Source organism: Oncorhynchus mykiss, chromosome 14 (genome assembly GCF_013265735.2).
Source record: "Oncorhynchus mykiss isolate Arlee chromosome 14, USDA_OmykA_1.1, whole genome shotgun sequence".
Lineage (NCBI taxonomy): Eukaryota > Metazoa > Chordata > Actinopteri > Salmoniformes > Salmonidae > Oncorhynchus > Oncorhynchus mykiss.
In genome coordinates, this window is record NC_048578.1 from 10,040,913 (window position 1) to 10,171,332 (window position 130,420).

General features: G+C 44.8%; 2 protein-coding genes across 15 annotated transcripts; both read right to left on the bottom strand.

Moving 5' to 3' along the window:
- Window positions 1-13,082: 13,082 nt before the first annotated feature.
- LOC110488758 (proto-oncogene DBL) lies at window positions 13,083-39,515 on the bottom strand. Of its 5 annotated transcripts, XM_036942903.1 has the most exons (30): window positions 39,347-39,514; window positions 38,751-39,085; window positions 32,630-32,698; window positions 32,259-32,373; window positions 31,703-31,793; window positions 29,830-29,949; window positions 29,587-29,703; window positions 29,226-29,375; window positions 28,740-28,855; window positions 28,370-28,484; window positions 28,085-28,204; window positions 25,882-26,073; window positions 25,538-25,729; window positions 25,076-25,247; window positions 23,797-23,876; window positions 23,376-23,461; window positions 23,209-23,275; window positions 23,010-23,125; window positions 20,922-20,991; window positions 19,802-19,894; window positions 19,526-19,618; window positions 17,125-17,253; window positions 16,793-17,014; window positions 16,393-16,485; window positions 16,037-16,115; window positions 15,723-15,786; window positions 14,378-14,476; window positions 13,854-13,966; window positions 13,530-13,642; window positions 13,083-13,168 (listed from the first exon to the last, which is right to left on the bottom strand). In XM_036942903.1, the coding sequence occupies exons 2-29, from the start codon at window positions 38,863-38,865 to the stop codon at window positions 13,626-13,628; spliced, it is 3,105 nt and encodes a 1,034-aa protein (XP_036798798.1). In that variant the 5' UTR covers window positions 38,866-39,085; window positions 39,347-39,514; the 3' UTR covers window positions 13,083-13,168; window positions 13,530-13,625. The 5 variants fall into 5 exon arrangements, with proteins under 5 accessions (XP_036798798.1, XP_036798797.1, XP_036798801.1 ...); XM_036942902.1 differs by having other exon boundaries at window positions 38,751-39,514; XM_036942905.1 differs by lacking the exons at window positions 13,083-13,168; window positions 13,530-13,642; window positions 13,854-13,966 and adding an exon at window positions 14,004-14,213 and having other exon boundaries at window positions 38,751-39,515.
- Window positions 39,516-41,889: 2,374 nt separating this feature from the next.
- Window positions 41,890-115,732, bottom strand: LOC110488757 (phospholipid-transporting ATPase 11C). 10 transcript variants are annotated; one of them, XR_005035918.1, is made up of 31 exons: window positions 115,554-115,731; window positions 115,155-115,206; window positions 78,972-79,091; window positions 77,521-77,610; window positions 70,096-70,176; window positions 69,289-69,396; window positions 68,778-68,906; window positions 67,360-67,448; window positions 66,402-66,452; window positions 65,880-65,944; window positions 65,713-65,794; window positions 60,843-60,993; window positions 60,312-60,509; window positions 58,843-59,013; window positions 58,229-58,428; window positions 58,018-58,089; window positions 57,839-57,912; window positions 57,633-57,736; window positions 57,185-57,366; window positions 56,510-56,776; window positions 56,098-56,269; window positions 55,749-55,851; window positions 55,481-55,626; window positions 54,280-54,339; window positions 51,464-51,591; window positions 51,094-51,295; window positions 50,906-51,009; window positions 50,594-50,750; window positions 48,032-48,160; window positions 45,106-45,137; window positions 41,890-44,740 (listed from the first exon to the last, which is right to left on the bottom strand). XR_005035918.1 is itself a non-coding variant. In XM_036942907.1 (30 exons), the coding sequence occupies exons 1-28, from the start codon at window positions 115,179-115,181 to the stop codon at window positions 48,062-48,064; spliced, it is 3,432 nt and encodes a 1,143-aa protein (XP_036798802.1). In that variant the 5' UTR covers window positions 115,182-115,732; the 3' UTR covers window positions 41,890-44,740; window positions 45,106-45,137; window positions 48,058-48,061. The 10 variants fall into 10 exon arrangements, 6 of the variants coding, with proteins under 6 accessions (XP_036798802.1, XP_036798805.1, XP_036798806.1 ...); XR_005035919.1 differs by having other exon boundaries at window positions 56,552-56,776; window positions 115,155-115,732; XR_005035917.1 differs by having other exon boundaries at window positions 115,155-115,732.
- Window positions 115,733-130,420: the final 14,688 nt, after the last annotated feature.

The following is a 130,420-nucleotide window of genomic DNA, read 5'->3' on the forward strand; positions in this document are numbered from 1 at the left end:
AAGCTCTGTTTTCTAATGTCTCCTTATATGGCTGTGAATGCGACAGGAATAAGCTTAGACCTTCTGCCGTTTCCCCAAGATGTCGGCAGCATTGTGACGTATTTGTAGGCATATCATTGGAAGATTGGCCATAAGAGACTACATTTTCCAGGGGTCCGCCCGGTGTCCTTTGTCTAAATTTGTGCGTAATCTTCAGGTGCGGGCATTTTCTCCTGGGATTCAGGAGAGAAAGCACACTTCCACGAACGATATATCATCGAAGAGATATGTGAAAAACACCTTGAGGATTGATTCTAAACAACGTTTGCCATGTTTTCAGTCGATATTATGGAGTTAATTTGGAAAAAAGTTCGCGTTTTGAGGACTGAATTTTCGGGTTTTTTTGGTAGCCAAATGTGATGTACAAAACGGAGCTATTTCTAATACACAAAGAATCTTTTTGGAAGAACTGAGCATCTGCTATCTAACTGAGAGTCTCCTCATTGAAAACATCAGAAGTTCTTCAAAGGTAAATTATTTTATTTGAAGGCTTTTATGTTTTTGTTGAAATGTTGCGTGCTGGATGCTAACGCTAATGCTAACGCTAAATGCTACGCTAGCTAGCTACTTTTACACAAATGATTGTTTTCCTATGGTTGAGAAGCATATTTTGAAAATCTGAGATGACAGTGTTGTTTACAAAAGGCTAAGCTTGAGAGATGGCATATTTATTTCATTTAATTTGCGATTTTCATGAATAGTTAACGTTGCATTATGGTAATGAGCTTGAGTCTGTATTCACGATCCCGGATCCGGGATGGGGAGATCAGAAAGGTTAATTAGAACTGTCAGCTAAGTGGTGATCGATAATGGTGAGGGTTCAAGAGTTAATTCAGTTATGTTGTGTGACCTGTGAGTGTGTTAGTGAGTTGGAATTAACTTTTAAACTCAATTAATTCTAGGTCTAGAAGCATTGAAATGACATCATGTTATTGTATATAAACATACAGAACTTTGGATGTTTTCAATGAGGAGACTCCCAGTTAGATAGCAAATGTTCAGTTTTTCCAAAAAGATTATTTGTGTAGGAGAAATCGCTCCGTTTTGTTCATCACGTTTGGCTAAGAAAAAACCCCGAAAATTCAGTCATTACAAAGCCAAATTTTTTTCCAAATTAACTCCATAATATCGACAGAAACATGGCAAACGTTGTTTATAATCAATCCTCAAGGTGTTTTTCACATATCTATTCGATGATAAATCATTCCTGGCAGTTTGGTTTGTCCTCTGAACCAAATGGAAAAATGCACGCAGCTGGAGATTACGCAATAATTTCGACGGAGGACACCATGCGGGCACCTGGTAAATGTAGTCTCTTATGGTCAATCTTCCAATGATTAGCCTACAAATACGTCACAATGCTGCAGACACCTTGGGGAAACGACAGAAAGTGTAGGTTCATTCCCGGCGCATTCACAGCCATATAAGGAGACATTGGAACACAGCGCATTCAAAATCTGGGGTACTTCCTGTATGAAATTTCATCTTGGTTTCACCTGTAGCATTAGTTCTGTGGCACTCACAGACAATATCTTTGCAGTTTTGGAAACGTCAGTGTGCTTTTTTTCCAAAGCTGCCAATTATATGCATAGTCGAGCATCTTTTCGTGACAAAATATCTTGTTTAAAACAGGAACGTTTTATTATCCAAAAATTAAAAGAGCGCCCCCTAATGCATAACTGGTTAAAATACAGTAACAACGCCCTGCCACGTCGGACAAGCATCAGAGCCGGTGTAATATGAATCAATCTTAGCCCTGTATTAGCTGATATCCAGAAGTTATTTTCTGCCGTAAGATACGGTTGCAGAAACATTATGTACAAAATAACGCAAAAAAACCCACATAATAGCACAATTGTTTGAGCGCCCGTAAAACTGCTGCCATTTTTTCCGGCACCATTTTAGTTGAGATTTCCCTCCAGAGAGATACGAAAGACTAAGGTAATCTGCCTTACAGAGACTCTGGCTGATGAGGGGAGGTGCTTGACCAGGCTATACAACCTAGGGGGTTTTCCATACATTGCACGTGCAGGCAAAAATAAAGGCAGAGGAGTATGTTTCATGAACAACAACTTATGGTGTGATTGTAGGACTGTATAAACCCTTAATAATTTCTGTTCCTCTGACCTGGAATACCTCACGATCAAATGCCGACCCCATTGTCTCCCGATAGAATTCTCAGGTGTTTGTATGACGGCTGTGTACATCCCTCCACAAGACAACACCACGCTGGCACTCAAGGAATTACACGGGACATTGATCAAATTGGGAACAGCAGAGAGGCCACATTCATTGGCATTATCAAAAGGAAATTTAAGGAAAATTCTCCCGAAATACCACCAACAAATCTCTTGCCACACTCGTGGGAAAAATACGTTAGACCATTTTTAGTCTCCATTCCGATACAAAGCCCTACTTGGCCCCCCTTTGGCAAGTCAGATCATGCCTCCATTCTGCTTCTCCCCACCTACATGCAGAAATGAAAACAGGAAGCACCCGTGGTAAGGTCTGTTCATCGCTGGTCTGACCAATCGGAATGCATGCTACAGGACTGTTTTGAACACGCGGACTGGAATATGTTAGGGGCCGCCTTTGGACGTAACATCAATGAAGACACGGACTGTCTCTGGGTTCATCAGGATGTGCATAGAGGATGTTGTTCCTACAGTGACATTTAGAACATGTCAGCATTTTCTCAAAACTGAAAGAGCAAACCACCACAAGGGAAAAGTGACTGGAAACATGGATGAGTACAAACAGAACAACTATAACCTAAGCAAGATAATCGAAGCGGCAAAAAGACAACACAGGGACAAAGTGGTGTTGTAATTCAACAGCTCAGACATGTGGCAGGGATTTCAGACAATCATGGATTATAAAAGGAATACCAGACACAGATGCCTACCTCCCTACCTCACCCGCTTCAAGGAAAACACAGAGCACTGCAGTGCACTGCACACTGCCTTTTCCCCCCTGGATAAGAGGAATACCTATGCGATACCTATACCTATCTCAGCTTTCAACACCATGGTGCCCTCCAAGCTCATCACTAAGCTCATCACTAAGCTCAGGACCTGAGGTTTGAACTACTTCCTGTGCAACTGGGTCTTACATTTCCCAATGGGCCGATCCCAGTTGGTGAGGGAAGGCAACAACACCTCCTCCACGCTGATCCCCAACAAGTGTGCCCCCCAGGGTTGTGTGCTCAGAACCCTCTTCTATATTCTGTTCACCTATGACTACGTGGCCACGCACGACACCACCTCAAATCATCAAGTTTGTTGACGACACAACAGTGGTCGGGCTGATTTGCTGACAACAAGACTGTGGTAGGCCTGATTACCAACAATGATGAGGCAATGAAGTTAGAGCCCTGGCAGAGGGGTGGTAGGAAAATAACCTCTCCCTCAATGTCAACAAAACAAAGGAGCTGGTCATGGACTACAGGAGACAGAAGAGTGAGCACGCCCATATCATTGAAGGAGCTGCAGTGGAGAGGGTCAAAAGCTTAAAGTTCCTCAGTGTGCACATCACTGAGGAACTGAAATCGTCCCCACATCAAGGTGAAGAAAACACAACAGCGCCTCTACAGCGCCTCAGGTGGCTGAAGAAATTCATCATGGCTCTTAAGACCCTCACAAACCTCTGCAGATGCACCATTGAGAGCATTCTGTGGGGCTGCATCTCCGCCTGGCACGGCAACTGCACCTCCCTCAACCGCATTGCCCTCCAGAGGGTGGTGCAGTCAGCCCAACGCATCACCAGTGGCCAGCTGCCTGCCCTCCAGGACATTTACAGCACTCTGTGTCAAAGGCCAAGAAGATTATTCAGGACCTCAGTCATCCAAGCCGCTGACTGTTTACACCACTACCTTCTAGCAGACGGAGACAGTACAGGTGCATCAGAGCCGGAACCGAGAGACAGCTTGATCACCAGGCCATCAGATTGTTGAACAGCCATCACTAGCCGCCTACTAGGTGATGCACACTCACTACCTGTTAGTTACACATTCGGATTACTGTTACGGGATATTTTGGTTGTTAATTGGATTAGTGCCGCCATTTCTTGATTTCCATCTTTTTCTATGTATTATATTTATTATTTGTGTACTCGTTTGACATTTGACTGCATTGCGTACCCGATCAATACACTTTGATGACGTTTTTTGATGTGATCTATTGGACAAACAGAGCTGGAGGAGAGTGTAAACATTCAAACTCCAAGCATTATCTGATCTTATGTTTGTACATGGTTGAATTCCTTGGAAAGCATTCTGAGTGTATTGACAGTCACCAAGAGATGAAAGGGCTGTGCGTGTGTGAAATCTATAAACACAGGACCTCAACGTGCCACACCATCCCTCCCTCCCTCCCAACCAACCTTGCTTTCCCCAAGAGCTACTGTACAATCGATGACACTGTGCAGGCATCAGTTTGTATTATCTGCTAGGCCCGGCTCTGATCCCCAATTGTAGAGAACAATCTAATTGGAGCAGGAAACCAGTTCCCAACTGTGCCCTGGACGCAGAGAGAGGCAAGTCAAGAAAATCAATGTCCTGGCTTTATAAATCACACTACTTCTCTGTCCTCCCCTCCTCCATTCCTGCTGTCCCATCTAACACAGTGGTTCCCAACCTTTGTCACTGTACCACCAGTTGAATTTTGCTCTGGAATACCACTGAAGTACCCCCTTGTGCATTTCACCAGTAAGCCTAAGGTCTCATGAGTTTTCTCAAGTCCCCCATCTGGATAGGCCAAGTACCCCCAGGGGTCCTAGTTCCCTTTTTGGGAACCACTGATCTTACACGGCCTTGTTTGGATGTCTCCCCAGACCATTCATACTCACCTGAGTGTGACCAACTGGGCTGTGAATCAGACGGCTAGGACAGAGGGAGTATCCACTGTTGAGAATGTACATTATGCATTTGATTTAAATGCTGTCGTTGGCCCAGAAATGCCTGCTCTCTCACAGGTCTGAGGCGATTACATGGATAAATGCAGGAGCATTTGAATAACGTTGTGAACAGAAAATCAGCAGCAGCTGTGTTGAGTTGTGACGGCTCTCAAAACAAAGTCATCATGTTTCAACTACACTAACCTCCCTCATGAAGTCCGAAACACTGTATTTTGATTTTTATGACATGAGATGAATCGACTGTACATCAAAAAGACACAGTGTTAATTACTTAAGTGTGAATTATTTAGCATTTTAACGACTCAATGAAATATAAATGGTCTGGGTCAATACAACACTCCATCAGAGCAGCCTGGGGACTCATGGAGAAGGAGATGGGGCCAGGGCTTGTATTTTCCAGACCAGACCACATAATGACACTGGGGCTCCACAGACACTGACCCTCAGCAATACGCTGCATCAGCATTAAGGTTGCAAAATTCCAGGAACTTTCAATAAGGAATAAAGGAATAAGCAGGAAAATCCGGAATCCTCCAACCAGGATTTATTGAAAACTAGGGAATTTATTGAACGCTCGTGGAATTGTACAACCCAAATCCGCGCTACCCTCACAGAACCCAGGAGAGCCGCATTACCCTGTTGTGAGTCGATGGTTAACCTTAGGACCAGGAGTGTGTACTGGCCATGTGAGCTGATCAGTGAAAACTCTGGGCCTTAGCCATTTCATCGCTGTGTGTGTGTGTGTGTGTGTGTGTGTGTGTGTGTGTGTGTGTGTGTGTGTGGGTGAGAGAGAATTATGTGATGTTCGATCAAAGCATTGGTAGACACAGTTTTATATACGTGTGCGCCATCTAGTGGTATATTACCGAAAATGAATGTTGGGTTTTTTGTAGACGGTGGAGCTCTCTGCTAAAGTGTGTGTTTCTGATTCCATTCCAAACCTAGAGGAAGACAGATTCAAAAATAACGGCCCTCAAAAGTTAAAAGCTGAAAACAATCCGTTACAAAATGATTTACACACATGGGAACTTCCACCAGAGTACCTCAAAGCTTTGCCTTTAAACTAGCAAGCCGCATACCTACTCTGTATCTCTGGCGTTGAAGAGTAAACAGACTGCTGTACTTTGGAATGTGGGCGTGTGTCCATGATAGAAGTGTGTTCTTTTTTCTCTCCACTGGGATATAGTGATACCAGAGAATCAGACAGGGATGGCAAAAGTTTACACATTTCTTCTATGGTGTGTGATGGTGAGGGTAGGCAACAACATCTCCTCCCCGCTGATCCTCAACACTGGGGCCCCACAAGGGTGCGTTCTGAGCCCTCTCCTGTACTCCCTGTTCACCCACGACTGCGTGGCCACGCACGCCTCCAACTCAATCATCAAGTTTGCGGACGACACAACAGTGGTAGGCTTGATTACCAACAACGATGAGACGGCCTACAGGGAGGAGGTGAGGGCCCTCGGAGTGTGGTGTCAGGAAAATAACCTCACACTCAACGTCAACAAAACTAAGGAGATGATTGTGGACTTCAGGAAACAGCAGAGGGAACACCCCCCTATCCACATCGATGGAACAGTAGTGGAGAGGGTAGCAAGTTTTAAGTTCCTCGGCATACACATCACAGACAAACTGAATTGGTCCACTCACACAGACAGCATCGTGAAGAAGGCGCAGCAGCGCCTCTTCAACCTCAGGAGGCTGAAGAAATTCGGCTTGTCACCAAAAGCACTCACAAACTTCTACAGATGCACAATCGAGAGCATCCTGGCGGGCTGTATCACCGCCTGGTATGGCAACTGCACCGCCCTCAACCGTAAGGCTCTCCAGAGGGTAGTGAGGTCTGCACAACGCATCACCGGGGGCAAACTACCTGCCCTCCAGGACACCTACACCACCCGATGTCACAGGAAGGCCATAAAGATCATCAAGGACATCAACCACCCGAGCCACTGCCTGTTCACCCCGCTATCATCCAGAAGGCGAGGTCAGTACAGGTGCATCAAAGCTGGGACCGAGAGACTGAAAAACAGCTTCTATCTCAAGGCCATCAGACTGTTAAACAGCCACCACTAACACTGAGTGGCTGCTGCCAACACACTGACACTGACTCAACTCCAGCCACTTTAATAATGGGAATTGATGGGAAATGACGTAAATATATCACTAGCCACTTTAAACAATGCTACCTTATATAAATGTTACTTACCCTACATTATTCATCTCATATGCATACGTATATACTGTACTCTATATCATCGACGGTATCCTTATGTAATACATGTATCACTAGCCACTTTATACTATACTATGCCACTTTGTTTACATACTCATCTCATTTGTACATACTGTACTCGATACCATCTACTGTATCTTGCCTATGCTGCTCTGTACCATCACTCATTCATATATCCTTATGTACATATTCTTTATCCCCTTACACTGTGTACAAGACAGTAGTTTTGGAATTGTTAGTTAGATTACTTGTTATTACTGCATTGTCGGAACTAGAAGCACAAGCATTTCGCTACACTCGCACTAACATCTGCTAACCATGTGTATGTGACAAATAAAATTTGATTTGATTTGACTTTTTGATGCTGCTGGACTGCCGGCTGTTCTAGGGAGGTAAGTCCTGCTCTCTCTGCTGATGGTTTTAGTATGTTTCTCACTAGTAATAAGTATACAACTCTCACAGTTATACACCAGCAGCAACTGTTGCAGTCTTACCATCTCTCTCTCAGTGAGTGTGTGTGGACATGTGTGTGTGTGTGTGTGTGTGTGTGTGTTGGGGGGAGTCCTAGAATACGGTATTGTGTTATGATACTTATGATATTTTAAAGATTCTGTATGGATTTTTCAGATTGAGTTTTGGGTCGGTTATGATGGCAAGCCTTTGCTTAATGATGAACTGTCGTGGTGACACAGAGCTGTGTGTCTGTGGGTGGTGTGTGCTTTGTGGGTAACAAACTGTAGCGTTTAGCGCTTTGAATCTTGGTATGCCATCTCAATTGTGTAATATGTCAATAATGATGAGTGTTATGTCTCAGATGAGGACCAGTGTAAGTCGTCCCAGTCTGAACCAGGCGTCCTGTCTACCAGGCTTCTCTGGGATGAACTGGAAGGTAGGAGAGTCGTAAACACACTGCACACTTACTTGAGTCAAGCCCGTATAAGGAGCATAGGCCTTGACGAATGTCCTCTGTTTCACTTGGTTCAGGGCAAGTTTTTCCAGGTCACAACAGTTAAGGTCGCTCTGCCATCTTTGCCTGGACGTTTCTCCTATGAACATTGTAATAACACTGTTGGGAAACCAGATGTCAGTCAAAACAATTTGAACCTATTACATATTAACATGTATCTTTAGCCGTGGGTTGATGATGCATGTTTCTCTTCACAGTAACAGCCAGGCAGTGTAAGGTGAATAACTGAGAATGTGTTCTGTGGCACCTATGGGGCACAATGTAGCTGTGCAGAGGGCTACAAGCTGCCGCAGAATGGAGTCAACTTTAAACCTGAATGTAACCTAAATATTTCACACATCTGGTTCCACATTTACCAGAATCTTAGTTAAGTACTGTGTAGCAACATGTTATAACAGTAGTGTGACTACAATGTTACTACATTGGTGTATAGAGGAACTGGATGTCAAGTGTTAGAAAGGATGGTGGTTGCTAACTTGGGATTTGCATGTATACATACAGTACCAGTCATCAGTTTTGACACACCTAGTCATTCCAGTGTTTTTCTTTATTTCGACATTTTTGGAATAGTTAATACATCACAACTTTGAAATAACACACATGCAATTATGTATGAACCCCCCCCAAAAAAAGTGTTAAACAAATCTGAATATATTTTCTATTTGAGATTCTTCAAAGTAGCCACCCTTTGCCTTGATGACAGCTTTGCACACTCTTTGCATTCTCTCAACCAGCTTCATAAGGCCTGGAATGCATTTCAATTAACAGGTGTGCCTTGTTAAAAGTTCATTTGTGGGCTTTCTTTCCTTAATGAGTTTCCTTAAACCAAGCCCTATGATGAAACTGTCTCTCATGAGGAGCGCCACAGGAAAGGAAGACCCTGACTTACCTCTGCTGCAGAGTTTTTGATCTTTTTTTTGTTAGCTCAGCTAAGTCGTCACTACTTTTAGAAAATGTTCTTTGTGTAGGACTCTTAAATTCTAGGCTGATACATTTTGATTGATTACAGATGGATTACTAGATTGTTTAATTGATTGTACCCCTCCAGGGGAGCATAACATCTATGCCAAAGAGGGCACAGAGCAGGACCACGAGGTTTTGAAGCAGTACAAACACCCTCTCTGCGACTCTCAGCGGAGTCTGTACAATCATGATATCGCCCTGCTGCGCCTCCACACCCCCATCCTCTTCTCCTCCCACGCCAGACCCATCTGCCTGGGGCCCGTGGTATTCACCGAAGACTTGGTGAAGGATGAGTCCCCGGCTGGGGTCACACGCATTACAGAAGACAGAGGTGCCATTTACAGAGAGGATGCAGTGTAAGGATAGCAGTAGTGCCCGTATCACCAAGTATGTATTTCACGGCCAGCTATGCTGACGTGGCCAAAGACTTGCGCCGGGGGAGAGCGGGGGTCCTCATACCAACTGTGTTGGAGTGTGCCAAGGAGGGGAAGTATGGTGTGTATACCAGTGTACACCAGACTAGCATTACTATAGATGGATACGTCACGTTATGGCGGTGACCAAGGACATGCTGCATGATGACCTGGACGACTAACGCTTGACCTTTGACCCCCGGGGTCCTCAGGACCCCGTCTTGTTTCAGGTCTCGTTTTCAGGGTTCAATTCATAAGACGTCCATTTTGTATTCAAAGAGAAAGCGTCTCCTTGCATCGTCTTCCTCCAATCAGCTGGTGAGAACACGTTTTACAAGGCAGATACCTGCATGTCCTACAGGTGCCTACTGTACATCATGGTTATTCATAAAACTATAAGAATCATTTACTGACAGATGAAGGGACGAAGGCAAAAGGCTGTCTGCAAACAACTAGCAATTGCTTTATGGTAATTTACTCTCGAGAAGCAAGGATTAAAACAAGGTGCAGAACAAATGTATTATTTTAATAAATACTTTATTTGGTCTATATACTAAAATGCAGCCAAACAATAACCTGAAACCTGCCATGTTCAGTCAATATTCAGTTTGCCATGCAATTTCTCTATTGAGAAACATTCAGCAACAAGCTTACAGCGCTCGTCAAAGACGCACAGCATTTTCAAGCATGTACTGAACAAAAATACATTCAACACGCAACAATTTCAAGGTTTTACTGAGTTACAGTTCATATAAGGAAATCAGTCAATTTTAATATATTTATTAGGGCTTAATCTATGGATTTCACATGACTGGGAATACAGATATGCATCTGTTGGTTACAGATACATAAAAAAATGGGCCTCAGGATCTCTTTGCGGTATTTCTGGGCATTCAAATTGCCATCGATAAAATGCAATTGTGTTTGGGGTCCGTAGGTTATGCTGCCCATACTATAACTCCACTGACACCATGTGACACTCTGTTCATAACATTGACATCAGCAAACTGCTCTCCCACAAGTCCCAATTCACGTGATCTGTGGTTGAGAGCCCAGTTGGACGTACTGACAAATTCTCTAACGTTGGCGGCGGCTTATGGTAGAGAAATTAACATTCAATTCTCTAGCAACAGTTCTGGTGGACATTCCTGCAGTCAGCATGCCAATTGCATGCTCCCTCAAAACTTGAGACATCTGTGGAATTGTGTTGTGTGACAAAACTGCATATTTTAGAGTGGCCTTTAATTGTCCCCAGCACAAGGAGCACCTGTGTAATGACCATGCTGTTTAATCACCTTAATATGCCACACCTGACTATCTTTTCAAAGGAGAAATGTTCAATAACAGGGATGTAAACAAATTTGTGCGTATGGAACATTTCTGGGATCTTTTATTTCAGCTCATGAAACCAACAATTTACATGTTGCGTTTATATTTTTGTTCAGTGTATATATTTTTTTACATCACAGTTCAGTGCAAAATGTGTTGCATTTTAGACCGAAGTAGCTCAAAAGAAAAAGTTACATTTTGCCATATTAAGATGCAACGCATGGTAGTCAAACAGGACTCTCAGTGTATATAGACATCTTTTCACGGTGATGCATAGCTGCCTCACACAGCGACGGAACTTAAATAAACACAAGAAACGTGCTGCTTTCCAAGCTAATTTCCACATCAAAACGCAGCACATCAAAGGCAGACCTCCTTGGTAAAAGTCCGCAATCAATATTTAATTAAGCGTTCGACACAGTGGGTATATTTCATGTTTGCTGTATGATCCTGTTTAATGGGAAACCTAAGACTAAGTGAGAGGCGATGGAGGAGGAGAGGAACTCTCTCAAAGAGGGCTGAGGGAGACCGAGAGCATGAAATCCTGGGGAGAGTTACAGCAGTCTCTGTTTGCTGGATCCATGCTGGTAGCAGCTCCTCCCCATACCTCCAAAGAGACATCTGAAGACCTGATTAATACACTTATATCAATCACTGTGATCTCAACAGCTATCTCATCCCCACTGACAAACAATGATTTCAGGAAATAAAATGGGAAATGAATCATAGGTATGCAGCGTCCAGTTTTCTTTCAGCATGCATTTTCTCTTGTAGACCTTCCACCCCAATAAAGTGCCAGTTGTGTATAGGTCTGAGGTGAGGTAGAAGCAAGACTGTGTTTTGTTATTGCTGAGCAGACATTTATTGAAGAGGAGACCGATTCCAAAATAGCAGGATTAAAAAGGCATTATGGCACGGGCACGTTCTGGCATTTCAACTCTTGGAGAGCGGAAGAGAAGGGTGCCTTAAGGAACAAGACAGCATGGTTTCCTAAACAACATGAGCATGTAGAATAAATGAACATGGAGCCAAACAGGTCAACATTCAAGTATACACATCCAAAATGTAAAAATAAGTATATTTTAAAGAAATGTTTCAGGCGATACCTGGATTGTAATGATCCATAAAAACATTCACTCACACACACACACACAAACAAACACCCACCAACTGCATTCCCACTGAATAGCAATAATGGTTAAGAATCCCTCAGTCGAGAGGTAGAGTCCATGGATGTATAACAGTCCCAATCCAGCTACAGCAACCCAACAGAAAAGGCCATTGGCTGGTTCGAAGAGAAAGTGAGGGAATTTACTTTAAGTGCCAAATCTTTTCACGTGTCCCTTGTCCTTCCTTAAGACCTTGTGCATGTGTGCTGGTGGAGCCCTGTGCTGTCCAAAGTTAAGGTAACATTCATTAAGTTTGTCCACTGTCCATCACGGTTGGGCAAAAGCAGGTCTTCATGTTATTGGCCCAGAAAAAATGTTAATCAATAATCCAAAATGTAAGCTCCTGTGTCCTTCTTCAATTGGATAGTTGTCTCTCATCATGGCCAATCAGAGCACTTTGAGAAAGCAGATTTTAAGATATTTCATCAGTCATGACCTCACAGTGTCTAATGTATAACAGTCTGTCTGGTCAGACTGTGAATCTGTGCAAAGGTCCCACAAAAGCTGTTCTATTGCTGCCTTCAAATGCTCCTCTGTAGTGGGAAATACCCGACTGGGAAATTACCACTTGAATGACCCTCCCAAGTCGGAATTCCAAGTGGGAAAGTCAGAGATAGGGTTTGATACCAGAGTTTCCAAGTTGTGACTTTTCATCACTGACCTTTCACCTTTTCAACCAAAATATGTTAAAGCGAATCCATTTTTGACATTGTCAAATGTATCAATGTGTATAATGTAGCTAGTTTTACAATATTGTCAACTTTAATCACGGTAGCTAACTGGATCATTACATAGATCATCTAGCTTGCCATTGGTTGAAGAATTGTTCCAGAGTTACTTCATACTGTAAAGTTTCCCAGTTCCCACAAGCACTTGAAGGCAGCATTTGTCCTCTCAGGGGAGCTGAGCTTTCTGGCCTTCAGATTCCCTGGATCTGGATGAGAGAGGAGACAAATTATTCAAGCAAACCCATCAAATGAGCTACATGGCAGGGAGGAGGATCAAGAGTACAAATGGCTTTAGAAACCTCTTCCCCTGTACTGCAACCATACCTCCTCGTCTGCTGTGTCCCAGAACCACGTGCAGGTTGGGGAGTGGGAGGAGGCTCTTCTGCCTGCGACTCAGGTTCTTCACCAGCCTGGAGATGGAGTGAGGGAGAGTATAAAAGAGGTTAAGGAGAAGGACGGGACACACTAATGAACGTTGGCCGTTCACGGCGGCTTTGTGCGGTAGATTACCTGCTGTGTGTTGATGAACATTGGCCATTTAACATGCAGAATTGTTAAGAAATTAAATGAAAATGACAGCCGATAGGATGACCACCTGCTCCTTTTAACCATTTGCCTGCGTGGTCAGTTTTGTCTGTAAGTCTTTACACCGGCTATATTAGGTTCCCTAAGTTTACAAATCGGCACAGAGCCCATATAAAAGCCATGTCAAATAGGGTTCTGCCATTGGCAACCAACTTCAACACCAGGCATATGAGACGACACACTCACCAGTGGCCTTCGCTGTCCTCGTGCTGCAGCTGGATGACGTCACCGCTCTCGATGGCGAGGTCATCTGGGCCGTCTCGTGGACATTCAGCCGAGGCCTTATATCTGCCTGGAGCCTGGGAGGACAGAAACACGTCTGTTAGACTGGACAAAGGATGTGTAGCGGTGTTTCCTACTAGAGGACGCCTTTAAAACATTTAGGAGCCTCGAGAGGTTCCTTTCAATATTCTGATAAGCATATCTAAAAGGCTGTGGGTGAGGAACGAGGCCACACGGTGTGCAGTAAGTGAGAGTGGTTGTACTGGTGTCGTGGAAAACCCATCGCACCAGCTGAGCAGTGTCCTCCTCCTCGGTGTCTGACTGGTGAGAGGGGTCCTGACCTCCACCCCACTCCTCCAGACCCAGACAGATGTCCATTGTGTGAGGCGTGCCGGGCCCGCCTGGAGATGACAAAACACACGTTTGTTTTGAGTCACATTTTTTGGCTTGTTCCTCTTATATGGTGCCAGAAATAATCAAGGTAAATACTTGGTAACTGTAGCGATAAATGCCCATTCAAATCCTGATGTGCGGCACTTACGGACTCATTAACAAGACGGTAGAGTCAAATGATAATATCAGTAGCTGTGCCTTTTTCCCCAGAGCTCCTCCATACACCCGGTGCTCTTTCATGTGAAACACCTGAGTCTTTAGGGAATAGGGATCGCAATATATGCCAAAATAAATCCAATATCAAGTCAAGGGAGTTTCATGTATCACCTCTCATGACCCAATCACCATTATTACAAGTAGTTACCAGGTATCTACATGATTATGTTATGGGTACATGTCTGAGGGAGTGGTGTACTCACTGTGTCGGTTGCGCTGGTGATTTGGGGAGAGGGACTGTGGGTCTGGACTGCTCCTCCCTGACTGTGTCCTCTGAGCTGAACGACGCCCTCTGCTGTTTGCTGTGGGGAGCGACACAACGAACGAACTAACTCTGTGCTCCCCAACCTCATCAGACATGCTCCAAGTAGAAGCTGCCCTTAGCCACAGATCAGCTTAACGTTCCCACATTCTAACCTTTAACCATTTAAAGGGGAGCTGCAAAACTGACCGTAGATCTGTGGTTAAGGACAATTTCTACCTCAAACTCATCTCGCACCACAATGATGATCTTTCAGACGCCAGCCAAAAGGCCCCACGCCAAGCAACAATGTGACCAAGTGCAAACCAAGCTGACACAAAGACAGTGTGGGCTCTGGCCTGGTACACAGCAGACACATGCCGGCGCATGGAAAGGTATGGTCTCGATTTATCTAGTTCCTGGTTCATCAATGTATCAGTTTGTCTAGATTTTACAAGCCAAATAACTTAAGATAATTCGAATTTAATAACCTCTCAAAAAGCGAGCCCCATCTAAGAAGCAGTTGTCGTGCTGAAAGCATGAGGAAATCAAATGTAAGTTAAAAACATCCAAACCTTTCTGATTGTTTTTGGGGCATTTCCATGCAAAATTGCAAATCCCATGAAAAGATGGGTGTAGTCATTTTGGGGAGCATGTCTGAGATGGAAGGTCTGCTGGGACATCAAAAGACATGAGGAAACGTGCGTCTGGTGAATGTATGAGCCGAATGGAGACGCCTAGTAAAGGAGAGGCAGATGACGGTCAGTATGCAAACACAGCAGCCTGGTGGGTGGTTTAGGTCAGCTGAGCCATGCCAAGCCGGGCCGGGGCATGCGGAGCTGGGCTGAGTTTACCACTGAGCGTCAGGACGGGTCAGTGGCGCTGGGGGCGGGGTCTGTTAGGGGGGCGTGGCCGGGGGCGTTGCCGGGGGCTTCGAGGGCGGGGATTCCGGGAACGCAGACACACAAAGACATCGGAGGACAGCGAGACAAAGTCCAGCCCCGAAAGACAGCCCGTATGAGCCCCTCCGGATGGCCGCACACCCCTGCAGGGGGGAGGGAGGGGAGGACAGCAACCAGACAGCTAAGGAGAAAGCGGGGCCTTCACACACACACACACCTCTTCTCTTCACACACACCTCCTTCTCCTCCTCATTTCCCAGCTTTATACCTGCTTGTTGATATGCTCCCGCAACACCATATATCATATCCATCTGAACAGCTCACTGAACTGCCTGCCACACTCACACCAAGTGGGGAGCTGCTGTGACAACTGAGGGGTGTCCTACAACACCCAACAAGACTGACCTCTCAGACATGGGCGGAGACCGTCGGATGTGGTCTGGCATCTGGATGTCGACACAACGCTCATCTGAGAAAAGAAGCGGAAGAGGAAGAGGCAAAAGGATCGTTAGAAACAAGAGAGGGAAAAGGAGATACCTAGTCAGTTGTCCAACTGAACATACTCAACTGAAACGTGTCTCCCCGCATTTAAGAGGAAGTTCCAAGTTAGGTAGGTGCATTAGGTAGGTGCAGGCTAGGACTATTGATCTGAGATGAGGTGAGTTAAACCAGCTCTTTGAGGAGTGCGCTTTGGAGAGCGATGTGAGTGACGTCCAAACCTTTGAGGAGTTTCTGCTGGCTGGTGAGGATCCTCCGCAGCTCCCCGAGCCAAGCTGTCTTAACCTCCACTGTGGGAGCCTGGGAGATGGAGAAGATCAGGACAGATTAGAACGCAGTCAACGTATAGTAGGAAACACACTTTTCTTTGCATCTTACAGGCATGATTTCAAAATGGCCCTACAATAGCTTAACACATACTGTACCGTAGCAATACAGTTGTCACAACAAATAACAGAACAACACACAGACAATGAACAAGCCAGTGGGTGGTAGTTATTGTTTTTGTCCTTGTTCGGAGAACATAATGCTGCATGAATAGCATCAACAGTCACTTCACAGCAGGGGTGATCCTTACCTGAACGGCGTACACCTCCTCCCTGCCACTGTACCAGATCTCAAACTTCTTCACATCTCCCTTGACGTTCTCTGTAATCCCCACCGCACTCATCTGCCAGGACACACACGCACACACACAGTCTGCACCTGGGGCCTACAAGGACATGCCACGCGTCACGTCGGGCACACTTCAGCTACATGCTACATGGCCGGCCCGCCGACACACACTCCTCCGCCGTGTGAAGGTAAGAAGCTTTAGCGTACATCAAGAGGAGAGCAACGGGTGGTGATGCCATCCGTCACGCCCCGTAAACATACACACACCCTGACACACACACCCACTGACGCCTTGACACGCAAACCAAAACAAACATCCTTGCGACAGGGAGCATGTGTCAGAGTGTGCCGCCTACACACACCTTCAGACAGTGCTTGAAGCTGTAGGAGGGGGTCTTGTCTGCTCCCTCGCCATGCTCCTCCCTGCACTTGCAGAAAAGCAGGGCTCTCTCATACAGGAACAGGTGTCTCTGTGTGGGCTTGAAGCGGGCCAGCTCCTTCATACGGGTGGGGCCTTTCTTATGGCTGATCCACACACTGAAGGAGCCCTGCATCAGCACCCGGCCCAGGTCACACAACTCTCCCTGGGGGGGGGGGGGGGGGGGGGGGAAGACACGGGACAAAACACAGGGTCAGAGATACAGGACAGCGCACTGTGTCACACAGACACACACAGACACAAAGGACAAGTCACCTGGTAGCCTGTGATGGCTATCTGATGCATGGAGTCATTGACTGACTTGAGGAGGTGGAGCATGGCTGCTAGCGCCGCCTGTAGTTCGGAGGTCCCCTCACAGCCTCCTGCACTGTACTTCAGTAGCTCCTACAGCACACACACACACATACACACTAATGTCTGGTAGAGATCAATATCTGGTAACAAAGAAATCCTGAAATTCTCCAGCTGTACTATAAAATAATAGTCCTTGTGCTGCATGTAAAATGTTCCTTATTTTGTCAGATAACAACAGAGAATAACGGGACAGAAAATGGGGAGCAATCCCCATTAACCAGACAGGATTTCTCTCTAGTTTAATCTGTAATCCTTCACGTTCTGCATTCAACTCATTGAAATAAATGTCCCTGGGTAAGGCCAGTTTATGTCACAGTGATGTTAGCACCGACAGGATTTCTCTCTAGTTTAATCTGTAATCCTTCACGTCCTGCATTCAACTCATTGAAATAAATGTCCTTGGGTAAGGCCAGGTTATGTCACAGTGATGTTAGCACCGACAGGATTTCTCTCTAGTTTAATCTGTAATCCTTCACGTCCTGCATTCAACTCATTGAAATAAATGTCTCTGGGTAAGGCCAGGTTATGTCACAGTGATGTTAGCACCGACAGGATTTCGGGGACGCTGAATTATGATTATGAAGTTTCAGCTAATATACAGTGCCTTGCGAAAGTATTCGGCCCCCTTGAACTTTGCGACCTTTTGCCACATTTCAGGCTTCAAACATAAAGATATAAAACTGTATTTTTTTGTGAAGAATCAACAACAAGTGGGACACAATCATGAAGTGGAACGACATTTATTGGATATTTCAAACTTTTTTAACAAATCAAAAACTGAAAAATTGGCCGTGCAAAATTATTCAGCCCCCTTAAGTTAATACTTTGTAGCGCCACCTTTTGCTGCGATTACAGCTGTAAGTCGCTTGGGGTATGTCTCTATCAGTTTTGCACATCGAGAGACTGAAATTTTTCCCATTCCTCCTTGCAAAACAGCTCGAGCTCAGTGAGGTTGGATGGAGAGCATTTGTGAACAGCAGTTTTCAGTTCTTTCCACAGATTCTCGATTGGATTCAGGTCTGGACTTTGACTTGGCCATTCTAACACCTGGATATGTTTATTTTTGAACCATTCCATTGTAGATTTTGCTTTATGTTTTGGATCATTGTCTTGTTGGAAGACAAATCTCCGTCCCAGTCTCAGGTCTTTTGCAGACTCCATCAGGTTCACCATTCTTCCAGAATGGTCCTGTATTTGGCTCCATCCATCTTCCCATCAATTTTAACCATCTTCCCTGTCCCTGCTGAAGAAAAGTAGGCCCAAACCATGATGCTGCCACCACCATGTTTGACAGTGGGGATGGTGTGTTCAAGGTGATGAGCTGTGTTGCTTTTACGCCAAACATAACGTTTTGCATTGTTGCCAAAAAGTTCAATTTTGGTTTCATCTGACCAGAGCACCTTCTTCCACATGTTTGGTGTGTCTCCCAGGTGGCTTGTGGCAAACTTTAAACAACACTTTTTATGGATATCTTTAAGAAATGGCTTTCTTCTTGCCACTCTTCCATAAAGGCCAGATTTGTGCAATATACAACTGATTGTTGTCCTATGGACAGAGTCTCCCACCTCAGCTGTAGATCTCTGCAGTTCATCCAGAGTGATCATTGGCCTCTTGGCTGCATCTCTGATCAGTCTTCTCCTTGTATGAGCTGAAAGTTTAGAGGGACGGCCAGGTCTTGGTAGATTTGTAGTGGTCTGATACTCCTTCCATTTCAATATTATCGCTTGCACAGTGCTCCTTGGGATGTCTAAAGCTTGGAAATCTTTTTGTATCCAAATCCGGCTTTAAACTTCTTCACAACAGTATCTCGGACCTGCCTGGTGTGTTCCTTGTTCTTCATGATACTCTCTGCGCTTTTAACGGACCTCTGAGACTATCACAGTGCAGGTGCATTTATACGGAGACTTGATTACACACAGGTGGATTGTATTTATCATCATTAGTCATTTAGGTCAACATTGGATCATTCAGAGATCCTCACTGAACTTCTGGAGAGAGTTTGCTGCACTGAATGTAAAGGGGCTGAATAATTTTGCACGCCCAATTTTTCAGTTTTTGATATGTTAAAAAAGTTTGAAATATCCAATAAATGTCGTTCCACTTCACGATTGTGTCCCACTTGTTGTTGATTCTTCACAAAAAAATACAGTTTTATATCTTTATGTTTGAAGCCTGAAATGTGGCAAAAGGTCGCAAAGTTCAAGGGGGCCGAATACTTTCGCAAGGCACTGTAAATGCCGCAATATTGTCACAGTGTGCTGCGTAGAAGCGTGTATGTCGGCCGGTTTCACGAAGGTCTGACCTTCAGTAGTAGCTGGTACTTGGTGAGGCGTTGTACTGGTTTCAGCAGGTAAGAGTCCAGACCCAGTTTGTGCTCCAGCTTCTTCTGACACTCCTGTAGAATATGGCAGGGAGATATTGGGAATCATGTGTTACGGTTATTAACAGTGAACCTAATATAAATAATCTATCATTTTGTGCTATTAAAATAATGAATATGTCTGGTATTGTGGTGTAGTAGTAGTAGCAGTATCGCTGAGTACAAACATTGGGCACGAATAGAAAAAATAAGCATGACCTGGAAAAAGTCACAGTCCGAGTACTGCCTCCATAGTGACTCTGAGCGAGGCTTATTCTGACAGTAGCACTCGTACACCTTGAAATTCTCCTTCTGGAAATACACACATACATTTCCAATGACACACCGTCCATGCCAGACTGTGAAACGCATGCGCTATGCCGATTACGTCGACTCGGTGTCAGAGCGATTTCCACGTGGAGGGCGACAACACCACACAATGAATTAACTCTGGACTCCCTAACCTCATCAGACATGTTCCAGGTAGAAGTTCCCCTTAGTCACAGATCTAGGATCAGCTTCACTTTCCCCAAATCCTTTAAAGCGTACCTTGTACCTATGTTTGTCCTGTGTCTTCCTTGGGTGCTACAATTCATAGTTTAAAAAAAATAAAACATAGCATTTTACGCAACCTCTGCCAAGGTAAGCGAAGGAGCAGCCCTGTCATATAGCACGGCAGAGCTTTTTGTTTTGGCAGGTGATGCATAGAATGCAATTTTCTATAAAAAAAACAAACAATCGATTCCAACTCCCCCCTAGCAACTCTCTAACAATCAGGACAGGTAAAGTCAAACAACTGATCATTATAAAAGTATAGCGTGGTAGTGCATGTTGGAAGTCGTTAACTTTATGCTCCTTTGGAAAATAGTGGATTGCTCGGAATAATTACATCGGATCGGATTACATAGGAGAACGTTTTCATCAGAAACTACGGAGTCCAGCACACAAAGATAATAATGCCTTTACACAGGACAAATATAGGTAAAAGTTACACCTTAAATGGACATTTTTGCTGAAGTATCACCTGACACCGACTCGGCGGAGTCGGGGGTACACGCCGCCAAAACTCATCGCCACATAACTCTGAGTATCGTGGAGTTGAGAATTCTCAGCTGATATAGGTAAAGACATTCTTCACAAACAACCACAGACAAACTACCAGGGGTATTTAACTCATACCCTACTTGGTCCGGATCCTGCTGGTTCTGTTCTACCTGATAATTAATTGCACCCACCTGGTTTCCCAGGTCTAAAATCAGTACCTGATTAGAGGGGAACAATTAAAAAATGCAGTGGAACTGGCTTCGCGGTCCAGAGATGAGTTTGAGGGGTTCCTCACCCGCTCCAGAAAACAGGCCCCTACTCCCTCTGGGGTCTCTAGGCAGCCCTCCAGGTCATGGAGGAACACCCTGTAGAACCCAAGAGGTCATGAGTCAGAGGTCAAAGACAGATAAGGTCAGTAGGTCGCACCCTAACCACACAGAGCAGCAAACACCACCACACAGGCCCCTATCCAGCACTCCTCCATAGATAATGACTAGCCACCCACACATCCATGCCACTGAGCCCCCAGTGTTTGCCAGTTCCCTCTCTCGTTGGCATAATCAAACGCTTGTTAGAGCAACTGGCATTTAACACTAGTTAGAGAGGCTCTAATTGGCTTAGGGCCTCATGCAGTCATCCAGTTTAGATTTCAGCCCAGCAGGGGAGCGCTCCCAGCAGGCAGGATATATAGGAGGCAGACAGAGCCCCTCAAACAGTTGTACATAAACTAACTCACACAGCTGGCTAGAGGAAACTGGCTAGTAGCTACTGTACTGGGGAGATGGTTGTTTTTAAGATGGAGCAGTTGTTCAAAAGAGGTTATGATGATGCAATTACTGCTTTAATCTTACAGTTTTTTGAGACTCCAAATGCCTATAGAAAACATGACCGACTTCTCACAAGTCAATGACAGTGCTGATCTTTCCTCTTAACTACAGGAGATATATATATATAGATACACACAATGCCTGCGGAAAGGATTCAGACCCCTTGACTTTTTCCACATTTTGTTACGTTACAGGTCTATTCTGAAATAAAATATGTTTTTTAATCCTCAATCTACATACAACACCCCATAATGACAAAGTGAAAACAGGTTTTTAGGAATGTCAGCTAATGTATTAAAAATAAAAAACAGAATTACCTTATTTACATAAGTATTCACACCCTTTACTATGAGACTTGGAATTGAGTTGAAATTGAGCTCAGGTGCATCCTGTTTCCATTCTTGATGTTTCTACAATTTGATTGGAGTCCACCTGCATAATTGAAGGTCCCCAAGAACACAGTGGCCTCCATAACTCTTAAATGGAAGAAGTGTAAAACCACCAAGACTCTTCCTAGAGCTGGCCTCCCGGGCAAACTGAGTAATCGGGGGGGAATTGCCTTGGTCAGGGAGGTGACCAAAAACCCAATGGTCATTCTGACAGAGCTCCAGTGTTCCTCTGTGGAGATGGGATAACCTTCTAGAAGGACAATCAGGCCTTTATGGTAGAGTGGCCATACGAAAGCCACTCCTCAGTAAAAGGCACATGACAGCCCACTTGGAGTTTGCCATGAGACCATGAGAAACAAGATTCTCTGGTCTGAAGAAACCAAGATTGAACTCTTTGGACTGAATGCCAAACATCATGTCTGGAGGAAATCTGTCACCATCCCAACGGTGAAGCATGGTATTTTACCCCTATTTCGTCCCAATTTTGTGATATCCAATTGGTAGTTACAGTCTTGTCCCATTGCTGCAACTCCCGTGCAGACTCGGGAGAGGCGAAGGTCGAGAGCCACGCGTCCTACGAAACAGCACCGCTTTTTGACACGCTGCTCGCTTAACACCGAAGCCAGCCTCACCAATGTGTCGGAGGAAACACCATACAGCTGACGACCAAAGTCAGCGTGCAGGCACCCGGCCCGCCACAAGGAGTCACTAGAGCGCAATGTGACAAGGACATCCCGGCCGGCCAAACCCTCCTCTAACCCGGATGACATTGGGCCAACTGTATGTCGCCTCATGGGTCTCCCGGTCTCGGCCAGCTGCGACACAGCCTGGGATCAAACCTGGGTCTGTAGTGATGTGTCTAGTTTTGTGATGCAGTGCCTTAGACCGCTGCACCACTCGGGAGGCCCAGTTTTTTTAAAAATATAAATTAGAAGAAAACAAATCTAAAAACCTGTTTTTGCATTGTCATTATGGAGTATTTTGTAACTTTATGAGGAAGAAAAACAATTGAATCAATTTTAGAATAAGGCCGTAACGTAAACAAAATGTTAAGTCAAGGGGTCTGAATACTTTCCAAATGCACTGTGTGTGTATATGTATGTATGTATGTATGTATATGCGTGTGTGAGCATGCATGTTTGCCCTTGCCAACTGATGTTTCCTTGCCTGCTGTGGAAGTTGTAGATCTCAGGCATGTTGCCAAACAGGACGTTCCTCTTACTGCGCAGGATGGGGGGCAAGAGCCCCGCGAGGGCCGGGTTCTCCATCTCTCCCCTGTAACCCTACACAATACGCACATAATCAGAATACAAAACTCACTGTCGTAATCCAGTAATAGCTGGGGAAAACGCTGCTGTGCTCTCACCAGCAGCACTGACAGCAGCTCCTCCACATAGACCCTCTCTGTCTCAATCAGCTCCCTCATCACGTGACTGTGGAGACACAGGGCCAGAGGGCCTCGTTAGTATTCTGTCTGAACATAAGGAATCAGGAAGACCACAGCAGGAATATGTAGAGGATGAGAAGACAGACCGTTTGAGAAGGTCTGGGCTGTCCTCTCCCTCCAGGCTGGAGAGCAGGGAGCTTCTATTCTCCTGGTAGTCATGCATCACCTCGATCTGAGACGGCCAGGACATACAGACAACCATTTTAATGAACCTTTATTTAACTAGGCAAGTCAGTTAGGAACGGTGGGTTAACTGCCTTGTTCAGGGGCAGAATGACAGATTTTTACCTTGCCAGCTCGGGGATTCGATCTAGCAACATTTCTGTTAGTGGCCCAACGCTCTAACCACTAGGCTACCTGCCGCCCCTACATGGAGGGAATCCACCTAATGCATTTTCAGTTGCCATAACATTCCCATCATATATGTCATCATCACAGCCACAGTGACGTGTGTGAACTGTTCTATACTAGACTTTCATCTTTCACGTCCTTCTTCGACCATCTCACCTTTCTGGAGGCGGGGCTTTTCCGGGACATCCTCTTCCCAGGGAGTGACAGATCGAAGGAGAACTTCAAACCGTCGACACCTGCAACACACGACCTCTCAGCTGAACTCGATAACACTGTAGGTTTCTATGCTTTTGATGAAACACCAGACCTGTCTGGACAACATGCTAACAATGCTAAGTACAGCATATGTCTCCACGTATGCTTTGATGAAGCCATGACGTGGTGTACGGCACAGTAGTTAACACTAACATCACCCGATAGAGCCATCATTACAATGAGTAGATGCTTGCGGCGATTTGACGATGATAGTAGGTTTGAAAGGTCCTGCGGGACCAGGTTGTCCGGTCTTTGACCCCGGGGATGACTGTTGGTCCAGGGTTTACACTTGATACTTCTCTTCTGATGGACGGCTAGTTAATCATTGGTAATAAGCAGCTTGCAGTGGAACTCCAAAACTACTATATCCTCTAAGAACACATCACCCAAAGTACTGTCTGGTGTAAATGGCTGACTGACTGTATCTGTTTGATCACGTGCTCCTCACATACCCTAAGACCAGCATGTGTGTGCGCGTGCACATTATCACACTAAATCAGAGCCAACACATTTATCTTCATCTCCCCTCTTATTAAGGGGTTTCCTTCTGTGTGTGAGAAACACACCCACGCGTCACACCTCATTATTCATTGGGTGCGGTATGGCTAGCTTTGTTCAGCCCTGCCTGGAGGCGAGTGGTAGATGAAAGGGTCTTTGCCGTACGTGGTTCATATACATTATTACCATACAGTACACAGCTAGCATCACGGATAACCGAGTATCCCCCAAGGACTGATTATAGTGCTGGGCTCTAACAGCTAGCTCATTGGTAACGGTGGACCTCTAACTGAGGTCGAGCACAAAGACCCTGGGCTTCCTCATTACTGGAGCCTGTGGTTTGCTGTTTTGATTACTGCTTTGTGGCCTGGAGGATGGTGTGTGAAGCCCTAGGCTGAGGACACGGACGACACCCAGTACCCAGGGGAGAGGGACGGCTGTCAGGCCAGAGGCCAGGGGAGGGCTGCATACACAGGGCCTGGGAAACAGCAGAGCCCTGGGTGGAGGCCTAGCGGAGCTGGATAATTAAAGTGTGCTGTAAGCCTCTATAACCCCAAACAGTCAACTGTAGTCTGATGTTCTTTAATCTACTGTGACAAATGCTAATGTACTGTATCAAGTGTGATTGAATGTGTGTGATTGAGTGTGTGTGGTGTGTGTATATTCCACTGCCTCCTCTTACCATGTTTGGGGGAAAAGAGTGGGGACTTGGAGCGGGGCGGGCTCTCCGCCCTGGGGGCCACTAGTTGGATGGGACGGACGTGTTTCTCAGCCAGCTTCCTCAGACAGACCTGCCTGTTGTGGATCATCTCCTGCACCACCGTGTGCTTCTCAAATGTTTCCCCTATCTGGACCTGGGGAGGATGGAAGAGGAGCTTAGGACATTCATATCGACCCAAAACCTGTATTGAGTGTTAGTTAAACAGCCGTTTATAGCCTTTATGCAGTCTTGAAGGTTGCCTGAAGGTACCATGACCAGAAATTAATGCTTGTATAAGTCCTGCAACATTAGATATATTATGGGGTGATAGAAAACATTGAGAATGGATTATACACAAATGGGTCAGGAGAAACATTACAGAGGGGGTTACTCTTTAAACCATAAGGCTGTTTGTCAATGTGAGACACTGGCTTGGTGTTGGACCTGTATCTCTGGGGTGAGGACAGACTCAAACTCCACGGCCAGGAGGTCAGGTCCTGAGCTGAGGAGAGACGGAGCCCCCTCCAGGAATCTATCCATGTCCTTCAAAGCAGCCTGGGCCCCCTCCTTAGACTGGAACTTATCCACCAGCTGCTGGGCCAACAGGTAGGCCCCATCGTCACACCAACTCTGGGCCTATGGAGGCGATAAGACAACGATGTCGCACCGACCAGTCACATTCGGATATACGGTAGCACTTGACAGAGCATCAGCGTGGTTGTTTGTGTATGATGTTAGATTTGTACTCATCTGTGTGCAATAGTGTAAACAGTGTGTGTGTCCTCTACCTGGCCGAGGCGTAGCAGCAGCCGGTGGGCCCGGGAGAGGTGTGCGCGTTTCACCCTCAGAGCATTACTGAGCGTGTCACAGCGGTGACGTAGCTCGTTGCCGCGCTGCAAGATCAGGGCCATGGCATAGTGGTGACTGGCTGCCAGCTGGTGCCCATGGAGGATGATGATCTGGGCACTGACCATCTCCTCCTAGCAACACAACCAGGACACCACAGTCAGTTACATACAACAAGACATGGCATACAGGAGGCCTACATACACACAGCATCACAACGGCAAATACACTTCAATCCGAGCTACACAACCAATTGTCACGGCCCCTCTGCAGTGCAGGGGCGGTTCCTCCTGCAGGCAGAGGGTCGTTAGTGATTGGAGTCACCTGGGCTCAAAGTATCCTCCTCCGTTTTGCATAGTTTTCACTCAGTCATTCACACACACAGATTCATGCATCCCTGCACTTTACATACAGTGCCTTGCGAAAGTATTCGGCCCCCTTGAACTTTGCGACCTTTTGCCATATTTCAGGCTTCAAACATAAAGATATAAATCTATTTTTTGTGAAGAATCAACAACAAGTGGGACACAATCATGAAGTGGAACGACATTTATTGGATATTTCAAACTTTTTTAACAAATCAAAAACTGAAAAATTGGGCGTGCAAAATTATTCAGCCCCCTTAAGTTAATACTTTGTAGCGCCACCTTTTTCTGCGATTACAGCTGTAAGTCACTTGGGGTATGTCTCTATCAGTTTTGCACATCGAGAGACTGAAATTTTTTCCCATTCCTCCTTGCAAAACAGCTCGAGCTCAGTGAGGTTGGATGGAGAGCATTTGTGAACAGCAGTTTTCAGTTCTTTCCACCGATTCTCGATTGGATTCAGGTCTGGACTTTGACTTGGCCATTCTAACACCTGGATATGTTTATTTTTGAACCATTCCATTGTAGATTTTGCTTTATGTTTTGGATCATTGTCTTGTTGGAAGACAAATCTCCGTCCCAGTCTCAGGTCTTTTGCAGACTCCATCAGGTTTTCTTCCAGAATGGTCCTGTATTTGGCTCCATCCATCTTCCCATCAATTTTAACCACCTTCCCTGTCCCTGCTGAAGAAAAGCAGGCCCAAACCATGATGCTGCTACCACCATGTTTGACAGTGGGGATGGTGTGTTCAGCTGTGTTGCTTTTACGCCAAACATAACATTTTGCATTGTTGCCAAAAAGTTCAATTTTGGTTTCATCTGACCAGAGCACCTTCTTCCACATGTTTGGTGTGTCTCCCAGGTGGCTTGTGGCAAACTTTAAACAACAATTTTTATGGATATCTTTAAGAAATCTTTCTTCTTGCCACTCTTCCATAAATGCCAGATTTGTGCAATACACAACTGATTGTTGTCCTATGGACAGAGTCTCCCACCTCAGCTCTAGATCTCTGCAGTTCATCCAGAGTGATCATGGGCCTCTTGGCTGCATCTCTGATCAGTCTTCTCCTTGTATGAGCTGAAAGTTTAGAGGGGCGGCCAGGTCTTGGTAGATTTGCAGTGGTCTGATACTCCTTCCATTTCAATATTATCGCTTGCACAGTGCTCCTTGGGATGTTTAAAGCTTGGGAAATATTTTTGTATCCAAATCCGGCTTTAAACTTCTTCACAACAGTATCTCGGACCTGCCTGGTGTGTTCCTTGTTCTTCATGATGCTCTCTGCGCTTTTAACGGACCTCTGAGACTATCACAGTGCAGGTGCATTTATACGGAGACTTGTTAAAAAAGTTTGAAATATCCAATAAATGTCGTTCCACTTCATGATTGTGTCCCACTTGTTGTTGATTCTTCACAAAAAAATACAGTTTTATATCTTTATGTTTGAAGCCTGAAATGTGGCAAAAGGTCGCAAAGTTCAAGGGGGCCGAATACTTTCGCAAGGCACTGTACACCATACATTATGATACTTTCACACCTCATTCCTTTTTCATTGTTTAAAGTTAATCGTTTTGGTTTACAATAAAGAACCTTTTTGATTGGCCTATACCGGTTGTTCGCGTCCCCTCATTTTTGCCACAGGCTATGAGCCGGCCTGTGACACAATGCTATTACCAAAAGCACGAGTCCCTGAGAAGACAATCTCTGCCAACCACAGTATACAGTATGTGTAACCCCGGTCCATTGATCTGATCAGGGAAGTGTCCCCTAGTAAACACTGACCTGTGCGTGAGCCTCCAGGATGTCCAGGTCTCTGAGTGTCTGCTCTGTCTGAGTCAGCTTCTCCCCTGACGACGACATCTCTCTCTCCTGGGACGCCAGATGCTCCAGAGACAACTCCATCTGACAACGAGAGAAAGACATTAGTTAGAGACGTATATCCCTCCCAACTTCAAAACGTCCCATCCGATCTCAAATTGAACTGTACACCACGTGTCCTCCCTGTTCTAAGAGTTGCCTCTCGACAATGAATCAACCATCATCAATTATGCAATTGATCAGTCTCACCTCCTGGAAGCGATGTTCGTATCTGAGCAGCTGTAAGTACTGTTGCAGTTTTAGATGATGCTTCTCAAAGAAGCCGTCAAAGGCTGACTCCATGCCCTTCAGCTGAGCTAGTAGCCTGAAGACCAGAGACAGAGGTTATAATCAAAAAAGGACCTTTATTTAACTAGGCAAGCCTCCCCTATCCTGGACGATGCTGTGCCAATTGTGCGCCGCCCTATGGGACTCACAATCATAGCCAGTTGTGAGACAGCCCGGGTTTGAACCAGGGTCTGTAGTGACACCTCTAGCACTGAGATGCAGTGCCTCATACCGCTCCGCCACTCAGGAGCCCCATGGCCACTCTTTAGGCAGACCATATAAAAACACACACCTCTGCACAGTCTCCCAGTCCAGCCTGACATCCCAAAGTGAATCCTCCTCTCTCCCCGAGGCCTCCAGGCTAGCCAGCAGGTGACGACCCTCCTTTGATACTGACCGTATCGCTTCCTGTAGAAGACAGACAATGATCAAGACAGACAAAATGGTTATAAAATATCAGGGTGAACATGTAGACTGGCTGTCAGTTAGTCTGCCACTGATATAGAATTGTAACATATTATGATAGAGTCTAGTGTAATACATAGTGATAGAGGACTCATCATAGATATAACCCATTTTAGCATGGACATTGCCATTGAGGGCTTCCTCCATTTTAAGGTAGTCAACTGGGTGGGGATTTCTATGAGTTGGGAGCAAATCAGCCAATGAAGAAAGGGAAAATCTATTACTTCAAATGGCACTGCCCACAGACGGTATAACGGCACAGATACAAAGATGAGTCCTCTACCTCTATGGTGTAAAAAGGGTTGCAGTATACCTTGAGTTTCCTGTACTTGTCAGTGTGGGTTGAGAGGAGGCGCATGATGGCGGTGCCCTCAGCTGGCAGTTTGGTCTCAGCCAGCTCTGTGCCAAACGCCTGCAGCATCTGAGCTATGTCCTTAACTGTCACCGCAAAGCTCTCTATGGCCTGGAGGGGAGCCAGAGAGCACACACACACACACAACACAGGGAAGTCATCACAGTGTTTCTAAATGTATACTCTGATGTCATCACTCAGAACTGTGTAAACATACAGGCCAAGTTTGAATGTGTTTCTCTGCATCAGATATGTTGTAACAGAAGTGTTGGGGGTTCTGAGTGGCTGCATGGCGGATGCTATGTAAGTGTAAAGTATGTACTGTTCTTAGAACGATCCAGTCACTGTGGCAGTAGTCCAGGGTTCCACCAAACTCAGAGGTCAGTTGGTTCTCATCAACATATCTCAGTAGGTCTGTCACAGAGCTCAGCATCACCACCTAATAAAGGAGAGCTACAATAAGCTGCACATAATCGACTGTGTGTAGTACTACGCACACTTCTTCAAACATGAGATGCCGATGCCGTGTGGTGAAGTGTTGGATTTGGCCTCTGATCTGCCTTACTGGCATCTTGAGCATGAAGTCCTCCTGGCTGAAACGGAAGCCCAGGTCTGTGACGGTGCGCTGGAAGAAGCTGGTGGGTCTCAGCACCAGCACCAGGTGGAGGTTCCCAGGGAAGGAGGCCTGGAGACGGAGAGGGACACAGTCACACCCCCGGGGTTGGACAGTGAGCTCTGACCTTTGACAATTCCTGGACCATGTCTTTACCCAACACTACGCCAGAGTCTGTTCACACTTCTGGATGCATAGAGGGATAGGCATTTGCCAGCATCTGTCACTGACAGGACATATTGACTGCACTAACAAGCAATCATCCGCAGTCAGACAAAGCAGGCTCACCCACTGTCAATCAGATAAGGAAAGCCAGACATATCCTGCCTGCTAGTGCCTATCACCGGTGTATTAAAGTTGCAGTCAATATCAAATGGATTCACTAAACAAGAGCAGATAGTAGGTAGTCTGTATTTTTTAGGGATGAGGTGATTTTCAGAGTGATTTCCTGCGTCAGATCACAAGTAAAGCAGTAGGCTAAGGATGACAATCTGATGAGCTAAATTTGAAAAATAATGCTCACAACCATTTTTCTCACTCGACTGCGGTGGTGAAGGTCTGCTAACTAACAAATGGGTTTGGTTCGATTGAAGTTGCCAGCTGTTAAAGCGTGAACATGTGCAGCACAGAACATCGACATAAAACAGTGGGAAATTGATTATTCCCAAAAAGACCGATGCATTCGGTTATAGAGCTCTTTGACATTCATTTGTCCTATCTAAATCTAGCTTCAGGCTACCGCAAACATAAACTCTGCCCTTCAAGCTCAGCATGCTAAAAAAAATATCACTGCTCGGTTTGCATTCATATAAGCAAGTTATCTTTCTCGGTCTCACTGCATCAACCGTATGACTAAACTCAAATCAGGCTCTGCACCGCAGTGCTACGCCGAGCAAGCTGATGTCAGTGACCGATGCCGCATTCACTCTGCCCACCCAAACTCAAGCACAACTATTTTAGCACGTAATCAAACTATGTAATAAGCGCGTTACCGGGCTCTTCCGTGTCCTGTGCAATCCTCGGCGCTGGTAACTCTCAGCCATCGTGTTAACAGCCATTTATGCGATAACGCTAAAACCTCGCCCGTTCCGTCGCTAACAAATTGGTGCCAAGTTACTTGGCCCCTCTACTCCGCTGCATCAACATTGCTGCCACGAGTAGGGTGGCAGCGCTGTCTGCAAGCTCTCCCTTCCTCTAACCTTCTCGACTTCCCGCTCTCCCTCATTTTCCGCCGAAATATAGCGTCATCGGGTAAATATCCAAGTAGCGGAGTGCTGGCTCTGCATTTTGATTCTCTCACGACGGGACTTTATTTTCATACAGTGAATACAGAACAATTTATTAAGAAAATGATGTATGCGCAATAATAAACGGTGACAAAACTGCAGTATTTTAATGAAAACCGCACAAGAGACCATCCCGAAACAGCAGGAATTGAGTGGAGATAATTCAGCACCATGGACAACTCCCCAATCTGACGTCGTCTGATAGTATTGATATTCTGAAGGTCTTTTTTCCACAGCAGCAAATCTTCCGTTCTTTAGTGGGATAGGGCCAGGCCTAAACTAGCATCGTTACCATACTTCCACATTAGATTTGATTTGGTTTCCGACCTTTCTTGATTTCTTTAAAAAGTATTATTATTTAGTGTACTTGTTTGACGTGTTACTGCATTATTAAGAGCTAGTAACATAGGAATTTCGCAGCCCCCTACAATAAGATATGATAAACTGTGTATGCGACCAATAACGTTTGATTTCATTTCCACATGCACGAGAGTGCATGTATGCACGCGAGAAAAATGCCATGACTTTAACTTGCTCACCGCAATTCGGGCAAGTGCTGTTTTGATAGAGGTCCATGTATCCAGTCTTCTGTCTAAAATGATGATGAATTTTACACCTGGCTGTCTTGCTCTGCAAACACAAGAACCAAAAGTATTTGAACACATGTACCTTTCACTGAACAAATGTATACTTTTACTGATAAAATGTGCAGGTATAGTACCTAAAAACTCTGATAATATGCTAAATTCATTTGACAACAAATTATATTTTTTGGTACAGAAATAAGGACTGCAGAGTGAATACATTAGATATGTTTACAGGGACATTCATCTACTCTTGTGACCTGCACTCATCCAATGATATGATCCCTCCTCCCTAGGGTATACCTGCTCTGAGCTGGCACAGAGGACATCACTAGGGCATCGAAATAGATGATAGGATAGGGAGCATCTAGTGCCACCTGTGCAAATAATTCTAACTCTGGACTAAAGCAGGCACACACTGCACTGCAGAGAAAGAGAGAGTTGTGAGAAGAGAGAGGGAGGGCTACAGAGATGAATATTAGGAGGGAGTGTAATATGATGGTTCACCCACCGAGGTATGAGGGTGAGGTATGTTAAGACTTTGGCTAAAGATTCCTCCGGAATGTCGCTGAAAGCCGAGTATTCTGGGAGGGTCACGATCACGCTAGAGTCCTCACCACGCCCCCCTGCGAATAAAAATGATTTTCATAGGAACAATCACACTCAACAATGTGTTAAACAATTGTATTACGTTCTTTGCGGACGCCTCATTCAAATAGTCGACACGTGTTGGATTAACTGAGCACAGCGGTGTCAGTTTCAACATGTCACTACTACTTTTACAGCTCGTAGACACCACCTGAATCTATACAACCAATGTAAACACAGGTCAGAGGTTATGAACCCTCAGTAGTGGGACAAGACTAAGTAAAGAGCCCCCACCTGACAAGTAGGCCACCTGCTTCTCAATGTAGCCGTCCACCTCCTTCATACTCATAGAGACTGACACTTCTGTGGGAAGGGGGGTGGGGGGGAGAGAGAGAGATTAGAATAACAGGTCCCAATGAGGGCTCTTTCAACCTGTCACACAGTGGTTATCATTCATAACTTGTCCCATAAGAATGATGAAATAGCAGAGAGAAATACTGCCACCCAGTGGTCATATGTAAAACAACATTACAGTAGTAAGAAAGGTAACAGACTCTCAGCTGTTTGGTTCAAGTCAGTCAATCGAGGTGGGTCTGGACCCCTTCTATCCACTGTGTCATCCAGGCTAGAACAGCAGGAGGCAGTCACTATACCTTTCCATGCCCTTCTCCCGTCACCAGGTGAGGCAGCAGGAGGTCATATACTGTTTACACTACAGGAGGCTGGTGGCACCTAAATTGGGGAGGACGGGCTCTTGGTAATGGCTGGTGTGGAATGGCATCAAATACGTCAAACACATGGTATGAGCTGTCCTCCCCTCACCAGCCTCCTGTGGTGTACACCAAGCTGTGGTGGCAGGCAGCACTAACTCACTCCTCATTCCACAATGTTGAAAGGACTCTACACTGCATGTAACATAAATATACAATGATATAGTGGGATGATTGAAGCCACACTGAAGAGTAAAAGTCGTATATAGTCATATATAATGCTCTGTGGTCGACTAGTTTATGCATCCGATCACTTGATTCACATACACTCAGTCTCCTTGTGAATAATACACAGTATTAGTAAATATGAATAGGATTTCATACACGCAGAGAGATGCAGTATAAGGAGAGCGAGAGGAGTTGTGTAGGGAGAGTGAGAAAGAGAGATATGCAGGGTAGAGAGAGAGAAAGAGGGGGGAGACCGTGTCCTTTTCCACATCGATGTCGTCGGGGGTAACAGTGTCTGGCGGGGAGTCAGCGAGTGGAGGGGTAATGAGCTCTGCAGATCTCTGGCTTGAGTGTATCAGAGAGCTTGGAAAGGAAACATGTAGGACTCATAGGCAGTTTCTAAATAGTTCATGGGGGGTAGATAGTGGATGTACTCCTGGACACACTGCATCTCTTGTACAGCTGACGTCAACTATGTCTACTATGCAGCTTCACAACCAATGATTTTGTCATCCCTTAATACGGCACAGCATATGACAGAAGACACCATTTGTGACTGTAATTTAGAGGCAATCTAATGAGAAAAGGTGAAATATCCTTGTCAGGCTACCCATCCATATCGCTCCGGCAAAACGCCACGCCCACTCTTCTCCACGATGGGTCTGGATTATCCCCCCTCCCCAACGTCTTTTGGAACACAAACACATTCTGAACGTTCTGATTGGTCCCTGAAAACGATAGGTTGGGCCAGAGCCAGTCTACATGGTGACGTTATCCACTTTGATTGGTTAGATTCGTTAGAGACGATCCAATCGCTGATTAATTTGTTTTGTACAACGCCCCTCATTTTGACGTCACACAAATGAGTTCCAGGATGGCAGATTTAGAAAATGTATGTCGCAATCGATAGAGCAGCGGAATTCAAATCAGGATGAGTCGTCAGGCAAGTAATATCCGGCAACCAGATACAGTGAATTCGGAAAGTATTCAGACCCCATGACTTTTTCTAAATTTTGTTACGTTACAGTCTTATTCTAAAAATGATTAAAAAATAAGAATAATAATCCTCACACTACACCCCATAATGACAAAGCGAAAACAGGTTTTAGAAATGTTTGAAAATGTATTAAACATAAAAAAACAGAAACACCTTATTTAGAGACCCTTTGATATGAGACTCATAATAACGCTCAGGTGCATCCTGTTTCCATGATCATCCTTGAGATGTTTCTACAACTTGATTGAACATGATTTGGAAAGACACACACCTGTCTATACAGGTTCCTACAGTTGACAGTGCATGTCAGAGCAAAAACCAAGCCATGAGGTCGAAGGAATTGTCCGTCGAGCTCAGAGACAGGATTGTGTCGAGGCACAGATCTGGGGAAGAGTACCAAAACATTTCTACAGCATTGAAGATCCCCAAGAACACAGTGGCCTCCATCATTCTTAAATGGAACAAGTCTAGAACCACCAAGACTCGTTCTAGAGCTGGCCGCCTGGCCAAACTGAGCAATCGGGGGAGAAGGGTCTTGGTCAGGGAGGTTACCAAGAACCCGATGGTCACTCTGACAGAGCTCTAGAGTTCCTCTGTGGAGATGGGAGAACCTTCCAGAAGGACAACCATCTCTGCAGCGCTCCACCAATCAGGCCTTTATGGTAGAGGGGCCAGACGGAAGCCACACCTCAGTAAAAGGCACATGACAGCCCGCTTGGAGTTTGCCAAAAGCCACCTAAAGACCTTCAGACAATGAGAAACAAGATTCTCTGGTCTGATGAAACCAAGATTGAACTCTATGGCCTGAATGCCAAGTGTCACGTCTGGAGGAAACCTGGTACCATCCCTATGGGGAAGCATGGTGGTGGCAGCATCATGCTGTGGGGATGTTTTTCAGTGGCAGGGACTAGGAGACAAGGCAGGATTGGGGGAAAGATGAACGGAGCAAAGTACAGAGAGGTCCTGAGTGCTCTGGAGCAGGTTTTCATCAAGGACCTCAGACTGGGGTGAAGGTTTACCATCCAACAGGACAACGACCCTAAGCACACAGCCAACAACACGGGAGTGGCTTCAGGACAAGGCTCTGAATGTCCTGGAGTGGCACAGCCAGAGCCCGGACTTTAACCCAATCGAACATCTCTGGAGAGACCTGAAAATAGCTGTGCAGCGACACTCCCCATCCAACCTGACAGAGCTTGAGAGGATCTGCAGAGAAGAATGGGAGAAACTCCCCAAATACATGTGTGCCAAGCTTGTAGCATCATACCCAAGAACACTTGAGGTTGAAATCGCTGCCAACAAAGTTTTGAGTAAAGGGTCTGAATACTTATGCAAATGTGATATTTCAGGTTTATTTTAAACTGGTTTTGCTTTGTCATTATGGGGTATTGTGGGTAAAAAAAAACAATTCAATCCAATTTAGAATAAGGCTGTAACGTAACAAAAATGTGGAAAATGTCTTGGAGTGGGAATACTTTCTGAAAGCACTGTATGATAATAGGCAACCAAAACAATTCTGAGAGACTTAACAGCACACACACTGCAGTCGCCTTGCCTGCTCCTTACTGTAGGTATTATACTATACAGAAGAGCCACGGAGAAAGCTTGTGCTGCAGGCAGGCTGGCTGCAGTGTTTTTAATATGCGTGCTAGTCTGTGATCCCAGGATGAGACTCCGCCACGGCCCCTCTCCAATCAGCACTCTGCACCACTCATCACATGGTGTAAACCACTCGGTCTCTGCTTGGCATGCTAAACAAGATGTCTGCACAACACACCCAGCCTCCAAATCACGCCTTCTATTTTGCAGCCACACAGCTAGTAAATAAATATTCCCGCTGACTTGATTCATCAAAGCACCAAAGCCTAGTCAGGTGACTTCACTGAGTAGTGTTTGCTGCTTCAAAACGCAAATAACCTGTGTTTGTTCTGCCCTGGCCCAGAAAATGATATTCCCCATTAGGCATAAGTGGGTCCTGAGACAGACTCCCAGACAGCTGGACAGATTAAAGGCTCAGGGTAAAGCAGGGCTGGCCAGGCTTTGGCCAGGCATCGTGTCCCTCCTGATGACATACTGTAGTGGTTGATCTGTGATAGTCCTGTGTCATTTGCTGAGAATTAGCCAACCTGCAGTAGCTGGCACAACTTTCTTGTAGTAGTCCAACAAGATTCTGGTTCTTTTCATCCCTCTTATTCCCGTGCTCATTTACTCAAGAACCCCCCCCCCCCCCCCCCCCCAAATAGATGATCATCAACAGAATTTAAATAGTTTTTCTCTGCAAAGAGATTGAGTCATTTAGACGTGAATGGGACACATTTTGCCTAGGTAAGACCCTGACAAGAAGGGTGCCACACAGCCACTCAATTTCAGTGCCATCACACATGACTGGCACTGCCCGTGCCATGAGGCCAGTATGTGGGCACACTGGGCGGGCTGATGAGGGCAGAGACTTCTTCCTTCAGCCAACAGTCACTGATGTCTCAGAGGCTACATTGTGTGGAGAGAGAGAAAAATATACTGCATACGCTGTCCACAGCCCTTGAGACATAGGGAGACAGGCACACACATGCAGTCCCTCAGGTTTACACACGCCGCACACACACACACAAACACATTTTTTACAAGGGCCATGACTGTTTTGAAGTCAGCAGATATTTTTTTTAACCATCCAGGGCTTTCAGCGTTAAGGGGATTATAGTGGTGGGCTATTGAGGGAAAGTGTTGGAAATGACTCACACGACCACCTGGGCTCATGTGAACGTGATGTGTCCGATTTATCATCTAGGTTTCAAGCTGCTCTTTTTTGCCCTAGCATCAATATGCAGCAAAGCTAATGTGGGTGGAAATGAAATTTAATTTGCAATTTTCTGTTGTGAACTTGGACAGATATATTTTTATAGCTCAACATCTGCACAGACATTGCTTACTTTTTATATGAAACATACCTCTTACCAATTGGAGTCTGTTTATCATGTGCCGACAGGTATCATTGAAGAGGTGTGTTATGGCGTCGCTATGGACCGCAGTCTCTCAGCCTAGAGATCATATTACTTACTGTGAAGGTTCAGGATTAACTGCAGGAAGCATTCTGGGGCTTTAAAATGACAACAAAAAAATAATCACACAACCCATAGGAAACCCTGTATGCCTCGTTTCTTCACACACGCACACAGAGAAGTAAATGATAGACAGGTTAAAATACAACCAGGTGGAGGGAAGTGAAGATTTAAACGTACACACAACTGATCAGTTACCTGTGTGTGTCTGTGTGTGAGAGTGAGACTGTCTGCCTGCAGGTTTTTCCTTCGTCAGATATAAACGTACTGCAGTGCCTCCAGCAAACTCCACCTGGTTAAAATAGAACCTCCGGAGGATGACCTTTTCCCCCCAATGTCCCCATTACCTTCACACACAGCCAACACTCCCACGAGGGACAACACCTTCACACAGGGACAGGGACAACACCACCACTACACAGGGACACCGCCACCACTACACAGGGAAAGTACAGGGATAGGGACAACCCCGCTTCCCAGGGGAAGTACAGGGACAACCCCCCTTCCCAGCGGAAGTACGTGGACAAGGACAACCCCCCTTCCCAGGGGATGTACAGGGAAACCGGCTCCACAACAAAGCAGTGCCAAAGAGGGTTAACCAACACAATCCTACTAGTCCTCTACAGAGTAGAGAATCAGGTTTACTACAGCTACAAATCACCACCATCCAGGAGCAGTACCCAGACTGAGTCCAACATACTGTCACTACATCTCCAAAGAAAATAGCCCTTTCCTCCTCATGTACTTGATTCCAATAGAAACTAAAGGATAGAGGAGAATGGTGTAAAAGACATGGGCACTGCTTATCACCTTGTCTGTCTTCTGTAGTGTCTGGGCCATGACAGGGATGCAGTGCCACTCGTTTTCATTATTTCATTGTCCAATCTGTCCATCTGGCTGCCCTTACAGGATTCATCCCCCAATAGAGGAATGTATTGTTTATGACTAGACTTCAAAAAGCTGCGAGCAACCATACAGAACTCTATCTTGATAGTTTCCCTAATCAACTCAGTCACACAATACATCTATTTTGTATTACATTTCACTGACGGAACGGTTTGTTTGGCATTTCTCCAAACACACCAAGATGTGGAGTGTACTTAAAAATATCTCCTCTGTGTATGATCGCTATGGACGAAAACTATCCCCCCAGGGTTTAAAAATAGCACATGAATCCCTGCATGGCTACATAGGGACCCACTGCTGGATGCAGCAGAAACCATCCAATCAATAACACACAATATAGACCTTAATTAAACTGCCACTATGCTTTAAATAGTTTCTATCATGACACCGTTATGTTTCCATATACCACACTTATCATCATTACATTATATGTCTCCATATACCACGATATGTATGCCAGTGAGAGGGGGGGGGGGGGGGGGGGGGGGGTGTAAGGGCAGTACAGGAGAGGTACTCACGCTGCAGTGTGTTCTCCAGCTGAGAGCCAGCCTGCAGAAGGCTATGGTAGCAATCCATTTCTCTCTCTGGCTTCTGCTCCTGTTCAGTCTCCACCTGCAGTGAAACTGGGCCCATTCCCTTGCCCCCCTACAGGGCTGGACTGGCCTAGTAGGCCTGGTGGTGGATAACGGCTGCTGTCAAGGCCTCACATCCTCCCGACTATCCTACGGTCCTCTCCGCAGTCCAACTCCACTTCCAGGAGGAGGTAGAGAGGAAGCTTCAGCCCACTTGTCCCTGGAGGTCTAGGGATCCAGTTCGGATGCTCCCTGGGGCTGGCTCGGGAATCCTGAGTCACCTTGAGCCGCATCGAGCGCATCCACAGAACCACACAGAGGAAGAAGTGGGGAGGTCCACACAGAAAAATATATGGTAGATTTTCTGGCTACTGTGTACAAGGCAGAGTCCTGCTGCAATGAAGCACTTCTCCCTCATATATATATATTACACATACAGAGACACAGAGAGAGAAAGAGAGAGAGAGAGAGAGAGAGAGAGAGACAGAAAGCGAGGGAGAGAGGGAGGGAGAGGGAGAGAGGGAGAGAGAATACACACTCACATGCAGAGTCCAGAGGGGGAGTGCCTTATTCTAAACTGCAGCCGCTAACCCGTAGTGAAATCCAGTCTGCCGTGTCAAAATAAACACTGCCCCATCCGTATGGATGCCTGCTCTCTCCCTCTCTCTGTGTGCCCTCCCCTTATCCCTCTCCGTCTGGGTTTTAGTGCGTCAGCTCTGCCGCTGCTGAGGCACAGTGGCTCCAGTCCTGACACACTGCCAACTCCCTCCCAACTTTCTCGCTCGCTTAAGACTCCTCCTTTCTGTTTTCTTCATCTTAGTGGCCATTAGATTCCTGTAGCAGATTGTGGGCTGATGCCGCACAGCACTGAATAGCTGACCTAATGCATACAGCATCATGCTGGGCTATCGGACACTAGAGTCGTATTCCATGTCATTTCAGCAAGCCATGACACCGACCATCCCAGATTGTTCTGAAATGGTCTTCTATGGTTAGAAAAATTAGCATTTCTGCAACATTGTTTTGTTCAAATATAATTTGATCTCTGAAACATCAAGGTAATTGATTGTAACCAAATTGGCCATTTTAAATGTAATGGACTAATTTAATAAATATAGTACCTTACATCTGATTTGAACTGAACTTTTTTCTAACAATGAGTAAGACATGAGGAATCCAAAACAAATGGTCAAACACCACCCACGGAACCCCCACACCAAACCCAACAACGAGTATAGAGTATCTGTTCTCTATGGCTGACAAGTAGTATGGAGCTGCGGTTCAGAGCATTGTTTCTTCATCCTATGTAATGTATTCTCCGTGATGTTTTTTTCTCCCCACTGTTCAGAGAAATTAGTCATTGCTTTTAGGTTAATGTCCCATCCTACATCCTGATCATACCAAGTTCTGACCACTAGATGGTGCTGTTCTTGCTATTAAGTGATACATTTTAAGAATCCCCCTCAATGTTACAGTGAGTGGAAAAAGTATTTGATCCCCTGCTGCTTTTGTACGTTTGCCCAATGACAAAGAAATGATCCGTCTATTAATGTAATGGTAGGTTTATTTGAACAGTGAGAGACAGAATAACAAAAAAATATATAGAAAAACACATGTCAAAAATGTTATAAATTGATTTGCATTTTAATGAGGGAAATAAGTATTTGACCCCTCTACAAAACATGATTTAGTACTTTGTGATTGCCAACAAGGGTTTTGCCATAGAGGTCAGACGTTTCTTGTAGTTGGCCACCAAGTTTGCACACATTTCAGGAGGGATTTTGTCCCACTCCTCTTTGCAGATCTTCTCCAAGTCATGAAGGTTTCGAAGCTGACGTTTGGCAACTCGAACCTTCAGCTCCCTCCACAGATTTTCTATGGGATTATGTTCTGGAGACTGTCTAGGCTACTCCAGGACCTTAATGAGCCACTCCTTTGTTGCCTTGGTTGTGTGGTTTGGGTCATTGTCATGCTGGAATACCAATCCACGACCCATTTTCAATGCCCTGGCTGAGGGAAGGTGGTTCTTACCCAAGATTTGACGGTACATGGCCCCGTCCATCGTCCCTTTGATGCGGTGAAGTTGTCCTGTCCCCTTAGCAGAAAAACACCCCCAAAGCATGTTTCCACCTCCATGTTTGACGGTGGGGATGGTGTTCTTGGGGTCATAGGCAGGATTCCTCCTCCTCCAAACACGGCAAGTTGAGCCAAAGACCTCCATTTTGGTCTCGCATGACCACAACACTTTCACCCAGTTGCCCTCTGAATCATTCAGATGTTCATGGGCAAACTTCAGACGGGCATGTATAAATGCTTTCTTGAGCATTGCAGGATGTGGGCATTGCAGGATTTCAGATGCAATAGATTAGCTTAATTTATCATAGATCAAATAATGCTGTATTTCAACAAAATAATGTTGCAGGAATGCTAATCTTATCTGTATCTAACAAACAATTTCAGATCAATCTGAGATGACGGATGTCGAATTCTCGTGCTTTTTGAGGTGGAACCTGATACTTTTAATGCGCCCTCCTACTTAACCTACCGATACACACACAGAACCATGCGCTACACGTTAACGCGTCAATCGAGGCATAGTAAACAGCACATTTTTCTCCCTTGCGCTAAGCCAACAAATTGTTCTGCCCATGCAAGTGCACACATTCAATCAAAAGACACAGGAACATGAACAGGGGTCATTGTGCACGTAATGACAGCGCTTCACTCATCCCTACATCTCCCCTCAACCGACCAGGACTCAGGCACACATTGTACACAGGTCCACAGAGGGAGTACAGTACACGCAATTATACAAAAAAAACTCAAGAGTAGGTTTCTCACGGAGGATGTGCTGTGGTGGCAGGTTGAGTGGCGGGGTGCAGTTGGCAGTGGTCTGAACTCTACCTTGGGGCTCTAGCCTTCAGCCGCAGCACGGTTGTTCCAGTTAAGCCTCTCATCTACCTCATTACCACAGAGTATCTGCTTAGTCTGGCCATGCACAACCCCCAACAGACCCATCTTCGTATGCTTGCTGATACACAAGATGACTAACATACCACAAATTCATTAATAAAAACAGAACAAGTTTTCAAAACAGTGTTTTTATTGCAGAAAAACTGTTGAACATACTGGTCTTAAAGTGGTACATTCAGATCGGAGGTTCAGAGTGCCGAGGCTGGAGACTGAGGGGCCAGATGTGAAGTGCCCATTCTGTGCCCGTCTGAACCTAAGGCACCCCACCACAGCAGTCACCCGAGGACAGGGTTATTCTCCACATTCACCCAGCCTCTCGTGCTTTTTTTTGGACGTTTTGATTATTCTTACAAAAAAAGTGGCTGGAAAAAGGTTGCATTTAAAATACAATCAATTTTTTTACATATTTTGTCAGGCAAAACATGAGTATCCAATACTTTTTAAAAAGCATTTTAAAATAGCATCTCTGATGTAATGTTAAAGGTTTGTTTTTTTAAAACATACAGAAAGTCCTCCACCTACCCGCTGACCTAGGACACAGAGCCCAGGTAGGTGAAAGTTCAACGGCATCTTCACGTTAGTCTGAGCGGTCCATACTCCTCATAGCTTTACTGTTTCAAAAGGAAACGTTACAAAGAGTTCCCCGTATTACAACCCTCTGGAAACTCTAGACCCTTGAAGTCAAGGTAAATATATCATTTTCTCCTCCACAAGATGGTACAGTATGTGATACAGGCAGGTAACCCACTGTTCCTAAGCTGTCATTGAAGATAAGAATTTGTTCTTAACCGACTTGCCTAGTTAAATAAAAGGTCAAAATAAAAAAAGAAGTTGATGGAAGTACGGTAAATCACATTTGGCATGGGAGCCATGTCTTGAATTCTGCCACATGCTCAGTATGTCACAGGTCATGTACAGCCCTCATGTAGCTATTACAGTATCTCCAACCACTAAGGAGCTGGAATGGAGCCCATCTGGACTAAGGATACTCAGCTTAGGAACTACAACCATCAGTGATGCTAATCATCATATGAGGAGATATTGCAATAGCTACATGAGGGCTGTACAGGACCTATTATGGCATTTTGTAAGAGACTAAAGAGGTGCCAACAGGGCACCTACTCCCAGGCATATCCCTCTGTGGCAAACATAGAAGAAGCTCCATTCCTAGCCTGGATATGACTGAACTGATCTAACCGGTGCTCTGTGATCTGACCTGCTACCAGATCGGTGGAGGGAGAGGATATAGTAGAGGTGTAAGGTAGGATATACCTGCAGGGTGTGTGTGTGTGTGTGTGAGAGATACAGATGATATGGGTTAGCACTGGGCACACATCTGGTCTGAAGTAACACAGGCATACTGAAGAATCACGAAGCTGATCATTCGCTACAACAACAAAAAAAGATTCACGTAATAAAAATATACAATTTGTGAGTAAAAATTGCACGGAACAATAAATATTTCACATGTTCCAAAACATCTTCCCATATAGTGTCTAAAAGTGATTCAAATCATAGCATGTAGAAATGGAATGTCTGAAGCACTAACGCTAGAAGTCAGAACCATCTTTCTGTAAGAAACCCATCTCAGACATAGTAAATGGAGATCCATGAACATCTATGGTAGCAGGTGGGTAGAAAGCCTCAGTGGCATTACCTATGGTGGCAAGAAAGAGGAAGTCTGAAGTTGGGATCTTTACCCACCAACATCAGCCCACCTTTGACAAACAACACTAACTGGTAATGGGACATGTATCACTAATTTTAGGCTTTTAGTGCATGTGTGTGCGCTCCACAGAACTCCTGAAGTCCTTTAGAGGACAGGTCATGACAACCACATGCTAAATGTACAAGGTAGATCCAGGTATTCTGGTTAAACGTGTCTCAATGTAACACACACAGGTTGCTTTGAGGCCATGATTCCCATCCAGTACAACTGTGCTGCTGGGCACACACACACCCACTCAGCAACATTGCAATCATTTGGATGGCGCTGGGCATGACACTTGCATCTCCCCAGCTCAGACACATTTTTGGCATCAAGCTTTAGATATTCAAACAGGTTAAGCGATATACAGCACATATATTCATTTTCAATACATTTGGGATTTTCTTAAACGATCACCGGCCTTAAGGTGGGAAGATTCAAGTCATGCTACAAACACCGAACCAGGTAGAAATGTTGGCAAGCACAACTCATTACCAGTCATTTTGATTCACCACACTCTTTGGGGAGATGGGAAAATAGAGACTTAACCCAGCAGGGGGTTGTGCTCTAAACACAGTATTCAAGGACATTTCAAAGATCTCCAGTAACCCGTGTTCAGTGCAGTCTGCACTGAGTGAATATGCTCTCTTTGCATTGGACTTGACTGGATTGGAATCATGCAACTTCTAAACTATGATTTGGATCTGGAGCAGTGGAATTTTAGTTTCAGAAAGTGAGTGACATTTGCTTTAAAAAAAAAAAAAGACAAACCTTGCAGAAAAATATAAATAACAAGTGGAATGTGGCATTCATGAGGCCTACTTAGTTTCATGCAGATGAATCATTCTGGGACAGTGGAGGTGTGGCTGCATGTTAGAACACAGCCGACCGTAGGACTACCTCTGACAAGGCAGCCATGTACGCACGCACCGCACCCCCCCCCCCCCCCCCGGTAGTATTCATAGGAAAGAAAAATAACCTCCGGAAACTCACAGTCCAGTTAAAACGTGGCAAAAATGGCACTGCAGACATGCAGAGGGAAACAGGAAGAGGAAGGACGGAGGGAGCAGGGGAACAGAGGTACTCAAAACACTGCTGGAGTCATCCCTGGGTCCATCCCTTGTCCTACAAGTCATCCCAGCCAGAGTGCCATGGCCTCCTGAAAGACGGTGGCCGCAGGGTAGTTGATCCTCCTTTGTGCCCTTTACTCCCGCTCCTTCAGGTGCTTGTAGGACAAGGGCGTGACGGCAGCGATCTGGAGAGGACATACAAAACACACACACAGAAGTTAGTCCACCTCTATAAACAGAAACCTGCTCCTGCCAATTGCCAACCACTGGATGGTGGCAAGACCCAGCCACACCATGACACCGACAGCAATAAAAGAAAAGGATAGGATGACCCCCCCGGGTAGAATTGACAACATACCCCCAGACAACATTGATTGGACACACCTCCCCTGAAAACAGAGATCAGCTGGAATTTATCATTAAATGTCATTTGCTCTGATTGAACGTGATCATCAACCAGGATTCTGGTGAAGTGAGGGGAACCCAAGACACCCATGACCATGAGCAATAACCGAGGGGTTAGACATGCGAGATTAGCCCCTTATTTTACCTGGATGTCTGTAGGAGTCTGTCCTCTGAAGGCTGGGAAGAACAGATAAACAGGTTAAATGAAGATGAGGGATGGGAGCGTAAAGCCTGGTGTTAACACTTCACTGCCATTCCAATAAATGGAACCCAACCCCTCAGATGACGGTCAGTTCGTTGTCGTAGTAACCGCAACATTTAATATACCTGGCAAAGCAATGGCATAACGCATGCAGTCAGCTAAGCTCGATAGTCGCCACTTAAAATGAAGTACTTGCAAATGAAAAAACACGAGGCGCCAGTGACACACAAGCATGTTATTGCATGTAAAAAAATAAAAAAAATAAAAAAGAAATAAAAATGGCAGATGACGAGGTCTGCAATGTTTATTACATATATGGAGCCGAAAGAAAAAACAAAAACAGAATTACTCATTCACCCTTTTAACATGCACACAAACTGATGACACAGACGAATCCCCATCCACGGGAGACTTGATACTTTATTTCAAAAAGGTAACATGAAATCATTAAAAAGAGCACATGCAAGGACACAATGAGCAGTTTGTCTACTTGGAGGCTGAAAGGAGCATTCATCATTGTCCTGGCGACGCCTTTAACATTCAGTCAGTTGAATCTTTTGAGTTAACTTTGTCCATAAGGACGTACAGCATGTACAGCATGTACAGGTAACTGCAACAATTAAAAGGACACACCAGTGTCTTCATAGGGCATTGGGCCACTACGAGCCATCAGAACAGCTTCAATGTGCCTCGACACAGATCAGGGATGGGCAACTTTCATGGGGCGGGGGACAAAAACATATCAACTCATCATGAGGGGTTGCGGTTGCTCGGGAGTCTGTGACCCCAAATCCACTGTGGGCAACACATTTTAGTGAGAAATGTTAGCAGTTTTTAATCTTATTTCATAGTGAGACTGACGAACAAAATCAATGGGGTCCCCCCCAGCAGGTAATTCGACCATGATAACAAGTTTAGGTAGCTGGCAACAAAACCAATTTAGCAATCCCCCCAAAAAATTGCTGACATGGGCTAACTGACTGACTAATCAGGGACTTACTGCTGATGCACAACCAATTTTGAAATGGCACCTTGTGTATTCTAACTTGTTGAGACCCAGACACAGTTCCATCCCTGGCATAGAGTTCCAGACACTTTAAAATCTATTGGAGGGATGGGACACCATTCTTCCATGAGAAATTCCATAATTTGAGGTTCTGTTGATGTTGGAAAACACTGGTCTCAGACGCCGCTCCTGAATCTTCCATAAGTGTTCAATTGGGTAGAGATATGGTGACAGACATGCTGAGCGATTATCTGAAATGTTGGTTCTTTTTTGGTTTTCAAACTAATTGACTAATGTCAGTTAAAAAAAAAGTTTTTCCTGTGAGCTCAATGTCAAGATTTTGCAGTTTCTCTAGAGATTAATCCGATCACGCCCAAACTGTGCGACGTAGTAGGGAGTTGTAGTTTCCAACAAGCCAATATTCTAAATAGTTTAGAGCAGAAAACGTGATAATTAACTACAATGACCACAATCCATTGTGCCTACGTGTCCGGTCTGTGTTTATTTTACGCCTGCTACATCCGGTTAGGGGCGGCAGGTAGCCTAGTGGTTAGAGCGTTGGACTAGTAACCAAAAGGTTGCAAGATCAAATCCCTGAGCTGACAAGGTAAAAATATGTGGTTCTGCCCTTGAACAAGGCAGTTAACCCACTAGGCCGTCAATGAAAATAACAATTTGTTTTTAACTGCCTTGCCTAGTTAAATAAAGGTTCAAAAATAAAATAGTGAGTGGCAGACATGGAGAGAAGAGACAGAAGAATGCTTGATTGAGGGGGACAGAGAGCAGTTGCTTTGCGAGGCGTCTCTACCTGAAAATATATGATCCAAGTGTGATAGTTGGTATTCAGCAGTCATAAAAGTTTGCCTTATTTACTTTGAAGACCTACTAAAACAGTGATTTTGTCAGACAGCATAAGGATAAGATGACTTGGAATGAAATAATAAAATCATGTGAATAAATGGTTGAAACTGTAAATGGCAGTCACTACCATCATGGGGCATTGATTAATGGTTTTCTTCTGTGTTGTTAAAGCGTTCAACCCACAGTGCATTTCATGTAAAAAACAAAATGTTTGAAACCGAAAACCGGTTTATTTAAATCTAACAAAACCTTTTAAAAAAAAGTAATCTCTCAGCACACACACAGTGTGTGTAAACCCCCTATGCTCCTTTAAAAAAAGTAATCTCTCAGCACACACAGTGTGTGTAAACCCCCTATGCTCCTTTTAAAAAGGTAATCTCTCAGCACACACAGTGTGTGTAAACCCCCTATGCTCCTTTAAAAAAAGTAATCTCTCAGCACACACAGTGTGTGTAAACCCCCTATGCTCCTTTAAAAAAAGTAATCTCTCAGCACACACACAGTGTGTGTAAACCCCCTATGCTTCTTTGAGACCCATCTTTACAAGTCACAGAGATCTTTTCTGGCCATGGTAGCAAAAATAATGGATAACTGAATTTTTATACCTGACCCTAAGCATGATGGGATGTTAATTGCTTAATTAACTCAGGAACCACACCTGTGCGGAAGCGCCTGCTTTCATTATACTTTGTATCCCTCGTTTACTGAAGTGTTTCCTTTATTTTGGCAGTTACCTGTATGTACACATATCACAAACAAAATATGAAGCAGACATTATGACGAACACACTTTTCAGCCAACAAGAGTTCACCACACAGGAAGTATGGGTTATGGTAAGTGATAGAGGGCTGAACCGAGTTCTTAAAGGATCCTCCTTCTTGAAGGCACAGAAAGCAGGATTTGGAGTAGAATACTGGATTCTGGTTACTGTTAAGGGGTAATGGGCCCCGGCAGATATAGGCTGCTAAAGGGTTTGTTTTGGGGGTTATCTGATTGGTTTACCTAGGCCGCAGAGTTGGGGCTGGTACCTGTTCATAGGATAGTATTGGACTCGTCTGAAAAGGTTCGCATTAGCAGGGGCCTGGCTGAAGACTGGGTTTCCCCCTCACCCGACTGAACCAACGGCTTCTTCTGGAAGGGTCAGGCAAGAGACACTAATGACACCTCGGTGCTGACAGAGACTTACAAGACAGCAAGTGGACAATGTAATGTAGTTTAAAACACACATACTCTCCCTGGCGAATACGCTCTCCTCAACCCAATGTTTGTCAGGAGGGACAAGTCAATGTTTAGGAAGATCTCGTTGTTTAAGTGTTGTTAATCTTGATTCTATAAAGGCCAAACTAAGCTATTATTGGTGCAGCCTCCCAAATATTTCTGACTTCAGACACACATTTAGAGCAACACACACATCTCTGTAGTGGATGTGGTTGTGGCGGGGGGTCCAGGGTATGGGGTTGTCTGGGGCACACTGGCATGCAGGTTAACCTCATGTGTTGGCGTGCCGCATTCACCTGGACAGGCATGCAGAGACGGCAGGCACAGGGGCAACACAGGCAGCTAAGACACAATGACCGATGCACCCGGACATACCGAAGTAGACATAGCACCAACATGCCATGGTCTCAGCACCAAACCAAACACAACGCTGGGTAAGTGACAGAGAAGGCAGGGCATTGGGCAATGTCATTAGAACCTTAAAAGAGCAGCATCCCTTCAACATCACTATGTTCTAAAGTGGGAACCTCTAGAATGGGCAACAGTGTGAGGATCAGGCCTAACCTGTCAAGGGAGGGTGGATGCTGGATGTTATAGGACACCACCTGAGTCGTGTTAAAGGCAGGAAGAGGGAGGGGGGAGAAATCGGCAAGCAGGACAGGATAGATAGGAGGAGAGGAGAGAGGCAAAGAGCATACAGAGAGAGAGAGAGAGACCTCAGTCACTCCAGGAGAAGCTGTGAGTGCTGGCGGTCTGCGACAGCATGAAGACAGTGGACGTTCCCGACGAAGGAAGTCGTTGCTTGATCTGCAGCAAAGCAGGCAGGATAGAAAGAGAGAAACAGAAGAGGCGATAAAAAGGGAGTGAGACAGAGGGAGAAAGAGTAGAACAAAAGTATTAAAACAGAGCATTGAAGATAAGTGGGGCAAGAGGTTTGGCCTTTGCTGCCGAGGCCCTGGAACTTTCATCAATGTTCCTCATTGGTATCAGGTTAGACTCTTGCCATTAGAAGTGTATTGGTATTGTGGGCTAAATGTAACTTTTCTTGGTCTGAATGAATGAATGAATGAATGAATATATATATATATATATATATATATATATATATATATATATATATATATATATATATATGCATTTGCTGGGTGCTCTGTTATTTGTGCACCATGGAACTCTATCACTTCTATGGTTCAAAGTCATGTAATAAAATGTCACTTATTTGTAGGTTGTTTCTGCTAGCAAGTAAAATAAGTTTTCTATATATATCTATATCTATCTATCTGTGTGTGTGTGTGGCCTACGCCTTTATCTACACTGAACAAAAATATAAAATGCAACATGGTTGGTCCCATGTTTCATGAGCTGAAATAAAAGATCACAGAAATTTCTGTCTGTTAATAAAGCCCTTTTGTGGAGAAAAATGTATTATGATTAACTGGGCCTGGCTCTCAAGTGGGTGGGCCTGGCTCTCAAGTGGGTGGGCCTGGCTCTCAAGTGGGTGGGCCTGGCTCTCAAGTGGGTGGGCCTGGCTCTCAAGTGGGTGGGCCTGGCTCTCAAGTGGGTGGGCCTGGCTCTCAAGTGGGTGGGCCTGGCTCTCAAGTGGGTGGGCCTAAACCCTTCCATGCACACCCATGGCTGCAAACCTGGCCAGTTATGGGATATCTATAGATTAGTGCATAATGAATTTGTTTACATTTATTTCCTTATATGAACTGTAACTCAGCAAAAATCGTGAAATTGTCGCATGTAAAGTTTATTTTTACTCAGTATCGTTCATTGGTAAATGTAAATGTCAAACATTTACATATAAAATCGTCCATACAAAAAAGGATTTGTATGACGATATGTCGGTTGAAAAAGCTATTGAGTGATAATATCACATAACTTGTGAAATGAATAACCAAATTATGAGTCATCACACCATTACTAATACTTTGAAGGAAAACTAATTTGCCTCTTGGGGAGTTAAGGGACACACTATACCAGGGGAGAAGGGGGAGAAATTAGATTATTCCTCTGATCTCCATCCATGACCACAACACAAATCAGATCGCTATGGAGGAGCTCTTTAATGTACGTTTAGAGCGATGGGCTCCGGTCAAGCATCCCCGAATCTTCAAGAAGACACAAATGGCTACTTGCAAGGACAAAATGTCAATTATGAGACTGTTCTAATGCATAAACAGAAATATCTAAGCATCTGACACAAAGGACAAGTCATAGCCTGTAGAAATGATGAAAGGATATGAACACAGGAAAACTACTATGAAGTGTTTTGAAGAGTTGTTTTTCCCCTGAACGTCAAAACGATACACAGATCGAGAACTAGATGTGCGTGTACCGTACCTGTCGAGAGTGGGGCCAGCGCGGCTTGCGGAGGACCAGCAGCAGGATCTCAGGCAGCAGGCTGAGCAGGACGAGGAGGATGATGACCAGCCAGGCCGACACAGAGCGCAGCATGTTAGCAAACACAAAGTAGAGACGCTGCTGCCGAAGGAAGGGCCTGGCGGGAGGGAGAGCGTTAACAACATTCACACAGGTCAGTCCAAATTGAGCGGTCACCATCCACGGTTCAGGAGCACTACACGGCGAGCAGGCTTTTGCTCCAGCCCACCACTAACACTGATTGACGTATGTGTCAGATGATCCCGTCCTCACCATATGATCCCACCCCAGAAGAAGCTGAAGAACATGTAGAAGGCCAGCGAGCCCCAGATGACAAAGTGATTGATCCACGTCCAATGGCGCGTGTCCATAGCCAGCTAGAACCACAAACAGAAGAAAAGGTGGTATCACTGGTCTGAAAATGTATTTCAATAACACTATGAAGTTCAAGTGTGCTTTACCTTTAGCGTGACGGTGAAGACGAGGACAGTAAAAACAATTGTTCCGTACGACCAATTCCCAAACACCTGGCCATTGTCCTGCAGGGCGGGGTTACTAAAGAGAAAGCGGACCCCAAAGAAGAACAGGAGGCCCTGGTAGACCCCAAGTAGGGTCCAGTACAGGAAGGGGCTCCAACGCAACATGGCGTTCTTTGCTACGTCCCTAAGGAGAGAAAAGGACAGAGAGAGAAAAGAGGGTAGCAAGGGAGGACCACAAAGAACAAAGACGGAGGGTTGAAATCACTTGCTTGTGTCGTCATTATCACACTAGAAGCATAGCTAGTGCATTTTTCTATTTAGGTGCAGAGTGAAGTGTAGTTCCCGGACCTACCTGTAGAGGGTAGCGTTGCTCATCAGGACCTCCATACAGATGTGCTGCTCCAAGAGGCTGTAGGCCAGGATAGGCATGGAGGTGAAACAGATGTTGTACATCGTCAGATAGGCTGCGTCGTAGAGGGGCTGGGGAGGACGGGGGAAGGACCGGGTGGGAGGGGGTGGATTGGGAACCCAGGGGTTAATTACACGGAGAGGAGAGCGCTCACTCTTGCATACACGCGTTGACAAACACACAACCACCACCTAACACAGGAAGAGGGCTCTACAGCGTCGAGCCTGTTGCTGTGTGACTACATGGCGAAGCCATCCTTTGATATATGCACACAGATGGTTCTGAGAGAGCAGGTCTAAGCTGGGGGGCATCTTTTAAACAGCGATACTTAGAGTTTACATATCAGAAGTTAGCTGTGTATACTAAGAGATCCCTCTCCTGCGAGAGCTAAACATGTGCCAAAGGAATGAATACATTGCCTAAAATGGCGAAGACTTACTCCATGTAACCAAGGGCTGTACTATGTAATGTACTAGTCATATTGTATACATAACGTGCATGTAATATGAACGCCATATATACACACACACACACACACAACTCATTCAAGTGTTTCATGTAGTAACCAAAAATGTGTTAAAATTAAACAAATTTAAATATATTTTAGATTCTTCAAAGTAGCCACCCTTTTGCCTTCTCTCAACCAGCTTCACCTGGAATGCTTTTCCAACAGTCTTAAAAAGTGTTCCTACATAATTGTTGGCTGCTTTTCCTTCACTCTGCGGTCCAACTCATCCCAAACCATCTCAATTGGATTGAAATCGGGTGATTGTGGAGCCCAGGTTATCTGACGCAGCACTCCATTCCTATTCTTCTTGGTCAAATAGCACTTACACAGCCTGGAGGTGTGATGGAGCATTGTCATTTTGAAAAACAAATGATAGTCCTGCAACCCAGACGGGAATGGAGTATAGCTGCATAATGCTGTGGTAGCCATGCTGGTTAAGTGTGCTTTGAATTCTAAATAAAATCACAGAGAGTGTCACCAGCAAAGCACCATCATACCTTCACAACTCCTCCTCCATGCTTCACGGCGGGAACCACACATACAGAGATCATCCGTTCACCTACTCTGCATCTCACAAAGACATGGCGGTTAGAATCCAAAATCTCAAATTTGGACTCATCAGACCAAAGGACAGATTTCCACCAGTCTAATGTCCATTGCTCGTGTTTCTTGGCCCAAGCAAGTCTCTTATTCTTATTGGTGTCCTTTAGTAGTGGTTTCTTTGCAGCAATTCGACCATGAAGGCCTGATTCACGCTGTCTCCTCTAAACAGTTGATATTGAGCTGTGTCTTGCATTTATTTGGGCTGCAATTTGAGGCTGGTAACTCTAATGAACTTATCCTCTGCAGCAGAGGTAACTCTGGGTCTTCCTTTCCTGTGGTGGTCCTCATGAGAGCCAGTTTCATCATAGCGCTTGATGGTTTTTGTGACTGCACTTGAAGAAACTTTCAAAGTTCTTGAAATGTTCCATATTGACTGACCTTCATGTCTTAAAGTAATGATGGACTATCGTTTCTCTTTGCTTATTTGAGCTGTTCTTGCCATAATATGGACTTAGCCCTATTTGGTAAAAGACCATCTTCTGTATACCACCCCATACCTTGTCACAACACAACTGATTGGCTCAAACACATTAACCTCTTGAAGCTAGGGGGCACTATTTTTATGTTTGGAAAAATAACATTCCCAAAGTAAATGGACTATTTCTCAGGACCAGATCTAGAATATGTAATTGATAGATTAGGATAGAAAACACTCTAAAGTTTCCAAAACTGTCAAAATATTGTCTGTGAGTATAACAGAACTGATATTGCAGGCGAAACCCTGAGGAAAATCCAATCAGGAAGTGCCTCTTATTTTGAAACCCTTCTGTTCCTATGCATGGCTATCCTCCATTTAAAGGGATATCAACCAGATTCCTTTCTCTCTGGCTTCCCTAAGGTGTCAGTCTTTAGACATGGTTTCAGGCTTTTATTTAGAAAAATTAGCGTGAGAGATCACATTGTGTAAGTGGATAGGTGGGGGCTCTCAGAGTGAGTTTTTGCGCTACAGAGTAAAGCCGCCATTGTTCCTCCCGCTGTTATTGAAAAACCTACACACTCTGTTGATATATTATTGAATATATATTTTAAAAACTACCTGAGGAATGATTATAAAAAAAACTTTGACATGTTTCTGTGGACATTATGAAGACCATTTGGAATTTTCGTCTGCGTTGTCATGACCGCTCTTTCCTGTGGATTTCTGAACATAACGTTTTAAGGAAAGACATTCCACAAGGCACACCTGTTACTTGAAATGCAATCCATGTGACTACCTCATGAAGCTGGTTGAGAGAATGCCAAGATTGCCTTGATGACAGCATTGAAGAATATAATGTTTAAAACTTTGGTTACTACAGGATTCCATATCTATTATTTCATAGTTTTGATGTCTTCACTATTATGCTACAATGTAGAAAATAGTAAAAATAAAGAAAAACCCTGGTGTGGGTGTGTCCAAGCTTTTGACTGGTACCACACACACACACACACACACACACACACACACACACACACACACACACAAATATATAAGACTGCAGCCACTCCAGGAGAGAGGGGATGTCAGGTCAACCAGAGGGAAAGAATATGGTTGTAGACTGGAGAAGGTGCTGGGATTCAATGGGATCCTCTGCTATTTCATGTTTAGAGCATCTTTGAATCTCAGAGAGGGGAGAGGGGCCTCAGCAGGACACGGTGCAGTACTCACTTGCTGGGAAGATCCACAGAAAAACTGGTACAAGAACTGAGGTAAGATGAAGCAGAGGTTCTGTAAGCAAGTGAGAGGGGGAAAGGAGCCTGAGGTTAGACACATCAAAAAGTAACGCACGAGAACTTGTGTCTGGGTCTCATCTAAATCACATGGGCTTGAGCAGTGTCCTTTATCAACATCAGAAATGTTTACTCTGTACATCTGTGGCTCTGTTGAGCTAACATTTTACAGTTGATAGACAACTTTAGCACAGTTACAAACTTACTCTTTATTTTTTATTTTTTTTGCAATAGCCTATATAAAAGACCTAAACGTGTCTGATGCTGCTGCTGGGCTCATTTCGTTGTCTTGCTATCAAATTACAAAGGCTGTGTGATCTATTTCTCGGTCGACTCATATCAACATCTCTGCACATTAGCGGTGGGGTAGGATAAATAAATACAACAGGATAGACCTAATTAAAAAGAACAGTGGTGAAGGAAATGGAAAAAGCTGGGCAGAACATGCCCAGAGAGTCAAATTACGCACACTCCACTCTGCTCACATCCTCTATTCAGCTGAATTCAAGATAACATTTTAGAGGCCCCCCATCATGGTGGTGTAAAATATTAGCATGTTTACGCCAATGTCCTGCAATTCTACACAGTTCTCCATGGAGCCGAGATAAAATGTTGCCGTTTTAAAGCTACTATCCTGCAATTCGCCATGGCTAATTCTGTGTTATTTTGCTTAAAGATAATAACAAAATCAGTACTGCTAAATTCATTGTTTATAGAATTTTCAATTCACCCCAACTGTACAGCTTTTATTTTGGTGATTTTTAGTTCTCAAAGATTATATTATACAAAAAATGTATAGTTCCATTATTTTTTCTACATACTTTATATCTGTTTTAGTTGTTTCATTTGACACAAAGCGTTTTTCCATCCAGAAAATGAACACTTTATTTTACACTCTTTGGATTTAGGCTTACCGAAAAAAACCTCTCAGGATTTAAATGGCAGAAAAATCCCTGCATATTACTCCCACATAATCCTCATATCGAATGCTTTTTATTTTGGCAGCAACACAGAATTAGGTTTTATAGCTCCAAACAATGACCGAACCTTGACCTCATCTGATGTGCCCAATACTCATGATCCTCAGTTAACACAAGCACAGTAAGTTACGGTGCCTACATTTCGGTGCTGCCCCCTACCTTGTAGAAGAAGTATTGCACCAGGTGGGCGATCCGAACGTAGTAGAGGTGCCCGTGTCCCAGTAACAGTTTCTTCAGGTGCTTGAGTTTAGGGATGGCATAGTCACTGTTCCTCACTGCCTGGCGACCCTCTTTACCCTTTATACCTGAGACACGGAAGACCAGGGAAATTACACACTTTTACATCTCGCCCAATTTCAATTTGAAACAACTTCAATATTAAAAACATTTCATCATTTGAATCTATAGCGATATCACAGCGTCTTACCGATGCCAATGTGTGCCTCCAGAATCATACTGACATCGTTGGCTCCATCTCCGATGGAGAGGGTGATGGGGCTGCCTTTGGAGTTCTTCACCATGTTCACGATCTATATAGGAACGAGAGAGTGGAAAGAGAGTGAGGGGGAAAAAAAGTTCATTAAATCCCACTTGGTTCTGCATTCGAAACAAGATGCCTAGATGCAAAACCTATTCAGACATTTGTAATATCATTACCAGGTGTAATGTGGGTAAATACAGATTTTTTTGTCGTGAGGCCTGAACCTGGTTTACCTTTAACTACTGTAGCCATCTACAGTTAAATCTACCAGCAAGCGCCCATGACATCGCCTCACCTGGGCCTTCTGTAGGGGAGCCATACGGCAGCACAGCACAGTGGTACAGTTCTGACAGATCTGGAGGAAGAGACTCTTGTAGTGGCTGGAGTCAGGAGAGGAGTTGAACAATAAGGACAGAGTGGCTCCGTCTATGATGAAGCCGTAGTCCTGCTTAGCTGAAGTCCAGCTCCTGGGAGAAAAAGAGAACGCAGAGCTTTCTTGTGACAAATCAAAACAAGAGCAAAAATATTTAATAGTTCAAGACATAATTTGCTCCCAATTGTTATAATTTTATGACAAATTATCATCAATTTACTACCAATGATTAGCAATTTACTACAACTAATTTTATTGAACAATAGTAACATTGTACTGTAAGTAACTCCAATGACCCTCCTTCAAAACCTCCAACCCGAGACTTAACACTGACCTGGTGACCCTAGTCTTAACCGGTGGAGGGTCCTGCACTGACCTCTTGTGGTAGTCTAACAGCACCTCATGCAGGCGCTCTTCTCTCCTCCTCCCGCCGTCCTCCAGGGTTCGCACCGTCAGTTCCAGCAGCTCTGTGCCCCTCTGGAATAGGCGACAGGCGTAGCACGTGGACTTGGCCGTCTCCATCTTGTCCCCCGTAAGAACCCACACCTTCATGCCAGCCCGCTGCAGGGCCTCCATGGTCTCTGCTGCCTCCTCCTGCAACCTGGCGACAGAGAAGGAAGAGAAAGAGGGAGCGTGAATGATGAGTGGCAGTTTGCAGTGAAAAGATAAGATAAGGGGTGCGTCAGAGAGAATGATCGATGGGGCGAGAGGGATGACTAAGTGAGACAGAAAGATGAGGCAGAGTGAGAGCCGGTGTGTGAGACAGTCAGTGAATGCGCGTGTCTGACAAAATGACAGAATACATATTGAACAGAAAACAAATGCACATAACTCCCACCGCACCCACACTTTTACCTCTGCACATTAATGAGCTGTTCGCCTCGAAAGAATGGCTGTGTCCAAAACGGCTCCTATTCCCCTATTCAGTGCACTTCTTTGTGACCAGGGCCCATAGGGTGCCACCTGGGACACAGCCTGAGAGTTAACCCTGAGCTGACTGTCCACCCACCTGTCCTCCACGGCGGTAGCTCCGATCAGGCTCATCCCAGTCTCCACCTGGTTGTAGACAGCCATGAGTTTTGCCTCTCGGTCATCCAGGGCCAGCCTGGCTTCCCTCAGCCCTGCGTCTGCCTGGGCGTACTCTTCAGAACTAAGGAGCTTGTAGGCCACACACAGCGTCCGGTAGCCTTCCTGAGATATGGCACAAACGCACACGGCGTAACTTACCAGTCAACACGAGCAAACACTCTCGCTGTGCGTTTCATAAATGTGAGAAATCCAGACTTTCAATGTACCCGTTGCATTTGGAAAATAAACTAGGACGGTAAAACATTCATCTTAAATCAATGTACACACAAACAAAAATGGTAGCCTTCCTGGGAGACAGACAAATGCACAGACGTACAAAGTAATTGAATAAACATGAAGTTAGTGAAGCGGATGGGGCAGAGACCCACCGTAGCGTTACGCTCCACGTGCATGCGTATCCTGTCCACCTCCTCCTGCCTGACACGGGGGAAGATGGAGGAGTCGGCCCCCTTACAGAACAGCATGATGTCCCCTGAGCAACCAACACAGCCAGAACACGTCAGGACTGGGGTTACAAACAAAACTAGAAGCTAATAGACGAAAAGCTGTTGGTTCATTTCAATCTCTGTCTCACCGCATTTGGATCGGACTATTACGCTCATACGCCTTCTCACGGGGTCAAAGTTCAACACATGAAGCAGCTCGTACCTGCAAGGGGAAATCAGATGGCCATGTCAATCAAAAGGAGAATGTTGACTGATAAAATCAAATCCGTTATTAACATTAATCAAAACTCATCACTTGTTGACTTACGTTTCAACATCTTTGTCTCTGTTCATCACTCTCATGTTCTTGCTCTCCATACCTAGGAATGTGAAACCATACCTATATATGGCGACAAAGACAAGAAAGTGAGCCGCACTGATTACACAACACACTAATCAAACCAAATCCACATAGAAGTTCATTTGTGTGATGGATTGATTGATTGATGAATAACAGTTGCACAGGCCCTGTCCCTTACTTCATGGCTCCCTTGACCAGTGCCACCTCGTCGGGTGAGGAGGCGATGAAGCCCCTGAGCTCTGCAGGGTGGACCATCTCTCCGTCCAGCCCCAGGACACCGTCCACCTGGTCCCCAACCCCGTCCTCCTGACCCGTAGACTCCTTGACCTGCACCGTGTGGCACAGACACAGAGCCCGCAGGAACAGCTCCTCCTCCTCCTGAAAACACACAGACGCATGTTACTTATTGAACTGTGTGCCATTTCCCAGAGGTGCATTCATTAAGAACCAAATGCAAAACTGGATGAACTTCTCCAACAAGAAACTATTGTTTATGTTGCAAAACGTTTTTCTACAGTGTGCAATGAATGTTAGAATGAATACACCATTTGGTATGTACATTTATATGGCACAGTAACAGTTTACATTACTACACTACCTAACAACCTCTGTCTATGGGATGCAGAGTACAAACTAATGGCCATTAATCACACTGGATCTGTCACAGGTTATGTTAGGTCACATGCGATACTTGTTCTTCTGTCAGGTGACCTCTGATTTGATGCCCATATGTTGGCATGCCTGACTGGCACATTGATGAGGGGGAGGGCAGATAACTAGTCATTTACCCACCCTGCCAGCCTTCTGCTGCAGCATGCTCACGGGTCCATCTGTGACACAGAAGCCGTCCAGCTCGGTGCTCGAGTCACGGTTCTTGTACTGGAAGCCGTCGATGCAGCACTCGATGAACTCCATGCTGTTCTGGGTCAGAGTGCCCGTCTTGTCCGTGAACACGTACTCCACCTAGAGGACACAATGGGAAACTGCAGGGTCAGACAAATACCCTTTTCACACAATCAAATGTATTTATAAAGCCCTCTCCACATCAGCAGATGTCACAAAGTGCTTACACAGAAACCCAGCCCAAAATCCCAAACAGCAAGCAATGCAGATGTAGAAGCAAGGAGGTTAGGAATTACTCTAGAAAGTCAGGAACCTAGGAAGAAACCAGGCTCTGAGGGATGGCCAGTCATCTTCTGGCTGTGCCGGGTAGAGATTATAAGAGTACGTGGCCATTAAGGCCAGATGGCTCTTCTAGATGTTCATAGATAACCAGCAGGGTCAAATAATATTCACAGTGGTTGTAGAGGGTGCAACAGGTCTTAGGAGTAAATGTCAGCTGACTTTTCATAGAGCCAGACTACAGAGCCAAACCAAGGCATCTACCATAGTTCCTGGAACCATGCTGGAGAGGACAATGTGAATAGAAAATATCTGCGCCAGCACAGTACATTTCAGGTTCAGACCTACAGTGAGAATCAGGGGTGTACTCATTAGTCCAAACAGTTACAAAACGTTTATGTAACTAAAAATTGGGTTTCTATTGGGGGAAAAAATCATTTTGCAACAGAATTGGCGTAATGGACAGGCATGTGAGACTCTTCCAGGGTCGTAAAAAAAAAAAAAAAAAACACTTGGCGCAATTAACTGTGAACAATAAGAATGGGCAATTAATCCCTGAGAGTTACACCGCATAAATCTAGTTTACCAAGCGTCATCTTTAATTGAAGTAATCATCGGGCAAACCAACCGTGACGGATCTGCAACTCCCCTGTTTGAGACAGAGGTTGGAGTTGGGAAGGCACAGCCAATCAAGGCATATTACGACCAGTTAGACCATTTCATATTCTGACATTTGAGGAATGTTGTTCATGTGGGTTTAGGGTCATCACTCCACCAAAGACTGGGGCCGAGAGCAGAGAGGCCCTAGACGTCGAATAAACCTAAAGCCTCATTTGAATACTGAAATGTATCTCCCCTTACCCTCTTCCCTTTGAGGTAATCACTGATCTAACATGACTGGGTAACAGAGTTCCCCATTGCAGTATATAGCTAGCTTTTCACAAATCCAGTCATTTAAGATACGTGAATACTTAAAGAAAAGGAGAAAGGAATGATGCATCAAAGTATTCAAACAGGGGGATATCTGGCCAACTAGCTACAGCAATTTGGTGGGAATCTGCAATGAAAAGTAGCTCCTTTGGGAGACTGCTTTTGGGTCTTATCAACGCTAAATTGGTTCCATATCTTTAAAGCCTGACCTGTCCTAGCTCCTCGTTGAGGTCAGAGGTGTTGACCAGAGCCCCTTCCTGGATCTCGGGGTCGAAGAAGTCCTTGTCCCAGGAGATGAAGAAGGAGCCCAGGAACTTCTGCATCTCCACCGTCACGTACATGGACACGGGGATGATGAAGTTGAACAGCACCATGAATGACAGGAAGTCAGTAAACATATTCAGGTACTGGGGGAGAGAGGGAACAAAAGTGAAACGTGGTTAAAATACACAGATAAAACAGGAAGTCAGTAAACATATTTAGGTACTGGGGGAGAGAGGGGTGAACAGTGTTAAAACACACTTCCACAAACTGAAGTGCCCTTGGAGAAAAAACACACTCGTATAATGCAGTGCAAGAAGCCATCGGTGTAATGTGACTCTGGGTCAATGAAATGTGCCTAAAAGGCTCACCATAAGGCATTAAGTTGCATTTGAGACTGACTACAGTCAGCAGAGTGCATTATACGGTGCTAAACTGTGTGTCTGTGTAAAGTCTTTTTAGCTGAGTGAAGGCCTCACCAGGTTGGCATCTTTCTCCTTCTGCGTCTTCTGGTTGTACCAGGGCTCTTCCTGGCCTGGTTGGCTCTGCCACACGTACTTGAGCGTGGTGCACACCAGGGCCTTGCTCACCAGGATACACAGGTACACCAGCAGGAAGGCATTGATAGATCTGAAACACGAGTATTAACAACCCAACTCCCATTAGCAACACTGAAAATACACATCCACTTTGTGAAACATCTACTCATATATATATATATATATATACACACACCTCTGATAGCCGTGTGAATGGACACCGAATCAACCTTCTAACTGCCCCAGCTTCCTTCAATTGATCTTGTTCCAGTGTTGTGTTCGAGACCACCTAAAGCGAGACCAATTCAAGACCAAGGCCGGAGCAATCAAGTCTGAGTCAAAACCAAGACTGGAAGGGGGGGAGCACGAGCGTGAGACAAGGGGTCCGAGACCGAGTCAAGACCAGAAAAATATAAGTCAAATTCAAGACCACGAGGAAACTTTGTCAAATCACCACCATAATAAGAGTTGAACATGTCCAGTATTTCTGTGTCCATCTTTCAGAACATTATTTAGACATTCAAAATAGTGAAGAAATGCATGCTGGGGGAAAACCGTCACAAATGATTACTAACCTAAACACAGTGGGGAACAAGCTCTCCTACACCTTCAGAGAAGGCCTAAGGATTTACAAAATTATTTTTCATATAATGACAATTATATTATTATTTTCAATGATGTTCTGATTTAATCTTGTGAGTTTTTGTTGTAAAGGAAAGAGTTAACACTGAAGAGAAAAAAACGATTGAATCAGTATTTTTATTTGCTGGTCTCCAGGGAGATACATCTAGCTAAGTCAGCCATTGGCTATCAGAAGCTAGATAAAAGGCATCTGCCATTCAACTGTATTAGGACAACATTTTGGAGTGAAAGAGAAATCAACCAATCACATTTTGACTTAATGAGCAGGACCGTTTTTACAAAAACATCTGCCTTGAAATCCAACAGTTCACTGCGCAATAGCGAGCAGTAGTTTTCCCAGTCTAGCGAGCTAGATTTTGCTGTCAGGTAGTGTGCAGCGGCTGCAGTAGGTGTTATCAAAGAGGATGTTGTTTTTAATTTATTAGGTTCTCCCTTTTCAAGAATAACTTTCAACAAGAAGTTAAGTTTCAAATGATCATGAGAGGAACTGTGTTTTTATTGCAGCCTGCTGTTGTCAGCCATCTCTTTGAAAATAACTTGTGTGAAATTGCATTTTACAGTGGAGCTAACAGCATTTTAGCAACATGACATCTTATTAAAAAAAATTCAAATACACCCCCAGGAAGAATGACTTTAAAAAAATGTATGACATTTTCTGACAAGCGACCAAATCACTGTAGATATGATAATTTTCATAAATTCTTAGAACGTTTGGGAATTACGTATACTAAAGGCATTTGTGAAAATTCTATCGCAATATAGAGTGGGAAAGTGGCCGTGCGTTTGGACAATTAATAGACACTGCAGTCTACATAGACCAGTGCGCTATAGCCAATCAGAACTACAGTAGGCCTTTATACAAACAAGCCACACGGGCTTCCATCATTCACTTGGAACAGGACTGTGTATTTACAGGCAGTTACAACACCTCGACTTCAGATCATTAGAACGCATTCGCCAAAAGCCGATTCATGCAAATATGTAAACACCACAGGAGTCCTCTTTCATTTGAGAACTTTACAGTCCCGTTGATCAAACAACCATGAAAAAGGTAGGCTCTCTCCCCCTCAGTTATGCACATTAACAACAAGATCAACTAATGCTAATGATGAATTATATGAATCATGCATTGAACTGCATCCATCTACTCTGCCAACAATGCCTTAGTGTACGTTATTGAACGCTGAGTCAAATAGAGCCAACTTATAACCTCTTATAATGTAGGTTTTGTAGCGTAAATTGGGAATTTGACATTTTTGACTGATATTATGATTGTCTGTTTCATATCTGCAAAGTAGTTAAAACGTTGTTTAAACTTTAGGTCACCGGTTACGTTGTGTGCTTAACGTGAAATGTTTTTTGTAACAGGAAGTAATAGTTGTAAAATTCCATTGGGAAATGCTCAATGGTTGTGTTTTTGTATTCTGATTGGGACCTACTATGTCAGAGTTTATGGACTGCTTATCCTTTAAAATCATGCTGTATGTGACTGCTCTCTTTCCATCGGCCCTATGCAGTGGCATAGTGGTGCCAGGTATACTCAGATCTTGCCAAAAATGTTCCCAAACGGCCCACCTAAGGAAGGAATGGCACCTTATGTGAAAACTCCTGTGTATTCCTGTTTTTTTTAAATGAGTTTTCCTCTACATTTCAGATTTTCACTCTCAAAATCACCTTTTTTTAATAGAAAAATACAAAACTTTAATTGGTCTTAGTCCACAACAATGCTTGAACCACATCAATCTGATTGGGTGGGCTTGTCAGGGCCTGGCTCCCAAATGGATGGGCCTCTGTCCACCCAGGCCAATCCATGTCTACGCCCCTGATGCAAACGGCGCATGATGACAAATGCGCATTACTAATAGTCTACTAATCAACACTTCGGACTAAACTTTTTAAATACCTGGTTTGCATACCCATTGTTGCCTTAATTAGCATATACTGGTAGATTTACAGGTGAAATGTCTTCCCTACCCTACCCTACCTGCATCATTCTTCTGTGAGCTGCTCCATGACAAAACCAGTTGAGAGCTGCACACTTGCTGCCTGCAGATGATATGCGGCGTGCGTGTGAATATAAGTCACGTGCTTAGCGATTGTGCAGGCTACTTTGCGCAGGCTACTTTGTGCAGGCTACTTTGTGCAGGCTACTTTGTGGATGATTTCTCCATTGTACTACATAAGCTGTATACCTCCACTACTTTGAAACACATCAGCAGGATTAAGGAGTGAGGTTACGCAATACCCACTGAAAAAGGGAAGGGAAGTAATAGTGGCATTGAACTGTGGATTGACATACCCTCCACTACACCACCGGCCTTTTGTGTTTTACAAAACATGCACTCTCCTACATGAGTGACCTAGTATTACGCTTGATGTCCTTTCAGAATCACTAACCTGTCACACACTGAAGACCTATAGGTTCTCCACTGTACTAACCTGTTACACACACTGAAGACCTATAGGTTCTCCACTGTACTAACCTGTTACACACTGAAGACCTATAGGTTCTCCACTGTACTAACCTGTTACACACACTGAAGACCTATAGGTTCTCCACTGTACTAACCTGTTACACACTGAAGACCTATAGGTTCACCACTATACTAACCTGTCACACACACTGAAGACCTATAGGTTCTCCACTGTACTAACCTGTCACACACTGAAGACCTATAGGTTCACCACTATACTAACCTGTTACACACACTGAAGACCTATAGGTTCTCCACTGTACTAACCTGTTACACACTGAAGACCTATAGGTTCACCACTATACTAACCTGTCACACACACTGAAGACCTATAGGTTCTCCACTGTACTAACCTGTCACACACTGAAGACCTATAGGTTCACCACTATACTAACCTGTCACACACACTGAAGACCTATAGGTTCTCCACTGTACTAACCTGTCACACACTGAAGACCTATAGGTTCACCACTGTACTAACCTGTTACACACTGAAGACCTATAGGTTCTCCACTGTACTAACCTGTTACACACACACTGAAGGCCTATAGGTTCTCCACTGTACTAACCTGTTACACACACTGAAGGCCTATAGGTTCTCCACTGTACTAACCTATTACACACACACACTGAAGACCTATAGGTTCTCCACTGTACTAACCTGTCACACACTGAAGACCTATAGGTTCACCACTGTACTAACCTGTCACACTGGCCTATAGGTTCACCACTGTACTAACCTGTTACACACTGAAGGCCTATAGGTTCACCACTATACTAACCTGTTACACACTGAAGACCTATAGGTTCACCAATGTACTAACCTGTCACACACTGAAGACCTATAGGTTCTCCACTGTACTAACCTGTCACACACTGAAGACCTATAGGTTCACCACTATACTAACCTGTCACACACACTGAAGGCCTATAGGTTCTCCACTGTACTAACCTGTCACACACTGAAGACCTATAGGTTCACCAATGTACTAACCTGTCACACACTGAAGACCTATAGGTTCACCAATGTACTAACCTGTCACACACTGAAGACCTATAGGTTCTCCACTGTACTAACCTGTTACACACTGAAGACCTATAGGTTCACCACTATACTAACCTGTCACACACACTGAAGACCTATAGGTTCTCCACTGTACTAACCTGTCACACACTGAAGACCTATAGGTTCACCACTGTACTAACCTGTCACACACTGAAGACCTATAGGTTCACCACTGTACTAACCTGTTACACACTGAAGACCTATAGGTTCACCACTATACTAACCTGTCACACACTGAAGACCTATAGGTTCACCACTGTACTAACCTGTTACACACTGAAGACCTATAGGTTCACCACTATACTAACCTGTCACACACTGAAGACCTATAGGTCCTCCACTGCTATAATATATCTATAATAGATATAAAAGCTGTTAAGACACTGTATTCATGTTTCAAGAAAGGAGTATATAATATATTTGGCCTCGTAAATGGAAGCTGATAGTTTATTTTTTACTTGGCTGGTCTCAGGAAGAAATTACGAGTCCTCACTGTCCGAGAACGAGTTAAGACCAAGAACAAATGTATCCGACACAAGACCGAGACACTCAACATGTGGTCTTGAGACCGGTCCCTCATTTACACATCTGATTGTCCTTTTCTCTAACGATCTTTGCCCGCCCTTACTTCTCCACCACAGATCGCTTCTGGGACTTCCCCTGGTAGTTCAGAGCCATTTTGGTTTCCATGCCAGAGTACACTGCCACTCCTAGAAGAAGAAGGAGAGTTGGTCAGGATAGGCTCACACGCTGACCATCATTCAGACCCTCATTTGCATTAAACAATTGAGTTACCATAAATCTTCTGAGTATTCTTCAAGGTAGCGCCTTTCAGGAGGAGATTCTCTGGACCCAAAGACCTGAGGGACACCACACAAAGAAAAGAAAGTCACAAACCTTCTCCAAAAACACCAAGACCACTGCCTTCTCTTATAGCGGCACACTAGCGTTTGCTCTTGCCTAATACTATCAATGGATAACTGCAGTCTTGAGTTGACGTCTACTCTGCCCCAACTGTTCTTGTGAAGGACACAGAACGTCATCTTTTATAAGATCATTACAAAGCGGCCACGGTGACAAACGCTTCAGAGAGCACTTTGGAAGCGCTGCCCTGAGTCTGGGCCAAGTCCAGTATTACTTTCATGCTCGTTTGGAGTTATGGATCAATGAAATAATGATTTGATGGTTATACAAAAAGCGAAAAGACAAGAGTGCTTAAACGACTGTGCCTTCATTTCTTTTTTTAGACTGAGGTACGGGAGAAGGGGGTAACAAGGGCTAAGGGGGAACCGATAGGGGAGTGGCCAGAACGCTTACCTCACAGCAGGCTCCTGGTCATTCTTGTAGATGTGCATACGCCCCACAAACCTGTAGAAACACAGACCCTCATGAATGCCCTACCCAATGGCAGATGCTCTATTTGATCTCATCTCACAATGGAGCTGAATTGAATCAACTGTGCAATGGGCTAGAAATGGTCCATTTGAATATTCTCTGATATCAGAAAGAAACACACACTGATGAATAATACTATCCGCAGCACAGGGACTAGTCAGATGTAAAACTAATCACAATGCCATATGCTGATCACCAGGACTTTGCATAGACTGCACCAATTAAGAGCGAGCTAATATGATGGGTGGTTTGTCCGACAGCACGCTGGCACGGCAACTCTGTTTTATTGATTGCGAAAAGGAGCAGCATCTGGCGTCTTCAGTTCCTTAGGCTGTCTGAAACGTCACTGATGCATTTATGGCGCCAAATTGTACTGTAACGGCCGCTCCTTGGCCATAGGTGGCGCCAAACCAATAAGTCTCTGGAGAGACGCCAGCTGTTCAAACGACTGGGTCTGTTCCTCTATGCAGCACGGACCAAATCTAACTGAACCTTCCCTTCAATTGCTGGCCAGTCTCTTCCACCAATCAGGTTTACTAACAGTCCAACGTCGCTAATAATAACCTGTCAGAGAGCTAGAAAGCTTATAGCCTGCCAACACTCTACCTAATGACACTGTTGCTATCAAAATGTCATTGGGACATTCCCGATTGACAGTGGATTAAACTGACTAAAGCCCTACACCCTAACAAATCAGCGTGCACATGTTTTTACAGTCCAGGGACAGTTTTCACAAAGCCTCTCGTGTAGAAGTGCTGATCTATGATCAATATTGGCTTTCAGATCATCATTGTATAGACTGGGGGGGGGACTGATCCGAGATCAGCACTGCTACTCTCAGAGCTCTGCGTGAGGAACACGCGAGGACGACAGAGCCTACTTGTAGAGGTCAGGCTGCGGCTGCTCGCACTCCACGGTGGCACTGAGAGACTCCAGGCCCTTCTCTGTGTCTGGCACTGTGTAGTGTGTCTGAGAGAGAGAGAGAGAGAGAGAGAGATGACAGAGAGAGATCGAGAGAGAGAGAGAGAAAGTAAGTAAGTGAGTGCTGACTATTTCAGGTCATCACTGCAACCCACACACACATACACAGGCGCATGTAGTCACGCACTCTAACACACGTCGACGGGGCTGTAGTGGAGTGGGTCGAGAGCTTCGAGTTCCTCGGTGTCCACATCCCTAAGCAATTATCATGGCCCACACACACCCACACAGTTGTGACGAGGGCACAACGATGCCTCTTCCCCCTCAGGAGGCTGCAAAGATTTGGCATGGGCCCTCAGATCCTCAAAACGTTCTACAGCTGCACCATCGGGAGCATCTTGCCTGGACGTGTCACCGCTTGGTACGGCAACTGGCATCCGACCGCAAGGTGCTATACAGAGGGTAGTGTACGGCCCAGTACATCACTGGGGCCGAGCTCCCTGCCATTCAGGACGTCTATACCAGGCGGTGACAGAGGAAGGCCCTCAAAAAAACTGTTAAAGACTCCAGCCACAGACCATTCTCTCTGCTACCGCACGGCAAGCAGTACCAGTGCACCAAGTCTGGAAGTAACAGGACCCTGATAAGTTTCTACCCCCAAGCCATAAGACTGCTAATCAGAGGTCTACCTCGATTACCTGCATTGACCCTGTTCTGCACCGACTGAGTACACACACAGGACTCGACCCACAGTGACTGCTGCACTTTCTCTCTCGCTGCTCTTGTTTTGCTTAATAGGATGTCGGTGGGCGGAACTGGGAGGGTCATCAGTAAAATGGGACACTCCTGGGACTCTCCACGCAGACAGACTGTTTTTGGTTGTGGCATTTTGGGGCTTGTGTGTTCATTTGTTTTGGTACCTCTCAACACCCCTTATTATCACCATCTATGCACATCCACTCACTTACACTACTGACCACACACACACACACATTTTTACTTGGATATAGTTGACTTCATTTGATAAATATATATGTTTGTTATTTCTTTATCTCCGTGTTGTCTCCCTCTGTTACGGGCTACGAGACGTTTCGTAACACCACACATACTGACACCGACGCTCCAACACACACTTTCACATACGCTGAGACATACACCGTCTAATCTATTTCCATTTTTTACTCTGCATTGTTGGAAATGTACCCATAAGTAAAAATGTCACTGTTCGTCTACACCTGTTGTTTACAAAGCACGTGACGAATGCCTGGATTGAGAAAAGGAGTGGGAGTGACGGCAGATTGAAAGCGATGTCATGCCCCCACAGACCACACGCCTCAATGGCACCGTGACACTGGTGTTACTGTAGCAGCACTCCACCTTATGGTTGGACTCCCCGTCCAGACTGGCCGTGGTGACAAAGCAGGTCTCGTCCTCCCGGCTGGACTGCAGCAGGATGAGGTCACAGGGGAAGGTCTCATCCTCCACCACCTCCACCACATCCCCGACCTAGTGGAACATAGAACACGTAAGGAACGTAGAGGCGAGGCCCATCCCAAATCCACCAATAGTCCCCTGTGCACATGTGAAGGTCTGTGAAGATTATACCTGTCAAATCCACGCAGATCTACACAGTTCCAATGTGCATAGGGAGGTCTAGAGGTCAATTTGGGGTTGTAAATCTATACGTGACTGAAATACCATCCACCTTCCTTCATTCAGCATTACCTACTTGGGATTACCATACGGTACAGTAGAGCAACACTATCAAAAACACTGGAACATGCCAAAATGCCAACTACCTCTCCTTCCCCTCCACCCCGCCCGCGTCCCCAAGGGGATATTTATTTCTAGGGGACTTGGCAGAGGCGCAGCTTATCTGAAAAGCTACCTTGATCTTCTCGCTCTCCTTGCGTGCTCTCCGGCCGTCCTCCAGCACCGTCACCAGGTACTTATTCACCTCATTGTCTGCCTTGTGCCGCAGCCAGTCCTCATAGCCCTGAGAGAGATATGGGAGGGAGAGGGAGGAAGGGGGAGAAGGAGCGGGAGAGCGAGAGGGAGGAAGGGGGAGAAGGAGCGAGAGAGCGACACACACACACACACACACGTCTTTTTAGTACGGAACTGACTACAGGTCTGTGTTCACCTCGCCCAGTCTACAGAGAACCTCCCCTGGTGTCCCACTTCAAAGCCTGGATAAAGGCAGCAGCGTCGCTAGCTGCCATCAATGTGTCCCATATAGGAAGTCCACCCTCCATTGTGCATTTCAAAAAGCCCTAGCAGCAGGGCACCAGAAAAGCCAATCCCTAAAACAATACATCTAAAAAGCTGGAACACAGCTGCAGCAGTCAGAGACAATATACTAGAGACTGTCACACCATTTGGTCTCCAGACAACCGGCATTGACCCGCACGGCCAGCATTACTTCGGCTTTGACAAAAATAACAAAGCATTTGAAATGATTCAATATTTCAACCGCTAAAATATACGCATTTAAAGGGAAAGGTATGTTATTAAAAACGTGGAAGAGAGGAGGGAGAGATGTACAGAGGGGCTATACATTTAATTTATGTCATTTGTAGAATTGTAAAATGTGAAAGACCCCTTTAGAATGGGTATGTCCATTCTAGTAATTGTTATATTTCAAAGGGGGGGGGGGGGGGGGGGCAATGAATTCAAAATGGGGACAGTGTCTTACCTGTTTAATGGCTGTTACTGTGATGACGAAGAACAATGGCAGGCCACTAGTGACTGGGCTGGTGGGGGTGTCTACAATGACCTGTAGAACAGAATACCAGATACTTTATGTACTATACCATTCAGATAATAAAGCCTCATAAGACAAGATACTTTTCTATTAATAGGTCTAACAACGCTTCATTTATTTTTTTAAATCAAAACATAAAACAACCAATTGCAAAAATCACATCCTCCACCCTCCCCGCTGATTGGAGGACCTCAAGCAGGTATACTGTGAATGTGTGTATTCCAACCTTCAGATAACCACAGATCAACCCGTCTTTCCCAGTAAATCATCATTCTACCACTATTGACTAATGGCAAATGGTAGCCAAATCTACTCAGATTATTAGTGATTATCTCGCCTACAACGTAGCTAGGAGACTGTCTCAGGAGTGGTGCAGTGAAAGAGTCATTTCCAAGGCCATTTCTTAGACGAGAATACATTGTATGGAAGAAAAAAACAACATTGGACAGGTTACAACAGATTCTTCCGAGCACATGGGCGGGGGCACTCCCACATAAATACAGGTTGTAGTGCATGTCTGCCTGAGTATGCGCGTGCACGTGTGTGTGTGCGCCAGTCTCGGCTCCACAGCACCTAATCTCTCCTCTCTCCGTCCAACAGAGAGACATGGAGACATTTTGTACTGAGACAAAATAGGAGAAGAACCCAAGCAGCTTGGACCTGCAGGACACCTAATTAAGTGGGCCAGGGACACCGTGGTATTTAATCTAAAACCACACGGGGGCTGGTTCCTGCTGCCTGCCTGGTGCTGATGCCAACAGAACACGGAGCAGGCCCTGAGAGCCGTGCTGGACAGCAGGCCAGGGGCAGTACAGAAATCTGTGTGTGTGCGCGTACAGGAATCTGTGTGTGTGCACGTGTACAGGAATCTGGCCACTAATGAGCCTAGAGACCGAAAGCGGGCCTACACAGGGCCAGTCAGGTAATCCCAAGCAACTAGCAGCTCAGGAGCACAGAGACAAAAGCTTGACCTGCAAAAACAGCCCCCAACAACACGCAGCCTTTGTGTAATTGTGTGTGTACCCTCTTAATGCTGTCACAAGGCAGATTTACCCCCGCTCTCCTGATCCTGCAGCACGCCAGGGGCTTTCAGGAGACGCCAGAGGCTCCCACTGAGCAAGTGGCGCTTGTTACGGAACACACACACAGTTGTGCACACACGCGTATTTGGCATTCAGAGCATGAGCTGTACAAGATGTCCGATAGGTATCAGCTGAGGCAGGAGCCGTGTTGTGAGCCCTCTTTCAGGTGTTTCCCTGCTCACCTGTGAGAGGACTGACAATGAGGAAGTGAAAGAGAACTCGCTGCTCCCTCAGCAACACATCCTTCCGCGAACACACACGCAGCCAGCGTACTGAGCACTAAAGTATTTCAGCGCCGACTGCTGTGATTACAGTTAATAATTCAATTAGAAGGCCGAAATGGACTGGTGCACATTGAACCTTCAGCCAGAATGCAGAATCAGGGAAAACAGAGAACAGACTCTCCATTGTTTCTCTCCCCGGGAGTCAGTCAAAGAAAGGAGGGCGAATGTGAGAGTGAAACCGTCCTCTCCTCTCCTCTTCTGTAGCTCCAGGTGTTCCCGGACAGAAATAGAGGCCGCGAGAAGACTTTACTATAATGTGTGGAGCTGGGTTGACCCAGGTGGCAGGTCTCAGTGTTAGAGACTCCTCAGTGGACCAGCCGGTTCCCTCAGGTGGAGCACGAATTTTATTGAATACATCTCCCCTCTCACCTCTCCTGGCCCAGCCCGGACCCTCTCCACCCTCAGCAAGTCTATGCAGCTGTAACTAATGCTGCCCCCCAGGCAGGTGATCGATGTTGATAGGGGCGGTCGAAAGCGCATGTCGTTTTAATAAATTGATAAAAGCCCATCTGGAGGTAGGGAGTGGGGCTAGACGTGGCCAGTCCAGGCCGATTAAAGATATTAAAAGAGTGACTGGCTGTATTGCGGCTGAAAGTGCCGGGGACAGTATGTCCCCGACACGGTCAGTCCCACCCGACCGCAAGGCATGATTTGGTTCGCGCCACAATACTGCAGAGTGTGGCCACTACAGAGTGCACTATATCACACAAACACTCCACACCCATAGCCCCCCACCACCTGCTAACTTTTCCACAGCTGCTAACAAAATAAACACTGGACACCCACCCCAATGTTCCCCTAGTATTACCTGGGTGGGGGGGGGGGGGCTATTTCTCCTGAGCGTTGTTCACTTCCCCTCCCTCGTACATTTTCTACGCTCCACCAAACTTGAATGTCACACATTAATCACACAACTACAGACCATACCCCTGCAAATAACCACAAAATAACAGGCCCATTCCTCAACTTTTGACACACACACATATACATATATACATATATATATATATATATATATATACATATATATATATATATATATATACATATATATATACATATACATATATATATATATATATACATATATATACATACATATATATATATACATATATATACATACATATATATATATACATACACATATACATACACACATATATATATATATATATATATACACACACACACACACACACACTGCACCAAAACCCAAACCTAGTCATTTGATAGGAACGAGCATTCTGCTATAGGAGGACTCCTCCACCGAACTGACGGGTGGGTTAGATCTCTGACACTGATAAAGAGCCCTACATCTGAACAGGGAAGAAGTGTGTCAGTGTGAGTGACAGTCCCTCAGGTCCCAGGGCAGGGGAGGCAGGGGCCCTCTCTCCATCTCTCTCTCCAACCCCGCTCCCATTCCATCAGGAGGCAGGCAGCAAGGCATGCAGAGCTATTTAGAGGACAGTGGTGCTTTTTTCTATAGAGTCTATTTGAGGTTCTCATAAGTACAGGAGGGCTTCCTGGCTGCTTAAGTCAGCAGCGTAGAGAGATAGTAAGTCTCTCTCCCCGTTACTGATTGTCAAACAAAGCGAGATAGACAATCAGTAATGGAGAGAGAGCAAGAGACACACGCCGAGAGCGAGCGAGAGACACACACGCCGAGAGCGAGCGAGAGACACACACGCCGAGAGCGAGCGACACTCTGGGGCAGGTTTCTCTGTAGTCCACTTGCAGTCTGCGCTGGGAGCGCCGCGACGCTTGCCGAGCGAGAGGGCGAGCGAGCGACACTTGCCGAGCGAGCGACACTTGCCGAGCGAGCGACACTTGCCGAGCGAGCGACACTTGCCGAGCGAGAGGGCGAACGAGCGAGGGCGAGCGAGCGACACTTGCCGAGCGAGCGACACTTGCCGAGAGAGCGACACTTGCCGAGAGAGCGACACTTGCCGAGAGAGCGACACTTGCCGAGAGAGCGACACTTGCCGAGAGAGCGACACTTGCCGAGAGAGCGACACTTGCCGAGAGAGCGACACTTGCCGAGAGAGCGACACTTGCCGAGAGAGCGACACTTGCCGAGAGAGCGACACTTGCCGAGAGAGCGACACTTGCCGAGAGAGCGACACTTGCCGAGAGAGCGACACTTGCCGAGAGAGCGACACTTGCCGAGCGAGCGACACTTGCCGAGCGAGAGGGCGAACGAGCGAGGGCGAGAGAGCGTGGAGACGCTCGCCGAGGGCGAGAGAGCGACACTTGCCGAGCGAGCGACACTTGCCGAGCGAGCGACACTTGCCGAGAGAGCGACACTTGCCGAGAGAGCGACACTTGCCGAGAGAGCGACACTTGCCGAGAGAGCGACACTTGCCGAGAGAGCGACACTTGCCGAGAGAGCGACACTTGCCGAGAGAGCGACACTTGCCGAGAGAGCGACACTTGCCGAGAGAGCGACACTTGCCGAGAGAGCGACACTTGCCGAGAGAGCGACACTTGCCGAGAGAGCGACACTTGCCGAGAGAGCGACGCGTGGGCGAGAGAGCGTGGGCGAGAGAGCGTGGAGACGCTCGCCGAGGGCGAGAGAGCGTGGAGGAGCGAGTGTGAGAGCGTGGAGGAGAGAGCGTGGAGACGCTCGCCAAGGGCGAGAGAGCGTGGAGGAGAGAGTGTGAGAGCATGGAGAAGAGAGCGTGGAGACGCTCGCCGAGGGCGAGAGAGCGGAGAAGAGAGCGTGGAGATGCTCGCCGAGGGCGAGAGAGCGTGGAGGAGAGAGTGTGAGAGCGTGGAGGAGAGAGCGTGGAGACGCTCGCCGAGGGCGAGAGAGCGTGGAGGAGAGAGTGTGAGAGCATGGAGGAGAGAGCGTGGAGACGCTCGCCGAGGGCGTGGAGACGCTCGCCGAGGGCGTGGAGACGCTCGCCGAGGGCGTGGAGACGCTCGCCGAGGGCGAGAGCGTGGAGGAGAGAGCGTGAGAGCGTGGAGGAGAGAGCGTGGAGACGCTCGCCGAGGGCGAGAGAGCGTAGAGGAGAGGGCGAGAGAGCGTGGAGGAGAGGGCGAGAGAGCGTGGAGGAGAGGGCGAGAGAGCGTGGAGGAGAGGGCGAGAGAGCGTGGAGGAGAGGGCGAGAGAGCGTGGAGGAGAGGGCGAGAGAGCGTGGAGGAGAGGGCGAGAGAGCGTGGAGGAGAGGGCGAGAGAGCGTGGAGGAGAGGGCGAGAGAGCGTGGAGGAGAGGGCGAGAGAGCGTGGAGGAGAGGGCGAGAGAGCGTGGAGGAGAGAGCGAGAGAGCGTCGAGGAGAGAGCGTGGAGACGCTCGCCGAGGGCGTGGAGGAGAGAGCCTGGAGGAGAGAGCCTGGAGGAGAGAGCCTGGAGGAGAGAGCCTGGAGGAGAGAGCCTGGAGGAGAGAGCCTGGAGGAGAGAGCCTGGAGGAGAGAGCCTGGAGGAGAGAGCCTGGAGGAGAGAGCCTGGAGGAGAGAGCGTGGAGGAGAGAGCGTGGAGGAGAGAGCGTGGAGGAGAGAGCGTGGAGGAGAGAGCGTGGAGACGCTCGCAGAGGGCGTGGAGGAGAGAGCGTGGAGGAGAGAGCGTGGAGACGCTCGCCGAGGGCGAGAGACAGAGAAATAGACTTGCGACAGAGAGAAGAGCGACTCACTAACATGCTGATCTAACTAACATCCCAGGATAAATTAGCTAGCAACAGCAAGCTAGCTAGCTAAATTGACATACATTTATGCATTTCAACCTGTCCCCAAATGAATATAGTTGGTTGAGATATTTCCACCTGCGTGTCCTGATCGCGTCTGGTGTGGATGGACAAAATCAGCACGCACACGTGGGCACGTGAGCGGTCTGGTCAGCATGTTAGATAGAGGTAAAAGGAAAAAGAGGAGGGGGGGGGGTTTGTGTGTTTGGATTCTGTTGGCCCATTTGCATGAAGCCTCTGGGGAATTGAAAGGTGCAGGTGTGACAAGATGTGAAAGTGTGTGTGTGTGTGTGTGTGTAAGGCTGGATTAGTAGCGGACAACCACATACCAGGCTGGGAAAACAATGCGAGTGCGCGCGCAATCACCACACACAAACAACCTCTTACAAAATCATGACTCACACTTTTGCACATTTACGTTGCAAATGCTCCTTCAAATCTAACTTGAACACACTATGCTGATTTACCACACACTCCAGTACATCCACTGTACACACAGTACACCAAGATGAACCCACTGATACACTACTCAAACAGGTAAAGGTCACAGTGAATAAAAGAACAGGAGGCAGCTGAGGAGATGATTGGACTACAGGAAAAGGAGGTTTAAGCACGCCCCCATTCTCATCGACGGGGCTGCAGTGGAGCAGGTTGAGAGCTTCAAGTTCATTGGTGTCCACATCACCAACAAACTAACATGGTCCAAGCACACCAAGACAGTTGTGAAGAGGGCACGACAACACCTATTCCCCCTCAGGAGACTGAAAAGATTTGGCATGGGTCTAAGATCCTCAAAAAGGTTATTCCGCTGCACCATCGAGAGCATCCTGACTGGTTGCATCACTGCCTGGTATGGCAACTGCTTGGCCTCAGACTGCAAGGTACTACAGAGGGTGGTGCGAACAGCCCAGTACTTCACTGGGGCCAAGCTTCCTGCCATCCAGGACCTCTATACCAGGCGGTGTCAGAGGAAGGCCCTAAAAATTGTCAAAGACTCCAGCCACCCTAGTCATAGACTATTCTCTCTGCTACCGCATGGCAAGCAGCACCGGAGCGCCAAGTTCTAGGTTCAAGAGGCTTCTAAACAGCTTCAAACCCCCAAGCCATAAGACCTGAACATCTATCAAATGGCTAGCCAGACTCTTTATGTTGAGCCCCCCCCCCCCCACCTCTTTTACACTGCTGCTACCCTCCGTTGTTATCATCTATGCAGTCACTTTAATAACTCTACCTACATGTAAATATTACCTTAACAAACCGGTGCCCCCGCACATTGACTCTGTACCGGTACCCCGCTGTATATAGTCTGTTTGTATTGTTATTTTACTGCTGCTCTTTAATGACTTCTTTTATTTCTTATCTGTATTTTTTTTTTAAACTGCATTGATGGTTAGAGGCTCGTAAGGAAGAATTTCACTGTAAGGTCTACACCTGTTGTATATGAATCATCAAATTTGATTATGCCACTGAAGACAGCAGAGGCGATGAACTGTTGCCAATTGACTAACAAGTTCAGAGTTCAGGACTACAGCATCTCACCCACCCTTTGCCTGCTGCTTCCCAGATCCCATTAGTCCTAGTTCCTTCTGGTTCTTCCAATGGAATTGAGCCAAAATAGTCCCCATGGGGGTTCCAGTGGAATTGCCATGCCAGTTGTCTGACAGGAACATCAGTGACTACTGGTAGGCCACTGTATTTATACCAGCTAGCCCTCCGTATGCTGAGCCTGGGCTGTTTAGACTTTTAGTTTAAGTTACGGTTGCTAGAGAGAGAGGTGGTTAGTTTCCATCTCAGGTCAGGAGGGGGAAGAGAAAGAGAGAAAGAAAAAGAGAGCGAGGGGGAAGGAAGAGCAGATTGATGGAGGGGGAGCAACATCGCTGGGCAGATCTCTGAGCCTGATAGAGGAGAGGTAGAGGAACAGAGTGGTATGACCGTGAGCACCAAGCCGAGGGATAAACATGTCACCCAGTGCTTTGGCTCAGCCCACTCTCACTTTCCACTCAGCAGTGGAGGAGAGGGCTAGATAACACACAAACCATGTACAGCTCTGGCCACACAAACACACGCAGTCCCCGTTTCACAACTGCCACAAATAGGTTACACTCACAAACAGAGGCTCACTCTCAAAGCACACACAGGCCTGACCACAAGCTGACTGTTTCCCACATGCCATAAACAGTCAGTTACACCCATGCCTGATAGCACACACACATTGTAACCATTTCACACTTGCCACACAGACACTTCCAGTCAATTCACACTAACACATATTGAACATACTCACGAGTCCCAGACACGCACAACTCACCTGCACCAAGAAGATGATGAGGAAGTAGAAATTGGCGATTCTTCTGAACTGTTCAAACAGATTCTTTGGCAGGAAGTTCCACACCGTGTACTGGAAAGACAGAGAGTGAGAGTGCACCAATGAAATGACATGAGAATGAAAAGCACAAGCTCAAAACACAACATAGGCCTACCCAGTGAATCCTCGCTCTCTGCAAACCACTACGTTTCTGTTCTTTGACAACCTATTGTCAGGGTAAAGGACTAGTAGACTATAGGAAGAAAGGCTAAGCTAGGAAAAGGATTAGCGCCATTCAATATTCATCAGTTCCTTCCACTCCGGCTCGGTCTCTGTACTTAGTGAGACGGCCGCTAGTGCTGCCTTTCTAAACTGCCTGTGAACCAGGGAGCCAGTCCTCCTCTCAGCCCTCAGGGGCCTGCAGGTATTCTGTTGATTCGGATTAGAGATTTATCTCCTTAATTCACCCAGTGCTGAATAGAGAGCAGATTACCTTATCAAATTGGTGGCAGATTGTGTTTTTTTTTTAAGTGGGCATAACAGTTGATATTCAACACAGAAGCTGACGCGACACTTATCTTGCCAAATCCATAAGACGGCCCAACAATGCCCCGGTAGTAACTAACACGCCGGACTAAAACGTGCGCGCACACAGACACAGTGTTGAGAGGGGAATGTAGAGGAATGTCTTTGCATGGAGACAGTGCTGAAACACAGCAGTAGCATAAAGAGACCATCTCATTTTGCCAGAGAGAAAAGAGTGAGGGGAAAGTAATCAGAGGGGGAGCATGAGTGAGGAGGGCAGTGAGGGAGAGAGAATATAAAGCGAGAGAGAGATGGCGCAGAGTGAGTAGAGAGGAAAGGAGAAAGAGAAGGAGCGTTGAGGGAGTTGTAAGGAACAGAATGATGAAAGACAGGCGCATGGTAGAAGTGTAAACACTACAGCCAGGGTTACACTGGAGGACAAGACATTGATTGGCCCATTCCCAGTGGGACCCTCTGCGCTACTATAAATCCCACTCTCCCAGTCCTTCCTCCCCCTCCTATACATGATTCTAAACCCCCAGCCAGCCCTCCTCCTCCTCAGACCCACACCCCTAGCCCTGATTTGGCCCCTAGCCAGAGGGGGACACATTGAATCACCCACCTTGCCTGCTGGTACATTAAATAGTAGCAGTGTATTTCACGGCCACAGAGAGATCTCCTGAGACAAATAATGGCCTTCCATTTGGGGAGGAAGACGAGCATGTGGAGAGGCAGTGGGAGGAGAGGGAGCTAGAGAAGACTGCCATTGGAATTCATGACGTGGAGGGAGAGACAGTGGTGCTTAGGTGGAAGTGGGACAGGAAAATATTCACGCATGAGTCGAAACGCAGACAAGTTTCCACTTGCCTGTTTTACGGTGTTGTGCCGACCGCAGGTCGATGGTGTAAAAGCATGGCAGTGTATCTTACCTTGGAAGAGACAATCCTGTTGTCACAGAACTTGGGGGGGATGAAAGCGTCGGTGGCGGGACAGGGCCGGTGGCCTACGTAGATGGTCCTGCTGTCTACCCTCCTCTCGTCCCTACCGAACTGTACAGAGATGGAGAGACAGAATTAGAAGCCACACAGTGTAAATATATTGCTTCAGCAGATATTTAGACTCAACACTGGAACACAAGAGGCTAGAAATGTATCTAGTATACAGCCTCCTAATACAATGAACCAGTAGACTAAACACTGGGGGAAATGTATCTAGTATACAGCCTCCTAATACAATGAACCAGTAGACTAAACACTGGGGGAAATGTGCATCAAGTTCAACGCAAAGAGGTCTTGTGCATAACTTTCAAGGTTCGTAAATGAAGACGTAGTCCACATTAACGCATGGGGAGGAAAACAAACCAATGAAAACAGTGATACTGTTCTCACCTCCACGATACCACAAAATCAGGAAGAACTCTTTCATTCTAGGTTGTCGAAAACCATTTCGTTCCGTAACTTGCAAATCTTGATTAGTCTTTCTAGTCTTTAATATAAATTCAAATCAAGGCCATGAACCAAAATATAATGTTATCCAGACGGAGGTGCAGAAATAATTACAAAGGCTCTTCCCAAACTTCAAATGCAGTGGAGCACCAAAAAGCTGTTTAACACAAGCCAAGGTTTCACAGGGGACAACGGCGCATATGACATGGGTCAAATTGGCCAAAATGGAGAGTGCACTAGTCCTGTAATGAGTTTCATTTCTTCCCTCTAAGGTGGAGAGTTATTGATAATTAGCCCGTTATAAAGCGCTGCCCCTGGGGAGAAGCGACTGCTCACACCAGATTTATGAGTGCAGTTATCTCCAGTGCAGATAGACTGAGGAGGAGGAGGCGGTGGTGGTGCCGCATTTCAAATCAAAACTACTGGTCATGTACACATTTCAGCAGATGTTATAGCGGGTGCAGCGAAATGCTTATGTTACTAGCTCCTGACAATACAGTAAAACTGTATACAAATAATCAAACATTTCCTTAACCAAAAAAATAAGATCAGCCTCCCGAGTGGTGCAGCGGTCTAAAGGCACTGCATCGCAGTGTTGCAGCGTCACTACAGCCTGGGGTTCGGGCCGGTTGTCAGTCGAACGGTGTTTCCTCCAACACGTTGGTGCAGCTGGCTTTTCGGGTTAAGCGAGCGGGTGTTTAAAAGCGTGGTTTGGTGGGTCATGTTTCAGAAGACCCACGACTCGACCGTTGCCTGTCCCGAGCCCGTTGGGGAGCTGCAGCTATGAGACAAGATCGTTATCACGAAATTGGGGAGAAAGGGGGTAAAAAAAATAAAAAATAAGTGAAATTAATTTGAAAATTAAGAAATGTCGGGAAACAAATTCAATTAACAACCCAAATAGCACTAACAGTAATCCAAATGTAATCCACACACATAAAATAAATACAGTGGGGCAAAAAAGTATTTAGTCAGCCACCAATTGTGCAAGTTCTCCCACTTAAAAAGATGAGAGGCCTGTTATTTTCATCATAGGCAAATAAATTCATTAAAAATCCTACAATGTGATTTTCTGGATTTTTTTCTTCTCATTGTCTGTAATAGTTGAAGTGTACCTATGATGAAAATTACAGGCCTCTCATCTTTAAGTGGGAGAACTTGCACAATTGGTGGCTGACTAAATACTTTTTGGCCCCACTGTAAATAAAACACAGGATGAATTTACACAAGATATACTAAGAACAGTACAGCAGTACATATTACACCTGCTCGTCAAACTTCTCATTCCAAAATCATGGGCATTAAAATGGAGTTGGTCTCCGCTTTGCTGCTATAACAGCCTCCACTCTTCTGGGAAGGCTTTCCACTAGATTTTGGAACATTGCTCCAGGGACTTGCTTCCATTCAGCCACAAGCATTAGTGATGGGCACTGATGTTGGGTGATTAGGCCTGGCTCACAATTGGCGTTCAAATGAATCCCAAAGGTGTTGAATGGAGTTGAGGTCATGGCTCTGTGCAAGCCAGTCAATTTCTTCCACTGATCTCACCAAACCATTTCTGTATGGACCTAGCTTTTTGCCCAAGGGCATTGTCATACGAAAACAAACTTGGAAGCACAGAATCGTCTAGCATGTCATTGTATGCTGTAACATCAAGATCTCTTCAATGGAGCTAGGGGGGGCCTAGCCCGAATCATGACTATACAGTTGGCACTACGCATTCAGGCAGGCAGTGTTCTTCTGGCACCCGCCAAACTCCGATTCATCCGTTGGACTGCCAGATGGTGAAGTGATTCATCACTCCTGAGAAAGCATTTCCACTGCGCCGGAGTCCAATGGTGGCAAGCTTTACACCACTCCTGCCGACACTTGGCATTGCGCATGGTGATGTTAGGCTCGTCTGCTGCTGCTCGGCCATGAAAACCCATTTCATGAAGCGCCCTACGAACACTTGTGCTGATGTTGCTTCCAGAGACAGCTTGGAACTTGGTAGTGAGTGTTGCAACCAAGGACAGACAATTTTTACATGCTACGGTACTCTGTGGTCCCGTTCTGTGAGCTTGTGGCCTACCACTTCACGGCTGAGCCGTTGTTGCTCCTAGACGATTCCAAATCACAATAACAGCACTTGCAGTTGACTGGTGCAGCTCTAGCAGGGCAGACATTTTACAAATTGTCAAGTTGGAAAGGTGGCATTCTCGATTGTGTCCTTGGGGTCATTGTTCATTTGGAAGACCCATTTGTAACCAAGCTTTAACTTCCTGGCTGATGTCTTCAATATATCCACATTATTTTCCTCCCTCATGATGTCATCTATTTTGTGAAGTGCACCAGTCCCTCCTGCAGCAAAGCACCCCCACAACATGATGCTGCCACCCCTGTGCTTCACGGTTGGGATGGTGTTCTTTGGCTTGCAAGCCTCCCCCTTTTTCCTCCAAACATAACGATGGTCATTGTGGCCAAACAGTTCTATTTTTGCTTCATCAGATCAGAGGACATTTCTCCAAAAAGTATGATCTTGGTCCCCATGTGCAGTTGCAAACCGTAGTCTGGCATTTTTATGGCGGTTTTGGAGCAGTGGCTTCTTCCTTGCTGAGCGGCCTTTCAGGTTATGTCGATATAGGACATATTTTACTGTGGATATAGATACTTTTGTACCCGTTTCCTCCAGCATCTTCACAAGGTCCTTTGCTGTTATTCTGAGATTGATTTGCACAAAGTACGTTAATCTCTAGGAGACAGAATGCATCTCCTTCCTGAGCAGTATGACGACTGCATGGTCCCATGGTGTATATATTGTTTGCACAGATGAACGTGGTACCTTCAGGCATTTGGAAATTGCACCCAAGGATGAACCAGACTTGTGGAGGTCTACAATATTTTTCTGAGGTCTTGGCTGATTTCTTTTGATTTTCCCATGATGTCAAGTAAAGAGGCACGGAGTTTGAAGGTAGGCCTTGATGGTATCCCATAGGTACACCTCCAATTGACTCAAATGATGTCAATTGACCTATCAGAAGCTTCTAAAGCCATGACATCCTTTTCTGGAGTTTTCCAAGCTGCTTAAAGGCACAGTCAACTTAGTGTTTGTAAACTTCTGACCCACTGGAATTGTGACACAATGAATTATGAGTGAAATAATCTGTCTAAACAATTGTTGGAAAAATTACTTGTGTCATGCACAAAGTAGATGTCCTAACTGACTTGCCAAAACTATAGTTTGTTAACAAGAAATTTGTGGAGTGGTTGAAAAACAAGTTTTAAATGACTCCAACCTAAGTGCATGTAAACTTCCGACTTCAACTGTATACAGTATATGTGGTGTGTATACAGTATATGTGGTGTGTATAAACAGTAACTGAAATGTGATGTACAGTAGTATAAATATTATAATGAGATTAAGAGAATACAGTATTTATCACAGAACCCCAAAACCCCATGGCAAAATTGTAAGAATTATGTCATATTAGCTAATACACACACACACGGTACTGTAGACATTATAGACAATATGTGAATAGAAAAGGTGTACAGCAGTAGTTATGTAGGATGAGCCATGACACCAACACGCTGTGCTCGGTTGACCAAGGCCCCATGACTGCTCACATGTCAGAAAGAAGACAGAGTCCGGTTGGGAGACCTTGGTACACAGGGTCAGCAGGCAGAACCAGCCTTCCCATTTCCCCCAGCACAAGGTCACGGGTACACCAGGCATTCATCTTCCTTAAAATGACAGCCTGTGTGAAACAAGGCAAGAGCTAGAGAGTAAGGAAGACTGTTCTCCCCCCAGCCAACCGGACTATGCAGGCAAGCCACGTGGGAGAACCAACTTATCAAGGGCATTCGTTCATTCTCTTTCCAGTGGGCTTGGGCTGAGCAGCTCCTCAGGAGAACAGATGAGACGGGGCGTGAAGGCGGGCTAGTACGACACCCTGGAGACGACACCCTGTCTTTACCTCTGGCCAATGATTTCCCAACCACTGACTCTTATAGCCCCCCTCCCCCAAAGCCCCAGACCATACATTGTGGTGTTCCTGCCTGGCTAAAAGTACTAGCTCCACAGCTATTCCAGATAGAGGGAATTATTAAGGCTATCCAGCTCCAGGATCTCTAATGCACTGTGGCCAGGGCCATGTGTGCTGTTCACAGCCGCCACTGACAGACAGCTGATCTCATCCTGGATCAGTGCCACGTTACCTTGGAGGTGTGAACAAAGGGCATCTGGACACAGCGCTGTCCACCGAATATACTGGGGGCAGGTTAGATCAAAGCACAGTCTTGAGTCTGGGGAGCCTCATTAGCTATGCATATGAGGAAAAACCTAGCCTACCTAAGACAGACACTTATGCAATCACTTGCTTCTCATTAAAAGGTTGAGTGAAATCCCCAAAGCAAATGTCTCCCTGTGGAGAAATTCTGATGCAGACATTACTTCTGCTTCCCAGTCCGGGAAGAGCCAAGAGACTGCATAATGCTCCATCAGGCATGAGAGAGAGGCAGTGTTGTTCGCACCCCGGTGTGTCCGTCAAACCTGTAATCCACTGCACAACAGGAATAGCATACTGCTCCTCCAACAGCCACCAGGACAGACCCGGGTGGCAGGGAAATGAGGGGAGAGAGGAAGCACAACTGGAACCAAGGACAAAAACACATCCAGGTTTTTCAGCAAACAGGAAATAGGCCTAGTAACTCAAACCTCATGTAGACCACACTACGGATTAGGGAGCTAAAGCTCATCTTATTCTTAACAGTTCCTCCTCTGAGGGACCCTGCAGTTACTCAGTGAAGTACACTTCAAAATGGCTTCTTCCAACACCATTAAAGACTGATGACACAAGTGAAGAAGACAACGTATCCCTGAAGACAGAACATTGTGGTAAAGGGCAGCACAGAAACTAAAATCACACACACACACATCCTCCCTGGACAACGCAAATGTCTCGAGGCAAATAAAAGGAACAATTTACAAAACAAATTAGCCTTGAAGCGGAGAATTCCAGTGAGCTCAGCTTCGATTGTAGAGCCAGAGACCTCTGTGGGTTAGTTACCAATATCCCATTTTAGTTTTAATCTGCATCCGTCTCTCTCTGGGAGTAATTAACCACGAGAGCAACGTTGTTGCAAACGTTGCCCCAATGTTACGGCCACAGTATGTAAACACAGACTGGGGATTTAAAGTTCAAATCAAGAAGTGACTGAAACAGCCACAAACTGGATTTCCTGGACGCAGACAGAGACATTTTTGGACCGACACATAAAGACACTTCAGAGAATACAAAATCATGTCTTATAATGAAATGGATTATTATTAAAAAGGACAGGTCCAATGAGAAGCCCCAGGGGTCTGCTAGATAAGGACAGCTGCTTTGAATGGTCATTGATTTCATTTCAGTTAAAACATAGAGGGTCAGACCGTAGGGCCAAATACATTTTTGCATTATGTGATCGCAATACTCATCTCCAAAAACAGTGCACCTGAGGCCACGCTATCTATTCCTTCTGCTACATACATACATACACACAGTTGAAGTCGGAAGTTTACATATACTTAGGTTGGAGTCATTAAAACACCTTTTTCAAACACTCCACAAATTTCTTGTTAACAAACTGTAGTTTTGTCAAGTCAGTTAGGACATCTACTTTGTGCATGACAGGTAATTTTTCCAACAATTGTTTACAGACAGATTATTTCACTTATAATTACACCAGCTCTGTCAGGAGGAATGGGCCAAAATTCACCCAACTTATTGTGGGAAGCTTGATGAAGGCTCCTGAAACATTTGACCCAAGTTAAACAATTTAAAGGCAATGCTACCAAGTACTAATTGAGTGTATGTAAACTTCTGACCAACTGGGAATGTGATGAAAGAAATAGAATCTGAAATGAATTATTCTCTACTATTATTCTGATATTTCACATTCATAAAATAAAGTGGTGATTCTGACTGGGAATTTTCTACTAGGATTCAAATGGTCAGGAATTGTTAAAATGTCAGAAATGTTTTTGGCTAACGTGTATGTAAACTTCTGACTTCAACTGCATATGGGACGGCTAATGCAAGGAAAAAGACAAATTGATTAAATTATAGGCAGACAAGGCAGTTCAAAGCCAATAATTCAAGGCTGCAAAAGCAAGCGTATATTAAAATTTGGCAGGACGTCAATGTTCGACAGTAGATGAAAATGCATTAGTTACAATATGGAGACGAGATCAATAAAACAAACATGGAACGCTCAATTGAGCCGAGACCCAACTGCTGGGAAATAAACAGTGCATTAGAGGATTGGGTAAAGCTCCCAATTTAACATGATTAGATGATGCTTTAAAAAGGAAATTAGGGACACATTGTAAAACGGGCACGGGCTGGTACGAGAAGAAAAACGCACGCTATTCAAAACAGAGGCAACAGAACGCTGTATTCAGCTGTTGCCAAACCCCGGATGATGACTTCACAGTCTGATGACACCGTGCCCTGTCACAACATCTCACCAGTAACTAGCCAGCGAAATCACAACCACAATGTTCCTGTTACAGAAAAAATATATACATATAGGCTTATCCCCCCCATACCTAGAATAGGTTAAATGTCTGAACAATCTAGTATTGAATTTTGGTTAATTAATTTCTCAATACATGAACTGGCGAGATAGTACCAAACAACTCATGGTGCCCTTGAACACTAACGTACCAATGAATCTAGTCACCCGTGAAACACTTCATATTTATTACATGCGAGATTTGGTTCTGGTCTGGGTTCCGAGACGAACTTGTTTCTGACTCTGCTGTCATTAAATGCAGTGTGGTTATGGTGCTGCAACAAAATCAAATTCAAGAATAGCCTAATGGCTTGCATCACACATTTAGTCTGAATTTCCTTGACCTTCATATTGCTGCTTAGCCTATAGGTGTATAATATAGTACATTGTCTGCACTCAAGATAAGCCTCTACTGATTATGCTACTGCCTGTGTAGTGTGCATGGTTTAACTTTGAGCAGAGCTCTCCTCCCCTTCCTGACAACCCATGTCTGCTTGGCAGTCAGCCACCACGATGCGAAACACACAGCAGCTAGCTTCTCCTGGAGACCAGCAGATGACAACGGCACGGTGCTTTTATCAAAGCCACACTGCAATCCACACTGCCAAAACGAACCTGGGTCCGCTCAGTGAAGGAGAAGACAAGCACTCTTTATGCCCAACTGACAACACAGGCACACAGTTACCCTCACACACACACACAACAAAAAAAAGCGTGCAAAATAGATGGGCTTGCTGCTTCCGAGGCCTGAATTTCCAAGTGAAATTGACAGAAGGCTAGCTGGGGGGGTGCGGGGTTGCTCAGGTCAAGTAGGGGAAGAGAGGCAGCAGCAGCTATGAGCTCCTGAACACAATCCTAAAGTGGATACTGGCTATTGTCACTTGGTCTCTGAGTGAGTGAACATGACAAGTGGCTTGTGGAGACCTGGGAAGAGTGGGGCCCTGATATCATGATGTACTCTAACAGTCTAAAAAGCCTGTGACTGCAGGTGCTATTGAGGTCAGAAAAATAATATTCTGTAGAACAGAGGGCATCTCTGGATTTGTTTTGCATGTTATTTGCCTGGATATGGTGAATATGATTGTGGTCAAACGAGCTGTTAGTTGCTACATAAACAGGTCTGTTGCAGCAATTTAAACAATTAAAAAACAAGAATTCTAAGAAAAAAATAAGTACATTTTAATGACAATGTTTAAGGTAAAAAAACAAAACAAATCAGGAATTAAATGTAGGTCTAGGATGTATTCTTTGTTGGTTGTGTAAACTAAATCCAGGAAACAGGAGAACAAAAACATGGCCAGTCCCCTCAAAGCCCTCTATTGTAAAATGCAATCATAAGCTTGTTGCTGACACTGTATAAGCCTCATAAGGAACGTCACAACCGCTTATTTGCATGTTTAATGACGTGTGAAGTGCAGGACATGGAGAGAGGGAACACTGGAGACCAACTAGTGTACTTCTTCATGTCCTGCACGTGCCCCAACGACACCCGCGTTTGAACACTCGGAGAGCAAAGGTAGCAGCGCTGGGCAAAAGCTGTGTTAATATTTAAAAGCAGAGCATCCATTTCAAATAGTTCCAGACAGAAAAAAAAAAATAAGTAGATTAAAAGGAAACAACTTCCTCATACAGAGGAAATGGAGAACCGCCAATGTAAACACCAGTACAGCAGCTTCATTGTTAGGGAAACAGGAAACAACAAACACGTAGGCCTGTGTGTGTGTGTGTGTGTGTGTGTGTGTGTGTGTGTGTAGGGCGTCACCAGGTCTCGATTGATGATTAACTTATTCCTGGTCTGACTAAACAGCCACTTATCTAGACAAGGTTTACTACGCTATATTAGAGCGGTTACTTCCAAGGGAGCAGGAGACTGGGTCACTACAAAGCTAGCTCACCTGCCATTTAGGCTAGTACACAACTTGCCCTCAGCCACAGGGAAATGGGAGGGGAGGAAACCCCGGAACAAGAAAGATTGAAAATGGTGCAATGAGTACACATGGATAACATGAAGGAAAAAACATAACCAAGAATAAACAAACTGACTGAACTGTGTTTTGCTTAACTGTTTTTAGTGAAAAATACATAGTCAAAACACAAGTAGCCCATTTCAAATGTGGCGCCTGTAATGCAAAACAGAATTCATCAAGAGATGACGGATGACTAAGTGCGAAAACTGCTCAATTATAAAGCAAATCTGCGAGGTAACAGTGAGTGCATAATGTTTGAAAACAGCCACCAATGCTGTTATTCACTGCAGTAGTTGTGCTGGCACTCCTCTCTCGTGCACTCTACCACTTTCACTGTCTTACTCCATCTGACTACCTCTTGCACTTGCTTTCTCTTATTCACTCAGTTTCAAATCACACATTCACCTACTCACCTGGTCCTTAGTTATTTTTTATTTCCTTTATAGTATTTACTAAACTAAAGTTTAAAAAAAGTAACACTTGTTTTTCTTAACTGCATTGTTGGTTAAGAGCTTGTATGTAAGCATTTCACTGTAAGGTTGTATTCGGCGCATGTGACAAATAAAATGTGGATTTGATTCATTTACAGGCTCCAGCCAATGGTTTCCGACAGACTTCAAATCTTGTGTCGATGACGAGCCTACAGTTTAGACTATGTGGCTTAGAGACATCGTACCATCATGACACTATGGTGTCACCGGCATCACTGGTTCACCCACAAAAAGGGCCATTGTAGTTCCTATGCCTCTCCTGACTGCCATTCGCAGACAGTGCTGAGTGGCACCATAGTTTATTATTAGCACAATGGAAACTTGAATTGAGGACCGGTTCGTCCTAAGGAGCTGCTGTTGAATGGAAAAGGCCCATTGTTCCAGTAGCGTCACAGCAAGCTGCAGCAAGCGGACAGTGCACTGTACTGTGGACTGGCCTGCATTACACCGGGGGGGGGGGGGGGGGGGGTGTGAAACTATGCTAGACATCACTTTGGGATCCACCTAGAGCAGTCTAGTAAGCTATTGACAGATGTTGTGCTGCCGACTATTGGGGGGGGGGGAAAGTTGTTCCAAGACTTTAGACATCCATTTTGTGAGACGATAGGCCTAACAGCTGGCCATAACAAAAAAAATATTTTTCTTGAAAAGTGAGATTGACAAGTGAATCATACAGGATGTGCGTACTAGGGACGTAAAGATTCACAGATAAACATTTTAACTGGGGACCTACAGTTGAAGTCAGAAGTTTACATACACTTAGGTTGGAGTCATTAAAACTCATTTTTCAACCACTCCATTTCTTGTTAAACTATAGTTTTGGCATGTCGGTGAAGACATCTACTTTGTGCATGACAAGTAATTTGACAGATTATTTCACTGTATCACAATTCCAGTGGGTCAGAAGTTTACATACTAAGTTGACTGTGCCATTAAACAGCTTGGAAAATTCCAGAAAATTATGTAATGGCTTTAGAAGCTTCGGATAGGCTAATTGACATCATTTGAGTCAATTGGAGGTGTACATGTGGATGCATTTCAAGGCATACCTTCAAACTCAGTGCCTCTTTGGTTGACATCATGGGAAAATCTAAATAAATCAACCAAGACTTCAGAAAAACAATTGTAGACAAGTCTGGTTCATCCTTGGGAGCAATTTCCAAATGCCTGAAGGAATCACGTTCATCTGTGCAAACAATAGTACGCAAGTATAAACACCATGGGACCACACAGCCGTCATACCACTCAGGAAGGAGACGGGTTCTGTCTCCTAGAGATGAAGGTACTATGGTGCGAAAACTGCAAATCAATCTCAGAACAGCAGCAAAGAACCTTGTGAAGATGCTGAATGAAGCAGGTACAAAAGTATCAATTTCCACAGTAAAACTAGTCCAATATCAACATAACCTGAAATGCCGCTCAGCAAGGAAGCCACTGCTCCAAAACCACCATAAAGACAGACTACGGTTTGCAACTGCACATGGGGACAAAGATGGTACTTTTTGGAGAAATGTCCTCTGGTCTGATGAAACAAAAATAGAACTGTTTGGCCATAATGACCATCGTTATGTTTGGAGGAAAAAGGGAGAGGCTTGCAACCCGAAAAACACCATCCCAAACGTGAAGCATGGGGGTGGCAGCATCATGTTGTGGGGGTGCTTTGCTGCAGGAAGGACTGGTGCACTTCACAAAATAGATGACATCATGAGGGAGGAAAATTGTGGACATATTGAAGCAACATCAAGACAGTCAGGAAGTTAAAACTTGGTCGCAAATGGGTCTTCCAAATGGACAATGACCCCAAGCGTGATTCCAAAGTTGTGCCAAAATTGCTTAAGGGCAACAAAGTCAAGGTATTGGAGTGGCCATCACAAAGCCCTGTGACCTCAATCCTATAGAAAATGTGTGGGCAGATCTGAAAAAGCATGTGTGCGCAAGGAGGCCTACAAACCTGACTCAGTTGCACCAGCTCTGTCAGGAGGAATTGGCCAAAATTCACCCAACTTATTGTGGGAAGCTTGTGGAAGGCCACCCGAAACATTTGACCCAAGTTAAACAATTTAAAGGCAATGCTACCAAATACTAATTGAGTGTATGTAAACTCCTGACCCACTGGGAATGTGATGAATGAAGTAAAAGCTGAATAAATAACTATTATTCTGGCATTTCACATTCTTAAAATAAAAGTGGTGATCCTAACTGACTTAAGACAGGGAATTTTTACTAGGATTAAGTGTCAGGAATTGTGAAAAACTGAGTTTAAATGTACTTGGCCAAGGTGTATGTAAATCTGACTTCAACTGTATGCATAAGGTATGAGTGCGTCGGTCTGAGGGACCCAAAACCGATCCAAATGTAGCATGCATATTCAGGAAATCTATTTCAAAAACATGATGAATCGCCATTTCCATTTTTTTGGTTGCTGAAATTCATTTATTTTTACATTCTGAAAATCTTTTGGTGACAACTGCGTCCTCTCCTTTAGTGTTTAACTAAGCATGTAATTGATCTACAAGCCATTTTAGCCTAGTCAAACTGCACTGACCAACGATAAGTAGGCCTATTCCTGATCTGGCACATCTGCACGTCACCGTCAGCATTCAAATGTTCATAAAATGGCTTGGGCAATATAAGCTTTATTACCGGAATAAAAAAAAGGTAGCCTAAGCTACTGCCAGACAACTCATCTGGCTATACATGCTGATCAGGTTCACCATCAGCAATAGTTTTGCTTGAAACAAATCAGTAGCTATAAAAACAAATAAAAAAATTGATACACAGAGTAAAGTTGACATCCAAAGTTGTCATAGCTAATTTAAGATAAATATTGATACATTACTAGCTGTAATACTTTAAATCTGTACAAATGTATTACTGGGTGATGCTCAGATCACAAAAATGTTAGTGCATCAACTGGCATCGCGTCGAACCCGAATGGATCCTCTAATCTAACTGAAGCGTTTCACACTAAAACATATCATTCCAGTATCATATCGGCACCCATGTATCTACATACGTATCGAATCGTCTTGATGCACATCCCTAGTGAACACTAATGAGATGCTGAGGAATTCAAGTGCCACTGTATAAAAGCAATGCAGTCTCCTGCCTTGAGCACTACTCCTGATGAAACTGAATAAAGGAGGGATGTGAAAAAGTTTAGGGAAAAACTAGGGACAAGTGTGTTAAAAAAACAAACAGGAAATGCATAAGCACTTTTGTACGATGCTGACCTAAGTCTGTGGTAGTCCAGTCTGCACTGGGACATATTGTTCCTCAAAAATGTGTCTAAGAGCATGCAGAACGGCTAAGAGCATGCAGATGACCCAGAAGGGGATTAATTGTGTATTTTATAACCAAGAAGCTTGAGCTTGCCATCTAGCCACATAGCTAGCATGTTAGCAAACCAAATGCTGGATATAATTTATTTGGCACATCTTAGAGAGTTAACATACAGTGCCTTGCGAAAGTAGTCGGCCCCCTTGAACTTTGCGACCTTTTGACACATTTCAGGCTTCAAACATAAAGATATAAAACTTTTTGTGAAGAATCAACAACAAGTGGGACACAATCATGAAGTGGAACGACATTTATTGGATATTTCAAACTTTTTTAACAAATCAAAAACTGAAAAATTGGGCGTGCAAAATTATTCAGCCCCTTTACTTTCAGTGCAGCAAACTCTCTCCAGAAGTTCAGTGAGGATCTCTGAATGATCCAATGTTGACCTAAATGACTAATGATGATAAATACAATCCACCTGTGTGTAATCAAGTCTCCGTATAAATGCACCTGCACTGTGATAAAGCACAGAGAGCATCATGAAGAACAAGGAACACACCAGGCAGGTCCGAGATACTGTTGTGAAGAAGTTTAAAGCCGGATTTGGATACAAAAAGATTTCCCAAGCTTTAAACATCCCAAGGAGCACTGTGCAAGCGATAATATTGAAATGGAAGGAGTATCAGACCACTGCAAATCTACCAAGACCTGGCCGTCCCTCTAAACTTTCAGCTCATACAAGGAGAAGAATGATCAGAGATGCAGCCAAGAGGCCCATGATCACTCTGGATGAACTGCAGAGATCTACAGCTGAGGTGGGAGACTCTGTCCATAGGACAACAATCAGTCGTATATTGCACAAATCTGGCCTTTATGGAAGAGTGGCAAGAAGAAAGCCATTTCTTAGAGATATCCATAAAAAGTGTTGTTTAAAGTTTGCCACAAGCCACCTGGGAGACGCACCAAACATGTGGAAGAAGGTGCTCTGGTCAGATGAAACCAAAATTGAACTTTTTGGCAACAATGCAAAACGTTATGTTTGGCGTAAAAGCAACACAGCTCATCACACTGAACACACCATCCCCACTGTCAAACATGGTGGTGGCAGCATCATGGTTTGGGCCTGCTTTTCTTCAGCAGGGACGGGGAAGATGGTTAAAATTGATGGGAAGATGGATGGAGCCAAATACAGGACCATTCTGGAAGAAAACCTGATGGAGTCTGCAAAAGACCTGAGACTGGGACGGAGATTTGTCTTCCAACAAGACAATGATCCAAAACATAAAGCAAAATCTACAATGGAATGGTTCAAAAATAAACATATCCAGGTGTTAGAATGGCCAAGTCAAAGTCCAGACCTGAATCCAATCGAGAATCTGTGGAAAGAACTGAAAACTGTTGTTCACAAATGCTCTCCATCCAACCTCACTGAGCTCGAGCTGTTTTGCAAGGAGGAATGGGAAAAAATGTCAGTCTCTCGATGTGCAAAACTGATAGAGACATACCCCAAGCGACTTACAGCTGTAATCGCAGCAAAAGGTGGCGCTACAAAGTATTAACTTAAGGGGGCTGAATAATTTTGCACGCCCAATTTTTCAGTTTTTGATTTGTTAAAAAAGTTTGAAATATCCAATAAATGTCGTTCCACTTCATGATTGTGTCCCACTTGTTGTTGATTCTTCACAAAAAAATACAGTTTTATATCTTTAGGTTTGAAGCCTGAAATGTGGCAAAAGGTCGCAATGTTCAAGGGGGCCGAATACTTTCGCAAGGCACTGTAGTTCTAAGCAGTGGCGTTGCACACACACCTCCGCAAGGTGGGGTGGCCCCCAACCCAAAACCATTGGTATGTTTAAGTACCCCTGTATTGGTTATATTGCCCAATCCTAGTATGCAGCACAGACTACATATAGCCAACACACTCAGACACTTAGCGGACTGGCTACGCATAAAAGTATCACTTTTTCAAGGATAACCACGGTTCCACAGCATAGGCTACTAGTAATATAAAACTGAAAATATGCTATTGTTCTTTTGAGAATTTTTAGGTTCATAATGTTTAAGATCTGCCAAAACGAAACAGTGGATTTCTTTTATGATTTAACACTTGAATTGTGGCTTTTCCTTTTTTTACATCTAGCATACAGCAACATTGGCTCAGAATAGGATGGCTTCAAGTTCGCCTTTTCCTAGTAAAAAATAAATAAAAAGGGTAGATTAAAGGTTGTGTCACTTTGATCCAGAGTGGCACAGTGGTCTAAGGCACTGCATCTCAGTGCTAGAGGCGTCACTATAGACCCTGTTTCGGTTCCAGGCTGTATCACAACCGGCTGCAATTGGGAGTCCTATAGGGTGGCACACAATTGGCCCAGCTTCATTAGGGTTTGGCCGGGGTAGGCCATCATTGTAAATAAGAATTTATTAAATAAAAAGGTTATATAAAAATGTTATTTAAAAAAAGCAGGTGTTCGTTCAGCTGTACAGTTCAATTTTGAGCGTCAAGTTATTCTGTAACTAGGCCTAGTTTACAGATCTCCACTGTTATTAACTAGACAGTCCTGTTTAGAGGAAAATGAGTCAACCTTAATTCAGCTTGAACCCGAGTCCACAACTTTCTGGTCTCCCAGCCCTGCTGTAGTCTGACTCAGTCAGTACTGGAAGCAGTGACTAATGGATTATTCTCCAGGGTCTTGGATGAAATTCTCTGCACTTCATATTTAAAAGACCGGGAAAAGTGAAGCATATTTCAAGCAGCACCAGAGTCACACTAATCTATAATTAAAAAGCGTGAATTTAGAGTAGCAAGACCATTACTGGAATATGATTTTCCCTCAACCAAGTGCATACATGGAGAGTGGTGGGTGGGGGAGGGGTGCTAGGAGCGGCAGACATTACAATGCCTGGTTAAGGTGTCTGATGCTGCTGCCGTAAGCGTGTTGTATAGGCCGACTCAAATGAGTGCGCTGCGCGCGGTGGCTTTCATCCCGTCGCCGCGTCAGGCGCAGGGAGCCATCTGATATGGCGGGAGATATTTGCATCTTAATACTGATGAGCTTTTAAAAAATTCAATCTGCATCTCAGCTACAGCACTTCAGAGGGCATTATCTTTTATAATGCACCAAGCGCAAGTTGCATTTGGGGGAAGGGGGTCATACTGTATATCATGGGTAGAAAGTGTAAGCGTTCTTATTTTCACCCCTATTTCGCCCCAATTTCGTGGTATACAATTGGTAGTTACAGTCTTGTCCCATTGCTGCAACTCCCCTAGGGTCTCGGGAGAGGTGAAGGTCGAGAGCCATGCATCCTCCAAAACACGACCCTGCCAAGCCGCACTGCTCACTTAACTCGGAAGCCAGCCGCACCAATGTGTCGGAAGAAAACGCTATCCAGCTGGCGACAGAGGTCAGTTTGCAGGCGCCCTGGCCGCCACAAGGCGTCGCTAAAGCGCGATGGGACGAGGTATCCCGGCCGGCCAAACCCTCCCCTAACCCAATTGTGCATCGCCTCATGCGTCTTGCGGGCATGGCCAGCTGTAACACAGCCTGGGATCGAACCGGGGTCTGTAGTGAAGCCTCAAGCACGGCAATGCCTCGGACAGCTGTGCCGCAGTGCCTCGGACAGCTGTGCCACTCGGGAGAACCATAAGTAATACAGTTTTCACATACTCTGGATGGAATGAAGGAGGAAACTCTCCAAAATGAAAGCATAGAAGTCTCCATAATAAAAAGCACTTCATTACATCATTGCTAGAAATGCATGTTTAATGAATAGAAACTGAAACCAGACGGACAACGAGCGCACAAAAGGATATTGGCTACTGAATGGACCATTGTAAAAAATATATATATATGATCTTGTACTGAATTCACTTCTGCTGTGCTGTCCTTTGAAACACTTGTACAACAGCAAAACAAATGTCCTTATGTAAGCTATGGACTTGAACTGAGTGGGGTCAGCTTGCTTTATCATGCAGCCAAAAAACAACAAACATCCACAGGACCAGGCAAAAGTTTGGACAAACCTACAGTTGAAGTCGGAAGTTTACATAAACTTGTGACAAAAGCCTGCACATTATCCTAAACACACTTCTGCTGTGCTGTCCTTTGAAGTCCTTGTACAAATAAACAGCAAAACAGATGTCCTTATGTAAGCTACTGTTGAAGTCAGAAGTTTACATAGAGTCGTGGCCAAAAGTTGAGAATGACATTTAATTTCCACAAAGTTTGCTGCCTCAGTGTCTTTAGACTTTTGTCAGATGTTACTATGGAATACTGAAGTATAATTACAAGCGTTTCATAAGTGTCAAAGGCTTTTATTGACAATTACCTGAAGTTGATGCAAAGAGTCAATATTTGCAGTTTTGACCCTTCTTTTTCAAGACCTCTGCAATCGGCCCTGGCCTGCTGTCAATTAACTTCTGGGCCACATCCTGACTGATGGCAGCCCATCCTTCCATAATCAATGCTTGGAGTTGGTCAGAATTTGTGGGATTTTGTTTGTCCCCTCGCCTCTTGAGGATTGACCACAAGTTCAATGGGATTCAGGTCTGAGGAGTTTCCTGACCATGTACCCAAAATATTGATGTTTTGTTACCCAAGCCACTTAGTTATCACAATTGCCTTATGGCAAGGTGCTCCATCATGCTGGAAAAGGCATTGTTCGTCACCAAACTGTTCCTGGATGGATGGGAGAAGTTGCTCTCGGAGGATGTGTTAGTACAATTCTTTCTCGGATGGGGCCACAGTGTCTCCTGACCCCTCCTGTCTCAGCCTCCAGTATTTATGCTGCAGTAGTTTATGTCGGGGGGCTAGGGTCAGTTTTGTTATATCTGGAGTACTTCTCCTGTCCTATTTGGTGTCCTGTGTGAATTTAAGTGTACTCTCTCTAATTCTCTCTCTCTCGGAGGAGGACCTGAGCCCTAGGACCATGCCTCAGGACTACCTGACAATATGACTCCTTGCTGTTCCCAGTCCACCTGGCCGAGCTGCTGCTCTAGTTTCAACTGTTCTGCTTTATTATTATTCGACCATGCTGGTCATTTATGAACATTTGAACATCTTGGCCATGTTCTGTTATAATTTCCACCCGGCACAGCCAGAAGAGGACTGGCCACCCCACATAGCCTGGTTCCTCTCTAGGTTTCTTCCTAGGTTTTGGCCTTTCTAGGGAGTTTTTCCTAGCCACCGTGCTTCTACACCTGAATTGCTTGCTGTTTGGGGTTTTAGGCTGGGTTTCTGTACAGCACTTTGAGATATCAGCTGATGTACGAAGGGCTATATAAATACATTTGATTTGATTTCTTTACTCATGGCTGTATTGTTAGGCAAAATTGTGAGTGAGCCCACTCCCTTGGCTGAGAAGCAACCCCATACATGAATGGTCTCAGGATGCTTTACTGTTGGCATTACACAGGACTGATGGTATCGCTCACCTCGTCTTCCCTGGACAAGCTTTTTTCCAGATGCCCCAAACAATCGGAAAGGGGATGACAAGACATTTTTCCAACAATTGTTTACAGACAGATTTCACTCAATCACAATTCCAGTGGGTCAGAAGTGTACATACACTACGTTGACTGTGCCTTTAAAGAGATTGGACAATTCCAGAAAATGATGCCAAGGCATTAGAAGCTTCTGATAGGCTAATTGACATCCGTTGAGTCAATTGGAGGTGTACCTATGGATACCTTTCAAGGCCTACCTTCAAACTCAGTGCCTCTTTGCTTGACATCATGGGAAAATCAAAAGAAATCAGCCAAGACCTCAAATATTGTAGACCTCCACAAGTCTGGTTCATCCTTGGGAGAAATTTCCAAACGCCTGAAGGTACCATGTTCATCTCTATAAACAATAGTACGCAAGTATAAAAACACCATGGGACCACGCAGCCGCCATACCGCTCATTAAGGAGACGGGTTCTGTCTCCTAGAGATGAACGTACTATGGTGCGAAAAGTGCAAATCAATCCCAGAACAACAGCAAAGGACCTTGTGAAGATGCTGGAGGAAACGGGTACAAAAGTATCTATATCCACAGTAAAACGAGTCCTATATCAACATAACCTGAAAGGCCGCTCAGCAAGGAAGAAGCCACTGCTCCAAAACCACCATAAAGCCAGACTATGGTTTGCAACTGCACATGGGGACAAAGATCGTACTTTTTGGAGAAATGTCCTCTGGTCTGATGAAACAAAAATAGAACTGTTTGGCCATAATGACCAACCGTGAAGCACGGGGGTGGCAGCATCTTGTTGTGGGGGTGCTTTGCTGCATGAGGGAGGAAAATTGTGGATATATTGAAGCAACATTTCAAGACAGTCAGTGTCTGTAAACTTCTGACCCACTGGGAATGTGATAAAAGCTTAAATCACTACTATTATTCTGGCATTTCACATTCTTAAAATAAAGTGGTGATCCTAACTGACCTAAGGGAATTTTTACAAGGATTAAATGTCAGGAAATGTGATAAGTTTTAAAAGTATTTGGCTAAGGTGTATGTAAACTTCCAACTTCAACTGTACTTATTCAAGGGTTCTCTTTTTTCATTGTAGAATAATGAAAACTATGAAATAACTATGGAATCGTTATAACCAAAAGAAGAGAAACAAACTCATCCCAAACCATCTCAATTGGATTGAAATCGGTTGATTGTGGAACCCAGGTCATCTGACGCAGCACTCCAACCCTCTCCTTCGTCAAATAGCACTTACACAGCCTGGAGGTGTGTTGGAGCATTGTCATTTTGAAAAACAAATGATAGTCCTGCAACCCAGACGGGAATGGAGTATCACTGCAGAATGCTGTGGTAGCCATGCTGGTTAAGTTTGCTTTGAATTCTAAATAAATCACAGACAGTGTCACCAGCAAAGCACCCCCACATCTCCTCCTCCATGCTGTATGTGTGGTTCCCACCGTGAAGGAGGTAATCCGTTCACCTACTCTGCGTTTTACAAAGACACGGAGGTTGGAACCAAAAAGCTCAAAGTTGGAATCAGACCAAAGAACAGATTTCCACCAGTCTAATGTCCATTGCTCATGTTTGTTGGCCCAAGCAAGTCTCTTCTTATTATTGGTATAATTTAGTAGTGGTTTCTTTGCAGCAACCCGACCATATAGGCCTGATTCACAGTCTCCTCTGGACAGTTGATGTTGAGATGTGTGTTACTTGAACTCTATGAAGCATTTATTTTGGCTGCAATTTCTGAGGCTGGTAACTCCAATGAACTTGGGTCTTTCCGGTCTTTCCTGTGGGGGTCCTCATGAGAGCCAGTTTCATCATAGAGCTTGATGGATTTCGCGACTGCAGAAGTTCTTGAAATGTCCCGCATCGACTGACACCTTAATAACTTAAAGTAACGGACTGTTGTCTTTGCTTATTTGTGCCGTTCTTGCCATAATATGGACTTGGTCTTTTACCAAATAGGGCCATCTTTTGTATACCACCCATACCTTGTCACAACACAACTGATTGGCTGAAACCCATTGAGGAGGAAAGAAATTCCACAAATTAACATTTAACAAAGGCACACGTTAATTGAAATGCATTCCAGGTGAAGCTGGTTGAGAGAATGCCAAGAGCCGGCAAATCTGTCGCCAAGGCAAAGGGTGAGTACGTCGAAGAATCTCATAAAATATATTTTGAATTGTTCAACACTTTTTTGGTAACTACATGATTCCCTGTGTTATTTCATAGTTTTAATGTCTTCACTATAAAAGTCTACAATGTAGAAAATAGTCAAAAGACAAAACCTTGGAATGAGTTGGTGTCCAAACTTCTGACAGGTACTGTATGTGGCTCCTTCCTTTCTCTGTGCTACAGGCCATGCTTTGTTTGAGTGGGGCCGCTCCTTCCACTCCTTCATGACCAGAGACTCATTTTTCTCCCTGTGGCTGAGTGATGCTGGCTGTGTCGGCATGAGAGTTTGCTCTGAAAGTAAATCATTGTGCGGTTATAGAACTGGGGGGCTGCGCTCAGCCGCGAAGTGGTAGGCCACACAAGCTCACAGAACGTGACCGCCGAGTGCTGAAATGCATCGTCTGTCCTCGGTTGCAACACTCCCTCCCGAGTTCCAAACTGCTTCTGGATGCAACGTCAGCACAATAACTGTTTGTCAGGAGCATCATGAAATGGGTTTCCATGGCCTAGCAGCTGCACACAAGCCTAAGATCACCATGTGCAATGCCAAGTGTTGGCTGGAGTGTTGTAAAGCTCGTCACCATTGGATCTCTGGAGTGATGAATCGCGCTTCGCCATCTGGAAGTCCAACGGACAAATCTGGGTTTGGCAGATGCCACGAGAACACTACCTGCCCGAATGCATAGTGTCCACTGTAAAGTTTGGTGGAGGAGGAATAATAGTCAGACTATTTTTCATGGTTCGTGCTAGGCCCCTTAGTTCTATTGAATAGAAATCTTAACACTACAGCATACAATGACATTCTAGACGATTCTTTGCTTCCAACTTTGTGCCAACAGTTTGGGGAAGGCCCTTTCCTGTTCCAGCATGACAACGTCCCCGTACACAAAGCGAGGTCCATACAGAAATGGTTTGTCAAGATCAGTGTGGAAGAACTTGACTGGCCTGCATAGATCACTGTTTCAGCCCCATCAAACACCTTTGGGATTAATTGGAATGCAGACTGCGAGCCATGCCTAATCGCCCAACGTCACTAATGCTCGTGGCTGAATGGAAGCGAGTCCCTGCAGCAATGTTCCAACATTATTGGAAATCCTTCCCAGAAGAGTGGAGGCTGTTATATCAGCAATGGGGGGGGGGGGGGGGGAAACCAACTCCATATTAATGCCCATGATTTCTGGAATGAGATGTTGGAGGAGCAGATGTCCACATACACTACCTGGACACCACGGTTCCCGCTTTTGGGCCATACATTTTAAAAGCCATTAAATAAGAAATTGGCACCACCTAAAAAAAATCCCATTGTAAAATAATGCATTTTAGCCTGTTCATCGATTGATTAAAAATACCAGTGGATGTAGCGCGAGAGCTGTTGACACAGCTCAAACAGATATTTGTTGCTGCTGGAGTGAAACATGTGCTTTAATAAGACTAATCATTGCGCCACAATTCTAAAGGCAATCATGAAAAGAAAAATAAAAAACTAATGGCCACGATTAAAAAGAGCTACTATTTTTAGTTCTCGACTGGCTGGTCATTGAAGCACGCTTCCCATTCAAGTGTATAAGCAACTAGGCAGGCTTCAGCACATCACACCACTTTGCAATGAGCTGGAGGTGGGATGCATTTTGAAAACATAGTTAATTGGTTGAAACCTGGCCGTTTTACTACATATTATGGAAGCATGTCTTACCTTGCTTCAAAAGCTGCCTAGTCAACGTACAGGCAATTATTTTATAAAGACTTCCATAAGCCATTGAAACCAGTAGCCTTTTAAATCTCATGTTCTATTGGTTTTCAAATCAACTTTGTCCAGTAGCCAAAGGCACAATCCTAGTCATATTAGTAACCCATGTTAGTTGGTGCACATTTACATCTCCCAACAGGCAGCCTACTGCCTGTTGCACATTGCTGCTCTTATAATGTCAAGAAATAGTTGGGCAACATTTTACGCTAAACGTTCTGATCTGTGTCATGAGCCTCATAGCTTGAAAAAAAAAAAAAATTATGTAGCCTAGGCCAACTGGTTGTATAAATTTGGGGTCTATCCCACAACTGTCCCAGAGTGTTTGGAATAGGCCATTTATTTCTCGCAAAGAATGACAAACTGACCAATAGAATAGGCAAACGTATCTACTATGGGTAGATTGACATAGGCTAGGGATTTTGCTGTTCGTCACTCATATTGTTGGCTGAGGAAAATAAATGTTGGCGGTTATTCTAACATAGGCTAAACGTGGGTTTTACGTTTGGGGAAGCTAATTTTTACCATAAAAATGCAACTTTATAATACATCATTCCATGCATCCTTGCATTTGCAGACTGATGTAAAAGATCACATTTGGAATAGTAAGCATAGATTGGATAGTTAATACTAATATAAACGCAATGACTCTTCGCAAAAAAAAAAAAAAACACTTCAATGCAGCGATTAGGCTCTTTGTACAGGAAAATGTTGGCCTTTTATAAGCACATGTCATGCAATTATACTACACTTTGAGACATTAGCAGAATATATATATTTTTTTACATATTATACAGTAGCCTACTCTGCTGACACACAGATCAATAAAAACTACATTGCCTTATCCATATAGTAGACCTACGAGAAGGGGAGACAAAATATGACGTCCATCTAACTTGGAGGAAATTGTAGTCCAAAAATACAAATAAATAAAAAAGGGTACTGACCCAATGCTACACTCAACGGAGACGTTCCCCACTGGTGCCAATAAGATGGTCTACTTTTAGCTCAATTGAGTTGAGCATTTTTCATTGCCTTTTCTTTACAGCAATAGCCATTTGTTTTCCTACATTTTCCCACGATTGTGTGTTTAAATATTGCTCTATTTCTGGCTGGGTGTCTCTGCTTTTCACTGAGTCGGAACTCAAATCCTAAAAAGACGTGAATGATCCTCTGTAGCCAAATTATTCTTTCTGGTGTAGTAGCCTATTTATAATGATTTTATGTATAGACATGAGTAAGCTAATTAGCCTGTATCATTTTTGGCAATTTAATAGAATTGACTTTAGGGAAAGCTTCCCCTAGCCTTATGGACGCACCGCCTATGTATTTTAAAATCTTCAAAATTGTATAAGAATGATGCACGCCGTTGCATCCGAGTTGGATGTTGTTACGATTAACCATAAACAATGCGATGGCGCAGCAGCACGACAGAGGGATTCTCTGGATGAGCCTTCATAAATATATGGATGACGAGAATGCATTTTAAGTGTCGCTACCCCGACGGCGATACGCAGGCCAGGAGAGGAGCGTTGAGGATAATTTAAAATAAATGAAGTGGAGTGAATTATTTAAAGGTACAAACTGAGAATTGAAACTTGCTTTTAGACTGCAGATGGAAAACCGCCACAAAAAAGCAACGGTGCACCCGTAGCTCCCTTATCTCCCCCAGACCACCTCTCCCCCTGTCGCCCTCAGCCCCCTGAAAGCCTGTCCATTAGGTGCAGTGAGACAGGGAGTGCAGGGGTTACAACAGGGAAAACCCACTGTATTCCTCTCCATCTCCTCAGGTTCAGTCACGCAGGGCCAGGCTCTCTGTGCTCCATCAGCCTAAATATACTTTTTTATTCTGCTGTGTGGTGCAGATGAGCTCCAGTGGCTGGGTTTTCATTATAGGGTGGAGAGCGGAGCAGGGAGAACAGAGAGAAATACATCTGGCGTAAGCACTTCTGTCCATCAGCCAGTATGGAGCCCAAGACTGACAGCGGCAAAACAAAGCACAGCTCTAATCAATAAGCTCTCCTGATGAACAGGCCAGAATTGTTTTTTTATTGTTTTTAAAATAAATCACACATCACAGCTGCCCAGGCCTTTGGCCTCTCTGTGCACTCTTCACCTCCTAGAGCACTCCTTCCATTAACCCCCAAAACTGGCCCCAGTCTCGACAGCCAGTTCCCACTCATCACTTGACAAACTATCCCCCTCTTTCCCAACAAGTGATGTGGTATAGAGGATAGTGGATTCGATTCCTGAACCATCCATACCTAAAATGTATGCACGCATGACTGCAAGACTGGATAAAAAAGCTTATGCTAAATGGCATATAGTGTGTCTGTGTGGACCATAAGTAATGTCTAAATGCCACAACACATAGTCCAATGAAAGAGTTGGAATAGAGACTGCTAAATAGTGTAGTGAACAGTAAACATGGAGTTGGCTGCCTGCGCAAGAAAGTGAGCATCTGGAATCATCCAGTCAGGCTCCTCCTCAGCCGAGAAACTATGCATCAGTGAGGAACATGTGCAGCTTCTAACTGGCTGTGTAAAATGTATCCCGGTAGCCCCAGGGCCTCTATGGTTACATCAAGACAACCAATGAACACTCCGCCTGGGACCAAACACCATTGCTCTCAGAAGAATCATAACTGAGAAGGTCTAACAGACTGGCTGTCCGGTCACAGCAGTGAACAATGTTTGTGTAGGAGGGGAATTGGATCATGGGACAATCCTTGTGTGTGGTCGCTGTAGACTGCTGCAGAGAGAGGCTCTTCTCCCTGAGTTGACCCGGGAAGCAGGTTCATAGAGCCTAGAGGCTCCCGCATTCTGTTTGACATCCACGCCTGGAAAGCCCTGATACAAGACAACATCCTCTGCCAGGCAAGGGCCTGCTTATTAGCACTTGGGTCCAGGCAGCGTGGAGGCAGCAGGGCCGAGATGGGCCAGGCCCAAGAACAGTCAGTGTGTCCACCTTCAGCAGGATGGGCAGCCAAGCCTGCTGAAAAAAACCTGAGACTGCAGCAGCCCAGCCAGTTAGATGGACCTCACACCACAACAGAGAGAGTGAGATGCGCGGCAGGGGGAACAAAACTGCCAAAATGTTCCGGCCCTCGCAATTCAGACATGGTCTTTTTCAGTCAAAGCCACTGTTGGTTAACACAAACACTCAGTGAGCCCCACCATCTCCACTACTAGATCTCAAAGGTCGGCGTCACCTGACATTTTCTAAGGAAGCATGAGCACAAGCTTACGTCCATGTACTGTTTTGAACTATTTGTGTGTGTGTGTGTGTGGGGGGGGGGGGGGGGGGGGGTCATACTGTATCTAGGGTAGAAAGTATTAAAGTTTTTACATCTGGAAGAAATGAAGGACGGAAATAAAAATACTTTTTTTTTTTTAAGTCCGGAATGAAGGCATAGAATTCTCCAGAACAACAAGAACTAATTTCATAATTGCTAGAAATATGTGTTGTAGAAATAGAAAAATCAGACGAGGGCACGAAGGGAAAAAACCTTTTGAACGCACCATTGTGACAAAAGCCTGCACAATATCCTGAACGCCCTTCTGCTGTGCTGTCCTTTGAAGTCCTTGTACAAATAAACAGCAAGACAGATGTCCTTATGTAAGCTACAGTTGAAGTCTAAATACACTTAGGTTAGAATGATTAAAACTTGTTTTTCAACCACTCCACAAATTTCTTGTTAACCAACTATAGCTTTGGCAAGTCGGTTAGGACATCTACTTTGTGCATGACAAGTAATTTTTCCAACAATTGTTTACAGACAGATTATTTCACTGTATCACAATGCCAGTGGGTCAGAAGTTTACATACACTAAGTTGACTGTGCCTTTAAACAGCTTGGAAAGTTCCAGAAAATGATGTCATGGCTTTAGAAATTTCTGATAGCCTAATTGACATCATTTGAGTCAATTGGAGGTGTACCTGTGGATGTATTTCAAGGCCTACCTTCAAACTCAGTGCCTCTTGGCTTGACATCATGGGAAAATCAAAAGAAATCAGCCAAGACCTCATATTGTAGACCTCCACAAGTCTGGTTCATCCTTGGGAGCAATTTCCAAACGCCTGAATGTACCACGTTTCTCTGTACAAACAATAGTACGCAAGTATAAACACCATGGGACCACGTAGCTGTCATACCGCTCAAGGAGACACGTTCTGTACCTTGACGTCATTGCCGATTTTAGCACGTAAATCTTTAGGGTAAACTAAAAATATATATATTTTAGATGCATGCCAGCAAAGCCACTACACAACACTAAACAATACATGAATTGCACTATTAAAAAGGTGACCACAAACTGTTAGACCCTACATAAAGCTGTTCCAACAGTAGTTTATTTTTTTTAGCACCATGGAGTTAATCCTCACCACTGCTACCCCTGGCTATCAGTGGAGCCTTGTCTATCAGCAAAACAGTTCATTCAGCCTTATTTACTGCCTTGTTTTTTTTACAAACATAGCTGATATGGCTGACTTGCTTAAACAAATGTGGTTTCTACTGGAAAATGAATGTACAAACTATGGCATAAGGCGATGACGAGTGGATAAAAGGCCATGCGTAATTTCTATTAAGACATTAATGAGCCAGCTAGGATGGATGTAGTCAATATAACTATATTTGTTCAGCATTTTTTAAATGTACAGCAACAAAAATCAGAACATGGGCCGTTCTTACAGTATTCTCCCTGTGCACCAAGTCAGACCAGTAGGATAAATAAAGGAGTCATATAAGCAGACAATGAAAGCTATTACAATTAGAGATTGACCGATAGCAGATACAGATTAAAAATCGGCAATTTGTTATATATATATATATATACATACATACACATATACATATACACACACACACACATATACATACACACACACACAGTGCCTTGCGAAAGTATTCGGCCCCTTTGAACTTTGCGACCTTTTGCCACATTTCAGGCTTCAAACATAAAGATATAAAACTGTATTTTTTTGTGAAGAATCAACAAGTGGGACACAATCATGAAGTGGAACGACATTTATTGGATATTTCAAACCTTTTTAACAAATCAAAAACTGAAAAATTGGGCGTGCAAAATTATTCAGCCCCCTTAAGTTAATACTTTGTAGCGCCACCTTTTGCTGCGATTACAGCTGTAAGTCGCTTGGGGTATGTCTCTATCAGTTTTGCACATCGAGAGACTGCAATTTTTTCCCATTCCTCCTTGCAAAACAGCTCGAGCTCAGTGAGGTTGGATGGAGAGCATTTGTGAACAGTAGTTTTCAGTTCTTTCCACAGATTCTCGATTGGATTCAGGTCTGGACTTTGACTTGGCCATTCTAACACCTGGATATGTTTATTTTTGAACCATTCCATTGTAGATTTTGCTTTATGTTTTGGATCATTGTCTTGTTGGAAGACAAATCTCCGTCCCAGTCTCAGGTCTTTTGCAGACTCCATCAGGTTTTCTTCCAGAATGGTCCTGTATTTGGCTCCATCCATCTTCCCATCAATTTTAACCATCTTCCCTGTCCCTGCTGAAGAAAAGCAGGCCCAAACAATGATGCTGCCACCACCATGTTTGACAGTGGGGATGGTGTGTTCAGGGTGATGAGCTGTGTTGCTTTTACGCCAAACATAACATTTTGCATTGTTGCCAAAAAGTTCAATTTTGGTTTCATCTGACCAGAGCACCTTCTTCCACATGTTTGGTGTGTCTCCCAGGTGGCTTGTGGCAAACTTTAAACAACAATTTTTATGGATATCTTTAAAAAATGGCTTTCTTCTTGCCACTCTTCCATAAAGGCCAGATTTGTGCAATATACAACTGATTGTTGTCCTATGGACAGAGTCTCCCACCTCAGCTGTAGATCTCTGCAGTTCATCCAGAGTGATCATGGGCCTCTTGGCTGCATCTCTGATCAGTCTTCTCCTTGTATGAGCTGAAAGTTTAGAGGGACGGCCAGGTCTTGGTAGATTTGCAGTGGTCTGATACTCCTTCCATTTCAATATTATCGCTTGCACAGTGCTCCTTGGGATGTTTAAAGCTTGGGAAATCTTTTTGTATCCAAATCCGGCTTTAAACTTCTTCACAACAGTATCTCGGACCTGCCTGGTGTGTTCCTTGTTCTTCATGATGCTCTCTGCGCTTTTAACGGACCTCTGAGACTATCACAGTGCAGGTGCATTTATACGGAGACTTGATTACACACAGGTGGATTGTATTTATCATCATTAGTCATTTAGGTCAACATTGGATCATTCAGAGATTCTCACTGAACTTCTGGAGAGAGTTTGCTGCACTGAAAGTAAAGGGGCTGAATAATTTTGCACGCCAAATTTTTCAGTTTTTGATTTGTTAAAAAAGTTTGAAATATCCAATAAATGTCGTTCCACTTCATGATTGTGTCCCACTTGTTGTTGATTCTTCACAAACAAATACAGTTTTATATCTTTATGTTTGAAGCCTGAAATGTGGCAAAAGTTCGCAAAGTTCAAGGGGGCCGAATACTTTCGCAAGGCACTGTGTATGTGTATGTGTGTGTGTATATATATATATATATATAAATTACACACACACACACACACACACACACATATACATATATACACACACACACACACACACACACACACAAACACACTGCTCAAAAAAATAAAAGGGAACACTAAAATACATCCTAGATCTGAATGAACGAAATATTCTTATTAAATACTTTTTTCTTTACATAGTTGAATGTGCTGACAAAAATCACACAAATATTACCAATGGAAATCAAATGTATCAACCCATGGAGGTCTGGATTTGGAGTCACACTCAAAATTAAAGTGGAAAACCACACTACAGGCTGATCCAACTTTAATGTAATGTCCTTAAAACAAGTCAAAATGAGGCTCAGTAGTGTGTGTGGCCTCCACGTGCCTGTATGACCTCCCTACAACGCCTGGGCATGCTCCTCATGAGGTGGCGGATGGTCTCCTGAGGGATCTCCTCCCAGACCTGGACTAAAGCATCCACCAACTTCTGGACAGTCTGTGGTGCAACGTGGCGTTGGTGGATGGAGCGAGACATGATGTCCCAGATGTGCTTAATTGGATTCAGGTCTGGGGAACGGGCGGGCCAGTCCATAGCATCAATGCCTTCCTCTTGTAGGAACTATTGACACACTCCAGCCACATGAGGTCTAGCATTGTCTTGCATTAGGAGGAACCCAGGGCCAACCGCACCAGCATATGGTCTCACAAGGGGTCTGAGGATCTCATCTCGGTACCTAATGGCAGTCAGGCTACCTCTGGCGAGCACATGGAGGTGCAGCCCCCCAAAGAAATGCCACCCCACACCATGACTGACACACCTCCAAACCGGTCATGCTGGAGGATGTTGCAGGCAGCAGAACGTTCTCCACGGCGTCTCCAGACTGTCACATGTGCTCAGTGTGAACCTGCTTTCATCTGTGAAGAGCACAGGGCGCCAGTGGCGAATTTGCCAATCTTGGTGTTCTCTGGCAAATGCCAAACGTCCTGCACGGTGTTGGGCTGTAAGCACAACCCCCACCTGTGGACGTCGGGCCCTCATACCACCCTCATGGAGTCTGTTTCTGACCGTTTGAGCAGACACATGCACATTTGTGGCCAGCTGGAGGTCATTTTGCAGGGCTCTGGCAGTGCTCCTCCTTGCACAAAGGCGGAGGTAGCGGTCCTGCTGCTGGGTTGTTGCCCTCCTACGGCCTCCTCCACGTTTCCTGATGTACTGGCCTGTCTCCTGGTAGCGCCTCCATGCTCTGGACACTACGCTGACAGACACAGCAAACCTTCTTGCCACAGCTCGCATTGATGTGCCATCCTGGATGAGCTGCACTACCTGAGCCACTTGTGTGGTTTGTAGACTCCGTCTCATGCTACCACTAAAGTGAAAGCACCGCCAGCATTCAAAAGTGACCAAAACATCAGCCAGGAAGCATAGGAATTGGTCTGTGGCCCCCACCTTCAGAACCACTCCTTTACTGGGGGTGTCTTGCAAAATGCCTATAATTTACACCTGTTGTCTATTCGCACAACAGCATGTGAAATGTATTGTCAATTAGTGTTGCTTCCTAAGTGGACAGTTTGATTTCACAGAAGTGTGATTAACTTGGAGTTACATTGTGTTGTTTAAGTGTTCCCTTTATTTTTTTTGAGCAGTATATATATATATATATTATATATATATATATATAATATATATATATATATATATATATATATATATATATATATATACACACACACTGTAATAATGACAATTACAACAATACTGAGTGAACAATGAACACTAACTTACTATAATACATAAATAAAATCTATTTAGTCTCAAAGAAATAATGAAACGTTAATTTGTTTAATGGAAAAACAGTGTTAAAAAGAAAGGAAAAGTACAATATGTGCCAGGTAAACATTTTTAAGTCCCTTGCTCAGAACATATGAAAGCTGGTGGTTCCTTTTAACATGAGTCTTCAATATTCCCAGTTACGAAGTTTTAGGGTATAGTTATAAGAATTATAGGACTCTCTCTCTATACCATTTGTATTTCATATACCTTTGACTATTGGATGTTCTCATAGGCACTTTAGTATTGCCAGCATAATCTCGGGAGTTGATAGGCTTGAAGTCATAAACAGCGCTGTGCTTCAAGCATTGTAAGAGCTGCTGTTTCAATGAATGCTTACGAGCCTGCTGCTGCCTTCCACCACTCAGTCAGACTGCTCTAGAGGTCGACCGATTAATCAGAATGGACGATTAATTGGGGCCGATTTCAAGTTTTCATAACAATCGGAAATCGGTATTTTTGGACGTCGATTTTTTAAGACAACTTTATTTAACGAGGCAAGTCAGTTAAGAACACATTCTTATTTTCAATGACGGCCTAGGAACGGTGGGTTATCTGCCTTGTTCAGGGGCAGAACGACAGATTTTTACCTTGTCAGCTCAGGGATTCAATCTTGCAACCTTACAGTTAACTAGTCTAACGCTCTAACCACCTGCCTCACGAGAAGCCTGCCTGTTACGCGAATGCAGTAAGAAGCCAAGGTAAGTTGCTAGCTAGCATTAAACTTAAATCAATCATAATCACTAGTTATAACTACACATGGTTGATGATATTACTAGTTTATCTAGCGTGTCCTGTGTTGCATATAATCAATGCGGTGCGCATTCACAAAAAAGGACTGTCGTTGCTCCAACGTGTACCTAACCATAAACATCAATGCCTTTCTTAAAATCAATACACAGAAGTATATATTTTTAAACCTGCATATTTAGCTAAAAGAAAGGTTAGCAGGCAATATTGACCAGGTGAAATTGTGTCACTTCTCTTGCGTTCATTGCACGCAGAGTCACAGTATATGCAACAGTTTGGTCAGCCTGGCTCGTTGCAAACTAACTTGCCAGAATTTTACGTATGACATAACATTGAAGGTTGTGCAATGTAACAGCAATATTTAGACTTATGGATGCCATCCGTTCGATAAAATACAGAACGGTTCTGTATTTCACCGAAAGAATAAGCGTTTTGTTTTCGAAATGATAGTTTCCGGATTCGACCATATTAATGACCTAAGGCTCGTATTTCTGTGTGTTATTATGTTATAATTAAGTCTATTATTTGATAGAGCAGTCTGACTGAGCGATGGTAGGCACCAGCAGGCTCATAAGCATTCATTCAAACAGCACGTTCGTGCGTTTTGCCAGCAGCTCTGCTGTTTATGACTTCAAGCCTATCAACTCCCAAAATTAGGCTGGTGTAACGATGTGATGTGAAATGGCTAGCTAGTTAGCGGGGTGCGCTCTAATAGCGTTTCAAACATCACTCGCTCTGAGACTTGGCTCTGCATGGGTAACGCTGCTTCGAGGGTGGCTGTTGTCGATGTGTTCCTGTTTCAAGACCAGGTAGCGGCGAGGAGAAGGATGGAAGCTATACTGTTACACTGGCAATACTAAAGTGCCTATAACAACATCCAATAGTCTAAGGTATATGAAATACAAATGGTAGAGAGAAATAGTCCTATAATAACTACAACCTAAAACTTCTTACCTGGGAATATTGAAGACTCATGTTAAAAGGAACCACCAGCTTTCATATGTTCTCATGTTCTGAGCAAGGAACTTAAACGTTAGCTTTCTTACATGGCACATATTGCACTTTTACTTTCTTCTCCAACACTTCTTGCTTTTGTTTTTGCATTATTTAACTTCTTATGGCTGGGGGGCAGTATTGAGTAGCTTGGATGAATAAGTTGCCCAAACTAAACAGCCTGATCCTCAGTCTCAGTTGCTAATATATGCATATTATTATTGGATAGAAAATAATAACAAAAGTATAACAGAACTGATATTGCAGGCGAAACACTGAGGAAAATCAAACCAGGAAGTGGCTTCTATTTTGAAAACTCCATGTTCCATAGCCTGCCATTGCTCCATTTAAAGGGATATCAACCAGATTCCTTTTCCTATCGCTTCCTCAAGGTGTCAACAGTCTTTAGACATAGTTTCAGGCTTTTATTTTGAAAAAATTTGCGAGAAAGATAACATTGCATCATTGTATGCGTAACAGAGTTTAGGCAGCCATTGCCTTTCCCTCTGACTGAAAAAGACAGTTGCGGTTGATATATTATCGATTAGATATTTTAAAAACAACCTGAGGATTGATTCTAAAAAACGTTTGACATGTTTCTGTGGACATTACGGATACTATTTGGAATTTGTCTGCGTTGTCGTGACCGCTCTTTCCTGTGGATTTCTGAACATAACGCGACAAACAAACGGAGGTATTTTGGATATAAAAATCATCTTTCTGGAACAAAAGGAACATTTGTTGTGTAACTGGGAGTCTCGTGAGTGAAAACATCCGAAGATCAAAGGTAAACGATTAATTTGATTGCTTTTCTGATTTGTGACCAAGCTACTTGATGCTAGGTGTACATAATGTTTTGTCGAGCGAACGATAAACTTACAAATGCTTGGATTGCTTTCGCTGTAAAACATATTTTCAAAATCTGACACGACAGGTGGATTAACAAAAGGATAAACTGTGTTTTGCTTTATTGCACTTGTGATTTCATAAATATAATTATTTTTAGTAATATTATTTGAATGTGGCACTATGCAATTCAGCGGTTGTTGATGACAATTATCCCGTTAACGGGATGGCAGCCATAAGAAGTTAAACCAAATTGAACAGGTTTCATTATTTATTTAGGCTAAATTGATTTTATTGATGTATTAAGTTAAAAGTATTCATTCAGTATCATTCACTATTACAAATAAATAGGCTGATTAATCTGTATTATTTTACCCCTTTTTCTCCCCAATTTCGTGGTATCCAATTGTTAGTAGCTACTATCTTGTCTCATCGCTACAAGTCCCATACGGGCTCGGGAGAGACGAAGGTTGAAAGTCATGCGTCCTCCGATACACAACCCAACCAAGCCGCACTGCTTCTTAACACAGCGCGCATCCAACCCGGAAGCCAGCTGCACCAGAGGAAACACAGTGCACCTGGCAACCGTGGTTAGCTCGCACTGTGCCCAGCCCGCCACAGGAGTCGCTGGTGCGCGATGAGACAAGGATATACAATTGGCCTAGCCGGTAGGGATATTGCCCCACGGACCTTCCGGTCGCGGCCGGTTACGACAGAGCCTGGGCGCGAACCCAGAGTCTCCGGTGGCACAGCTGGCGCTGCAGTACAGTAGATTGTCAACGTGACTCATGATGACTGCTTGTCTAGCTAAGATTTTGTATGTATGATGTCGATATGATCAGTCCAATCAAAGCTACGGTAGATATGTGATTTGACGTCATTTTATCTGTGGCCAATGACCTTGAGCCTTCTTGGATGGGCACTTCTAATGTAACTATGGCAGCACACGAGGGGCTTGAATTTTTGAGGACTCCCCCTTAGATTTTGCAGTGACGTATTGCCCCCATGAGTGACAACACTGAGCCAATCACGCCACAACTAGAGAACATTACCAACCCCTAAGCTCCATATTTTCCCACTGGCTGCCCCACCACCACAGAAAGCACTGAACTAGGCTTAAAAACCTGCATTTTGGAGCTGCCTTACTCAAGAAAGCAAAAAAAAGAGACCATGTTTGTTTGCGGCTTTATTTACTAAGTCTGATTTTTTATGATGATTTTTACAAATTTTGCTTGCAACATATTAATGCCAAAATAATATGCAAAACAAGCTCTGCCCCACCTGCCCTGAATGACAGGTCGCCACTGCTTGATGGGTCTGCTCTTCCCTCAGAGTCAAGGAAGGGGTTTCCTAATGGAATACTATCGCATTTCCACCAGTCTCCTCCTCTTCACAGATTTGGCTACTGCCTTCAAGGTGCTTGAGAGAACATGAAAAGCAGCTCCGTGAATCTGAATTCCTGTCAGAGCATTACAACCTCTGGAGCTTCCCCCTGACGTAAAGCCCAGCACCACTCGTTCTGTTTCCACAGCCATCTTTCATGACTTTGTGAAGACACTCTGGGCTTTAGCGGCACAGTGCATCTTAGGGGGAAGACAAGTTGTGCCCATGATTCCTCTTCAGAACTCCTTTGGATTGAGAGTCTGTCTCTCGCTCGCTCTCCCTCCCTCCCACCCCCCCTCCCCCTGAGCGAATGGGAGTGCGGCATGAATTAGGAGGCAGAAAACCAGAGCTTGATATAACAGGAACAATGCGCATCAATGACAGCATGGCTGGCAGCTCCACACGAAACATTATTTACAGCTCACACAAAAATGAAATTAGAGGAGCACACAGCTCAGGAGGCAGAAAAAAATAAGCTGAACTGGCAACACTTAAAGAGGGTCAGGCTGCATAATTATAATATTGCTTTTCTTCCTTCACCACCAGTATCTATACTGCTCACATTGACTCTGGTGGATAAAACCTAAATGTGACAACAGGTTATTGGAGGGTAGGACTATAAAAAGGCAGTAAAAATGTGTTCATTGACTGAAGCTTGTGACTGTGCCTGTGGATAAGGACTTGATCCATGCTTCATCTTTGATGAGGACCATCAACCACCAATAATTTAAGGACTATAAAACACGTAATGTGCAGAATGAAACGTATGGTGGAAATTCACTGACAACTGAAATTCAACCAAGACAGATGAGCAGCTTTTAGTTAAACAGAAACCAATGACGGATTGTCTACTTTAAATACAGGACTAAAATAAACAGAGTAACAGTAATTGAATTACCATAAATTAACATTTAATATCACATTCAAGTGAAAAGGCAATGACAACCTGTTCTCCAAGATCAATTGTTTTTAACTGACCATCTGAGAAGACTGATTTACCAGAAAGTTGATAGCTTGAACTACTGTTCAAGAAAGGGCCATGTAAAGAGGGAAACTTTGCAGATCCAGCTTCAATACAAGGCAATGGAAACTTAAGCTGTCAATTTCCACTAAAGGCAAATTGCTCAAATCAGGCAATGTTTTACTTCAATTGACAACAGTAACTCATAACGACAAATGCTGTAGGCCACAAATAATGTTTGTGTTATTCAGCTAAAAACAAGTTAATTTTGTTACAATTATATATGTAAAACATAATGATTGTGTAAATGCCATGATAGTAATAGTGTAGCCAATAAACGACTGTACCTTTAACGGTCTAGCGGCACAAATGATAGTTAGCACGTTGGTAATGCTGCCAGCAAGCATGGTTTCATTGGTAGCAAGTGACTTCTCTCATAGCACATTAGCTATCGTGATAATTGCTTGACAGATGAGCAAAATGAGACTGTCTATATACTCAACTAGCGATAATCCGCTAACGTTGGAAGGGGTGTAATCATTAGTCTAAAACGTTTTGCAACGGTAACCGTTTACTCCTAACGAAAAACGTTTCTACCGGACAAATTCAGGTAGGACCCTCCCCGTTTCGTTCCAAATGAATACACCCCTGGCTATAGCTATTAAATGCTGCTTAAACTTGAGTGCCGGGTGGCAGGCTAGCCATGTGTATTGCATACATACCAAACGGTTCAGTCTTCTCCGTAGCATATTTGAGTTTTTTCTTCTTTGGTAGCTGGGGACACCAACGAACTATTTTTATTTCAACCAGTTTACTACAGACTCTGTTTGAGCTTTTCTGATAAATAATAAGTAACGTTACATTTATATTTGTTAACTAGCTCTCTATTTTCTACTCTAGTAGTGCTTATAGCTATATGGAATGCCGCAGCGATGCTACATTGTTTCCATTTGGTTTGAATTCTATCTCTTCTAACCATTCGCATTCTCCCTTTTAAATATTTTCCGCGTTGCGTTTTACTGTTCTAGTCGTGCTTCCCCATCCAAAAAACTGAAACTGTCCGCGACATCCTGTAGTTCTATGCCCTGTTGCTGTGTCTTTCCGAATTAATCATCACTTACGATTCAACTCGCGGCACCAGTCACAAAAAAAAATGTGACCGACATACAAAAAGTAACTTCAATTTCGTTTCATACGCAGGTCTTTCTCGCCTACTTCTGCCCCCTTATCTCCCGTCAGTCAAACCCCTGTCAAATATATATTTTTTCTACTCTACCCCCCCCATTAGCGTCATCGGCGTCTCGTCCATTGACGATATAATATGAACGACTCGTCAGCAACACTAAAAAAGAACTTCCGGGTCATGGAATTTCGGAAATGTTTTAAATAAAAGTTCCCTACGTAATAGAAGAAAAGTGTCAACAACCTGTATTCATTCATGATAATATAAAAATAAATCTAAACATGAACAATGATTAATATTTGTTCATATTTAAGTGACATTTGCATTAAATGTGGGTATTAAAACATGTTCCAAGTTCAAATAAATTACCTCAATGAAAATCAGTGTATATTAAATACCTATTGGCTATTCTAGGTGCCACAGTAAAAGTATTGTAGGGAATAGTCAGCAGGGTCTGTAGAATATATATATGGTGTCATTTCATGTGGCTCTGAATAATATAGAGTGTTGCTGGGCTTTTACTCCACCCATTCCATTGACCACAATGTAAATCATTGTGTATGGGAATACATATTGGTTTATAGAGCAAAACATATTCTAGGTGCCTCAGTAAAATGGTTGTAGAGAATACTCAGTAGGGTCTGTAGAATGTATGTATGGTGTCAATTCATGGATCTCTGAATAATACGGAGTGTTGCTTGACAATCATTAACTTAAGCTCCAATCATTTCTCAATGTGCTCCGTTTAATAATATTCTTTATATTTATTTATAATATTTATGCATAATATTCTTAGATTTACATAATTTAAACATTATGCACTTGCAAAGATGCAGAAAATATTGATTTCGTATCAGTGTTTTACCACAGACTTTTATTTTGAAGGCAAAATCCGAAAACCGGATGTCTTAATGTGGATATGATCCAGCTAATGCTGCTGCCGTGAAGCTAATCTCAATCCCCACAACGCTCCCACGTTTATAAACTCCGCCCGTTGAAGATGCAGCGACCATTGCCGGGTTCCAAACAACTTGGAACTCGGAACTGGGAACCCAAAACTCTCCAACGTCCGAGCGTTCAAAATAAGCTCCGACTGGGGAAAAAAACTATTTGAATAGTCACATCCAACTAGGAATTCTGGAACTCGAGCCTCTTTCTAGAGCTCCAATTTTCCGACCTGAAGATCGCTGATGTCATGATTTGACTTGACTGATTTTTCCGAGATGACAGTTGTCTTGAACGTGGCATATGAGGTGTTGCACTGGGATTTGTTGCCATCGTAGGCCTATTGGGGCCTCATGTTACAAAAAATATTGATTAGATAGTAACTGGAAAAACGGATCCATTTTCAGACCAAGACCATTTTAGAAGGGACCCCCCCCCCCCCCTTCCACGCCTGATATACCTGTTGAAATTAATTCTGTACATTAGCTACTTTTTCTTTTTTTACAGTCTGGTCTATCCTATACCAGTGTCAACAATAAAGATGGGGCACTTTTTATATATAAAAATGTACATTATTACATACAGTGCATTTGGAAAGAACACACTCAAGAACACACTCAAGAACACACTCAAGACACACTCAAGAACACACTCAAGAACCTCCAGAAGCTAACCAGCTAACTGGCTACAAGCTATTTGGTCATTGTTAGTTTTCTAACCTGGATAACACTCGCCAGTCCAGCTTCCCTGCCCCATCCACCGCTGCCCCTTGGACACTGATCACTTGGCTACATAGCTGATGCATGCTGGACTGTCCATTAATCACGGTAATCCATTCTGCTTGTTTATGTTTTATCTGTCGGCCCCAGCCGCACTTAGGCTCTGTGTGTAGTTAATCCGACCCTCTCTGCCTAATCAATCGCCATTCTACCTGCTGTTGTTGTGCTAGCTGATTAGCTGTTGTCTCACCTACTGTTTTAGCTAGCTCTCCCAATTCAACACCTGTGATTACTGTATGCCTCGCTGTATGTCTCTCTCAAATGTCAATATGCCTTGTATACTGTTGTGCAGGTTAGTTATCATTGTTTTAGTTTACAATGGAGCCCCTAGTTCCACTCTTTATACCCCTGTTACCTCCTTTGTCCCACCCCCCACACATGCGGTGACCTCACCCATTACAACCAGCATGTCCAGAGATACAACCTCTCTCATCATCACCCAGTGCCTGGGCTTACCTCCGCTGTACCCGCACCCCACCATACCCCTGTTTGCGCATTATGCCCTGAATATATTCTACCATGCCCAGAAACCTGCTCCTCTTATTCTCTGTCCCCAACGCCCTAGGCGACCAGTTTTGATAGCCTTCAGCCGCACCCTCATACTACTCCTTCTCTGTTCCGCGGGTGATGTGGAGGTAAACCCAGGCCCTGCATGTCCCCAGGCACCCTCATTTGTTGACTTCTGTGATCGAAAAAGCCTTGGTTTCATGCATGTCAACATCAGAAGCCTCCTCCCTAAGTTTGTCTTACTCACTGCTCTAGCACACTCTGCTAACCCTGATGTCCTTGCCGTGTCTGAATCCTGGCTCAGGAAGGCCACCAAAAATTCGGAGATTTCCATACCCAACTATAACATCTTCCGTCAAGATAGAACTGCCAAAGGAGGAGGAGTTGCAGTCTACTGCAGAGAGAGCCTGCAAAGTAATGTCATACTTTCCAGGTCCATACCCAAACAGTTCGAACTACTAATTTTGAAAATTACTCTCTCCAGAAATAAGTCTCTCACTGTTGCCGCCTGCTACCGACCCCCCTCAGCTCCCAGCTGTGCCCTGGACACCATTTGTGAATTGATCGCCCCCCATCTAGCTTCAGAGTTTGTTCTGTTAGGTGACCTAAACTGGGATATGCTTAACACCCCGGCAGTCCTACAATCTAAGCTAGATGCCCTCAATCTCACTCAAATCATCAAGGAACCCACCAGGTACAACCCTAACTCTGTAAACAAGGGCACCCTCATTGACGTCATCCTGACCAACTGGCCCTCCAAATACACCTCCGCTGTCTTCAACCAGGATCTCAGCGATCACTGCCTCATGCCTGTATCCGCTACGGAGCCGCAGTCAAACGACCACCCCTCATCACTGTCAAACGCTCCCTAAAACACTTCTGTGAGCAGGCCTTTCTAATCGACCTGGCCCGGGTATCCTGGAAGGACATTGACCTCATCCCGTCAGTTGAGGATGCCTGGTCTTTCTTTAAAAGTAACTTCCTCACCATTTTAGATAAGCATGCTCCGTTCAAAAAATGCAGAACTAAGAACAGATATAGCCCCTGGTTCTCTCCAGACCTGACTGCCCTCGACCAGCACAAAAACATCCTGTGGCGGACTGCACTAACATCGAACAGTCCCCGCGATATGCAACTGTTCAGGGAAGTCAGGAACCAATACACACAGTCAGTCAGGAAAGCTAAAGCCAACTTCTTCAGGCAGAAGTTTGCATCCTGTAGCTCCAACTCCAAAAAGTTCTGGGACACTGTGAAGTCCATGGAGAACAAGAGCACCTCCTCCCAGCTGCCCACTGCACTGAGGCTAGGTAACACGGTCACCACCGATAAATCCATGATTATCGAAAACTTCAACAAGCATTTCTCAACGGCTGGCCATGCCTTCCGCCTGGCTACTCCAACCTCGTCCAACAGCTCCCCCCCCCCCCCCCGCAGCTACTCGCCCAAGCCTCTCCAGGTTCTCCTTTACCCAAATCCAGATAGCAGATGTTCTGAAAGAGCTGCAAAACCTGGACCCGTACAAATCAGCTGGGCTTGACAATCTGGACCCTCTATTCCTGAAACTATCCGCCGCCATTGTCGCAACCCCTATTACCAGCCTGTTCAACCTCTCTTTCATATCGTCTGAGATCCCCAAGGATTGGAAAGCTGCCGCAGTCATCCCCCTCTTCAAAGGGGGCGACACCCTGGACCCAAACTGTTACAGACCAATATCCATCCTGCCCTGCCTATCTAAGGTCTTCGAAAGCCAAGTCAACAAACAGATCACTGACCATCTTGAATCCCACCGTACCTTCTCCGCTGTGCAATCTGGTTTCCGAGCTGGTCACGGGTGTACCTCAGCCACGCTCAAGGTACTAAACGATATCATAACCGCCATCGATAAAAGACAGTACTGTGCAGCCGTCTTCATAGACCTTGCCAAGGCTTTCGACTCTGTCAATCACCGTATTCTTATTGGCAGACTCAGTAGCCTCGGTTTTTCGGATGACTGCCTTGCCTGGTTCACCAATTACTTTGCAGACAGAGTTCAGTGTGTCAAATCGGAGGGCATGCTGTCCGGTCCTCTGGCAGTCTCTATGGGGGTGCCACAGGGTTCAATTCTCGGGCCGACTCTTTTCTCTGTATATATCAATGATGTTTCTCATGCTGCGGGCGATTCCCTGATCCACCTCTACGCAGACGACACCATTCTATATACTTCCGGCCCGTCCTTGGACACTGTGCTATCTAACCTCCAAACGAGCTTCAATGCCATACAGCACTCCTTCCGTGGCCTCCAACTGCGCTTAAACGCTAGTAAAACCAAATGCATGCTTTTCAACCGTTCGCTGCCTGCACCCGCACGCCTGACCAGCATCACCACCCTGGATGGTTCCGACCTTGAATATGTGGACATCTATAAGTACCTAGGTGTCTGGCTAGACTCTAAACTCTCCTTCCAGACCCATATCAAACATCTCCAATCGAAAATCAAATCAAGAGTCGGCTTTCTATTCCGCAACAAAGCCTCCTTCACTCACGCCGCCAAACTTACCCTAGTAAAACTGACTATCCTACCGATCCTCGACTTCGGCGATGTCATCTACAAAATTGCTTCCAACACTCTACTCAGCAAACTGGATGCAGTTTATCACAGTGCCATCCGTTTTGTCACTAAAGCACCTTATACCACCCACCACTGCGACTTGTATGCTCTAATCGGCTGGCCCTCGCTACATATTCGTCGCCAGACCCACTGGCTCCAGCTCATCTACAAGTCCATGCTAGGTAAAGCTCCGCCTTATCTCAATTCACTGGTTACGATGGCAACACCCATCCGTAGCACGCGCTCCAGCAGGTGTATCTCACTGATCATCCCTAAAGCCAACACCTCATTTGGCCGCCTTTCGTTCCAGTTCTCTGCTGCCTGTGATTGGAACGAATTGCAAAAATCACTGAAGTTGGAGACTTTTATCTCCCTCACCAACTTCAAACATCTGCTATCTGAGCAGCTAACCGATCGCTGCAGCTGTACATAGTCTATTGGTAAATAGCCCACCCATTTTCACCTACCTCATCCCCATACTGTTTTTATTTATTTATTTTTCTGCTCTTTTGCACACCAATATCTCTACCTTTACATAACCATCTGATCATTTATCACTCCAGTGTTAATCTGCATAATTGTAATTATTTGCCTACCTTCTCATGCCTTTTGCACACAATGTATATATAGACTCCCCTTTTTTTCTACTGTGTTATTGACTTGTTAATTGTTTACTCCATGTGTAACTCTGTGTTGTCTGTTCACACTGCTATGCCTTATCTTGGCCAGGTCGCAGTTGCAAATGAGAACTGGTTCTCAACTAGCCTACCTGGTTAAATAAAGGTGAAATAAAAAAAATTAAAAAAAATAAAAAAAGTATTCAGACCCCTTCCACTTTTCCACATTTTGTTACATTACAGATTTATTTTAAAATGGATATAATAACAAAAATCTTCATCAATCTGCGGTCTGTACTGCATCTCTGTGTTAGAGGCTTCACTACAGATCCGATTCCAGTCTGTATCACAACCGGCTGCGATTGTGAGTCCCATTGGGTGGCACACCATTGGCCCAGCATCGTTCGGGTTAGGGCTTGGCCAGGGTAGGCCGTCATTGTAAATAAGAATTTGTTCTTACCTGACTTGCCTAGTTAAATAAAGGTTAAATAAAAATGAACATTGCTCCATCCATTACATAGACTGACCAGGTGAAAGCTATGATCCCTTATTGATGTCACTTGTTAAATCCACTTAAATAAGAGTAGATGAAAAAAAACAATCATATTTAAGCCTTGAGACAATTGAGACATGAATTGTGTGCCATTCAGAGCATTCCACAGGGATGCTGGCCCATGTTGACTCCAATGCTTCCCACAGTTGTATCAAGTTGGCTGGATGACCAGTGGATCATTCTTGATACACACGGAAACTGCTAATTGTGGAAAAACCCAGCAGTGTTTCAGTTCTTGACACTCTCAAACTGGTACGCATCTACCATACCCCGTTCAAAGGCACTTAAATCTTTTGTCTTGCCCATTCACCCTCTGAATGGCACACGTACAGTACTGTACACAATCCATGTCTCAAGGCTGGAAAATGATTCTTTAACCTGTCTCATCCCCTTCTTCTACACTGATTGAAGTGGATTTAACAGATGACATCCATAAGGGATCATAGCTTTCACCTGTATTCACCAGTCTATGTCATGGAAAGAGCGAGTTTTCATAATGTTTTGTACATTCAGTGTATATTTCATATTCAATCAAAGTGATCATGATGAAAAAAATAACTGAAAGAGGCTTGGAGATCGTATTCAATTCTAGATCCTATTACCTTCCGCATCCCAATGAAATGCTTAGAGGACACACCCGCAGCCCTCATTGTACTAATCCAAGATGGCGTAGCAGTCAGACGTCTTTGTCCTTCGTCTTGTCGTGCCCCATGTATATATCTTTTAATATCTTTTTCTTCGCATATCTTTTCTATATTTTTCTAAACCTCAACTTCAGAATACTCTCCTGCAACCCGCCTCACCCAATGTGGTGTAGATCTGTTTTTTCTAAAGTATTTTTATTGACCTTGGAACCTGAATTCGCCAACAGATGCTAGCCAGCTCACTTTCTACTAGCTAGTAGTCAGCTAACCAATGCTAGCGGTCATCAGCTAACCTTTAGCTCGGAAAGCTCTCGCCAGTTTGTACAATGCGATTCAAACCAGAGCATACCAGACCTATTTTCTTTCCATATCCCCGGATTTCTACCGCAAGCTCTGAACCTTTTCACCTGGATCATCGCAGCTAGCTAGCTGCAATCCGAGTGACTACTCCTGGCTAACATCTGTCCCGAAGCAAGCACCAATTAGCCTGGAGCTAGCCCATGCTAGGCCCATTCTCCCGGGTAGCTGAAGAGGCCCATCAGCCACTCCTGGGCTACAATACCTGGACCCCTTCTACTGTCGGTACTGGGAACAGAACTCCGATCCTTCACGACTGGACTACCGACGTAATCTGCTCAAGGGGGTACTCAACTGGCCCCTACTTTGCGACTTCCCCTGAATGCCCATCTGTTAGTCTGTTAGCTGTCTAGAGCATTTCGAACTGTTAGCTAATAGGCCCATCAGCCAATTTCTCGGGCACAATACCTATTTTGCCAATTGGCCCGGGCCCCTTTTACTCAACGAACCCCTGCTTATCCATCAAGACTGGACTACCGACGTAATCTGCCCGAGGGTTTTTTTCCAACAGGCCCCTCCGTCGCGATGTCATGCTGAATGCCCATCTGCTAGCCTGCTAGCCGCGGCCCGCTAGCTGTCTAGAGCATATTGGACTGTTAACTGATTAATCCATCGGCCAATTTCTTGGGCCACTATACCTATTTTGCCAATTGGACTTGAACCCCTATGCTACTCGGAACCCTACTAATCCATCACGACTGGTCTATCGACGTCATCGCACGCGAGGCTAAAACAGACTTTCCTCCGCCGTGACGTCCTTCTAAGGCCCTTCTGCTAGCTTGGTAGCCCCGGCCTGCTAGCTGTCTGAATCGCCGTGTCTCCAGCCAGCCCAACCACTCACTAGACCCCTATGATCACTCGGCTACGCATGCCTCTCCCTAATATCAATATGCCTTGTCCATTACTGTCCTGGTTAGTGATTATTGTCTTATTTCACTGTAGAGCCTCTAGCCCTGCTCAATATGCCTTAATCAACCATTTAGTTCCACCTCCCACATATGCGGTGACATCACCTGGTTTAAACGTCTCTAGAGACAATATCTCTCTCATCATTACTCAATGCTTAGGTTTACCTCCAATGTACTCACATCCTACCATACCTTTGTCTGTACATTATGCCTTGAATCTATTCTATCACGCCCAGAAACCTGCTCCTTTTACTCTCTATTCCGAACGTACTAGACGACCAGTTCTGATAGCCTTTAGCCGTACCCTTATTCTACTCCTCCTCTGTTCCTCTGGTGATGTAGAGATTAGTCCAGGCCCTGCAGTGCCTAGCTCCACTCCTACTCCACAGGTGCTCTCATTTGTTGACTTCTATAACCGTAAAAGCTTTGGTTCCGTGCATGTTAACATTAGAAGCCTCCTCCCTTAGTTTGTTTTATTCACTGCTTTAACACACTCTGCCAACCCGGATGTCCTAACCGTGTCTGAATCATGGCTTAAGAAGACCACCAAAAACCCTGACATTTCCATCCCTAACTATGACATTTTCCGACAAGACAGAACTGCCAAAGGGGGCGGTGTTGCAATCTACTGCAGAGATAGCCTGCAGAGTTCTGTCTTACTATCCAGGTCTGTACCCAAACAATTTGAGCTTCTACTTTTAAAAATCCACCTTTCCAGAAACAAGTCTCTCACCGTTGCCGCTTGTTATAGACCACACTCTGACCCCAGCTGTGTTTTTCTCAATAGCTTGAAAGTGTTTCTTAAACAATTCTGTTGATTTCTTAAACATCTGATTCATGACACTGAACACTGTTGCATTTTGCAAAACCGATTTTCAAAATGTAACTGCCTTTTGCAGTCTGATCTAACTACCAGTGTCAATATAGTAATGACACTGTAAATGTATGTAAATATCAGCAAATATTATTATTACATACATTGATACAATGGAATTCTACATGTACAATGAAAGAGAAATGTATTCAAATCAAATGTTATTTGTCACATGCGCCGAATACAACAGGTGTAAACCTTACAGTGAAATACTTATTCACAAGCACTTAACCAACAATGTTTTAAGAAAAAAAGTGTTAAGTAAAAAATAGAAAGTAAAAGTAACAAATAATTTAACAGCAGCAGTAAAATAACAATAGCAAGGCTTTAAGCTATAACCAGGCAGTACCGGTACAGAAATAATGTGTGGGGGCACCGGTTAGTCGAGGTAATATGTACATGTAGGTAGTGTTAAGGTGACTACAGTGAGGGAAAAAAGTATTTGATCCTCTGCTGATTTTGTACGTTTGCCCACTGACCAAGAAATGACCAGTCTATCATTTTAATGGTAGGTTTATTTGAACAGTGAGAGACAGAAAAACAACAAAATCCAGAAAAACGCATGGCAAGAATGTTATAAATTTATTTGCATTTTAATTAGGGAAATAAGTATTTGACCCCCTCTCAATCAGAAAGATTTCTGGCTCCCAGGTGTCTTTTATACAGGTAACGAGCTGAGATTAGGAGCACATTCTTAAAGGGAGTGCTCCTAATCTCAGATTGTTACCTGTATAAAAGACACCTGTCCACAGAAGCAAATCAATCAATCAGATTCCAAACTCTCCACCATGGCCAAGACCAAAGAGCTCTCCAAGGATGTCAGGGACAAGATTGTAGACCTTACACAAGGCTGGAATGGGCTACAAGACCATCGCCAAGCAGCTTGGTGAGAAGGTGACAACAGTTGGTGCGATTATTCGCAAATGGAAGAAACACAAAATAACTGTCCATCTCCCTCAGCCTGGGGCTCCATGCAAGATCTCACCTCGTGGAGTTGCAATGATCATGAGAACGGTGAGGAATCAGCCCAGAACTACACAGGAGGATCTTGTCAATGATCTCAAGGCAGCTGTGACCATAGTCACCAAGAAAACAATTGGTAACACACTACGCCGTGAAGGACTGAAATCCTGCAGCGCCCACAAGGTCCCCCTGCTCAAGAAAGCACATATGCATGCCCGTCTGAAGTTTGCCAATGAACATCTGAATGATTCAGAGGACAACTGGGTGAAAGTGTTGTGGTCAGATGAGACCAAAATGTAGCTCTTTGGCATCAACTCAACTCTCTATGTTTGGAGGAGGAATGCTGCCTATTGACCCCAAGAACACCATCCCCACCGTCAAACATGGAGGTGGAAACATTATGCTAAGGGGACAGGACAACTTCACCGCATCAAAGGGACGATGGACAGGGCCATGTACCATCAAATCTTGGTTGAGAACCTCCTTCCCTCAGCCAGGGCATTGAAAATGACCCAAAACACACAGCCAAGGTAACAAAGGAGTGGCTCAAGAAGAAGCACATTAAGGTCCTGGAGTGGCCTAGCCAGTCTCCAGACCTTAATCCCATAGAAAATCTGTGGAGGGACCTGAAGGTTCGAGTTGCTCAATGTCAGCCTCGAAACCTTAATGACTTGGAGAAGATCTGCAAAGAGGAGTGGGACAAAATCCCTCCTGAGATGTGTGCAAACCTGGGGGCCAACTACAAGAAATGTCTGACCTCTGTGATTGCCAACAAGGGTTTTGCCACCAAGTACTAAGTCATGTTTTGCAGAGGGGTCAAATAGTTATTTCCCAAATTTTTCTGGATTTTTTTGTTGTTATTCTGTCTCTCACTGTGCAAATAAACCTACCATTAAAATTATAGACTGATAATTTCTTTGTCAGTGGGCAAATGTACCAAATCAGCAGGGGATCAAATAATTTTTTCCCTCACTGTATGCATAGATAATCAACAGAGAGTAGCAGCAGCGTAAAATAGAGGTCTGGGTAGCCCTTTGATTAGCTGTTCAGGAGTCTTATGGCTTGGGGGTAGAAGCTGTTAACAAGCCTTTTGGACCTAAACTTGGCACTCTGGTACCACTTGCTGTGCGGTAGCAGAGAGAACAGTCCATGACTAAGGTGGCTGGAATATTTGACCATTTTTAGGGCCTTCCTTTGACACCTCCTGATATAGAGGTCCTGGATGGCAGGAAGCTTGGCTCCAGTGATGTACTGGGCCGTACACACTACCCTCTATTGTGCCTTTCGGTCGGAAGCTGTCCCATGCCAAATCTTTTCAGTCTCCTGATGGGGAATAGGCTTTCTCGTGCCCTCTTCACAACTGTCTTCGTGTGTTTGGACCATGATCATTTGTTGATGATGTGGACACCAAGGAACTTGAAGCTCTCAACCTGCTCCACCGCAGCCCGTCGATGAGAATGAGGGTGTGCTCGGTCCTCCTTTTCCTGTAGTCCACAATCATCTCCTTAGTCTTGATCATGTTGAGGGAGAGGTTGTTGTCCTGGCACCTCATGGCCAGGTCTCTGACATCTTCCCTATAGGCTGTCTCATCATTGTTGGTGATCAGGCCTACCACTGTTGTGTCATTGGAGAACTTGACAAGGGTGTTTGAGACGTGCCTGGCCATGCAGTCATGAGTGAACATGGAGTAGAGGAGGGGACTGAGCAATCACTCCTGAGGGGCCCCCGTGTTGAGGATCAGCTTGGCGGATGTGTTGTTACCTACACTTACCACCTGGGTACGGCCCGTCAGGAAGTCTAGGATCCAGTTGCAGAGGGAGGTGTTTAGTCCCAGGGTCCTTAGCTTATTGATGAGCTTTGAGGGCACTATGGTGTTGAACGCTTAGCTGTATTCTCACACAGGTGTTCCTTTTGTCCAGGTGGGAAATAACAGTGTGCAGTGCAATAGAGATTGCATCATCTGTGGATCTGTTGGGGCAGTATGCAAATTGGAGTGGGTCTAGGGTTTCTGGGATAATGGTGTTGATGGGAACCATAACCAGCCTTTCAAAGCACTTCATGGCTACAGATGTGAGTGCTACGAGTCGGTAGTCATTTAGGCAGGTTACCTTAGTGCTCTTGGGGACAGGGACTATGGTGGTCTACTTGAAATATGTTGGTATTACAGACTCAGGTTGAAAATGTCAGTGAAGACACTAGCCAGTTGGTCAGCGCATGCTTGGAGTATACGTCCTGGTAATCCGTCTGGCCCTGCGGCCTTGTGAACATTGACCTTACTCACATCGGCTACGGAGAGCGTGATCACACAGTCATCCCGAACAGCTGATGCTCTCATGCATGCTTCAGTGTTACTTGCCTTGAAGCGAGCATAGAAGTAATTTAGCTTGTCTGGCTTGTGTCACTGGGCAGCTCGCGGCTTCCCTTTGTAGTCTGTAATGGTTTGCAAGCCCTGCCACATCCGACAAGCATCAGAGCCGGTATAGTACGATTCAATCTTAGTCCTACATTGATGCTTTGACTGTTTGATGGTTCGTCGGAGGTCACAGTGGGATTTCTTATAAGCTTCCGGGTAAGAAGTCCCGCTCCTTGAAAGCGGCAGCTCTGCCCTTTAGCTCAGTGTGGATGTTGCCTGTAATCCATGGCTTCTGGTTGGGGTATGTACTGTGGCAAACCTCTTCAAGGTTAGGAACGTTTGTCACAAATTAAGTGGGAAACTGCCACCAAATCACCCCAGAATGAGAGTTCTTTCGAACAGGACAGTACCTGTGTGTTTGTTTCTCCGTCCTGGTCCACCCAGGCCGTAGGCAAGGTCAAGGATAGCAGGGTTCGGTATACAATTCGGGTTCTCGGTAGGTCCAGGTCCAAACGCCAACAGGTAAGTCCAAAACAGTCCAGCTCATACACGGTAAATCCAGCCAATCTCTATTGTCTCTTTCTATATTGTTCATAGATCCTTCCAGCCCTCTCTCTCTCCCTTCCTGGTTTTTCTTGACCCTTTATCTGTGGGTCGGCTCCAGCTTCTGAGGGTTCCCCTTGCTCCTGGACTTGTAGTTTTGTCAGTTGGCCATTTTGTGATCTGTAGTTCTGACAGGGGTGGCCATTTTAGTGATCGGGCAGAGCCCGTTTATTAGTTCTGCTCTCACATATCTGCCATTTATCACTCGACCCCCTTCTTTGCCACAGTACGTACAGTCACTGTGGGAAGATGTCATCGATGCACTTATTGATGAAGCCAGTGACTGATGTGGTGTACTCCTCAATGTCACCGGAAGAATCCCGGAACATATTCCAGACTGTGCTAGCAAAACAGTCCTGTAGCTTAGCATCTGCGTCATCTGACCACTTTCTTATTGACCGAGTCACTGGTGCTTCCTGCTTTAGTTTTTGCTTGTAAGCAGGAAACAGGAGGATAGAATTATGGTCAGATTTGGCAAATGGAGGGCGAGGGAGAGCTTTGTACATATCTCCATGTGTAGAGTAAAGGTGGTCTAGAGTTTCTTTCCCTCTGGTTGCACATTTAACACTCTGGTAGAAATCAAGTGATTATAATGAAACAAGGATAATTCAGTACGTAGCTACAATACATTTTATGTTTATTTTACATCTAAACATATAGGCCTAAATGTATGAGCTGGGCCTAGACAAGAGGTTCTCTCTGAAAGTGAGCTATCCTGGCATCTCACAGATCTGGAATCCCTAGTCCTCTTCCTGGACACCTTTGGCCCACGAGGGGTGAGCCAGAGGGTCAGGTACTATGGGGCATCCAGGAACAGCATTTACAGGCCTCAGGTAATACTCACACTGCTCTGGGTCCAAATCCCTTATTAAAACAGCTTGCCAGCACAGTGACAGTTGTATTATTTCCTCTCATCTCTTTCCCATTGCATCCAACTTCTGCTTTAGCTATGCCCCTTCTGTGCTTACTTCTGTCTCTCAGCCGGTGTCCGTCTCTCCCAGTGTTTCATATACTAAGCCAAAGACTGTAGATATTTCTCTTCTACTTTCTTCATCTTAGCCTTTGTTATCAGTCCGTTTAGAACTGCAACATTCGGTACCCATTTCCGACACTCATCCTTAGCCTGCGCCAGTTCATTTACCAGTGCATGTACCACTTTCTCCCAGTCAGCCAGTTCCTGTGGCTTATTTGACGTGCTATGTCCTCTTCTTGAGCATCAGCTAGTTGCTTAACCTGTAGCTTATTTATTTATTTAAAATGTTATTTAACCTTTATTTAACCAGATAGGCCAGTTGAGAACAAGTTCTCATTTACAACTGCGTCCTGGCAACGATAAAGCAAAGCAGTGCGACACAAACAACACAGAGTTACACATGGGAAAAACAAATGTACAGTCAATAACACAATAGAAAAATATATATACAGTGTGTGCAAATGTAGTAAGATTAGGGAGGTAAGGCAATAAATAGGCCATAGTGGCAAAAAAATTACAACTTAGCAATTAACACTGACGTGATAGATGTGCAAATGAGGATGTGCAAGTAGAAATGCTGGTTTGCAAAAGAGCAGATAAACAAGAACAAATATGGGGATGAGGAAGGTAGTTGGTTGGATGGGCTATTTACAGATGGGCTGTGTACAGGTGCAGCGATCGGTAAGCTCCTCTGACAGCTGATGCTTAAAGTTAGTGAGGAAGATATAAGTCTCCCACTTCAGTGATTTTTGCAATTTGTTCCAGTCATTGGCAGCAGAGAACTGTAAGGAAAGGCGGCCAAAGGAGGTGTTGCCTTTGGGGATGACCAGTGAAATATACCGGCGGGAGTGTGTGCTACGGGTGGGTGTTGCTATGGTGACCAGTGAGCTAAGATAAGGCAGAGCTTTACCTAGCAAAGACTTATAGATGACCTGGAGCCAGTAGGTTTGGTAACGAATTAGCAGCGAGGGCCAGCCAATGAGAGCATACAGGTCGCAGTGGTGGGTAGTATATGAGGCTTTGGTGACAAAACAGATGGCACTGTGATAGAGTGCATCCAATTTGCTGAGTAGAGTGTTGTAGGCTATTTTGTAAATCCTCTCCGAAGTCAAGGATTGGTAGGATAGTCAGTTTTACGAGGG

What these genes read in the sequence shown, in the direction of transcription:
- LOC110488758 (XM_036942903.1), bottom strand. Translation starts at nt 38,865, where the DNA reads ATGGGCCCAGTTTCACTGCAGGTGGAGACTGAACAGGAGCAGAAGCCA. An exon ending in TACCTCACCCTCATACCTCG is followed by an intron (nt 31,794 to 32,258) that starts GTGGGTGAACCA and finishes TTGTGTTTGCAG; the next exon opens with AGCAAGACAGCCAGGTGTAA. An exon ending in AAAGCCCCGCCTCCAGAAAG is followed by an intron (nt 23,462 to 23,796) that starts GTGAGATGGTCG and finishes TGGCCGTCTCAG; the next exon opens with ATCGAGGTGATGCATGACTA.
- LOC110488757 (XM_036942909.1), bottom strand. Translation starts at nt 115,181, where the DNA reads ATGCTACGGAGAAGACTGAACCGTTTG. An exon ending in ACAGGATTGTCTCTTCCAAG is followed by an intron (nt 77,611 to 78,971) that starts GTAAGATACACT and finishes CTGTCTTTCCAG; the next exon opens with TACACGGTGTGGAACTTCCT. An exon ending in GGAGGCACACATTGGCATCG is followed by an intron (nt 55,627 to 55,748) that starts GTAAGACGCTGT and finishes TCCGTGTCTCAG; the next exon opens with GTATAAAGGGTAAAGAGGGT.